Source organism: Cucumis sativus, chromosome 3 (assembly GCF_000004075.3).
Source record: "Cucumis sativus cultivar 9930 chromosome 3, Cucumber_9930_V3, whole genome shotgun sequence".
NCBI lineage: Eukaryota > Viridiplantae > Streptophyta > Magnoliopsida > Cucurbitales > Cucurbitaceae > Cucumis > Cucumis sativus.
The window spans coordinates 26,790,568-26,922,498 of record NC_026657.2 but is presented as its reverse complement, the minus strand read 5'-3'; the positions used below and the strand labels follow the sequence as shown (position 1 = coordinate 26,922,498).

General features: G+C 34.5%; 11 protein-coding genes and 1 long non-coding RNA gene across 17 annotated transcripts; 7 read left to right on the top strand and 5 right to left on the bottom strand.

The window, feature by feature from the left end:
- The first annotated feature begins 17,563 nt into the window (after nucleotides 1-17,563).
- On the top strand, nucleotides 17,564-23,108 carry LOC116402743. The gene is made up of 3 exons (XR_004215354.1): nucleotides 17,564-18,124; nucleotides 22,675-22,676; nucleotides 23,097-23,108. It is a non-coding gene; the product is annotated as an uncharacterized LOC116402743 (long non-coding RNA).
- Nucleotides 23,109-32,263: 9,155 nt separating this feature from the next.
- Nucleotides 32,264-39,894, top strand: LOC101208239 (protein STRUBBELIG-RECEPTOR FAMILY 7). Of its 4 annotated transcripts, none has more exons than XM_011661514.2 (17): nucleotides 32,264-32,608; nucleotides 32,677-32,811; nucleotides 33,744-33,876; nucleotides 33,958-34,029; nucleotides 34,126-34,191; nucleotides 34,267-34,338; nucleotides 34,462-34,533; nucleotides 34,931-35,002; nucleotides 35,083-35,148; nucleotides 35,240-35,302; nucleotides 35,394-35,710; nucleotides 37,498-37,793; nucleotides 38,010-38,281; nucleotides 38,569-38,701; nucleotides 38,886-39,022; nucleotides 39,103-39,259; nucleotides 39,378-39,894. In XM_011661514.2, exons 2-17 carry the CDS (start codon nucleotides 32,709-32,711, stop codon nucleotides 39,525-39,527), a joined length of 2,181 nt encoding a protein of 726 aa, XP_011659816.1. In that variant the 5' UTR covers nucleotides 32,264-32,608; nucleotides 32,677-32,708; the 3' UTR covers nucleotides 39,528-39,894. The 4 variants fall into 4 exon arrangements, with proteins under 4 accessions (XP_011659816.1, XP_031738634.1, XP_031738633.1 ...); XM_031882774.1 differs by adding an exon at nucleotides 33,064-33,178 and having other exon boundaries at nucleotides 32,606-32,811; XM_031882773.1 differs by adding an exon at nucleotides 32,932-33,178 and having other exon boundaries at nucleotides 32,607-32,811.
- A 326-nt stretch (nucleotides 39,895-40,220) lies between these two features.
- Nucleotides 40,221-43,069, bottom strand: LOC101208722 (O-fucosyltransferase 36). 2 transcript variants are annotated; one of them, XM_031882775.1, is made up of 4 exons: nucleotides 42,695-43,069; nucleotides 41,588-42,422; nucleotides 41,086-41,335; nucleotides 40,221-40,703 (listed from the first exon to the last, which is right to left on the bottom strand). In XM_031882775.1, exons 1-4 carry the CDS (start codon nucleotides 42,819-42,821, stop codon nucleotides 40,527-40,529), a joined length of 1,389 nt encoding a protein of 462 aa, XP_031738635.1. In that variant the 5' UTR covers nucleotides 42,822-43,069; the 3' UTR covers nucleotides 40,221-40,526. The 2 variants fall into 2 exon arrangements, with proteins under 2 accessions (XP_031738635.1, XP_004144450.1); XM_004144402.3 differs by having other exon boundaries at nucleotides 41,588-43,069.
- A 3,177-nt stretch (nucleotides 43,070-46,246) lies between these two features.
- On the bottom strand, nucleotides 46,247-50,311 carry LOC101208479. Its single transcript, XM_004144401.3, has 7 exons — nucleotides 50,080-50,311; nucleotides 49,559-49,978; nucleotides 49,308-49,360; nucleotides 48,777-48,814; nucleotides 48,336-48,654; nucleotides 47,621-47,934; nucleotides 46,247-47,189 (listed from the first exon to the last, which is right to left on the bottom strand). Exons 1-7 carry the CDS (start codon nucleotides 50,090-50,092, stop codon nucleotides 46,613-46,615), a joined length of 1,734 nt encoding a protein of 577 aa, XP_004144449.1. The 5' UTR covers nucleotides 50,093-50,311; the 3' UTR covers nucleotides 46,247-46,612.
- A 14,004-nt stretch (nucleotides 50,312-64,315) lies between these two features.
- LOC101209210 (RING-H2 finger protein ATL3) lies at nucleotides 64,316-65,649 on the top strand. Its single transcript, XM_004144404.3, has one exon. It carries the CDS (start codon nucleotides 64,638-64,640, stop codon nucleotides 65,484-65,486), a length of 849 nt encoding a protein of 282 aa, XP_004144452.1. The 5' UTR covers nucleotides 64,316-64,637; the 3' UTR covers nucleotides 65,487-65,649.
- A 70-nt stretch (nucleotides 65,650-65,719) lies between these two features.
- LOC101209455 lies at nucleotides 65,720-66,812 on the bottom strand. Its single transcript, XM_011653429.2, has 2 exons — nucleotides 66,304-66,812; nucleotides 65,720-66,231 (listed from the first exon to the last, which is right to left on the bottom strand). The coding sequence occupies exons 1-2, from the start codon at nucleotides 66,382-66,384 to the stop codon at nucleotides 65,827-65,829; spliced, it is 486 nt and encodes a 161-aa protein (XP_011651731.1). The 5' UTR covers nucleotides 66,385-66,812; the 3' UTR covers nucleotides 65,720-65,826.
- Nucleotides 66,813-67,859: 1,047 nt separating this feature from the next.
- Nucleotides 67,860-71,885, bottom strand: LOC101208967 (ubiquitin-conjugating enzyme E2 34). Of its 2 annotated transcripts, XM_004144403.3 has the most exons (11): nucleotides 71,631-71,885; nucleotides 71,054-71,104; nucleotides 70,579-70,708; nucleotides 70,290-70,344; nucleotides 69,707-69,745; nucleotides 69,566-69,629; nucleotides 69,253-69,314; nucleotides 69,134-69,173; nucleotides 68,947-68,974; nucleotides 68,731-68,822; nucleotides 67,860-68,412 (listed from the first exon to the last, which is right to left on the bottom strand). In XM_004144403.3, the coding sequence occupies exons 3-11, from the start codon at nucleotides 70,633-70,635 to the stop codon at nucleotides 68,136-68,138; spliced, it is 714 nt and encodes a 237-aa protein (XP_004144451.1). In that variant the 5' UTR covers nucleotides 70,636-70,708; nucleotides 71,054-71,104; nucleotides 71,631-71,885; the 3' UTR covers nucleotides 67,860-68,135. The 2 variants fall into 2 exon arrangements, with proteins under 2 accessions (XP_004144451.1, XP_011651729.1); XM_011653427.2 differs by lacking the exon at nucleotides 71,054-71,104 and having other exon boundaries at nucleotides 67,948-68,412; nucleotides 71,631-71,869.
- A 23,354-nt stretch (nucleotides 71,886-95,239) lies between these two features.
- On the top strand, nucleotides 95,240-98,904 carry LOC101207996 (pectinesterase). Its single transcript, XM_004144399.3, has 3 exons — nucleotides 95,240-95,806; nucleotides 96,331-96,859; nucleotides 98,059-98,904. Exons 1-3 carry the CDS (start codon nucleotides 95,342-95,344, stop codon nucleotides 98,748-98,750), a joined length of 1,686 nt encoding a protein of 561 aa, XP_004144447.2. The 5' UTR covers nucleotides 95,240-95,341; the 3' UTR covers nucleotides 98,751-98,904.
- Nucleotides 98,905-101,672: 2,768 nt separating this feature from the next.
- LOC101216248 lies at nucleotides 101,673-106,838 on the top strand. The gene is made up of 5 exons (XM_004144431.3): nucleotides 101,673-102,031; nucleotides 102,109-102,253; nucleotides 102,865-103,022; nucleotides 105,374-105,458; nucleotides 105,549-106,838. The coding sequence occupies exons 1-5, from the start codon at nucleotides 101,949-101,951 to the stop codon at nucleotides 106,668-106,670; spliced, it is 1,593 nt and encodes a 530-aa protein (XP_004144479.2). The 5' UTR covers nucleotides 101,673-101,948; the 3' UTR covers nucleotides 106,671-106,838.
- Nucleotides 106,839-109,951: 3,113 nt separating this feature from the next.
- On the top strand, nucleotides 109,952-112,588 carry LOC101207508 (pectinesterase 3). Its single transcript, XM_004144397.3, has 2 exons — nucleotides 109,952-111,185; nucleotides 111,701-112,588. The coding sequence occupies exons 1-2, from the start codon at nucleotides 110,138-110,140 to the stop codon at nucleotides 112,381-112,383; spliced, it is 1,731 nt and encodes a 576-aa protein (XP_004144445.1). The 5' UTR covers nucleotides 109,952-110,137; the 3' UTR covers nucleotides 112,384-112,588.
- Nucleotides 112,589-121,068: 8,480 nt separating this feature from the next.
- Nucleotides 121,069-126,884, top strand: LOC101207254 (alanine aminotransferase 2). The gene is made up of 15 exons (XM_004144396.3): nucleotides 121,069-121,535; nucleotides 122,089-122,139; nucleotides 122,331-122,381; nucleotides 122,696-122,761; nucleotides 122,839-122,900; nucleotides 123,346-123,424; nucleotides 123,520-123,624; nucleotides 123,711-123,821; nucleotides 124,040-124,177; nucleotides 124,266-124,340; nucleotides 124,454-124,574; nucleotides 124,691-124,845; nucleotides 125,078-125,152; nucleotides 126,217-126,420; nucleotides 126,558-126,884. The coding sequence occupies exons 1-15, from the start codon at nucleotides 121,338-121,340 to the stop codon at nucleotides 126,672-126,674; spliced, it is 1,608 nt and encodes a 535-aa protein (XP_004144444.2). The 5' UTR covers nucleotides 121,069-121,337; the 3' UTR covers nucleotides 126,675-126,884.
- On the bottom strand, nucleotides 126,855-129,891 carry LOC101207750. Its single transcript, XM_004144398.3, has 5 exons — nucleotides 129,462-129,891; nucleotides 128,818-129,367; nucleotides 128,173-128,656; nucleotides 127,993-128,074; nucleotides 126,855-127,200 (listed from the first exon to the last, which is right to left on the bottom strand). The coding sequence occupies exons 1-5, from the start codon at nucleotides 129,522-129,524 to the stop codon at nucleotides 126,970-126,972; spliced, it is 1,410 nt and encodes a 469-aa protein (XP_004144446.1). The 5' UTR covers nucleotides 129,525-129,891; the 3' UTR covers nucleotides 126,855-126,969.
- Between the last annotated feature and the right edge of the window lie 2,040 nt (nucleotides 129,892-131,931).

The following is a 131,931-nucleotide window of genomic DNA, read 5'->3' as shown; positions in this document are numbered from 1 at the left end:
CGAAATAATGTTGAACTATATTGCATGTTTTGCATCTAAACCTCAATTGAAAAGGTTTGTTATCTGTATCATTATAAGGTTTCCATCCATCTTTCTTAGGCCATCAATGAAGTTTTTGCTTAGATCTATCTTAGTTCGGCCTCTTTAAAATGTTACTCCATACAAGGAAGATCAAAAGTTGTGATTACAAAGTGTAGATTTGTATTGTATAGTTGCCTTAGTTATTTTTTTAATTATTCTTTTTAGACGTTATTTCCTTTTATAATTAGTTCTCTTTAGTTAGAATTTCTATTAAATTATACTTACCTATTATCAAGTCATTTTTCATTAATAAGAGAAAATGGAGTTTTTCTCAAATAACAAAAAGTGATTATTTAAGATACTATGCTAAAGGGAACACATCCAATTACCATGTTGAGAATATTATCTTTGCCTATTGAAGGTCTTGGATTCTTGGTCAACTTTGAATGCAAATTTTTCTTAGTTGATTATTAAATATCAGGGTAAAAAGATCTTATATTGTAATGTTGTTTTGCTTCACTTGCATCATACACTAAAACACAAGATTAAAAAAAAAGTTATATTTAGACTTTTGTATGGTAGATTAGGTGTTCTCTTTGAATTGGTGTTGGTATTGGCTTTCTAATTATGATATGATTTTGGGAGCCTTTGAATTATGTTCTTCAAACCTTCTCTCTTCGATTGAAGCTTATTATATTTTATCGTTGTTAGTATGTTCTTTTTTTCCATTTTTTCCCTTGTAATATTTTTATTTGATATATAATGTGCATAAAAGAGAAAGTAGTTAATGTGTTTTACATTGCTGTGTTGTGCAAAGTTGGTGCTGTTGGTTCAAATATTTAAGATTTGGTGAAGCACTTGGAATAGTCTAAGTTCAAACTTTTAATCTGTAGGATAATTTACTTTATAAGAATCACACATTTACCTTTTTTTTCTTTTTTGAAGTAGGAAAGGAGCCTCTTCGTTAAGCTGAAAATGAATAGACAAGACAAAAGGTAATACAAAGAAAGCCCTAGGATCAGTGAGTGCACTCGGGCATCTCATCTATGTTGACACCTACTTAGCATTCTCACCATATCGAGACTTAAACCAAAAGACTAAACCAACGACAAAGTTTAGAATAGATCATACAAACTGCCCAATAACTATACAACATAGATTTAAGACCACTAGAAATCCAAAAAGAAATAAAATAAGAGTACAGTAGTGGACTAAGAATTAAAAATGAAAGTCGGCCAATTATGACTTATATCTTGTATGGAGAAATCTTTGAAGTCTTTTGAAAGAGAGCATCAAGAAGAAGCATTGATTCTAGCCATTTCGACTCGAGTTGTCCAAGAGGAAGCTTTATTTTGAAATGTTAGTTGATTATGTTCAAACCAAATTTATGGTAAAATGGCCTTTACTGCATTTAACCAAATCAATCTTGGTTTCTTCTTGAGAATGGGACATGAAATAAGCTGGACCGCGTTCTCCTAAATCTATAGTCGAAAACCCAATTCAAATGAAGATAGCCAAGTAAGTCAAACCAACACTTCTTTTCATGTAAGCAGGAGAGAGAATATGATGTAAATCTTCTAAAGCATGCAAACACAAGGGACAAATATGAGGAGATAAACTGTGAGAGGAAGGTTTCATTTGCAAAACTTCTGCACAGTTCATAGTCCATTTCGCTTTCTCCAAAGCGCGATATTCACTCTTCTAGGGCTTTTTGTCTTCCAAATTGTCGAGTATAAATGTTTTTTCAATTGGGGAGGCAATGGAGAGATGGTTGACTAATGAATGAACCAAAAACTTCCCATTTGATTCTGATTTCTAGATTCTTTTATTTTGGGAGACTTGAAATTCATCTATTTCTTCAACTTTTAGAAGTCTCCTGAAATTTAGAGCCCATGAAGTAGTGGAAGAGTCCCAAAACTCCTTTACATCTCCATTATTAGAGTTCAAAGACAATCTAAACGATCTTGAAAAGAAACAACATCTGCCCAAAAATCATTCCAAAATGCTATTCTTCAACCATCACCGAACTTGAACAATGCCTAGGAATCCACTTGCGAAGCTAGCATCTCGAAATGCTAATCCAGGGACTATGGAGACTGCAAGTGACAATTCCTTTAGTATGCTGTCAGCATTCTAACACACTTTCTAATAAAACACCCAACAATGGCTAAACAGAGAGAGCACCCTGTGATTCTTTATTTATGTATATAGCCAAAAGATACAGCTACAATATGAAATGAAAGTAAGAACAGTAAATAACAAGAGCATACCAGCATCCTTTACAAGAAGGATACCCCTCCCCTTTACGGCTGCTGCCGCCTCTCTTTTCCCTAAGGATAACAAAAAAGATACCTATCCCTATTTCCCAATCATTCTATTTATACTCACCCTCAAATTCCTACCCAGTGGGACCCACCTGCACATTCTCTTACTTTCCACTCATTACTTGTTGGTGAATTTCCCTTCTTACCCTTCCTAACATACGTATGTATGAATGGGGGTCTCACATATGCCATCCAAATTAACTTTCTCCATGGATACTCTTCACCACTTTAGCCCAAAGGGAATTCTTTTCATTTATAAATCTCCATCCCCATTTAGCAAGAAGGTTGCATTTTTTTAACGTTGCACCATCGACGCCGAGTCCACCATCCTCTTGCGAACAAGACACCACCTTCCAATTAATCACTATATGAATCATCTTTTCTGGCATTAAGAATATAGACATATAGTGTGTAGGTATATGTGAAAAAACCAACTTACAAAGTGTGGCCCAACCTCCACTAAAGAGACAATATCTTTTCCACTTATCTAGTTTAACTTGGATTTTATCTATTTCTTGAAATTACATAAGGAGTAGAGAGAGGGCTCCAAGCCGAAGTAGTTATGGAAAACATCTCCAATTTACAGCAAGTTAAAGCAAAAAAAAAAAAAAAACAGCAGTTCAAAAAAACTGGGCATCTTGCTTCCTTCTAATTGAAAGTTCTGTTGTTTCTGTCAAGTCAAATTGACCACAAAATGCTCAAATGAGATTCTTCAATAGGAATATGTAAAAAAAAGAAATAATACGTAAAAGAATTTTCAATGTTTAATATAATATGTAAAATAATTTTCTTATATTGGAATTGGCAGATGGCTGAGGGCCTTCGTGAAACGTGGGAGAGAAGCGATAACATTATCGTTCAAAAAATTCAGGAGTAAGTATTTATGTGAAAGGCCATATTATTTGGCCATTTGACCTTATTTATGATTGAATTATTTGGTTGGAAATGATAAACTACAAATTATTGTCTACTTGAGTTGTGATCTTGATTAAGGGCTATTTGGTATTTTGCCTACAAACTGTATAGTTAGTTATCTGTTAGCTTTTGTTTTCCTGTAACAGCTTTATGTTTCTGTGGCTAATTGTAGCCAAAAGTTTTATTTATCGATCTTATTTTTCACACCATAAATGAAACCGTGTTTCAAGCATCAAATGCTGCTACATCATTCAAGGAAATTCGTCGTAGAGATCCGTAAGTTTTTTCCTTTGGAGCTGTGATACTAACCTGTTTGAATAAAGGAATCTGACTTGGTCTTTTCGTCTTTAAGCAAAGGGAGGTGGATCAAGTCTTTGCCAACAAGGAAACCTTCAAACTGGCTGTTAATATGAAGCTTGTTTATGATTTCTCCTAAAACCTCACTTACTAGGAGGAATAAAAAGGGGAGAGGGGTACCCTTGGCGGATACCTCAAGATGCTGTTGCCGGCCTCTAGGCTTACCATTGATGAAGACCGAATACTTTGGATTTTTTGGGCAGCTCATTATCCATGATATCCATTTGGAACTAAACTTTTTCAAAGATAAATTTTTTTCTAAAAAGTTCCAATTCACCCTATCAAAGGCTTTTTCCAAGTCAAGTTTTAAAATCCATCCTTTTTTCCGTTTTGCCCTATAATCTTCCACGGCCTCGTTAGCAATTAATATTGGGTCAAGAATTTTCCTACCTTCAATAAAGGCGCTTTGAGTGGGGCTTATAATTGCATCCATAACTTGTTTTAGACGTTCAGATAAAACCTTTGCAACGACCTTGTATGCTAACGTAGTAAGGCTGATTGGACGGAAATCCTTGACTAGAGTCACATTCTCTTTTTTCTGCACTAAACAAATGAAGTTTTCTTGGATGCAAGCATTTAATCTTCCATTTCTGTGGAAATCAGACATTAGTGATTTGAAGATATCCTTGAAAATAGACCATTGGGCGATTAGGAACTTCACTGTGAAGCCATCCGGGCCCGGAGCTTTGTTGTTGCCAAGTGCCTTTAATGCCTTAAAGATCTCCTCCACTGAAAATTGGGTAACAAGAGCCTCATTCTGAATTGAGGAAACACAAGACCAATTACTGTTAATAGGGATGAAGCTGTCCCCCGGAATTCTGGTATAAAGTGACTCAAAAAATTCCAGCACAATCCTTTCAATGTCGCCGAATGAAGTCGAGACAATCCCATCATCATCTTTTAATTCAGTTATGAGGTTCCTTCTTTTTTTCGCATTAGAAAGCGGTGGAAGAAGCCCGTATTCTCATCACCCAAAGAAAGCCAATTGAGTTTACTCTTCTGAATAAAATTACGCTCTTCATTTTGATAAATACTAAGTAATTCCGCTTGCAAAGCAGCTCTAGAATTCAACTCTTCTTGATTTAATCCAATCAACTCAGCCACAGAATCATATTTTTCTAATTTTGACATCAAGGATTTCTCTGTTTTTTTTTTTTACCTTAGCTTGCGCAGCAATATTCCAAGCTTTTACTGCCAATTTAACTGATCTCAACTGCTCATGAAGAATGAAACCAGCCCATCCCTGGAAGTTAGAGTTGCTCACTGTTTCAACAATAATCTGATTAGAATCACTGGACACCAACCAGCTGTTACAAAACCGAAAAGGAGAGGAACCCCAAAGAAAAGAACCAGCCTCCAAGAATAAAGGAAAGTGATCCGAGAAGATGCGTGCTTTTCGAGAAACCCGAGAATTTTCAAAACAAACATCCCACATCTGATTTATGAAGAATCTGTCTAATAATGATCTTCAAGGAGAATTACCGTCTCTAGACCAAGTGAACCTTCCGTTTTGCAATGGAATTTCCATGAGAGAAACCATGCAATAAACTTATTGAATAATGACATTCCTCTAGTACTTCTGCCAAAAGGAAATCTTTCCCGGGCCCAACGAGTGATATTAAAATCCCCACCTATGCACCAGGCCACGGACGAACAATCAGCCAAGGAAGACAATTCGGGCCAAACCAATTTCCTTTCTCTGCAACCACAATGGCCATAGACATTTGTGATCCAACAAACCTTTTTGCACAAAGTGAGGCATTTGATTGACAAAGAGAAGCGTCTTTTAATGACCTCTGTTACAGATATTTTACTGCTGTCCCACATGGAAAGAATTCCCCCAAAAGATCCAACAGAAGCCACATAATCCCAGCCAATATCCTTACAACTCCACAATGATTTTATAAAAGCCGAGTTCAAGGTGTCCTTCTTAGATTCTTGAATCATGACTACAATTGTTGATGACTTTTTTAAGTGCTGCACGTTTAGAGGAGTCGTTCAAACCCTTAGTGTTCCAGGAGACAACCTTAATAATGACTGGGAGGAGGAAAAGGCAGTTGCACATCTAATTTAAGCCAGAATGATTCCACAATCACCGACTATAGACACTAAATCTTTAGGCAAATCCAGGGGAATTTTAATAGGGAGAATATCTTCATCATTGAACAAGACATTCAGATCCATCCCATTAATTTCTGGGACTAATTTAGGGTCAACTTCAGTGTTGGGGACTGCCAATTTAACTGATCTCAACAGTAAGTTGATTAAGTTGGGCAGTAGGAGGGACACGAGACAAGGCATCTGCTGCTTTGTTTTCTAGTCCCGGTTTATACACGACATCAAAATTGTAGCCAAGAAGCTTAGCAATCCACCTCTGATGTTGAGGTTGGATAACCCTTTGTTCCAATAAAAGTTTCAATGATCGTTGATCAGTTTTCACTACAAACCTCTTGCCCAAAAGATAAGGTCTACAGCGTTGCACAGCCAAAACTACAGCCATTAATTCCCGTTCATAAACTGGTTTAGCACGATTCCTCATAGCTAATGTCTGGCTAAAATAAGCAATTGGCCGATGATTTTGAATTAAGACAGCACCTACCCCGTATCCAGAAGCATCGGTCTCTATTTCAAATGGTAAGAAAAAATCTGGCAGTGCTAAGATTGGGAGAGCCATCGTAGCCATCTTTAAATTCTCAAAAGCTTCAGCAGCTGCAACAGTCCATTCATATGCTCCTTTCTTCAATAATTGAGTCAAAGGAGCAGCCACACTTCCATAATTCATTTTTAACTCGGTTTAGGTTGGTTTGAAACTAAGTTTGTTGACCTTATCCAATTGGTTGCCATTTTCGGTCTTGAAGTGCCCTTTCCACACTTTTTGAACTTTTTGGTAGGCTATGGGTTACCAACTTACACTTAAACTTCGTTAGGTTGTTTTGAAAGTCCAAGTGATACTTAGACACGCCTTGACCACTTTTTAGGTTGGTTTGGAACTAAGTTTGTTGCACTTGCGCACTTGGTTGCCATTTTGGGTCCTGTAGTGTTTCCTTTTTTTCCATACTTCTTGAACTTTTTGGTAGGTTATGAGTGACGAACTTACAAATAAACATTCTTAGGTCGTTCTGAAAGTTCAAGTGATACTTAAACACGGTTTGAAATTTTTTTAGATTTGTTTAAGACTAAGTTTGTTTCACTTGCATACTTGGTTGCCATTTTAGGTCTCCAAGTGCATTTTTCAAGCATTTTGAACTTTTTGTTAGTTTGTGAGTTACGAACTTACACTTAATGATTGTTAGGTCGTTTTTAAACACATTTTGCGTTGGTTTGAAACTAAGTTTGTTGCACTTACACATTTGATTGAAATGTTGGGTCTTGAAGTACTTTTTTTCACACTTTTTGAAATTTTTTTAGGTTGTGAGTTACGAACTTACGCTTGAGTATTGTTTGGTCGGTTTGAAATCTTAGACACGTTTTGCACTCTTTTTAGGATGGCTTGAAACTAAGTCCGTTGCACTTACATACTTCGTTGCCGTTTTGGGTCTTGAAGTGCTTTTTTTACACTTTCTGAAATTTTGGTAGGTTGTGAGTTACAAACTTACACTTAAGCATTGTTTGGTCGTTTTGAAAGTTGAAGTGATACGTACACACGTTTGATTGAGTTTGTTGCACTTGGTTGTCATTTTTGGTCTTGAAATGCTTTTTTCAACCTTTTTGGTAGATTATGAGTTACAACCTACATTTAGGATTTGCTAGGTCGTTTTGAAAACTCAAGTAATACCTAGACACGTTTTGAGCACGTTTTAGGTTGGTTTGAACTAAGTTTGTTACACTTACACACTTGGTAGCCATTTTGGGTCTTGTAGTGCTTTTTTCACACTATTGGAACTTTTTTCGTAGGTTATGAGTTACGAACCTACACGTAAGCTGTTTTAGGTCGTTTTGAAAGTTCAAGTGATACTTAGACACATTTTGTTCAAGTGATACTGTTTTAGGTCGTTTTCAAGTGAACTTTTTTCTTCTTGTATTGACTGTTTTACTATTTCTTCATGGTATTTATTTTCGTAATGAATCTTTCATGTTCTGGTAAACATTGCAGAAACACATAATTTCAGCAATCTGTCAAAGAGTTGAAGGAGAAGACAGAAGTACTTAAAGGTCAATGAAGACCTAAAAGTTAGGTAATTTTTTGAAAACTTTTTTCTTCGTCTTGCTTAGTTTTAGTGGTATTTGTTAACAGGCTGAGACATACTCTTGTATGCCAAGGCTGGGTGGCCAATTCAATGGATGGCCTGAGACGGTGAAATGACGAGTGTAGAACAAAGTAGACAATCGAGCAGATTTACAAGTAGGAGGATGGTGTTTGGTCTTACTCTAAAGCTACTGCTAGAAAGGTGATTCTCCCTTTATTTACACATGTTATCTATATTTATTACTGTTTTTATGTGATGGTGAATAAATATTTAAGTCGTTTCAAGTTTTTACATCATGCTTGAGTTAATACATTTCCCAACTCGCACTAATTTTAAAGTTGAGACTAAGTTTGTTGCACTTACACACTTGGTTGCCATTTTGGATTTTGAGTGCTTTTTCTACATTTTTTGAACTTTTGGTAGGTTATGAGTTATGAAGTAACACTAAAGCATTATTAGGTCGTTTTTAAAGTTCGAGTGATACTTGAACATTTTTTGAACACCTTTTAGGTTGTTACAAACTAAGTTAGTTTTACATACAGCCATGGTTGCCATTTTGAGTCTTGAAAGATTTTTTTTCACACACTTTTTGAAATTTTTGGTAAGTTATGAGTTATAAACTTACACTTAAGCGTTGTTAGGGTGTTTGAAAACTTATACGTGTTTTCAATACTTGTTAGGTTTGTATAGAACTAAGTTCGTTGCACTTACACACTTGACACTTTGGGTTTTGGAGTGTCTTTTTCAAAAACTTTGAACTTTTTGCTAGGTTATGACTTATGAACTTGTATTGAATATTTGTTAGGTCGTTTTGAAAGTTCAAGTGAAACTTAGACACGTTTTGAACTCGTTTTATGTTGGTTTGAAACTAAGTTTTAAACACATTTGATTGACATGTTGGGTCTTGAGTACTTTTTTCACACTTTTTGAAATTTTGGTAGGTTGTGAGTTACAAACTTACACTTAAGCATTGCTTGGTCGTTTTGAAAATTCAAGTGATACTTACACACGTTTTGAATACATTTTAGGTTAGATTGAGTTTGTTGCACTTGGTTGTCATTTTTGGTCTTGAAATGCTTTTTTCGACCTTTTTGGTAGATTATGAGTTACGAACTTACACTTAGGATTTGCTAGGTCGTTTTGAAAACTCAAGTAATACCTAGACACGTTTTGAGCACGTTTTAGGTTGGTTTGAACTAAGTTTGTTGCACTTACACACTTGGTTGCCATTTGGGTCTTGTAGTGCTTTTTTCACAATATTTGAACTTTTTTCGTAGGTTATGAGTTACGAACCTACACGTAAGCTTTTTTAGGTCGTTTTGAAAGTTAAAGTGATACTTAGACACGTTTTGAACTCGTTTTAGGTTGGTTTGAAACTAAGTTTAAACACATTTGATTGACATGTTGGGTCTTGAAGTACTTTTTTCACACTTTTTGAAATTTTGGTAGGTTGTGAGTTACAAACTTACACTTAAGCATTGCTTGGTCGTTTTGAAAATTCAAGTGATACTTACACACGTTTTGAATTCATTTTAGGTTAGATTGAGTTTGTTGCACTTGGTTGTCATTTTTGGTCTTGAAATGCTTTTTTCAACCTTTTGGTAGATTATGAGTTACGAACTTACACTTAGGATTTGCTAGGTCGTTTTGAAAACTCAAGTAATACCTAGACACGTTTTGAGCACGTTTTAGGTTGGTTTGAACTAAGTTTGTTGCACTTACACACTTGGTTGCCATTTTGGGTCTTGTAGTGCTTTTTTCACAATATTTGAACTTTTTTCGTAGGTTATGAGTTACGAACCTACACGTAAGCTTTTTAGGTCGTTTTCAAAGTTCCAGTGAAACTTAGACACGTTTTGAGCATGTTTTAGGTCGTTTTGAGTAAATGGTATGTATGTTGTGATTGTTTGATTGCATGTATAATACCTTATTGAGATGTGAATGCTTGATTGAGAAGCTGATAGAACACCAAGTAATGGTTCTTATTTGTTCATCAAGCAACCAAACTATTACAGAATACAATACTCAAACCAGTCTTGAAAGCACAGAACAAATAAGTACTATTACAGACAATAACCAAGTACAAAATAAAACATTCAAACATCAAAAGTAGTTTACGATAATGGAAAACACTTTCTAAGATTAAAGTAACTGAACAACTTCTGTAATTCTGCTCTCCAGAAAATACAGCCCCTCCACTTCCAGAAACTGATTAACCAACCCCCATCTTTCCTTCCATCTCTCCCTTTTAACCTCCCCCTGTAACTAACTGTTGTCCCCACTAAGGTGGTTTCCACTTCCTCCAATTCCATCACCCGTGCACGTGCAATTCCACTTGTCTTTCTTCTGCTATATTGTATTGCAATTGGTGGTCTATCATTACTCTCCCTCTCCAAAGACACCTTGTTCTCAAGGTGGGAAATGAGGAAGCTTTTGTGTAAAATCATCACAATTCTCCCATGTAGCCTCATGAGGTGGTATTCCTTTCCAACTAACAAGCACTTCCCACTTCTTTGTTGCTGGATTTTTAGGATAGCCAAAATTGTCTGCTGGTAGTAACTCTTGAAATGTAGGAACATCATCAATTCCATATAGTTCGGTAAATGTCATTCCTCCCTCCATAGCTCGACATTTTGTCAAGAAACCTTAATCAGATGGTGTCCATGTCTCCATCATGTGTTACAGACTCACTCTAGTCTTTGTCAAACTCGGGTCACCCCTTATAACAACATTCTTTTCATTTTGTATGAAAGTTAAAGTGAGTTTCCGCCAATCCACTTCGGTTACCCCAACGTGTGCAGCCATTGCATTCCAAGGATGACATCCTGATAGAACACTGATGTAGTGTTTCTATTATATTGATAATTCAAACACAACTTACAACATAAGCAAACCGTGAACCTCAGAAAATGAGTCACGTTACATATAATTCACAAACATCAAACAAAGAAAACCTCCTAATCCAAAATTCCGAACAACAAAGTACTAATAAGCAAACCAGAATATAGAACACCAATCTTCTGCTTCCCCTGTCTTTCAAGGAGTATTGCAGACCTTTTCCTTCACTCAAAAAACTCACTTTAACAAAGAGGCAGCCACATTTTCAGGTATAGAAAATAAAGTAGGTAGTATGTAGGAGGGCTAACCAGAACTGAGTTGCATAAGGTTTGTCTTCCGCCTCTAGAGATGTTATATCTTTTCCACCTTTCAAGTTTCTTGTGAATTCGATCAATGACTGGTTGCCAAAAAGACTTTTGTCGAGGGTAGCCTCCCAAAGGGAGACCTAAATATATAATCAGAAGCTTTTCTACCTTGCACCCTATCAGATTTGCTGTTTGAAACAAATCTTCCTCTCCCACATTAACGCCGCTAAGGGCTGATTTTTCCCAGTTTACTTTCTGCCCCGAACACCATTCGAATAATCTAATGACGTTTTAAAGTTTAAGGACCATCTTCACATCATACTTACAAAAGAGAAGAGTATCATCGACAAATTGAAGCAAAGGGAGGTGGATCAAGTCTTTGCCAACAAGGAAACCTTCAAACTGGCTGTTAATATGAAGCTTGTTTATGATTTCTCCTAAAACCTCACTTACTAGGAGGAATAAAAAGGGGGAGAGGGGGTACCCTTGGCGGATACCTCAAGATGCTGTTGTCCGGCCTCTAGGCTTACCATTGATGAAGACCGAATACTTTGGATTTTTTGGGCAGCTCATTATCCATGATATCCATTTGGAACTAAACTTTTTCAAAGATAAATTTTTTTCTAAAAAGTTCCAATTCACCCTATCAAAGGCTTTTTCCAAGTCAAGTTTTAAAATCCATCCTTTTTTCCGTTTTGCCCTATAATCTTCCACGGCCTCGTTAGCAATTAATATTGGGTCAAGAATTTTCCTACCTTCAATAAAGGCGCTTTGAGTGGGGCTTATAATTGCATCCATAACTTGTTTTAGACGTTCAGATAAAACCTTTGCAACGACCTTGTATGCTAACGTAGTAAGGCTGATTGGACGGAAATCCTTGACTAGAGTCACATTCTCTTTTTTTGCACTAAACAAATGAAGTTTTCTTGGATGCAAGCATTTAATCTTCCATTTCTGTGGAAATCAGACATTAGTGATTTGAAGATATCCTTGAAAATAGACCATTGGGCGATTAGGAACTTCACTGTGAAGCCATCCGGGCCCGGAGCTTTGTTGTTGCCAAGTGCCTTTAATGCCTTAAAGATCTCCTCCACTGAAAATTGGGTAACAAGAGCCTCATTCTGAATTGAGGAAACACAAGACCAATTACTGTTAATAGGGATGAAGCTGTCCCCGGAATTCTGGTATAAAGTGACTCAAAAAATTCCAGCACAATCCTTTCAATGTCGCCGAATGAAGTCGAGACAATCCCATCATCATCTTTTAATTCAGTTATGAGGTTCCTTCTTTTTTTCGCATTTAGAAAGCGGTGGAAGAAGCCCGTATTCTCATCACCCAAAGAAAGCCAATTGAGTTTACTCTTCTGAATAAAATTACGCTCTTCATTTTGATAAATACTAAGTAATTCCGCTTGCAAAGCAGCTCTAGAATTCAACTCTTCTTGATTTAATCCAATCAACTCAGCCACAGAATCATATTTTTCTAATTTTGACATCAAGGATTTCTCTGTTTTTTTTTTTACCTTAGCTTGCGCAGCAATATTCCAAGCTTTTACTGCCAATTTAACTGATCTCAACTGCTCATGAAGAATGAAACCAGCCCATCCCTGGAAGTTAGAGTTGCTCACTGTTTCAACAATAATCTGATTGAATCACTGGACACCAACCAGCTGTTACAAAACCGAAAAGGAGAGGGACCCCAAAGAAAAGAACCAGCCTCCAAGAATAAAGGAAAGTGATCCGAGAAGATGCGTGCTTTTCGAGAAACCCGAGAATTTTCAAAACAAACATCCCACATCTGATTTATGAAGAATCTGTCTAATAATGATCTTCAAGGAGAATTACCGTCTCTAGACCAAGTGAACCTTCCGTTTTGCAATGGAATTTCCATGAGAGAAACCATGTCAATAAACTTATTGAATAATGACATTCCTCTAGTACTTCTGCCAAAAGGAAATCTTTCCCGGGCCCAACGAGTGATATTAAAATCCCCACCTATGCACCAGGCCACGGACGAACAATCAGCCAAGGAAGACAATTCGGGCCAAACCAATTTCCTTTCTCTGCAACCACAATGGCCATAGACATTTGTGATCCAACAAACCTTTTTGCACAAAGTGAGTGATGTAATTCAAAGTTGGATTGATTTTTCAAAAGAATTCTCTGCCATATTTCAGGCTAGGAGACTGTTATATATTGATATCTCAAGGTTAGTTACAAGTTAGTTACAAGGTTGTTTTATTTAGTTAGTTACAAGACTGTTTTAGGAAGTTAGTTACAGCTGTATTTCTAATTAGTTAGGGATTTTTACTAACTAACTAGCTATAGTTTACATCATTCCACCCCCTAAGGATGGACTCGTCTCAGGGTCCATCAGTCAGCAAGCCTGAAACGATCTGGTGCATGGTATGGCTTTAGGTCAGCAACATTGAAGACTGGGTGTATGTGTATGTCTTGTGGTAGATCGATCTTGAAGGCATTATCTCCGTATTTCTCTAATATAGGGAATGGCCCAATTTGTCTGTCTTTCAGCTTGTTGTAGGTGCCAGTAGGAAATCTGCTCTTTTTCAGGTGTACCATTACTAGGTCTCCTTTATTGAAGTGGGCTTGTCTTCTTTTTTATCTGCTGCCTTTTTGTAGGAGTCTGTTGTCTGTATAAGATGATCATGGACTTCCTTGTGTAGTTTTTTGATAATTTCTGCCATGCATTCTGCTTCGTTGTTGAGATCCACAGTTGTGGGGAGTGTAGTGAGATCAAAGGTTAATCGTGGTAGTTTGGTATAAACTACTTCGAAGGGGGACTTTCCTGTTGATCTGTTCTTCATATTATTGAAGGCGAATTCAGCTTGAGCCAATGCTAGATCCCATTGTTTTGGTTTTGACCCGCTAAGGCAGCGTAGCAGATTACCGAGGGTCCTGTTTGTTACTTCAGTTTGTCCATCTGTCTGTGGGTGGGCTGTGGTGCTGAATTTCAGTGTTGTGTCAAACTTCTTCCACAGTGTTCGCCAAAAGTGACTCAGGAACTTGACATCTCTGTCTGATACTATGCTTTTAGGTACTCCATGTAGTCGTACTACTTCTTTAAAGAAGAGGTTGGCTATGTAGATTGCATCATTTGTCTTTTTGCATGCTACGAAATGTGTCATTTTGCTGAATCTGTCCACTATAACCATTATTGAGTCAAATTGTCTTTGTGTTTTTGGTAATCCAATCACGAAGTCAATTGATAAATCTTCCCATATTGAGGTCGGGATGGGTAGCGGCGAGTATAATCCTGCATTCGTGCTGGAGCCTTTGGTTCTTTGGCAGATGGGGCATCTTTTTACGAAATTATTGGAGTCTTTTCTTATTTGCGGCCAGTAGTATCGTTTGGAAGTGATCTCCAATGTCTTATTCTGTCCGAAATGTCCAGCTAGCCCTCCAGAATGTGCTTCCTTTATTAAGGCTTCACGTAGTGAGGTGTGCGGGATGCATAATTGTTCTCCTTTAAATAGATATCCTTCAACAATGTGGTAGTCATCAGCGTCTAAGAAGTTGGAGCATTTGTACCAGATATCCTTGAAGTCAGTATCACCTTCGTATAAGTCGGGTAAATGTTTGAATGCTATGATTTCCGGGGACAGTATTGTGAGTAGGGAGCCTTTTCTGCTTAGAGCATCGGCCACCTTATTCTCTTTGCCTGATTGGTGTTTGATCACGAAGTCAAACCTTTGGAGGAAGGATATCCAGCGTGCGTGCATCCTACTGATATTCTTTTGAGCTTGAAGGTATTTTAGTGAGAAATGGTCAGTTAGGAGTACAAATTCTTTAGAGATCAGGTAGTGTTCCCATTGTTTTAGTGCTCGGACGAGGGCATACAGCTCTTGTTCGTATGTGCTCCAGGTCTGTCTTGAGGTGCTGAGTTTTTCACTGAAGTATTCGATAGGATGTCCTTGTTGTACTAGGACAGCTCCAATCCCTGTACAGCATGCATCAACTGCTACTTCAAAAGGTGAAGAGAAATCTGGTAATCTAAGGATAGGGCTGGATGTGAGCTTCTTTTTGATATCTTCAAAGCTTTCTTGTTGTAACGGGGTCCATTTGAAGTTTCCTTTCTTTAGACAGTCAGTTAGTGGTGCGGCTAAAGAGCTGAAATTTCTGATGAATTTCCTGTAAAACGAAGCCAGGCCGAGGAAGGCTTGTATTTCTTTAATGGAGGCAGGAGTCGGCCATGTATGGATGGCTTCGATTTTCTTTGGTTCCATGCTTATGCTTCCTTGTTTGATTATAAAGCCGAGGAATGCAATTTCTTTTTTCATAAACATGCTTTTCTTAGTATTTATGTAGAGTTCCGCTTCTGTTAAGACTTGGAACAGCTTCCTTAGGTGTAGTAAATGCTCATCATTGTTTGTGCTGTAAACAAGTATGTCATCGAAGTAAACTACTATGAATTTGTTGAGAAATGGGTGAAGTACCTGGTTCATCAATCTCATGAAGGTGCTGGGTGCGTTAGAAAGGCCGAATGGCATGACCATCCATTCAAATAATCCTTCGTTTGTCTTGAAGGCTGTCTTCCATTCGTCGCCAGGTCTTACCCGTATTTGATGATAGCCACTTTTCAAGTCAATTTTCGAAAAGATACTGGCTTTTCCGAGTTGATCTAGCAGGTCACTAATCCTTGGAATGGGAAATCTATACTTTACCGTGATGCGGTTGATGGCTCTGCTGTCAACGCACATTCTCCAGCTTCCATCTTTCTTTGGCGTGAGAAGTGCTGGTACTGCACACGGGCTGAGGCTAGGTTTGATGTGCCCTTTCTTTAGTAATTCCTCAATATGATCATGAAGTATTTTGTACTCCTGGGGGCTCATCCTATAGTGAGCCAAATTTGGTAGTGATGCTCCCGGAATCAAGTCTATGTGGTGCTGTATATCTCGAAGGGGTGGGAGTCCCTTCGGTTCTTCCTTTATATGAGGGAACTCATGAAGGAGCTGCTGTAATTTGGGTTCTATGTCTTCAACCTGTTTTTCTTTGGTTTTTTCAATAACAACCAGTCCTAGGATGTCTTGTTCCCTTTCTTTAAGCATGTTTTTCCCACTAACAGTGATGAATAACTGTTTCTCACCTCTTAACCCTTCGTTAATCTTTTTCGTTATAGGGAGTAAGACTACCTTTCTTCCCATCCATTGAAACTCATATGTATTTTCCCTCCCTTTGTGTAATGATTGAGTATCATACTGCCAAGGTCTTCCTAGTAGGAGATGGCATACATCCATCTCAATGACATCACAAACAATTTGGTCTTTGTAGGTGTTTCCAATGGAGAGAGGGACTGTACAGATTTCGCTGACCGTGGCTTCTCCTCCTTTTCTCACCCAACCTATCTTGTAAGGGTTTGGATGTGCTTCAGCCTTTAGATTCAAGACTGTTACTAATTTCTTTGCTACGAAGTTTTCACTGCTGCCGCTGTCTATGATTACATCACATACTCTTCCGTTTATGGTGCATCTTGTCTTGAAAAGACAGTGGCGTTGCAGGTTCTTTTCTTCCTTGGGCGTAATTAGTAACCGTTGGATAACACAAGAGACCCTTTCCCCATCATCTGCTTCAATCAGTTCAGTTTCTTCCTCTGCTTCTATACTGTCTTCACTTATCTGTCCTCCTTCTTCGGCTATTGCAATGGTTTTTCTTTGCGGACAGTTGTTGGACAGGTGGCCAGTTTGGCCACATCGGAAGCATTTTCCTAATGACGAGCGGAGTAGCTGTTCTGACCACTAGGCTTGAACGTCTGTTCTTTCTTTCTTTCAACGGCTACTTCTTGATTATCAATCTCTTTCCCTTTTGCTTTTGTTGAGGTTGAAGGTTGGTCGTTTGTTTTGCTTTTTGTCGAATTTGTTTCCCATGCTGATCTTCTATTTAGATTCTTGGATCGAATTGCAATCATCTCCTCTACCGTTTCTGCAAATGATATTGCTTCAGACAGGAAACGAAATGGTTGTAGTCTGACCTTTTCCTTGATGTCGAATCGAAGGCCTCCCACAAATCTTGCAACCTGGTGCTGTTCATTTTCGCTTAGGTTTGTTCTTGCACTCAGGCGGTGGAATTCTTCAATGTACTCAGCTACTGTCCGGACACCTTGGCGGCAGTTTTGGTACTGATTGTATAAAGTTTGTTCGTAGTTTGGTGGTAAGAATCTTGCCTTCAATAATTTTTTCATCTTTTCCCATGAGCGAACCGGTTGTTTCCCGCATCTTTGTCTATTGATTTCTAACTGATCCACCAAGCTGATGCACCAGCCCTTAATTTTAAGGCTACTAGGTGGACTTTCTTGCGTTCAGGCGTATCCATGTAGTTGAAGAAGTTTTCAGTACTCTTTATCCAGTCCAAGAATGCTTCTATGTTTCGTTTGCCATCATACATGGGAAGGTCAATCTTCATCTTATAATCGTGGTATTCTCCTCTTCTGGCCTCAATTCTTTGGTTATTTCTTCCTGCTCGTGCTTCATCATTGAAGTTCCACATGTTTCCTTGTTCATCCCGCTTGAAGAATCATCTTCTTGGGTTTCTTGCCAAGCTTCTTGATCTTCTTGAAAGTCTTCGTCAAGCTGTTGCTGTATAGCGTAACCGGGTTTCCTTCTTTGAAGTCCTCGTGGATTGTTCATGTTTCTAACGTATCCCCTTGCTCGCCGGCCTCTTGTTTCACCAAAACGTTGGTCGTTTTGGAAGTTAATTTCATTCCGTGGTGGTGGCTGTGGGAATTCTCCTCTTCGGTTTAACAGTTCGACACTTTCCATCAACCTATCAAATTTGTTGTGGAGATCTCCCAAAGATTCTTCAACAGCCAGCAAGCGAACTGTTGATGTCTTTGGAGAGAGGACGGTGATTTCCTCCGCCGCTTCTTGCACACGGTTTTCCCCGTGGCAGGGTTGTTAACTCTTCGGCCAGCCATTCCGTCCAAGAATCGGGGCTGCTCTGATACCAATTTGATGTAATTCAAAGTTGGATTGATTTTTCAAAAGAATTCTCTGCCATATTTCAGGCTAGGAGACTGTTATATATTGATATCTCAAGGTTAGTTACAAGTTAGTTACAAGGTTGTTTTAGGAAGTTAGTTACAAGACTGTTTTAGGAAGTTAGTTACAGCTGTATTTCTAATTAGTTAGGGATTTTTACTAACTAACTAGCTATAGTTTACATCAGTGAGGCATTTGATTGACAAAGAGAAGCGTCTTTTAATGACCTCTGTTACAGATATTTTACTGCTGTCCCACATGGTAAGAATTCCCCAGAAGATCCAACAGAAGCCACATAATCCCAGCCAATATCCTTAGAACTCCACAATGATTTTATAAAAGCCGAGTTCAAGGTGTCCTTCTTAGATTCTTGAATCATGACTACAATTGTTGATGACTTTTTTAAGTGCTGCACGTTTAGAGGAGTCGTTCAAACCCTTAGTTTCAGGAGACAACCTTAATAATGACTGGGAGGAGGAAAAGGCAGTTGCACATCTAATTTAAGCCAGAATGATTCCACAATCACCGACTATAGACACTAAATCTTTAGGCAAATCCAGGGGAATTTTAATAGGGAGAATATCTTCATCATTGAACAAGACATTCAGATCCATCCCATTAATTTCTGGGACTAATTTAGGGTCAACTTCAGTGTTGGGGACTGCCAATTTAACTGATCTCAACAGTAAGTTGATTAAGTTGGGCAGTAGGAGGGACACGAGACAAGGCATCTGCTGCTTTGTTTTCTAGTCCCGGTTTATACACGACATCAAAATTGTAGCCAAGAAGCTTAGCAATCCACCTCTGATGTTGAGGTTGGATAACCCTTTGTTCCAATAAAAGTTTCAATGATCGTTGATCAGTTTTCACTACAAACCTCTTGCCCAAAAGATAAGGTCTACAGCGTTGCACAGCCAAAACTACAGCCATTAATTCCCGTTCATAAACTGGTTTAGCACGATTCCTCATAGCTAATGTCTGGCTAAAATAAGCAATTGCCGATGATTTTGAATTAAGACAGCACCTACCCCGTATCCAGAAGCATCGGTCTCTATTTCAAATGGTAAGAAAAAATCTGGCAGTGCTAAGATTGGGAGAGCCATCGTAGCCATCTTTAAATTCTCAAAAGCTTCAGCAGCTGCAACAGTCCATTCATATGCTCCTTTCTTCAATAATTGAGTCAAAGGAGCAGCCACACTTCCATAATTCATTTTTAACTCGGTTTAGGTTGGTTTGAAACTAAGTTTGTTGACCTTATCCAATTGGTTGCCATTTTCGGTCTTGAAGTGCCCTTTCCACACTTTTTGAACTTTTTGGTAGGCTATGGGTTACCAACTTACACTTAAACTTCGTTAGGTTGTTTTGAAAGTCCAAGTGATACTTAGACACGCCTTGACCACTTTTTAGGTTGGTTTGGAACTAAGTTTGTTGCACTTGCGCACTTGGTTGCCATTTTGGGTCCTGTAGTGTTTCCTTTTTTTCCATACTTCTTGAACTTTTTGGTAGGTTATGAGTGACGAACTTACAAATAAACATTCTTAGGTCGTTCTGAAAGTTCAAGTGATACTTAAACACGGTTTGAAATTTTTTTAGATTTGTTTAAGACTAAGTTTGTTTCACTTGCATACTTGGTTGCCATTTTAGGTCTCCAAGTGCATTTTTCACGCATTTTGAACTTTTTGTTAGTTTGTGAGTTACGAACTTACACTTAATGATTGTTAGGTCGTTTTAAACACATTTTGCGTTGGTTTGAAACTAAGTTTGTTGCACTTACACATTTGATTGAAATGTTGGGTCTTGAAGTACTTTTTTTCACACTTTTTGAAATTTTTTTAGGTTGTGAGTTACGAACTTACGCTTGAGTATTGTTTGGTCGGTTTGAAATCTTAGACACGTTTTGCACTCTTTTTAGGATGGCTTGAAACTAAGTCCGTTGCACTTACATACTTCGTTGCCGTTTTGGGTCTTGAAGTGCTTTTTTTACACTTTTTGAAATTTTGGTAGGTTGTGAGTTACAAACTTACACTTAAGCATTGTTTGGTCGTTTTGAAAGTTGAAGTGATACGTACACACGTTTGATTGAGTTTGTTGCACTTGGTTGTCATTTTTGGTCTTGAAATGCTTTTTTCAACCTTTTTGGTAGATTATGAGTTACGAACCTACATTTAGGATTTGCTAGGTCGTTTTGAAAACTCAAGTAATACCTAGACACGTTTTGAGCACGTTTTAGGTTGGTTTGAACTAAGTTTGTTACACTTACACACTTGGTAGCCATTTTGGGTCTTGTAGTGCTTTTTTCACACTATTGGAACTTTTTTCGTAGGTTATGAGTTACGAACCTACACGTAAGCTTGTTTTAGGTCGTTTTGAAAGTTCAAGTGATACTTAGACACATTTTGTTCAAGTGATACTGTTTTAGGTCGTTTTCAAGTGAACTTTTTTCTTCTTGTATTGACTGTTTTACTATTTCTTCATGGTATTTATTTTCGTAATGAATCTTTCATGTTCTGGTAAACATTGCAGAAACACATAATTTCAGCAATCTGTCAAAGAGTTGAAGGAGAAGACAGAAGTACTTAAAGGTCAAATGAAGACCTAAAAGTTAGGTAATTTTTTGAAAACTTTTTTCTTCGTCTTGCTTAGTTTTAGTGGTATTTGTTAACAGGCTGAGACATACTCTTGTATGCCAAGGCTGGGTGGCCAATTCAATGGATGGCCTGAGACGGTGAAATGACGAGTGTAGAACAAAGTAGACAATCGAGCAGATTTACAAGTAGGAGGATGGTGTTTGGTCTTACTCTAAAGCTACTGCTAGAAAGGTGATTCTCCCTTTATTTACACATGTTATCTATATTTAGTTACTGTTTTTTATGTGATGGTGAATAAATATTTAAGTCGTTTCAAGTTTTTACATCATGCTTGAGTTAATACATTTCCCAACTCGCACTAATTTTAAAGTTGAGACTAAGTTTGTTGCACTTACACACTTGGTTGCCATTTTGGATTTTTGAGTGCTTTTTCTACATTTTTTGAACTGTTTGGTAGGTTATGAGTTATGAAGTAACACTAAAGCATTATTAGGTCGTTTTTAAAGTTCGAGTGATACTTGAACATTTTTTGAACACCTTTTAGGTTGTTACAAACTAAGTTAGTTTTACATACAGCCATGGTTGCCATTTTGAGTCTTGAAAGATTTTTTTTCACACTTTTTGAAATTTTTGGTAAGTTATGAGTTATAAACTTACACTTAAGCGTTGTTAGGGTGTTTGAAAACTTATACGTGTTTTCAATACTTGTTAGGTTTGTATAGAACTAAGTTCGTTGCACTTACACACTTGACACTTTGGGTTTTTGGAGTGTCTTTTTCAAAAACTTTGAACTTTTTGCTAGGTTATGACTTATGAACTTGTATTGAATATTTGTTAGGTCGTTTTGAAAGTTCAAGTGAAACTTAGACACGTTTTGAACTCGTTTTATGTTGGTTTGAAACTAAGTTTTAAACACATTTGATTGACATGTTGGGTCTTGATGTACTTTTTTCACACTTTTTGAAATTTTGGTAGGTTGTGAGTTACAAACTTACACTTAAGCATTGCTTGGTCGTTTTGAAAATTCAAGTGATACTTACACACGTTTTGAATACATTTTAGGTTAGATTGAGTTTGTTGCACTTGGTTGTCATTTTTGGTCTTGAAATGCTTTTTTCGACCTTTTTGGTAGATTATGAGTTACGAACTTACACTTAGGATTTGCTAGGTCGTTTTGAAAACTCAAGTAATACCTAGACACGTTTTGAGCACGTTTTAGGTTGGTTTGAACTAAGTTTGTTGCACTTACACACTTGGTTGCCATCTTGGGTCTTGTAGTGCTTTTTTCACAATATTTGAACTTTTTTCGTAGGTTATGAGTTACGAACCTACACGTAAGCTTTTTTAGGTCGTTTTGAAAGTTAAAGTGATACTTAGACACGTTTTGAACTCGTTTTAGGTTGGTTTGAAACTAAGTTTTAAACACATTTGATTGACATGTTGGGTCTTGAAGTACTTTTTTCACACTTTTTGAAATTTTGGTAGGTTGTGAGTTACAAACTTACACTTAAGCATTACTTGGTCGTTTTGAAAATTCAAGTGATACTTACACACGTTTTGAATTCATTTTAGGTTAGATTGAGTTTGTTGCACTTGGTTGTCATTTTTGGTCTTGAAATGCTTTTTTCAACCTTTTTGGTAGATTATGAGTTACGAACTTACACTTAGGATTTGCTAGGTCGTTTTGAAAACTCAAGTAATACCTAGACACGTTTTGAGCACGTTTTAGGTTGGTTTGAACTAAGTTTGTTGCACTTACACACTTGGTTGCCATTTTGGGTCTTGTAGTGCTTTTTTCACAATATTTGAACTTTTTTCGTAGGTTATGAGTTACGAACCTACACGTAAGCTGTTTTAGGTCGTTTTCAAAGTTCCAGTGAAACTTAGACACGTTTTGAGCATGTTTTAGGTCGTTTTGAGTAAATGGTATGTATGTTGTGATTGTTTGATTGCATGTATAATACCTTATTGAGATGTGAATGCTTGATTGAGAAGCTGATAGAACACCAAGTAATGGTTCTTATTTGTTCATTAAGCAACCAAACTATTACAGAATACAATACTCAAACCAGTCTTGAAAGCACAGAACAAATAAGTACTATTACAGACAATAACCAAGTACAAAATAAAACATTCAAACATCAAAAGTAGTTTACGATAATGGAAAACACTTTCTAAGATTAAAGTAACCGAACAACTTCTGTAATTCTGCTCTCCAGAAAATACAGCCCCTCCACTTCCAGAAACTGATTAACCAACCCCCGTCTTTCCTTCCATCTCTCCCTTTTAACCTCCCCCTGTAACTAACTGTTGTCCCCACTAAGGTGTGTTTCCACTTCCTCCAATTCCATCACCCGTGCACGTGCAATTCCACTTGTCTTTCTTCTGCTATATTGTATTGCAATTTGTGGTCTATCATTACTCTCTCTCTCCAAAGACACCTTGTTCTCAAGGTGGGAAATGAGGAAGCTTTTGTGTAAAATCATTACAATTCTCCCATGTAGCCTCATGAGGTGGTATTCCTTTCCAACTAACAAGCACTTCCCACTTCTTTGTTGCTGGATTTTTAGGATAGCCAAAATTGTCTGCTGGTAGTAACTCTTGAAATGTAGGAACATCATCAATTCCATATAGTTCGGTAAATGTCATTCCTCCCTCCATAGCTCGACATTTTGTCAAGAAACCTTAATCAGATGGTGTCCATGTCTCCATCATGTGTTACAGACTCACTCTAGTCTTTGTCAAACTCGGGTCACCCCTTATAACAACATTCTTTTCATTTTGTATGAAAGTTAAAGTGAGTTTCCGCCAATCCACTTCGGTTACCCCAACGTGTGCAGCCATTGCATTCCAAGGATGACATCCTGATAGAACACTGATGTAGTGTTTCTATTATATTGATAATTCAAACACAACTTACAACATAAGCAAACCGTGAACCTCAGAAAATGAGTCACGTTACATATAATTCACAAACATCAAACAAAGAAACCTCCTAATCCAAAATTCCGAACAACAAAGTACTAATAAGCAAACCAGAATATAGAACACCAATCTTCTGCTTCCCCTGTCTTTCAAGAGTATTGCAGACCTTTTCCTTCACTCAAAAACTCACTTTAACAAAGCGGCAGCCACATTTTCAGGTATAGAAAATAAAGTAGGTAGTATGTAGGAGGGCTAACCAGAACTGAGTTGCATAAGGTTTGTCTTCCGCCTCTAGAGATGTTATATCTTTTCCACCTTTCAAGTTTCTTGTGAATTCGATCAATGACTGGTTGCCAAAAAGACTTTTGTCGAGGGTAGCCTCCCAAAGGGAGACCTAAATATATAATCAGAAGCTTTTCTACCATGCACCCTATTAGATTTGCTGTTTGAAACAAATCTTCCTCTCCCACATTAACGCCGCTAAGGGCTGATTTTTCCCAGTTTACTTTCTGCCCGAACACCATTCGAATAATCTAATGACGTTTTAAAGTTTAAGGACCATCTTCACATCATACTTACAAAAGAGAAGAGTATCATCGACAAATTGAAGCAAAGGGAGGTGGATCAAGTCTTTGCCAACAAGGAAACCTTCAAACTGGCTGTTAATATGAAGCTTGTTTATGATTTCTCCTAAAACCTCACTTACTAGGAGGAATAAAAAGGGGGAGAGGGGGTCCCCTTGGCGGATACCTCTAGATGCTGTTATCCGGCCTCTAGGCTTACCATTGATGAAAGCGCCTTTAAAATCCATCCTTTTTTCCGTTTTGCCCTATAATCTTCCACGGCCTCGTTAGCAATTAATATTGGGTCAAGAATTTGCCTACCTTCAATAAAGGCGCTTTGAGTGGGGCTTATAATTGCATCCATAACTTGTTTTAGACGTTCAGATAAAACCTTTGCAACGACCTTGTATGCTAACGTAGTAAGGCTGATTGGACGGAAATCCTTGACTAGAGTCACATTCTCTTTTTGTGCACTAAACAAATGAAGTTTTCTTGGATGCAAGCATTTAATCTTCCATTTCTGTGGAAATCAGACATTAGTGATTTGAAGATATCCTTGAAAATAGACCATTGGGTGATTAGGAACTTCACTGTGAAGCCATCCGGGCCCGGAGCTTTGTTGTTGCCAAGTGCCTTTAATGCCTTAAAGATCTCCTCCACTGAAAATTGGGTAACAAGAGCCTCATTCTGAATTGAGGAAACACAAGACCAATTACTGTTAATAGGGATGAATCTGTCCCCGGAATTCTGGTATAAAGTGACTCAAAAAATTCCAGCACAATCCTTTCAATGTCCGAATGAAGTCGAGACAATCCCATCATCATCTTTTAATTCAGTTATGAGGTTCCTTCTTTTTTTCGCATTTAGAAAGCGGTGGAAGAAGCCCGTATTCTCATCACCCAAAGAAAGCCAATTGAGTTTACTCTTCTGAATAAAATTACGCTCTTCATTTTGATAAATACTAAGTAATTCCGCTTGCAAAGCAGCTCTAGAATTCAACTCTTCTTGATTTAATCCAATCAACTCAGCCACAGAATCATATTTTTCTAATTTTGACATCAAGGATTTCTCTTTTTTTTTTTTACCTTAGCTTGCGCAGCAATATTCCAAGCTTTTACTGCCAATTTAACTGATCTCAACTGCTCATGAAGAATGAAACCAGCCCATCCCTGGAAGTTAGAGTTGCTCACTGTTTCAACAATAATCTGATTAGAATCACTGGACACCAACCAGCTGTTACAAAACCGAAAAGGAGAGGGACCCCAAAGAAAAGAACCAGCCTCCAAGAATAAAGGAAAGTGATCCGAGAAGATGCGTGCTTTTCGAGAAACCCGAGAATTTTCAAAACAAACATCCCACATCTGATTTATGAAGAATCTGTCTAATAATGATCTTCAAGGAGAATTACCGTCTCTAGACCAAGTGAACCTTCCATTTTGCAATGGAATTTCCATGAGAGAAACCATGTCAATAAACTTATTGAATAATGACATTCCTCTAGTACTTCTGCCAAAAGGAAATCTTTCCCGGGCCCAACGAGTGATATTAAAATCCCCACCTATGCACCAGGCCACGGACGAACAATCAGCCAAGGAAGACAATTCGGGCCAAACCAATTTCCTTTCTCTGCAACCACAAGGGCCATAGACATTTGTGATCCAACAAACCTTTTTGCACAAAGTGAGGCATTTGATTGACAAAGAGAAGCGTCTTTTAATGACCTCTGTTACAGATATTTTACTGCTGTCCCACATGGTAAGAATTCCCCAGAAGATCCAACAGAAGCCACATAATCCCAGCCAATATCCTTAGAACTCCACAATGATTTTATAAAAGCCGAGTTCAAGGTGTCCTTCTTAGATTCTTGAATCATGACTACAATTGTTGATGAATTTTTTAAGTGCTGCACGTTTAGAGGAGTCGTTCAAACCCTTAGTGTTCCAGGAGACAACCTTAATAATGACTGGGAGGAGGAAAAGGCAGTTGCACATCTAATTTAAGCCAGAATGATTCCACAATCACCGACTATAGACACTAAATCTTTAGGCAAATCCAGGGGAATTTTAATAGGGAGAATATCTTCATCATTGAACAAGACATTCAGATCCATCCCATTAATTTCTGGGACTAATTTAGGGTCAACTTCAGTGTTGGGGACTGCCAATTTAACTGATCTCAACAGTAAGTTGATTAAGTTGGGCAGTAGGAGGGACACGAGACAAGGCATCTGCTGCTTTGTTTTCTAGTCCCGGTTTATACACGACATCAAAATTGTAGCCAAGAAGCTTAGCAATCCACCTCTGATGTTGAGGTTGGATAACCCTTTGTTCCAATAAAAGTTTCAATGATCGTTGATCAGTTTTCACTACAAACCTCTTGCCCAAAAGATAAGGTCTACAGCGTTGCACAGCCAAAACTACAGCCATTAATTCCCGTTCATAAACTGGTTTAGCACGATCCTCATAGCTAATGTCTGGCTAAAATAAGCAATTGGCCGATGATTTTGAATTAAGACAGCACCTACCCCGTATCCAGAAGCATCGGTCTCTATTTCAAATGGTAAGGAAAAATCTGGCAGTGCTAAGATTGGGAGAGTCATCGTAGCCATCTTTAAATTCTCAAAAGCTTCAGCAGCTGCAACAGTCCATTCATATGCTCCTTTCTTCAATAATTGAGTCAAAGGAGCAGCCACACTTCCATAATTCATTACAAATCTTCGATAATATCCTGTCAACCCAAGAAATCCACGAACTTCACGGACATTAGTGGGCACGGGCCATTCTTTGATAGATCTAATTTTCTCGGGATCAACCTCTACACCCTTGCCCGAAATTATATGGCCAAGATACTCCACTTTCATTTTGGCAAACCCACACTTGTGCATATTAGCATATAATTTATTCTCTCGCAGCACCTCTAACACCCATTCTAAATGTTGAAGATTTTCATCCAAACTTCTGCTGTAAATTAATATATCATCAAAAAAGACTAAGAAAACCTGTGTAGGTAAGGTTTAAAGATACTATTCATCAAAGCTTGAAACGTTGATGGTGCATTGGTGAGCCCAAAAGGCATGACAAGAAACTCATAATGCCCCTCGTGAGTTCTAAAAGCTGTTTTCTTCACATCCTTTTTACACATTCTAATTTGATGATATCCCGCCTTGAGATCAATCTTCGAAAATATATTAGCCCCATTAAGTTCATCAAACAATTCCTCTACTACTGGAATAGGAAACTTGTCTGGAACGGTCACACTATTCAACGCACGGTAATCTACACAAAACCGTCAACTACCATTTTTTTTCACCAACAAGACCGGGCTCGAATATGGACTAGTACTAGGTTTTTATGCCAAATGCCATCATTTCATCAACCAATCTTTCCATCTCCTCCTTTTGCTGGTATGCATATCTATAAGGCCGAACATTGACTGGATTAGTCCCCTTCTTAAGATGTATATGATGTTCAATGGTACATTGTGGTGGCAACTCTCCAGGCCAATCAAAAACATCTTCATTCTTAGCTAACACGGCTGGAATAGACTCATGAGTGGTAGGCACTTCATCAACCCCATACATCGCTGCAAATGCCATTCCACCTTCCAAAGATCTACACTCAATCAGAAATCCCTGATCAAGTTCTGTCCATGTCTTCATCATGTGCTTCAAACTCACCCTAGCCTTCGTATGACTCGGATCTCCCCTCAATACAACCTTCTTCCCATTTTGTATGAATGTCAAAGTAAGTTTTCACCAATCTACTTCGGTTACTCCTAATGTATGTAGCCATTGCATACCAAGAATGACATCCACTCCCCCCCAATTCCAATGGCAGAAAATTATCCACAACCTTCCATTCACCAATAGCAGTTCCACTTGTTTACAAATTCCCTTCCCTTTTACAGCAGATTCAGACCCCAAAATAACCCCATAATCAGAAGTTTCCTGCAACTGCAACAACAATTGAGTTACTAACTTTTCATATAAAATTATTGGTCGCGCCGCAATCTATCGATACTACTACTGACCTTTCTCTAATCATACCTTTAATTTTCATAGTTCCAGGGTTTGTTAATCCCACCACCGAATTTATTGACAATTCGATCACGGGTTCTTCTGGTTTAACAACTTCAGTCTCCTGTATTTCAGTTTCCACTTTTGAATCCTCTTCTTCAACTACTCTAGTTCTTCCCCATTTGCCCCAACAACTAAAACTCTAAGTTCCTTATGATCTTTCACTTTACACTTATGGCCCACAAAAAATCATTCCTCACACGAAAACAGAGACCTTTCTCACGTCTAGCCTGAAATTCAGCATCAGAAAGTCGTTTTAGTGGTCCTTCTCGTCGATTAGGTTCACCAGCCACTCCTCGAAGTGTAATCATCCGCATTCGAACAATCCCTCCTGACTTATTATCATTAGAAATCACAGGAATTTGAGGTTTAAAAGAAGCAGAAACCTGGAATTTTCCATCCGCTGCACGTTTGAAACTTGATTCTCCCATTATCACTTCTCGGTTCTCAATCTTTTGGGCCAACTTCATCATTTGAGCAAGCCCCATAGGTTCCCAACATTCCATGTCTGCCTTAATCCATGGTTTCAAACCATTCATAAATGTTTCTTCTAAGACAGCCTTTTGTAGAAAAGGCAATGGTGCTACTGATTTATCAAATAAATTCCAATATTCTTCCACTGTAATTCTTGCTTGATCTTTAAAAATCTTCCCAGAATTGATCCCTCACGACTCGATCGAAATCAAACAATAAGTCTCTTCTTTAAATCGTCCCAATTAACAAACGGTTCACGATCTTCATGAGATCTATACCAATTCAAAGCTGCTCCATCAAAACTAATAATGGACACAATCATTTTCTCTGACTCACTCAGTTTGTGTATCTGAAAGTATCTCTCAGCCCTAAACAACCAAGAATCGGATCATTTCCCACAAAAACTGGCATTTCAATTTTTTTAAATTTGCTTCGGTCGCCCGCAGAATCTTCACCTCCAACTTGGTATGTTTTTCCTCAGATTTTCCTCCCATCATCGTCCAATCACTGACATCAACCATGCTGTCAACTCACTTGATGATCCTTCTAGTACTTCTTCCATCGTTGTCTTCCCTTTGATCATTCCTTCAATATATTTCAACAGTGTTTCTGGTTGCTGTTGTTGCTTCTCAGCCTGTACTCCTAACCTCTCAATACTCTTCGCCAAAGATGACATGTTTTCCTTGATTGTTGGCAGATCATGTAATTCTGCTCGAATGCCGGATATTTCTTGATCTACCATTTCCAACTTTTCCTCAATTCGCTTTTGAGCCATGATATAGAACTTCACAAATTCGATTTCTCCGATACCAAAATGATAGAACACCAAATAGTGTGTTCTACTAATTTATTAATCAGCCAAACATTAACAGAAAACAGGTTCTAACACAATGATACATATTCTTACAAATCCAGATGTACGGGTGCTCGTGTGTGTTCAATAAAGTAAATAATAGAAAAATTTTCAAACAAAAACCAAGCATAATAAATTTCTATGACCATTAAGACATCCATATTCTTATCGCTTCTCTCCCACGTTTCACGAAGGCCCTCAGCCATCTGCCAGTTCCATTTGAATTATTTTTTATAAAGCCCATTAAAAATAAAAGTTCAAAATGCATGAAAAATGCACTTTAAGACCTAAAATGACAACCAAGTATGCAAGTGAAACAAACTTAGTCTTAAACAAGTCCCAAAATGGCAATCAAGTGGGTAAGGTCAACAAACTTAGTATCTCTTGATTTGAAATTTGAAAAATATTTGTAAGGTGTGATAAATTAAAAATCAAATCATTTTATGTTTATGTCGTTGAATTTAAAGAAATCAAATGATTATAAATCAACTTTTAAAAAATTAAAAATTTGTTTCTAGACATCCATATTCTTACCGATTAAAATTCAACTTACATATTTTCTTTTTTACTTGATATCTAAAATTTACATATACTTTAAAATTTATTTCTTCTCTTTTCATTTTTTTTCTCATATTTCATTTTTCAAGATTTAAATAGTTTTTTTTGTTTTATCTATACTTTTTTTGATAGGTTATGAGTTATGAGCTTATAGTTTAGCAGTGTTAGGTCGTTTTGAAAATTCAAGTGATACTCCAAGATTATTCTTGGAATATTCTTTTACATTATATTGTTGAATCACTATTTAGTTTATTAAGAGCTTGATAAATAACCACTAAACTAAAACCATAGAGGATAATTGATAGACCACTAGTACATGTTCTATCTACTAACCGACGGTAAAACTTTGTTATATTTGTGAATATCTTCAGCAATTTTATCATTTAAGACAATTTTTTGTATAATATCGACATGAACATCATAAGAAAACTCAAATTAAGTAAGTTAAATTAAAAAAAAAATTGTATGAATGTTTCGAGAACCATTAATTATAAATTCAACATTTTGAATGAAAAATTGGATTGGTTTGTGGTGACGGCTAACATGCATGTCTAACAATTATTTTCAATTTCTAATACTTTCATCCATTGCCAAAGTTGGAAACTAATGTTCACAATTTTTTTATCTTATTAAATGAAATTTCACATTTCTTGAAAATTTTGGATTATAATTATTTGAAAAACAAAATATATATCACATCCTATTCTCATTGTTTCCTGCGTTTTGGTTGTTTTGCGGATTGAGATGTGACAATAACAGTGGTTGGTAGAGGAGAAACACACTACAACTCTTCCTCAAGATTAAGGGGTTCAAGTTCGCCAACAACATCAGTTGGATTAGGTAAGGGCTCATTGAGGTCAGGTCGCGAGGTGGTTGCTGGTGGGATGGTCGATGTGGAAAGTGGCGAGATAATGATGGGTGACACAGGAGATCGTCGCCAGTAAAAAATATGCTACTTTTAAAAGTTCAAAAACTTAAAAAATATGTTTTCTAAAATTTGAGAATCAAATGTAAACAAATACAAAGTTTAGAAACTAAAATAAAATTTAAAGGATCATTTTTAGGTGGTATGATGCAGGAGAGAAATGATAGAAGTATTCACCCATGTTTTTAGTAGGCAATGATTAGACTTAACTTATTGTGCATATATTCCCACACAGCCCTAATCCTTCTTACCAAATAGAAAAATAATCGTTCATTTAAAAAAGAATTTGTTTTTTTTTTTTTTTTTTGAGATGTGAGAAACTTTGGTGGAGCTATCAATACACCTAAACAAATATATTTCTTATCGAATTTGTATAAAGAAAACAATTAAGAGCAGTCAGCCTCATCCAATAATTATCGATCATATTGGGAATGAATGTGATGGATTCATGGAGGGCATTCGACCACCGACGGGAAGAAGTAGGGGCCGCGAAATACGCAGGCGTGGGCTCCTTCCAATTTCCAAGCTTTGTGCTTTATGTACCAAAACTGTTTGTTAAAATGCCGCAGAGGCAGACCCCACTCTAAATTGTCGTGGAGCGCAGCTCTTGCGAGCTCGTGATCACCCACCACGCCATCTAGACTTAGCCCCATCAATGGTCCACCACTATTTGTCTTCTTTTTCTCTCTTATTACCCTTTTCTTTTTCCTAAGTTTCTTGGGTTTTGCTCACCATCACCGACACTAACATTTTTTTAGCGACCTGAGTTTAATTGTAAAGTTAAAAACTTTCATTGTTTGCAAAAGAATTTTTTTAAATGAGGTCTTCATTGCACACTCTTGTTTTTAAAGATATCATTCTGTTTGTTTTATTTGTGAAAAAAGGGTCTCATTATTATATCTTGTCACTTCCCATCCTCTAGATCCCGATATTTTGCTGTATTGATTCTAATTAGTAATTTTTTCCAAACCCAAAATGTCTCGTTGAAAGCAGCAGTGTAGTAAAATGATAGCAAGCACTAGTTCTGACACTGCTGTTCTACTGCCTCTTAAGAGTCCCACCATTCGTCCGGATTTCTTCCCTTTTGTTGGGCTTTGCCTTTGATTTCGATTTTGACTCATTCAGATATTCCCCACTCTGCTTTGTAGAGCTTGGTGAGCTGGCTGTATTTGGTTTATGTTTATGCGTCTCAAATGAGACTAGAGTTTAGAGATCAGTCGTTACCTGATATTTTATTTTTCATTCTGGTGATAGCTTAACTGTTGGAAAATAGAAGTTCTTCCTTTAAAGGTTTGGACCGTTTATGAAATGTGTTTGAAAGCTACTTAAAACTTGGCTGTTTATTATCTATACTTTAACTAATTGCATACATCTCTTGTTTATCTTTTAGTTGTAAACACTAGAGCTGGTAATCCTCCTCGAATGTCTGTTGTAGTTTATTATTTTCTATATCCAACCCCATCAGAATCGATGGTAGAATTAAAATATTCCACCAACCATGACTGTATTCGCTTTTTCTATTTACGAAAAAGTGGAACAACAGCAAATATCAAATTACCCCGAGAGAGGAAGAGAGAGAGAGAGAACAAGAGAGACAAAATAAGTGGCAACAGTGTCAAAAGAAAGAGCTTTCCAAGGCCTTGGATACTATCTGACAAGTCCTGTCTGCCAGAGCTATAAAGAAACATTTTTCCCATTCTTAAAAAAGGGTAAGGAGTAGAATTAAAAGAGAGAAGAAAAAAAAGGAGGAAGCTGATTTTTTTTTCTGCTTTTTCAGGCAGAGGAGGAGAGAGCAAGTGACTGAGAGAAATGGTGAAGAAGTGGAGTTGGGGAGAGCCGTTGCTGCTAGTCAGTATCTGCATTTTGGGATGGAGGATTAGTTTTATCAATGGAGCTACGGATCCAGGAGATGGTCAGCACCTGACTTTTTTTTTTTTTTTAATCTTTTTTATCTTGTTTGTCTGCTTAGTTTTCCTCCCATTTGAAGTTCCTTCTCTTACATTAGCTTTCATTCTTCTTCATCCATCCTCAGTTCCTCAACGTCCGACATTGTATACTGGAAAGCAACCTGGATGTTTCTTGCATACATTTTTTCATTCATACTTTAGTTTATTTATCAGAAGACCCCCTTAAGAGGAAAAATGACTCCTACAACTTCTCACAGATACAGGGTTCTAGTTCAAAGAATGTTGCTTCCGTTACTATTAGGGATCTCATCACATGAAGAACTTTCTTCCTTTGGAGCTATGAGATTCTTTAAGAACGGTGTTTTTTTTAGAGTAAGCAAAATGACTACTTGCCATGCCACAACTTGCAGCTTATAGAAATGTGATAGTACTTGGTGACGCCTTAGTTGGATTTTGATTAGAAAACTATCTCAATAAACCTTGTTATTGCAGAAAAACAATGAATATTGAGCAAGAACACCACCTTAAGTAATCGTATATGTACTTTATCCTGCTCTGGAGCTGCAGAAACTTTTGCTAAAATATATGGATGAATAAACCTGTACCATCTACCCTCTCTTTCTGAGAAGACTGACCTTGTATCTATTTCTTGGCTGTAAGGCTGTAACCTGAACAATGTTACTTTTCTATTCGATGTTAAAGAGATCATTTTGCATTGTTGCTTCAAAGGGATATTTTGACACATATATATGTTAGCAAGTGCGTTCAACCTAAAGCGGGGAATGTAAGATTTCATAGCATCTTAAATTATTGTATGAACTCAATTGCAACTTATCCTATAATCACGGGAGATATACCATTTGGAAAGTTATTATTATTTTGACGCACTTAGTTACTAATACACATGGATATCTTACTACTTATATTATTTATGCAGTATCGGCTCTAAATGCCATGTATACTAGTTTAAACTCTCCTCCAATTCTAACACAATGGAGTTCGAGTGGTGGAGATCCATGTGGACAAATTTGGAAAGGCATTACTTGCTTGGGCTTAAGGGTCACAGAAATGTATCTCTCTTGCCTTGTTATCTATCGTTTTATGCAATTTAATATCTCTGCGGTGTACGTATCTATATAATTTTTTTTTAGTTCATTGTCTGGTTTAGGACTTTCTGGAACACTGGGATACCAGCTCTCAAGTTTGACATCCCTAACTAATCTGTAAGATCTATGATTTTGTTTATCACATGGATATAAATTGTTTTTCTTAATTACTATTTGTTATATAAATAATATATCAATAAATGCAATTTGCAGAGATGTGAGTAACAACAATCTTGGACCTGACATACCTTATCAGCTCCCTCAAAACTTGCAAAAACTGTATGCTTCTATTGTTGTTTATTCTGACAAAGTTATACTTCCATTTCAATTTATAAAATTATTTTATTTCTGCAGAAACCTTGGATGGAATAACTTCAGTGGAAGCATCCCCTATTCTATTTCTCAAATGAGTTTGCTTATTTCCTTGTTAGAAACTTCCACAGTCCTCTTTTTATTTTTATTTTTTCGTCTATGCATTCTACCTGCATGGTGAAGCTAACCCATGATCTTTTGTTTTCTTCCCCCTCGCCTCGTCACCTTGAATTATAGGAACATGAGCCACAATCAGCTTCAGAATCAAGTGAATGATATGTTCTGGAAGCTTTCTTCCCTGGCCATGTTGTGAGTTCTCAATTTATCCTCAATTCAGATGAATTTAACTAACTATTTGATTGTTTTCTTTCTTTTTGTGCCTTTCTGTTTGTCCTTTTGGTAATAGCATTACTGGATTCTTCTAAAGCCTTTTATAGTAACAAATAACTATAAAGGATTAAAGTATATTTCATAGTTCTTTTTAACCACACTGTTAAATTGATCACTTCCTTCTATTTCATTTTCAGGCATGGATGATATTTTCTCATTGTTCACCATAGTTTTCTTTACTAAAGTTCTCACAGAAATCTTTTCCAACTGTAATTAGCTTCAGTTAAACAAATGAAATAACAATCATCTAGTAATTGAAAAGATATTGTAGATGGTTCTCTTTGAATTCAAAGTGTCAATAACTTTTCTTCTTCAGGGACGTCTCTTTCAATTTTCTGTCAGGTGCCCTCCCCCAGAGTTTTAGCAACCTTACCAGTCTTAACGCTATGTGAGTATTACATAATTACTAGTGGAAGACAAATGTAGTTAATGCTGATTCACCATGTTTTGCCATCTAAATTTCTTTAGGTTTCTGCAAAACAACCAATTCAGTGGCACTATTGATGTTCTTGCAAATCTTCCGCTACAAAATTTGTATGTATTCTTATATGACTACTTTTTATGTTTGACTACCTTTGTTAAGGAACTTAGCATGTACAAACTGCTTATATTACCTTCTCATCAGGAATGTCGAGAACAACCATTTTACTGGTTGGGTTCCTGAACGATTGAAGAATATAAATATTCAGTGAGTACCTGACCAGTATTGTTATCATCTCTAAGGTATTTTATTTAACTGAATGTTCAAGTCTAATTGAGCTTGAGCAACTTTATGACAGGGAGGGAGGAAATTCTTGGAGCTTTGGGCTTGCGCCCCCACCTCCGCCTGGGACTCCTCCAGCCAACCAAAATTACAGATATCACAAGGCAGGGAACAGTTACAGCCCACTGAGTAGTGATGCTGCTGGTGGGGGTAGCAATAGATCAGGAATCGGTGGTGGTGCCATTGCTGGAATTCTTATATCTGTGCTAGTGGTAGGAGCAATACTAGCATATCTTCTAGCAAAGAGGAGATCCAAGAGGCCATCCACAGACATAGAAAAGCAAAAGCATGGGAACTTGCCTATTGTATCTCCTGCTTCAAATGAAGTGCAAGGTAACCATGTTCAACTGATTGCTTATTAACTGGGAAGCATGCGTTTTATAATTATTTGATCAATTATTATCTTTTCTGGTTCAATATATTTTGTTTTCTAGTTTTTCCAAAGTTTTTGAGTACTTTTCCTCTGTACATGTTTAGTTTCTGTAAATTGGAACTGAATGGACACTCCCTCCATGAAAGGGCTTGTGCTCTTTCCCACTTTGCTGCTGTTAAGAATTTGTTCCCTATTTTCTTAAATAATTCTCTTTTGCACATGACCTTTTTACATCCCACATTTCTTAAGCCATGCCCAATGTATCCGCCCTCATTCTACCCATGAATTTTCTTTAATAATATGGTTAACTTTTTCCTTCTTTATGGGAGGGGGGAATGGTAGATAACTAATTTTATTGGTGATGCGCATGAGTGAGGGAGGTAAATGAAATACCATGCACCGTAGAAAACCAAATAGCTGGTAGTGCCTACAAGAGAATCTTGGCAAGAACAAAGAACCTGGTTCTTGTGATTGCCCTTCTGAATTTGATATCAACTTCACAGTACATCCATGGAGAGCTAACATTATGTTAGGTACTCAATTACCTTGGAGAACCACACTCCAAAAGCCAGTTGTTGGGGTGGGGGAATCAAGCCACTAAAGTACCACATTGGTCATCCCAATCTAACTAATCTGGGACAAAAGCATCCCATACTACCTTGGTTTCTAATACATCAACTCCCCCGTTTCTCCATTTTTCCACACTTTTATGCTCTTTCTTCTGATGCCTACAAACCCAGACCTCAACTATGAATGAAAGAGCTCTCAACTTGGAACCTCAACTTTAAGGGAACGTCAAGAAAGATGAACAATTGGCACTCTCTCATGGGTCATGTTGAAGCACGTTTCCCTACTAACCTGTTTTCTTGGGCGTGTCCTATGAACCCTTGGGGCTCTTTCACTTGATCAGTGCTCTTTCAAGACAAAATTTAGAATCACAAGGCCACAGCTTATGTCCACGGTCAATTTACAACTGTAGATGGGCCAAGCCACTTGATAGCATAATTAACTTCAACCTTTTCTTCCTTTCTCTTAACCACTTTTTCAAGACAAAATTAAAATTCTATGGCTAAACATTATCAGAAGCTTCTTATGGACTACTTGGTGGGAACCTCAAAATCTTGGTGAATTTGAAAGAAGCTATCAACCATTACCTAATTGATCATATCCGTCTTATTGCTGTCTTTAGTGGGAGCTTAGCAATATATACTTTATGACTACTTAACTGGTATATGAGCTAATTTGATGAGCCAAACCACTTGCTAGCATAAAATTTACATCTATAGATGGGCCAATTCACTTGATAGCATATATAAGTTGTAAATGGACCGTGGACAAAAACTATGGCTTTTGCTATCAAGTGGCTTGGCCCATCAAATGAAATTCTCTTTCATATGACGCAAAATAAAACTGTTGGCAATGCCTATGAGAGGGAGGGAAAAAACCACAAACACACTCTAGATCAAACTTGTTTGTAATGCTTAGTTTCCAATTAATTGCATTTTGAGTTCATTGTTAATTCCCCCATACTGATGTTGTATCCTTTCTCTCTCTTCTTTTCAATTTCAATGAATGATAAAGTGGAACTGATTGAACTGAAGTTCTGTTACTCTATGAGAAGTTCTAAACTTTTGACTCAAATGTAATTCAACATCTTCAATTTTGGGATTATGAACTTTTAAATAGTCGATATTATTGGCCTGCCTCTCAACTTTTTGTATTCTGACGAAATAAATTATTTTGAAAGACGCGTTGGCAGAGATGAAGCTTGTTCATACTTCATCCTCATTTGATGCAAAAGAATTGGACTCTCCTGCTTCAATCAATCTTAAACCCCCACCTATTGATCGTCATAAATCATTTGATGACAATGATACATCAAAGGTACCTGTGGTGAAGAAGACCAATGTCACTGCTCCCATAAGTGTGAAATCATATTCAATAGCAGATCTGCAAATGGCTACAGGTAGTTTCAATGTAGAAAACCTTCTTGGTGAGGGACCACTTGGACGTGTTTATCGGGCTCAGTTCAACGATGGGAAGGTATCTTTAACCTATGCTTTTGCATCTAAGTTTGGATTGAATAATGAGTTCGTTTAGTGTCCATCTGTGATCTATCTGATGTGAATTTAGATCAATTTGATATGCAAATTCAATCTCACTTTAAGCATTCTTGAATTAATAGGTTTATATTGAACTATTTGGAAGCAAGAACAAAACCCAACTTGATTAATTGTTCATCTCTTGAAAATGATGCAGGTTCTTGCAGTGAAGAAAATAGATTCAGCTGCCTTCCATAGAGAATTGTTGGAAGATTTCACAGAGATCGTTGCTAATATATCTCAGCTGCATCATCCTAATGTAACCGAGCTAACAGGCTATTGCTCAGAGCATGGCCTGCATTTGCTAATATATGAGTTCCATAAGAATGGCTCACTACATGACTTCTTGCACATATCAGATGAATATAGCAAGCCACTGACTTGGAACTCACGTGTCAAGATTGCTTTAGGGACGGCCCGTGCTTTAGAGTAAGTTCATTTTCTGGGAAGGTTATTTGTCTCTCTATGATAAAGTTATGAGATGATTTCTATCAATTAGTTAATTGATGCTTATTCAAATTTTAGTACTATCAATACGTTTTGACATGCTTTCAACTGCCAAGATGCTTATGTATACTTTTAAAAGTAAAACTGGAAGCATAAATATGCAAAGCTTTAAGGTCAGCTGTAGGTTCTGAAATGATTACAGCTTTGTTAGACATAAATTTTTTTATGTTTGTTATTCAAACACCTGAAGTTTCAGAGAACTTTTGTAGGTACCTACATGAAGTTTGTGCCCCCTCAGTTGTTCACAGAAATATCAAGTCAGCCAATATCTTACTAGATGCTGAAATGAATCCTCATCTCTCCGATTGTGGTCTGGCTAGCTTTATAACCAATCTAGATCACGTGAACTTCTCAAAACTTTCCCACAAGTTATTTACTTTGTATTTTTCATGATTATTAGTTCAATCAACTCTGCATGTGCATACAACTAAAGTTGATTCACCGAGTTGCATAATGTGTAATGAATTTATTAGAAAAGGCATTGAATAGGTCCTGATTTATAATTTTCTTTTTGTCAAACATTCAGGCATTGGATCAACAGGCAGGATCTGGGTACAGTGCTCCTGAGGTTACCATGTCTGGTCAATATACATTAAAAAGCGACGTATATAGTTTTGGAGTGGTGATGTTAGAACTTCTAAGCGGACGTAAGCCATTTGATAGGTAAAATAGGCACACTCAAATCCTGAAATGAAAGAGTAATTGGTTTGTTTTTCAATTTTCTTTATCACATTTCACTGCAGTTCAAGGCCAAGGGCTGAGCAATCCTTGGTTCGATGGGCTACGCCTCAGCTCCATGATATCGATGCCTTGACGAAAATGGTTGATCCTGCACTTAAAGGGCTCTACCCAGTTAAGTCTCTCTCGAGATTTGCAGACGTTGTAGCTCTTTGCGTCCAGGTACTGAGCCATTGTTCCTTCAAACAGCTACTAGTTAAGAAGCGCAAAACTTCCAAAATACTGCACATTCAACCATACCAATCTGCTAATTGAAAGTTATTTTGTTCTTCTATGGCAGCCTGAGCCTGAATTCAGACCACCCATGTCAGAGGTGGTGGAAGCGTTGGTTCGGCTTGTGCAGAGATCCAACATGAGCAGAAGAACGTTTGGAAGTGATCATGGATCATCTTTTAGAACTGATGATCTTGAAGCACGTGAAACATCTTAACCGGCTTCATCTCACTGAAAATAAAACTCTCTTCTTTGAGGAATTTACGACATTGTTATTAGAACTTCACCTTCGTAGACAGAAGTATAACAATGTTTTGTGTTTTACGTTCACATTGCTTTTCGAGCCTCATGCTGTATAGTTAACTCATAGTATGTGAACCTGGTGGTGCAATCAATGAAAACTGAGCAGTTATTTTAGGACCCACATCGCTTAATAGAAGCATTTGGTTCAATGATTTGATTTACTCTACCAAAGGCAGAAAGTATTGTGTTATGTATTTCCATGTAAAGCTAGGGAGCAGTTGGACACTCATAACGTAATGGATTATGTTGGCTTGATTCATAATACCAAACCCATTCAACTCCTCTCGATTCTTCATGCATTACAACTCTCCGTAATCCTCGTAATCCTAATTATTTGAGCTATTTATTTGAGCTCTCTAAATAGCTCTAGTGTGTTTAGATAAAAAGAACAAGAATGGATTATTCAAATCTAAATGGCCATTCAATTATACACAATACATTTTCTTTTTCAGGAAAGAACATTTCATAAAACTAACAAGCTAGTCACACAGAAAATCTTCATAAAAGGTCGCACAAAGAACAGATGACACCCAATTAAGAATAGATCTCTCAGTAGACCTCAACGTACTTAAAATCTCACACAATTACACTCAACAAAAGAAAAGACTTGATATTAATGGAACTCGACTTTGATTAGCCAAATTGATTGCACTCCCTGTTTTATGAAAAGGGAAAGATAAGTGAACAAAATCCCACCCGCCAATTTACCGCAAAACAATTGCTGCAAATGGAATTCTCTATATACACTGATTACAGCCGCGAACATCTTATTAAAAGAGAGGTCTTGATACATGGAAAAGAATTCGTGTAAACTTCGCCAAGTGCCATATCATACAGTAGACTAAATTCCAGATCAAGCCTAAAAAAGGATAATAAGAGTGACAGTTTCTATACATCATCGAACCTCTACATATCATTCATTTTCTGAAATGAAATTTGGTTCCTCGCCCTGACAAAGGTACTCATCACACATAGATGCAGTGCCCCAATCCTTCCGTAGCCGCAAAATGTCCTCGGTGAATGTTGACCCAGGTGCACCGATAAACGTGCTAGACATAGCACAGATTGTCTTGTCAAGCATTGCTTCCACCTACACAATGAAAATTTGCTCATTGGGGCTGAGTTCAGGATGCTAAACGAAATCAAGAATCAGATAGATAAACCAACATCTAAACTGGATCATGAATAGCTTAACTATAAATTAGAAAGATATCATGCCAATTATATGGGAAATACTACTCCACACGACACAACTTGACCTGGATTATTCAATTTTCATATGGACGACTTAGGACACAATCACAAAGTGCATGCTGAAAGTACTGGAGCATCGTTAACACACTAACTCTAAACTCTAATAGTTATTGCACAAAAACTATCGCTAATAGTAAAAAGGTTGAGTATTAAATCAACTTGTCATCCCATAAAACCAAGATGTTTGTACAAGAAAAAGTAGAGACTTTTTGGCTAACCTGAGAGTCTTCCTCAAGCCCATGCCTGTATAACAAGGCATCCCATTTTTCAGCTGAATTACGAGGAGGCCTCTTAACAAGTGGTATTGGCTTCCCATTCAACACAAGAAGTGACTGCAGCAACCCATGTTCACTCTCTGCTGCATCTGTGGAAAGATAAATTACTGGCACGTTTGCCCTCTCAACCATTCGAATTATGCAGTCTGCTGCTTGAGGAATGGGGTAAAAGCAGCTTGGTTGCTTTGCATTGCTGGAAGACAGAAAATTTAATTACCAACTTTGACATGAAATCTCCCTAAGAAAAAAACTAACTACCAAAGTAATTCAAATAGCAAGAAAGGTTGATACCGTTTGTTAACATTGTACGCCAAAAGACTTTCCAGAAAATAAAACAAAATCTTAACCATCCCTCTCTAAAGAAACTAGTAATGCAGTCATCATCTAGAAAACACAGATTCGAACAATACACTTTGTATTAACTTATTGATTGTAAATGTATTACCAGAACTTCAAAAATCCATGTCGCCGAAAATGGAGTGCAATATAATTCTTTCCTAAGAATGTTTGAATAAATCGCTGGGCTGTCAGCTTGATAAGATGACTTGGTTCTATCAAAGTCTGGCATTTGTGAGCAATGGGACCTCCTGGTTGATTCACCCACTCTTGCTCTACATTAGCAAAGAAAATATCTCCAACGGCTATAACATCGTCATTGTTGGAAGAGAACTTGGATTCAACATCTGAAACTGTTTTTCTATTGGGATGCTTAGTATCTTCATTCCAAGCAGATTCAAGCTTGCCCATAGAGATCCCCAAGTTCTTCAACTTACTAATATGCTCATCATCCACATAACAAGGATTTGGTTTTGAAAAGTAACAAATGAACCGATCAATGTGCAAGTGGTGCTTCTTAATCTCAGAGAACTCTTCAAAAGAGATGACAACCTTTCTACCCAAGCACATATTCATACGATCAATGTCAATCACCCTACTGAACTGATAATCAACTTTATGACTAGGAATGACCAAAACTCTGTTAAGTATAGCAGCGAAGAACATATGCTTCTCCAAACAGATCAAATGGTTAGACATTTGCCCCGAGGTGCAAATAGCGAACAAAAACTTGTTTGATTTGGGCTTCCACTCAATCGTTCGTCTATCAGACAATTTCTGGTCCATCTTTCTACATCTATCAAGGGCGAAGGTGTCCATGGGGAGAGCATCACCAACTTCCTCCGATAAGTTGCCAGACCGATGGGGGGACAGAAGAACGTTTTGGATCTCTTTGTTCAGAGTAATTTGCTTCAATAGAGCAGATTTGATATATTCTGTAAGAGCTGAATTTGAACTCAAATTATTAGAAGGGGTGGAATTGAAAGACGAGTTAGATTGAAGAAACAAGGAGTGATTCCAAAGATGGAAAAAACCCAGTTGTTGTTGCCTCAACAAATACAAAGCTGTCAACTCTGATTCCCTCATTCGATCAGTGAGGGAATCGGAGGTTTTGAGTGTGGAAGAGAGAGTAGTAGAGAAGAGACTTGTAATATCGACAGAGAAAAATAGAACGAGAATGCATAGAGGGAGGGCGGCGGCTAAAAGATAGTAGTACCTCTTGTCAAATGCAAATTTGGGAATGGAGAAAGGAAACCTGGGGATGGGAGGGCGGAAATGGGGATCGTCGTCAATGTCGAAGGTGGTGGAGTGAGTAGGAGGAGAAGGGTGAGGCTTGATGTCATTGTGTTCGACAAGGCTTTGGCGATCGTCTTCTTCGTCGGAAGAGGAATCCGATCTATCCATTACCTTCTCCAGTTCTTCCAAATTGGTTGGACAAAAGTTTCACTGAAAATCGACACAGTCTTGTGTTGGACTGTGTGGAGGAAGAAGATGACTTAGGGAGAAAAATGGAAAGAAATACAAAGGCCAACGATGATGGAATATCATCAAATCCGTCGGTGAATGACAATGACACGCCATCCTCCTCACCAACAACAAACTCTTTTAACCCTCTCCCCTTATGCTTAATATATACGTTTTTTCTTTAAAATTTTACACATTTTTAATCCTAATAATAATTAGACAAAATATTTACTCCCAAATAAAATTCTACCATAAACAATTTTATAAATTGAAAGTTTCGAGGATGGAGTAGGCCAAGGTTGACATAAATCTATATACGTTTCTTTTGGTAGTTTTCTTCTAAATGTTTTACTTGGATGAACTCAACGTCGTTGTGAATAGTTATATACCTCTCCATATCTGTGCCGATATTATGATTTGGGAAATATATATGTATATGAAATATTATGATATTTGGTGTCCTTCGATTGCTTCCTCCTCATTTCTAGTCTCACCATTGCCCCCAACCACCATGCCCTTTGTCACTCCAACTAATAGATTGATTTTGTTTTGTAAAAAGTGATTTTTTATAATTCAATTTCCAAAAATAGCAGATTCAAGAGTTGCAAACGCATGTAAGTGAAAATTTAAGTTCTTTTAGTTTGGCCCAAAGTTTATGACTATGCACTTCAGTTACGGTAACTCAACTCTATAATTACCTTTCCTCCTTCTCTTCATTCTCAATCCCACTCCAACTCCTCAAAACCCCATCTCTTCAACTTTTCCTTTCTAAAAATTTACTCTTTTATTTATAAAATGTCATTTACTTTTAATTTATTTAAAATTTATTTTATTTACGATATTAATTGTGAGTAATTTACCCATTTAGTCGTATTTAATTTCTTCACTTTTTTATTTTATTCTTTCATGTCTTTTATTTATTTTTCTTCTTTATTTGTTTTTCACCTTTTCAAATATTTTATTTTAAAACTAATTTTTTTTATCTCTAAACTATTTATAATAAATTTAAGTTAAATGAATTTATAAAAAAATAAATTTTATTAAATTTATAAAAAAATCAAAACAAAATTAAATTAGATTATTTAATATTAAATTAAATAACTTTCAAATCTTTAAATAACCTAAAAAAAACTGTATAAAAATATTTTAAATAGTTTTAAACTTTCAATGTATAAGAATTTTCTTTAAAAAAATTCAATTTGATAGATAGATTTGATTTAAGATTTATTTAAATTAAATTTTGAATCTAAAACTTTTACTAAATTGCTCATACTTCTCCAAAATCTACTTTTTTTTTTCTCTTTATTCCTCCTTATTTTATATCTTTAATTAATTATAAGTTTTTATCATTTTTATTGATCCATCGAACAACAATCTTCTAATTTAAAAGGAGAGAAAAAAAAAAAACAGAAGGTTGTGTAAGAAAAATAGTGTGAATGTTTTATCTTTAAAAGAAAAATTTGTAATTTATTCAACTGTAACGATTACTTGAAAAAAAATTGAAAATTTTATGAAATAAAAAAATTAAAGCAAATTTTTTTACAAAAAATAAAACGATTTGGTAAATTAAATATACAAAATTTGTGTATTGGAGTTAAAATATGAATTTGAAAATAAATTAGTAATTTATTTGTACATAACCATTACGTAAAAAATGTTGAAAATGGAGAAATTAGTAAAAGTTATTTTACGAAAATAGGACATTTCGAAAAATTAAATATACTAAATTTGTGCATTGGATTTAGAATACAAATTTTTTAAAAAATCAATAAATTATTCGCACATAACGATTAGTTAAAAAAGTAAGAAATAAACGCTCCATTAAAGAAATTACTTAAAATTATTTTATAAAGATAGGACAATTTGTTAAATTAAATATACAAGAGATTGTGTACTGGATTTATAATACAAATTTTATAAAAATGTATAATAAAAAATAAATTTTATAACACTACCTATGTAACCTTTCTTCAAACAATCTTAATAACACTATCTACATAATCATTTTTCAAACATATTATCACATCACTATTCCTCAATAACTCAACTCTGGAGCTCCTTAGTGTTTTTATCTTACTTGTAAGTTGTACCTAAGTACATTGTAGGACTATTAAACTCTTGGTTTGTTAAGTGATCAAATGGAGATTTGAACTTTTCGTCACTCAAATTTGAAAATTTCATGCCCTGATTTTCCGTTGTCATCCTTGTATGGATTGTGACCATCCATTTTGTTGGAATCGTCATCGTTTCATGGTTGTCCACCGTTGTCAACGATCGGATGGTGGCTGCGGTGATCCCTCTAATTTTTATAAAACAAAAGTCGATCTAGCAATATCAATCCAACCTCCAAACGACGATATCTGCTAGCAATGGTAAAATGATAAAAGAGTAGCATCCAAAAATCTCATACGAAACTTACCAAATTGAACCCATTCGCCACGTTGTAGTAGTGAAGTAGCAATAACTAAGTCATAGACATGAACACGTGCCATGTCATCAAGGAAATGATTGATTCAAAAATTGCACATATTTCTGAGCAAGAGTCTCTTAATTGTTGTCTTTAAATCACAACCATTGATTTCCAAATCGAAGTGGGGGAGAGGGAGTGGAGGGTGGTCCTTCATGATTCCCGAGTCTAAAGGGTTATGGACATGTCTCGGGGTTTAGGGTGTAGGTGCATCAACAAGATTAGGTGGCTTGACCGGATTTACTGGAAGGCTGACTTCACTGGGTGTGATTTGTAGTGCAGCCTTGTAGGAGTGTAATTTGGTGGTGGGAGGAGGAGGTGCCTTCATATAGTTTGAGATAAGAGAGTAAAAAGAGAACCAAAACCTTGCTTCTTATCTTCTGATGGGATAAAGATCTTTGTCCGGGGACCGTGTGGAATAGGTAATTCAAAGTAGTACCCATTCTTGTTGTGTAATTTCTCTAACCAGAGGGTGGCTCCATTGTTAGTGAATTTCTTGGAGAACTTGTGATTAGCTGGGTCATATACGAATGAATGAAAAGAAGAGGGCAGACAGACAGGTGAGAGCTTTCCAAGATAGGGAAAGGAATTATGATGAATATTTTTCATTCTCAGTATTCAAGTTGCAAGGTAAAGAGTTTCCAATCTATGTGAATAGATCGAACAGGGTAGGAAGATGGGGGGTGGATGTCCGGTCGTGGACATGGCAGAGGAGCGTATGGAAATTTTAATGCGGAGGGGGAGGGGGAGGGGGAGGAGAGAGGATAGAGCATTTTGACAGTACGACTCCTATAGTACCAAACATTCATTAGTAACACTTTTATTTTAAAATATTCATTAAAAAGTATGAAACTAATTATTGCAATTGAAATCCTAATATCCTCTTTTCAAAGCTAAATCAAATAAGGTTCCAAATTAATTGTTGTAATAATATAAACCTTATCCACAAAACTGACTCCCCTCAATTGCACCATTTTGCACTTCTGTAGATGGGGCAATAGAGGTTGAGATGTGAACGGGAGCAAATGAATTATCATAGCCAACACTGTGGAGATTGTTTAAATAAAGAAATCGAACCAGACAGAGGATGCTGCTCTAATGTCAATACTACTATCATGACTATGATGAATCAGCTAGTTTGCATTACACAGATGTGGCAATCAAATGCTAATTGCTGGGTGTTGCTTCATTGAACATCGAGGCCTAACGTTCTTCGGCTACTTCAACAAGCCTCCCGCGAACCCATTTCTTTGTGACAGTAATCACTTGGGAATCCGCTCTATCTTCCAAGTGATGAAGTCTGGTCCCGTTCAAGGAAGGTTTATGGTCAGATGGCTTATTCCCATTAGCCTGGTTTGCCAGACTTGAAAAACTTGAATGAGATAAGCCATATCCATTGGTGCTTACTGGAACTTCCTTCTCTCGACCAAGTAGATCCTGCAGACTGAACTTACTACAATCAAAATCCTCATCTATGTTTGATGGAAACCACTGAGTCCCGTTTGCTATTATTTGAACTGCTCTGTTTTGGTCTTCTTTTCTGCCGAGTGACTCTTCCTTATTGTTTGGGGTGACCACTTCGTAGCAGGAATAGGAGGCTGCTGCATTTGGTTCTTCGGTCTGTGGGGATGCTGTTTGTTCGATATTTACGGATTCAATTGATTGTATTGCTTCAGCTATAAGCTTCCTTGTTTCTAACAGAGAAGCTCGAGCAATGGGGCTTCTAGTAGCAGCAACCTCAAGGGCCTCAGCAGCCTTCTCAGCTTCAGCAATCAGGAGTCTGCAAAGACAAATTGGAATCATGTTAACCGTTCAATGTAAATCAATCTGTTTTGCATTCTCAATTAAAAGGAATAGAAAACGTTATACCAGTGAGTACTGAATATTGTTTAATATAAGTCAGTCACAAAAAAGGGAACCCAAGTTCCCTTAAAATTACTATGTTGTCAAAGGCTACAGATGCAGTCAGTGGTTCATTTCCCTCAAGGCATTGTTCTAGAATAAAGGTCCTAACAAGTTTACAACTTCAAACAATGTAGTAGAGCTTTCATGAACGAGGTTCTCTCTCAGAAGCAGAGCTGTCATGAAACCTTAAAATGCAATAAATTATTTCTTTATAGATACTAAAGATACGTCTATGAGATAGACAAGCCATCCACTAATGTATTTAAGAAACAGCAAGTAAAAAAGAAAAGAAAAGAAAGAACAGACCTAGCTCGCTCAATAGCTTCCATTTTTTGAGTTTCTGCCATTGCTCTCTGTGCCCTGATACTCTTTATCATTTCCAGCTTCGAGCTGGCTAGAGGGTCTTTAAATCGCGGTGCTTTGCTTTTCTTGAGTTTCAAACGTTGATTTTCAATTCTAAACCCACCTGCTAAAGAAGAGTTAACATCACTTTTTTCTTTCTTCGAGCTGGTTGTTATGGTAGCTGTGCTTTCACTGCGCTTTCTCCTAGGCCGTCTGATGACTCCAGTAGGCGTACCATGATATTTAGCCAGGGCAGAGCAAACTCGATCACGATAGTCCTGATATATAATAAAAATGAAGAATGCCAAAGAGGTAGCAGCTGGTAAGAATGTATGATAGGATCACGTTAAGCTGCATAAAACCAAAGCTAACAGCAAAAAGATACGATTATGCTTAGGTCATTGTTGGGGTCACGCCCCATTTCGATAAATAAATTGTTGTGATGGCCAAGGGATACAAATACACAATGGTAAAAAATGAATCTTCTATGGTAGTCTGAAGATTAGTTATAGGCATTGCTTTGTAAGTACTAAGTAGCATATTGGCAAATGATGATCCAGCCTATGATTAAATTTAAATATTTTCTTGACAACTGAAAACCATATAGAGAGCATTTAAATGAGAGAAAAAAAAAGGTTTGATTTAATGCAACAAATGGAAGATGTAAAACAAAACGTACAGGATCAGCCCATTTTGCAGAGATGGACTCCGATATCTTCTTCCTCTGCTCGGCTGACTTTGGTGCTCTCCTGCTTCCGACCACCCTTGGCGTTTTTTTTCGTTGCTCAACACTCTCCAGCCATTCCTTTTTAAGTTCTTCATTAAGAATTTGGTAGGAGTCCCACTGCAGTTCTTCCTCACCCTTATAACCTTGTCTTGAAGCTTCAGCAATTAAATTTTGCCACTCGAAATGGCAAGTTTCCTGTAATACCTGCTTCTCACGACGTCTTTGCCAGCCCATTCGCACACCAACCCCAATTTTCAGCCTTGTCTCTTCACTGAGGCATCACAAAGGAAAGGCAATTGAAAATCAATGGCTCAGAGATCACCCATTTAGGTAGAGTTACAGCACAATCACAGATATAAACCATTCAAACAAACAGAATGCGATGACATCTACCTCTGAGCATGGCCAAGCTTAATCAACTTCATTTTTACCTGCACAGAGAATAGTATAAATTACGACAGGAAAATGGCAATTACAACAAGTGGTGAGAAATTAAATATTCCGAGATAAATTGTAAATGTTCAGTTCACAACCGTGTAAACTGTTCATGGTTCAGAGTCGTGGCCACCATAAAAGTAGAGGGCAATATTATACAAGATAGATTAATCACACAAACTCTAAATACAGTAAAAATAGATGGTATTTTTTACTATACAGAAACGAGGCATCAACTGTCATACTTGAGATTTAACGGGATAGTGGAGATTATCTGCTAATCTGTGATATGATTGTTACCAAAAACGGAAAAAGAATTAAATACTGTAAGTAGCACAGCCAGCCCAGCTCAATGTCTAATTCCCCTTTCAAGTAAAGGAATAAGGCCGCACAAATTATCCTACAAGACATCATGGTCATTCAACAAGAATATGTATAACCGTTCTTATATCCACAAGAATACATAAAACCATTCTTACATGACTTCACCTTAGGATCCTGCATTGCAAGCCTTGTTCGCTCCTTGATTCGTCTAAGGGTTTCTGCAAATGACTTACTCATTAAAAGTAAACCATAAATTCTCGAAGTGCATAGACGGTGGGTAAAATAGTCAGTGTTTGCCAGCCTGAGCTTAGTTTGACGGGTATCTATATTCACAAGCATAAGAGGTCCCGGTTCCCACCCCAAGTTGTACATAAAAATAACTTTTCAAAAAAAAAAAAAGGTAGCCAGTGTTTTACCAGCAGTATGTTTTCTCCCTTTGTTCCAGGGCGTGTTTCCTTTATTTGCTTTGGAAATCCTCTCTCGCCTCAACCGTTCTTTCTCATCCAATTCTTTCGAATCTCCACTGGAAGACGCAAGCTGAAGTTCTGAAGTACTCGGGTTATGGGGAGCAACACCCAGCTGAGAATTCTTAAATTCCACCGGTTCCCCCATAGAAACGTCCCTGTTCCCATCATGAAGCAGGGGCTTGGATTCAAGAGTAGCAACTGCTCTAATCAAGAACCCACGCCTGGAAATCTCAGGCTGGACACTCAAGTTCACCCGTTTTGGAATAATGAGGGACTTCCAAGAAGAAGATAATTCCTTATCATTCCCAAAAGTAAGCGAACCCAATGACTTATTAACATGAAACCATGAATGGGTAGTAGAAATCTCAGCTACAAATGCGAGGAAAAGGAATATATGAATTGTCTGTCAGTACGAAATGAAGGCCTCAATGTGTAAAGAAGTAATAAAGAAAGGAAGAAGAGAAGCATACCTAACAAAGGCATGGGAGCTCATTCAGGCGAAATCAACCACCGGAATTCAGGAAACCAGGTAAGGAAGTAGCATTAGAGTGGAGTGGGGAAGGTTAGTGTGAGTTTGTTGGAAGATGGGGAACGTCGTTGAAAGGAAAGGGATTAGAGGAGCAGAGACGAAGGCAGAGTGAGACCGATAGCCTGAGCCACACAAGGAAGGAACCACCCGGCTTTGTCGGATTTGATGGGGGCGTTGGATAACAGCACCACCAGCCCATTAGTATCGTTCTAAAGCCCACACAGCTTTCCAATTGCCCATTATCTCAACTGAAGCCCATCCACTGGAAACCAATCTCAGGCCTACTAAAGCAATAGAAATATTTTGAAAAATAACTTCTTTCTACGTGATTTTACACAAATGTCTTCATTAACATTTCGTAACTTTTAACTATCATTTTATCATTCTAATATTTATTTTTAAAAATATATAATAATATAATATCATAATTATATGATATCACATCTATTCTCTATTTTATAACTTATCTAATTAATATAATAAATAATTAGATTTTTATTTTTATTTAATAATAGGATATACATTCAATTTTAATATGGTAAAAAATTGAGTTAAATACGGTAATAATATATTAAATAATTTCTACAAAATGAATAACTTTATCTTTAATAAACTTCATACGACGTCATAATTTCACATTCTTCTTTCACCTTTTTAGTGTCTTCCATCGATCAATTTAGTTGTCCTACCTTTCTGATCTATCTTTATGTCCTATTTTTCTTGTTCAACACTTCTTATTCGACTCACCTCCTTCAAGTATGTCTGGTGAGTCCATATTTCTTTCTCTTTTATGTTTATGTAAATTTTGTCATATGTAATTTCAGTTTGATTTTCTATTGAAATTTTTTGTAAATAAAAAGCACAGGGAATGCATACTTTGGTTATCTCCTTAACTAATTTTTTTATGTTATTAATTATTTTGTTTCATAAATTGTGAAGTATAGTATATAGTTATAACCAATGTATTTTCTCTTTATTATTTAAATAGTATCGTGCAATTATTATTATACACTATTTCATATCTAATATAATTTTGGATCAATATATACTCTTTCATGTATAGAATATTACATTAGAACTGACACATATACTTATACTATTTATATCATGTATGGACAAAATTGCAATATATTTTGGTTGTATCTTCAATGACTTTTTGGAATGCATATTTAAAACAATTCTTTGTTGTGACCTATATATACACTTGTATATTTAAAATAATATGTAAGCAGTAACACATATAGTTCTATTATTTCTTGTCAGGAATGGTCGAAATTGTTGTATATTACGATGATCATCTCCTTCAACTAATTGTTTCATGTTATTAATTTTCTTCCATAAATTATGTAATATAGTATACAATATGTAATAATTTTTTTCCCTTCATATTTAATACTACTGTATGGTTAATGAACTTCTTCTTTAAGTTTATGAACTTTGAACCATTTATTTATTTTTAAGATCAATGGTACACCCTGCAAACATACAACATAAAAAATATTATATAGTTTCACTATAGATCATACATTATTAAACATTAAACATCGCACACATAATATATATTTAAGTAACATACACATAATGTTTCATATAAGTTATAGTATATATTAAATACCATTAAGCATTAAGTATTAAACACCGCACAAATAATATATTATTAAGCAGCAGACACATTATATATTATATATTATACAGTAGTATATATAAAATATCATTAGCAATACATTTTCCTAATTGTATTGATATAAATTTGTACTTTCATAGAACGTAAAGTTTGTTTCAAAATTAAAGTACAATGTAAAATATGCACGTATACATTGTTATTTAATATTATGTTAAATATACATGAGTATATAATGTTCTATTTAAATCGAAAACAGTTTAAGTCACACTAAGATTTTATCAATTAACTTTCAATATATGAAATTCAATGCAAATTTGATGGAAATATAAAAAGTATATATAAGAAATTATTAAATTACATGGAATATATGAAAAATAATGTAAAACAAAAGAAAATGATGTGGTATATATATTTGCCTGCCTGTAAATATGAGTATATACTGTAAGTTACGTAACTTATATGCTCGTTTCATTGAAATTTTGCTTTATGGGAAAAAATTACAGAAATTTTTTACAATTTCATACACATAATTAATTAATATGAAACAAATATGCACTCATTGAAAAAAATTGAAGGAAAGGAACATAACGAAGAAGAATGAATTGGGAGAGAGATTGGACGAAAGAATTTTTTTTAACAAAATCACCGAAACAAAAATAATTAAGTGGTAATTTTGATTATAATATTATCATAATAGAATTAATCACGTAACATATTTACATATGATATTTAATAAATGCAAATCTTAATCACATTGAATGATCTAATTAAGAGGTGGAATAGAATAACCGGGTTAGTAGTTTGGTGTTTTGTATGGAGGAGTGATTCAAAGTGAGATGACGATAACGTTTAAGTATTTTATTTTATTATGGTCTTAGTTTAGATCCTAAATTATTGGGACTTTGATGATTTAGCTTTTACTATTTGTGTTAGTGGGTTGTTGATTGAGCCAAGTGAATGGGTAAGTTAGTAGAGTATGTAACCTGAGTTTATTATTTTTAGCAATAGTCTCTTGTTGTAAGTCTATAATAAGGCACATAAATTGTTTGTTTATTTATGCAAAAAAGAAGAAGAAAGAAGCAAACATTCTTGGTCCAAACACATTGAGAGAAAAGATAGGCAGCAATGACAATGCTATGAGTACAGCACAACCACTCATTCTGATCTTCAAACGAGAAAGCTACGAATTTTGGAGTTTTCGTATGAAGACTCTTCTCAAATTTCAAGACTTATGGAAGGAACAAGGGTATGTGGATCCTGACGACGAAGGCAAGTTGCGGGAGAAGATGAAGAAGGACTCAAAGGTGTTGGTGATCATTCAACAAGCAATCCATGACATCGTTTTTTTGTGAATTGCTGTAGCAACAACGTCAAAGTAGGCGTGGCTGATTTTGCAAAAGGCGTTTCAAGGAGATTCAAGAGTACTTACGGTGAAATTGCAATCACTTAGGCGAGACTTTGAGACCTTGTTGATGAAGAATGGAGAATCAATTGCTGATTTTTTGTCACGGGCAACAACAATTATTAGTCAAATGTGAACCTACGACGAGACGATTACGAATCAGGCCATAGTTGAGAAGGTATTGAGAAGCTTGACTCCAAAGTTTGATCATGTAGTGGCTGCAATAGAAGAATCAAAGGATGTGTCCACTTTTTCATTTAATGAATTGATGGGATCTCTTCAAGCACATGAGTCGAGAATTAACAGTTCGACGAAAAGGAACGAAGAAAAAGCGTTTCAAGTAAAGGATTTAGCCCCGAGGTATGGCGACGGTGATTGATCCACAAATTGAGGCCGAGGAAGAGGAGGATATCGCAAGCGAGGTCGTGGTTTCAAAAAAGGAAGCAACCGAAATGAAGAACAAAGGCAGTTAGGAGAGCAATCAAGCAGCAAAGCTAGTATTCAGTGTTACCATTGCAAGAAGTTTGGTCACGTAAAGGCGGATTGTTGGTACAAAAATTAGTGAGCCAATTTCGCAGCAGAGTATGAAGCATCGAAGAATGCTGAAGGGGCGAAAGTAAGCTTTTCATGGCAAATGTACCTAGCTATCAAAAGACAGCGGAGGTGTGGTTCATTGATAATGGTTGTTCAAATCACATGACGTGTTTGAAGCCTATATTCAAGGAGCTTAACCAAGGAGAAAAGTTGAAGGTGGAACTTGGAAACGACAATGAGCTACAAGTGAAAGGCAAAGGTACGGTGGAAATTGAAACTCGCCATGGAAAAAGAATTCTCACAAATGTTAAATATGTGCCCGATATTGGATGTAACTTGTTGGGTGTTGGACAACTAATGGATAGTGGCATTCTATCTTGTTCAATGATGGTGCATGTTTGATCAAAGATAAGCAAACGGGATGAGTTATGGCAAAATTCAAGATGACCCAAAGCAAAATGTTTCCGCTAGAAGTCTCAAATGTAGATAATTTTGTCCTCGCTACTACATTACAACAATTTGTACAGCAAAGAATGAACTCGGTGCTATGACATTTACGGTATAGACATCTCAACATCAAAGGGCTAACATTGCTAAATCAACGAGGCATGTTTACTGCGCTAACAAAAATTTGTCATTGACATATATGGAAAACAAACTCGAAAGTCTTTTCCTGTCGAGAAAGCTTGGAGAGTCTCGAAGTGTCTCTAGTTAATTCATGTTGATTTGTGTCGGCCAATGCAAATGAAGTCTCTTGGTGGAAGCTTTTATTTCTTGCTTTTCCCGAACGATTATAGCCATATGAGTTGGGTGTATTTTCTAGAAAGCAAATCGAAGACATTTGAGAAGTTCAAGCACTCTAAGGCGAAGGTGGGAAAGCAAAGTGGCATGTTCATCAAATCTCTTCGCAACGATAGAGGTGGAGAATTCTTGTTCAATTACTTCAACCATTTTTACAAAGAACGTGGCATCCATAGGGAGTTGATAACGCCTTACACTCTAGAGCAAAACGAGGTCGCTAAGAGGAAGAATCGAACTGTGGTGGGGATGACGAGAAGCATGTTGCAAGTAAAAGACCTTTCAGATGTTTTTTGGGTTGAAGCGGTCTCAACTTCTGTCTACTTATTAAACATCTCACCAACGAAGGCTATAATGAATAAGACTCCATTTGAAGCTTGGTGCAGCAAAAACCCGAATGTAAGTCATTTAAGAGTTTTTGGTTGTATTTCTTATGCTTTGGTACCTTCTCAAGTTCGTCAAAAACTTGATGGAAAATTCGAAAAATGCATTTTTGTTGGTTATTGTACTCAATCCAAAGCATATAGATTGTATAACCCTCTTAATGGCAAGATTCTCACAATAAGAGATGTAGTGTTTGATGAGAATGTTAGTTGGGTTTGACAAAATAATGAAGAAAATGTTTCCTTGGTGGGTGGTGAATCGGCAAATGATGGAGCACAAACGGTGGTCAAAAACTCGAATGGATCCTCAATGGAGACGCCTACCTCAACACCTCCATTAAGTGCTCCATCAACACCACAAAGCTACCACTCTTCGTCAAGCCATGACGAAACATTGGATGAGTTGCCACCTTGGAGGTTCTGATCCATGGAGGACATTTATAATTCTTCTCAATTTGCCCTTATGGTTTCTGACCCGGTGTGTTATGATGAGGCAGCAACCAATGAAGGAAGAAATAACAACGATTGAGAAGAATGGGACGTGGAAAATGGTAGAATCGGAGGGAAAAAGTGCAATCGACTTGAAGTGGGTCTTTAAGACGAAATTTGTTGCGGATGGAATTTTAGAGAAGTACAAAGCTCGACTCGTGGCGAAAGGATACGTGCAGCAACACGGTAGTGATTTTGAGAAAACTTTCTCTTCAATAGCTCATTTTGAAAACGTGAAGATTGTTCTAGCATTGGCAGCACAACGACAATGGTCGGTTTATCAATTTGATGTCAAGTTAGCCTTTCTCCATGGAGAATTGCAAGAAGAAGTCTATGTTGGACAACCAGAAGGTTTTGTCATAGAAGGCAGCAAAGAAAAGGTGTATAAGTTGACAAAGGCTTTGTACGGGTTTGAAACTTATGAGAAGGTTTTAAATATTTTATGCGTTACACTGTTGGAGCAATGTAGTATGGCATTTTGTACTCTAAATTTTCCAATTTCAAGCTATGCGGGTTCACGGACAGCGATTGGGCGAGCTCATTGGATGATAGGCAGAGTGTTTCAGCAAATGTATTCACACTCGAGTTAGGAGTTGTCACTTGGAGCTCGAAGAAACAAGTAAGAGTTGCTTTGTCGTCTTCTGAAGTGGAATATGCTGCAGCAACTTCAGCAGCATGAAGAATGCTAACAGGACTCCAACATGAACAAGAGGGAGCAATGGTGATATTTTGCGACAACAAAGCAACGATCTCAATGACAAAAAATATGACGTATCATAGCCAGACAAAGCACATTGATATTCGCTTCCATTTTATTTGTGATTTGGTTGCGAAAGAGTAGGTTTCTCTGTCATATTGTAGCACACATGAGCAGCGGACTGATATTCGCTTCCATTTTATTCCTCTATTTCAATTTTTTGGTTTGGACAGCGGCATTTGAAAGATTTATTTATTTATTCTCATATTTTATGTCTTTTGCTATTATAACAATTTAAAATTATTTTTGATATTTTTCCAGAATGAAACATATAATTTATCATTCTTCTTGATACCCTATCAACAACTCCAGAGATAGATTGTGGCTTTGAAGAGGGCTTTAAATGTCTTCAAAGAAATTAATTGAAGTAAAACATATCTTATGATTAAAATTAGTTAAATGCAACTAAAATATAAAAGATAAATCGTTACATTTAAAATTGATCAAATATATTATTTTTATAGTCAAACTGTTATGAATAGAAACAAAAAAATGAAACTATATCTAAAATATAGCCAAAAAAAATAAACTTAAACATTATCGAGACAATTTTATGAAATTTGTTATATTTTATAAATAGTTTGTATATTTTGATATTTTTTAAAATGCTCTTAATTCATACGTAAACTTAAGTGATATTTAAATAAAAATAGAATAGAAAATTATTGTAAAGGACGCAACTAATGAAAATTTCTAAAAATTTCAGATTTTATAAACGATATATATATAATTAGACTTCTATAATTATTTATAGAGTCTATTAATTCCTATCAATAATAAAATCCAAATTTTACTATGCTTTGTAAATATTTTGGTTCATTTGCTACATTTAAAAATAAGCCTATATTATAATGTGATTAAAAATTATTAAATGTAACTAAATTAAAATACAGTAAATCAATGAAGTGTGAGAGACTCATATTAGAGGATACAAAGAAGAAGAAAACTAAACTCGAAACAAAATCTAAGAAGTGAAAATGTATCATTTGGTAACTATTTCTTTTCTTGTTTTTTGTTTTTCTTTAAAAGAAAATCAAGTCTATGTAGTGTCATGTCTTACAATGATATGCATTTTTTGAAGTACAACGACTGAATTCTTAGCCAAATTTTAGAAATCAAAGAACCTTTTTTAAAGCAAAATTCTTTTAGATTTTAAAATTGTGCTTCATGAAACAACAAAGGAAGAAAAAAAAGTTGAAGGTAGAAATAATATCTATAAATCTAATTTTAAAAAACAAAACAGAAAGGTCATCAAACTAATTGTTTTTAGCTTTCAAGTTTTAGTTTTAAAAAACAAATTAGTTGTATAAAATTTGAATTTAAAGAGTGTTTTAGATATATTTATGTGATAAAAAAAAAAGAGGAGATTGATCAAATACATAAATGTTGGATTCGAGAAAGATAGTGGTGAATATCAAAACTTGTAGAGAATCCAAGTTAACAATATAAAACTTGTTCATCAACCACGTACTTGTGAATTACACGTTGGAATTTGTACTTTATACATACCTTTTTGTGCATTTTATGAGTGAGTTTGATGAATCAAAATCTAAAATTAATTATTATCACTTTTTTTACCATTTCAATTTCAAACTGCTGGATACATCAACATTAATCCTAATATATCCCTAACATTAATCCACATCTATTATATTATAAAACATAACAATTATTATTATTAAATTTATGCAATAATAACGAGATCAAAGTAAATATAACTTAATTAACTATTGAATTTAATTCATTTTTATAAATTTTATTGGGGCTTTTCAAAAAGTAATAAAAAGAACCAATTATTTAACAGTTTTTACATTGCACATGGTTATTTAAAAGAGAGTTTTTGTAATAATTAAACAAAGGTAAAATGATGAATTATTACAACTAAGATTTTCTATTATTAATTATGATGAAAGAATAAAGTTTAATCTAAAAGATGGAAAGAGTTGTGTGGTAGAATTGGAATTTACAAAGTAAAAAAGGGATATTTGTGTCAAAGTACATTGAAATATAGAGACAAAATTAGTTGGTGATCCGCAACTTTCTCCTAAATCGAACTTTGTTGGATGACACAATTATCTTTCTAACATTTTCAAATTATTAACCCAAGATTAATATAATTAATTTATTCAAGCTGTAACTTTAAACCTTCCTACTCAATTTTTACTTATGGTCCATACTTTTATTTTTTAATTCCTTTTAGAAAAAAAAGAAAAACTATAAATCTCAATAACCATACGAACATATCACAAGACATGTATAGTTGTGATGAACTACTCACAGTAGAAGACACTCGATCCTCCAAAGCTTTTTGCTCAATAACGTTCTAACACATTTTGACCACAACAAATATAAGGAAGGGAGTATTTGGAGGGCTTAGTTAAGATAGGATGAATGTCTAGAGTTCATATGTACGTTTGTGTTAGGGATACAAAATTATTTTATCTAAGTTATATGCTTTGTCTTATGCAATTTTTTGAATTTTAAATAATATATATATATATTATCTATTTTCCTATTAAAAATATTTATTCAATAACTTTACGTATAATAAAATATGGGTTGCATTTTTCTAAAAAGTTCTTTTTTTGCTTTTTGGTTGATGAACAACAATTAATCTACTATATTTATATTTATGACACTAACATAAATAAATAAAATGTAAAACAAAAGAATATTTAAAAAATTTTATTCTTAATTTTTTTTCATAAATTTCATCATTTTTTCCTTTTTCTTTACATGGTTGCTTTGTATTTTCTCTCTCTCGTGATTTATTTTAAATGAATCTACCCTATTATCTTAGCAATCAATGAAATGCATCCACATGGTTTCACATTCAATTAATCTTCCAAAGAACATATATCTTCATTTTCATTATTTATTGCTAGAAAATGTTTTTAAAAAAACAATCTCCATTTTATGGATTTTTTTTTGTTTTGTTTTTTATTCAGCCATTCATTACATATATATTTTTCAAAATCCTTAACACCCATGTGATACATGAATGCAATTAAATAAAAATATAATAATATATATATGTGGTCAACAAAAAACCAATTTCATGCCTGCAAAATGATATTGTTCTTTAAAATTGTTAAGTTGGTTAGTGTCACGTCCCGCGAAACGACCTCACTTTTTGCACCAAAACGTACTATGAGACTCCTAAACGAATGTCAAAGAGGAGCTAAGCATGCCCGAACAACAACCCAACCCGGCCATGTGACAGCCCACATGTGCCCACGACACATGCCATGACATTGGCATGTGCCCACGGAAGGCAGACCACGAGCCCCGCATGCATGTCGCGACACGTGCCCACGACAGCCCCATGTGCGTGTACGGACGCACACCCCATGGACACAGACACCAGACTAGGCGTCAGGCACCAACGCCACCCAAACGACCCATGTGCACCGGCAGCTGCACATGGCACGCCGGCCAGCCCACCAGGCCCGCACACAGTCGCCCACGCCCACCAGACGGCCGCCCATGCCAGACACGGCATGGCACGCGTGCCCCCGCATACGCGCGCCCACGCCCTAAAGCACCGAGAAGCTTCCAGAAGAATCGGGAAGGTGCGCGCCTAGCGCCCGCGAAGACGGACACCCGCGCGCACGCGCAGAAGGCTTTGGAAGGCCCGCGCGCGCCAGACGCCCCCAAATGTTTCCAGAAGGCCCCAGACACGCCTATGCGCGTGCTGCTCCGCCCGTGCTCGGCCTAGATAGTCCCAGAAGCTCCTAAAACGTCCGAGACAGTGCCATAATGTGCCAGAATGGTCTGGACACACCCGAGAAGGCCCTGGAACATGCTGAAACGTGCTGGACAAGGCTAGAACGTGCTAGAAGGCTACAATGACGGTTGGGAAGTGTCATGAAAGGTCTAGTCCTCTCTAGAATGTTCTAGGCTTCCTTGTAATGTACCAAATAATCTTGTATCATCTAGAATGTCCCTTGGCCGACCTTATGAGGCCCTAGGTTGGTTTGGAAAGGCTATAAATACTTGTAAGGGTCCTAATTTGTAACCAGGAAGCAAACCAATAAGAGAAAGTGTTCTCTTAAGCTCTCTCAACTTCTCACTCACTCTCTTGCCAACCCATCGTAAATTCTAAGTGCCTTAGGTGCACTAATCATCTTCTGCTGCATATTGTTGAGGTTATTCATAGTGTTTGGCGCACTAACCTCTTGTTAAGGCTTACTTGGCTAACGGGGACGACATAGTCAAGTCAAGTGTCGCACGGTTGGTTAGCTTCAGTTTCTAACCACGTGACATTAGTCCTACTTAGTAAGCACAAACAATACATATTTATTGATTGTGGTGATGTTGTTAAGAAGTATTCGATCTTCTGAATGCCTGGGACAAATAAGTCTATAAGGATGACGTGACCCTCCTTAGACAACTTCTCAATATCAAATTACTATAAAAGATGACTATTAAATATTATAAATTAATCATTTCAATTTTGTATTTAAATGCATTTTTGTCCGTCAAGTTTTTTAAAATTTGTTTTTATAGTTTATTATTGGTCAAGTTAGTCGTAGGAAATGAACAACAAAGTTGGTGGTTGGAGTTAGTTGTTCAAGACGACTGTCGAAGTTGGCCGCAAATGTGACTGTTGTTGAAGTTGATCGATAGAGAGTGGTCTTTACCGTTCTTGGTTGTCCAAGATAAATGTTGGTATTGATTGTTAGAGATAATTTTCACTTGTCAATGAAGTAGGTTATAAAAAGGTAATTTTCATTGGAAGTTTATCGTAGAGGTGTTGGAGCCCAAAGTTGAAGGTGATTTAATTTTCACCAAAGTTTGTAGTTGTAGGTGGCTGTCAGAGGCAGAAGTTGGTTGGACGAAGGTGTTCTTGGAGTTGGTAGCAAAAGTTTGTTGGCATAGCCTAAAATTTGTATTGCGAAGTTGGTCATCGAAGTTGATTTTTGTCAGTAGTGTTTGTTATTGGAAACAGATATTGGAGCCCAAAATTGGTCATCGGAGTTGATCATGTAAAGGTAACTTTTGAATCTTGAAATAGATCATCGAAGTTGGATGTGTGAAAGTGGTTGTCAAAGTTGGTTCTCGAAGTGTAACAATGGTAATCGTCAATGGTGGCTGATGGGTAAACCCATTGAAAACATTGGAAAGAAGAGATAGTTGGAGTGATCAATTGGTATAATAATATTCCAACTCAACTCTACCAACATGTAAAGTAGGTGAGCCAAACAATGAATTTGTATCTTATACAAACCCAACTCATCTCATGTTGGTGTGCCAAATGTCACGAGCATACTTGTCCAGGGCATTGTTTGCCTATGGTTGTATGCCCAAATACCTAAAATTCATCTTATCTTTATGTTTTGTATTTAGTTTAGCTTGTTGCTTTTCATTTTAGGTCATAAAGCTTGGGTGTGACATTTCGAAAATTTCATATGCAAGCCTACCAAAGCTGAAAATGTTCAAAATTTACTATAGGAGAGGCATAGTAGTTGAATCCCCGCAACTGAAGGAAGGCCTCGCTCGAGATGAAACAACGTTCAAGGCCATCCCGCTTTAGCCATTAGATAGCCTAGGGGAGATAGTTCGTAAAGGCACAAGGTGTGTAGTAGAGAAGTATTGTGATGAGATGTTTGATAGTTTGCCCAAGTCAAAATCGCCTACGAAGAATGCTTATCGTATGGTGCCACTGGAGTTAGCTAAACTTCAGGAACATACGAATGAATTGTTGAGTGCAGGATTCATTAAACCTGTAAAAGCTTTGTACAAGGCCCAAGTTCTTTTACGGGAAGAGGAAAATGGAAAGTTACGATTGTCCGTCGAAAGTCGTGTCTTGAAGCAAGCCTTGATGAAAGGGCCAACTCTCAGGTTCACAGATGTGACTCAACCTATTGAAGTTCAAACTGATGCGTCTGATTATGCGTTCGACGATGTTCTTGTGCAGAATGGACACCCCATCGCAGAAAAGAGTTATACGGTGTTTGAAAAAGAAACACTTGTCATGGTACACTACCTGAGGGCTTGGAGACTGTATTCACAAGGATCTACTTATGCCGGAAAGACAAACAATAGTGTTATCGGTCACTTCAGTACTCAGCCAAAACTGGCTTCAAATCAAGTAAGGTGGCATAAAGTCCTACTTGAGCTTGATTTTCAGTTTGAACATAAGAAAAGAGCGAGCAACTGGGTAGCTAATGCCCTTAGTAAGAAAAATGATCATGTGATTCTGTGCATGTTAGCTCGTATACAGACAGGTCAAATTGGTGGCCCAATGCGGAACGTGTTGAGAGAATCCTTGCAGAAAGACTTTGCTGCTCAAAATGGTGTAACAGCTAAGGTCGGTAAGACAGAACAAGAGAATTGGGTTCAATTGTGGAATCTAGCCTGATTTTATTTTAATGCTCAGATGAGTTCGTCGATTAGGAGAAGCTCGTTCGAGGTTATTTGTGGCGGGCAACCTGTACTGCGACACCTTGTTGATCCTCCCTATGTAGAAAAGAGTCCTTAGGCTCACAACTTTACCAAGAAATGGAAGCGAAAATCAGACATCGCTTGGCCCTGTCTAGAGAAAGCCTTGAAGCGACTGATAAAGTAGGTAGATAAGAAGCATCACCCCCTTGACTTTCGTGCAAGAGATTAGGTCCTCGTCAAACTGCGATCTGAATAGATTCGGTTCTGAAGATACAAAGACCACAACCTCGTGAGAAGATACAAGGGACTAGCAGAAGTGGAAGAAGTCCTTGTTGAGAGAGTGAAGAAAGGTATAAGACCCACGAGGATTCCTAGCGAGGTGGAAGAACCTCCCCATGGAAGGAACAAGTTGGGGATGTGTCGAAGACCTTGAAGCGTGAAAGCAAAGACGTAAACTATTTAAGTGGGGGAGAATGTCACACGCATACTTGTCCAGGGCGTTGTTTGCTTATGGTCGTATGCCCAAATACCCCCAATAAATCTTATCTTTATGTTTTGTGTTTATTTTAGCTTGTTGCTTTTCATTTTAGGTCATAAAGTTTGGGTGTGACGTTTCAGAATTTTTATATGCAAGCCTGCAAGAGTTGAAAATGTTCAACATGTACTATAGGGGAGACATAGTAAGTAAACATTTTTTCTTACAATTGACAGTCTTCATTGCATATTGTAACGATGATCTCAATGAATTTCTTTCTCTCGTGTTTTATAGAACACATTTTTTAAGAGCGTGAAGGAAGGCTTCATCGTACGGTGAGTTTGTCCGCGACTTTCGAATTTCGATTGACTGAGTTGTTCCTCGAGTTTGAACAAATTCTGCATAGTATCCATCCTGAGTTTGAAAGGTTACGATTGTGACACTAAACACCCCCTAAAATAGACATCACGTTCATATTGTTTCTATCTCAATAAGGGAAAATGAAACTTCACCTAATTTTTCAAAACCACTGTAATGGTTATTTTTAAATGAGTAGTTAGGTTTTCTTTATTGATTTAAAAGTATTTGAAAAATTAAATTTCTAATATTTTGAGGATGTGTGAGGGTAGTTGTACTTAATTTAATAATTATTTTACTCTTGAATTCAAGAAATAAGAGGGTGGAGAATTCAAACCGCTAGCGGTTAAGAGCACACAGTGTATGCTTTTGTGTGTTATGCTAATATTTAACAATCTTCATTTGAGTTTTTAACATTATATTTGTTTTTCTTCCACTTCTTTACCATGATTTTTATTCTTTTGAATTAAACACGTACGTGCATACTTAAATCAAATTTCAAACAAATTATAAGTTTTTAGGACATACTTTTTTAAAAACATTTCTAAAAGTGTATAAATACCATTACAAGAGAATTCATGGAATGGAAATATTGTTAATAAAAAAACCAAATAATTGGACATGTTTAATTATTTGTTGAAAATTAATTGAGTTTGTGAGTTTATTGAAATTAGTCTTTGTATTTTCCGGAGTTTATGGAGTAATTTTTTTTGTTTTTGCCGAAAGTTGATAGCAATTCTATTAATGATTCTCTTCTCTCATGGTCATGGCCCCTCCTCTCCACCCACTCCCTCCACTTATGCTTTAATACAATTCTCTATTCTTTTTTTTTCTTTTTCTTTTTTATAATACACCCTCTACCCTCTAAACTTACTCTAACACTTTCCTATTAACATATTTTATCTTTTTTAATTCTCTTGTATTGGTGTTTAATAAATCTTATATAATTATAGAAATGATTTATGTGTAAGTAATTTTGAAAGGAAAGGTGTAAATGAATGGATGAATATAATTGATAAAAGAAATTAGGTACATTTTAAAATGGCCACCTTTTACGTGTGAAAAAACCCGGCATGATTGCTGCGGCACAAACTTTAGGCCTCACAAGTCATGAGTAGGACTTACCAAAAACAAAAAAAGTTCGTTTTGATTTTGAAGCTGTTGTTTTGTAACTCATGAATCCGCTATGTAATAATCAATTTCAACCCTTTTTTGCATTCTTCTTCTTCTTCTTCTTCTTCTTCCACTTCCCTCAATTTCAAGTCTCTCTACTCACATATCTCGTCCCCACTCATGGAAGACGAGTACAAGCTGAGTCAACACTCCTCCGACTCCGTCTCCATCGAGCTACCTGGAATGGTCATTATCACAGCCATTTTAGTCTTCTTCTTAATCCTTGTTTTTGTTCTTCTTCTCCAACTCTACGCCAAATGGTTATGGTCTCGCATTGAAGATCCCACCCCTCTTCCACTTGAAACTCGCCGCCGTCGCCGCCGCCGATTTGAGTTCTCCGCCGTACATGACCCCAATTCCGCAAGAGGGTTAGACCCCACTGTCCTCCGCTCACTCCCTGTTATCATATTTCACCCAGATGACTTCAAAGATGGGCTCGAATGTGCTGTTTGTCTCTCCGATCTTGTTGAAGGTGAAAAGGCAAAGCTACTTCATGATTGCTTCCATGGCTTCCATAGCGATTGTATCGATATGTGGTTTCAGTCTCATTCCACTTGCCCTCTCTGTCGGAACCCCGTCACCACCGCCGCCGCAGACACCACCGAGTTGCACGATGAAGATTCAACTTCTGGGTTGTCCTCAGAATCTCCAACTTTCCCAACTAATGTATTGATTTGGGGAAATCAAGGGCAGGTCACCTCTGCCGGAGCTCTTCTTGAAGTGGAAGAGAGTTCTCCTCAAAACCATTTTCCGGCCGCTTCTTCATCGGCATCAACCGCTTACCCAGATGCAGAATTGGTGATTGATGTACAGAATGATGTTCAATTTTCGCCATTAACAACTAACGAAGATGGAAAGTTACCTGTCGTCACTAGATTGAGGTCTTTGAAAAGACTTTTGAGTAGGCAAAGAAGAGTGAATCCTTGTAATTCAAATTCAGCTAATGCTGAATCAGAACAACTGCCATGAGAGGCTGAGAATAATGTTAAGTTTATACAAAACTTGTATAAATTTGTTTGTTTTTCAGTAACGAGAGGGATAGTGTTGTTGAGATCATCTCCGAAATCAATGTTTCTCCAACCAACTCTTCCATTTTGTTAGAAATATGATTATTTTTCAGAAGCTTTATGTATCCTTTAAATCCATTTTGATCTGTTTTAGTATATGATGGAATGAACTTGATTTGTGAAAAGAGGCAAATATGACAACATAATAACCATAACATTTAATAAGCTTTCAAAACCTTCAGACACACAAAACAAACCAACATAGAAATATAAGACAAAGATGAAATGAGAACAATGTAGGCCTATGTAACAAGATAAATTGGACCATAATTTTGATTGGTATTAGGGGCACTAAGCTGGTGAAGACACATATATGGGATCTCCGTCTCTGTTCTCATAGTAGGATTGAAGAGACTAGCAATCGGTCCAGACATCGGACGACGTCGAGGTCTGCCATCGATGGTCATAGCTTCGCTGTAAATTGGACCAGAAACATAAACACGTCTTTTATTAGGTGTGTGAGGATTTTTCTCTGGTTTAGGCAGAGATTTGCTCTTTTTGTCACTTTTCAACCATGAGAAGAGTGTATTTTTCCATGATTTCTTGTTCTTTTTCTCTTGTGCCAACCATTTCCTTTCTGTTTCTTCTTCTATGGAGGCTGCCTTGAAATGTTGTTGTGTTGCATGATGTTTTGCTTCTTCCAAGAACTGGTGAATTCACAAACAAATTTCATTAATACATGAAGAAGAATATCAGATGAAACTACATTAACGACTCACCTTGGAAAAGTTGAGGCCAATATCAAAATCATCAAAACCAGGATTCTCCATCTCATAATCAAGTGAGATAGATTTCTTCATTGAACAAAACACAGCCAACCAAACTACTAAATAAGTCCAGAAAGAAATATCAGACAGAAGAGATAGGAGACAAGAAACAACAGAGAAATAGACACATGAAATTTGGGAATCAACTTTTGTCAGCTTTCAGGATGTTTTGTATTCCTTGTGGTTCATGTTTTTCAGCTAATGCTCCCCAAGTAAAAAGAAAGAAAAACAAAATAAGGAAGCTTGGTTCAGAAGAAATGGCAGGTAGAGTTCTGGAATGAAGCCAAAAAAGCTTAAAAAGAAAAAAGGAAATTGTAGCTTCAAATAAGGCAAATAGAAGAAGAAGAAGAAGAAGAACCTCTAAACTTATGAATCTAAATCAAAAGGAGCAAAGTTCAACCACCACCAATTGAAGAACTCCATTTGGGATTCAATTACAAATTGTTATATTTCCAAAAGTGGCAGACAGTAGAAAGCTACTAAGAAATTAAGGAATAAAGTTTCAGGGAAATGGGAAAGCAATAAATTTGATAGCACCCAATTCTACCTAACATAATCATCATCAAAGCAAAAAAGTAAAATATTTGATCGCAGTACACATGACCATTGCAATATGATTATTTATCTTATCAACTTAATGTTTATGTTGTGTTTTCATTACAGTCAAGAGAGGTTGTCACTTCTTTGGGTATTAAAACACATAATCTAAATCCATCTACTAAATGGGTACCCTTTTTATATTCTGCTCTTAATTATTGCATTTTCGTTACTTGCTAATGAATTATTTACTATTTTAAGACGAAATCCATCCTTTAAATCATTACTTCATTTATAATTCCAAGATAGGTTTACGAAGTAAAATGATTCAACACAAACTCTGCTTTTCTTTATCTTCAGTGTTATAATTGCGAGATGGAGCGTTGTTAATGCCTTAACTTGTAAGCTATGATTAAATTAGCCACATTAATGTACTCTCTTATTATTTTCTCAAAAATTATTTTGTAACTTGTATCCGGAAGTGTCAGTGAAAAAAAAAAACCCCAAATAATCATCATACCCACGAACCTCATTCATCAATCAATTTTATTTTGTCATGCTCAAAACCACTTTAAAAAACCAATTTTAATAATTCAAAACAAAATTTAAATGTGAAAATTAGGATTAAATAGTTAAAATCTTTTAGCATTGAGTAACATTGTGGAAAGTGATTTTTAACCATTTCAAATCGCTTCCAAACATATCAGCTGAATTTGTAAAAGAGAGAATTTCTGAAATTGCCTCAACAAGCAAGGTTCCTCAGCATAGTGAAAGGATGAAATACCAAAGTTTTGTAATTATTGTAAGCTTCATGAAATATATTTGCTCGCAATGAAAAATATGCCCATTGTATAGAGAAAGTAATATAGAAAAATGGATTATGGCCCCATGAGGTTTGGAAAAGGCAGAGGAGCGTGAAACACGGCTAAACTTTGGGATGGCTCCGAGGAGTTCTCTCCAATCTAAAAAAGTGAAAAAAGAAACATCTTGCAGTCTCTTGCCTCAACTAATAATACTTAATAGTAATTGAAACCATATATAGACAGACAAACAAAGGGGTTGTTTAGTTTTCAAGCAACTATTTCAAACATAACAGACTCTCAGCAACACGAAAGCCACATCATTAAACACCAGACCATCTATACAGACACACTATGTTAAGTACAATGCAAAAATATGGGCATCCTTGATTTGGCATTAAACTAGTCTGTCTACCATTACCTATCCAACCGTCCCATTTTGCGGTTTCATGGTTGAAGGAGAGGCAATGCCATTAAGACTCCGAAAATTGAGAAGAGTAGCAACATCAACCATGTAGGGAACGATTGCTTTCGATTTCTTTTCATGTCTTCTCCATCTGCTTTGTTACTGTTCTCTTCCATGGACCTGACCCTTTTCATTATGTGCTTGCCTTCACCTTCCTCTGATGACTTTGATGAAGCCTGTTCTGCAACAAGCTGCTCTGATTGCTGCTGCTGATTGTATTTCTCCACGTACTCGGGAAACAGTTTTCTAAAGGTTGGGCTGTTATACAAAAGTATATTTATTTGCAATAGAGTAGATGTTAGAAAGCTGATAATTTGATGCTAGAAAAAGAATAAAAAGAATACGCAAAGGACATGACATTATAGTAAGTGTGAAAAATTCAAGAAAGATAACTTGCAATGTACACATTCAAGGACGCAAGTTTTATGGCCTAAAGTAGAGTAATCATTGTTGCATGTCTCTAAAATCGATGTTTCCATGAAAAACAGTAAAAAATAAGGGAATGTAGATGGCAGTTGGAACCTCAGCAGAAGAAGAATGACGTTCAAGTGAACGAAATCCTGTACTTGAACTTACTTTTTACAATTGAATGCGAGAGAAGCCTTTGCCAAGCGTTCCTTCTCAGCAGCAGTAGTATTCACGCTGCCAGTAGTGGGACTATTGTCCATCTACGGAAGGAAGTGGATCATCTCTCATTATTAACACATAATAAGAACAGATAAAGAAACAAAAGCAGCCATCTTCAATTAGACAACCATAAGCAAAATGAGCCGAGTGCTCAAATGTACTCACCATGAATGAAAGAAGCCCCGTTAGTATGCTGCAATTGTTAGAAAGCAAAGGATGAAAAGATCCAATGAGAAAAGTTAGTCACACACCAAGCAACTATTTATTAACCTAAAGAAAAATATAGTAGAAGAAGAAAACACGGGCACTACAAAATAATTGTAACATATCAGGGAGAAAAGGATTGTCTCACCTGGACACAGACCACATAGGATTCCAACTTTCTGGGTGAACTGCAGACAGATCAAGTCAATTTTAGAATCGTTTCCATAAACAAACATCCATGATCACCTTTAAAATCCAAAAACTTACAGTCACTCATAGATAAGCAAATTTTCTTCTGTGTCATGAACCGGCCATTTGGGGTAATCATGCTACAATGTACAAAGAATCAAAAAAGTAACAGAAATCATATTAAAAATGCAATAAGAAAGCTTGGTCTATGTTTTAATAAAAATCTCTTCTCAAATAAAAATCACTACACATTGCCAACAAGAGCTTAGCTCAACTGGCACATGTATGTACCGGTGGACAAGAGGTCCCAAGTTCAAATCCCCACCCTTGCATTTATTACAATACCTTTTCAAAAAAAAAAAATCATTACACATATTGAAGGTGCTTATACCTGATTCCCGGAGGTTTGAATGGGTACTCTGGAGGAAATTTAATTTTTCCGTGGTAGAACCCTCCTAACAAAGATTTTCAATGATTTTCATTAAAAAAATAATAATAACAAAAAAGAAGTGATTAAAGTAAACAAACTCACCGGCAAAAGGAGTTCCCTCACTTCCCTCCAGAACATAATCTGAAATGGAACAACGTTTAATATGCAAACTATAATGTCAATATGATAAGCAAAAAAACACATATTTCATGCAGAGAGAGAGAGAGAGAGAATCAAATCATAAGTTGGAATTTGAGAGAAAAAAAAATGCTGAAAATAAGAATTTAATTATGCCGTAGATCAGGAAAGCAATGCTTCAAAAACTCTCAGCGCCAACATATTACTAAAACCGCATGCAATGCTCAATGACAAATAGATTGTAGACCTCAAGTTTTCCAGTCAGCCAAGAATTATCACAATCTAACCAGTATTCAACGTCACAACAATCTAGTAGTTCTCTTTCAATCTTTCCACACATCATAATAATAATACGTCATTTTACAGTCTGGATCAATTAAAAGCTAAACTGAAGTCTCCTATAATCAACAAATAAAATAAAATAATAACATAGGACTGACGTCAACTTCAAAAAACCATTGTGAGTTCTCCTATATACAAAATTACACGCAGAAAATGAGAAGCTCCATCACTAACACCAAAACAATATCAATAGGAACAAACTTACGCCACTCAAGAATGTCGCTGGGAGCAGGACGAGCAACAATGTGAGAAACAGGCTCCTAAAAATTTTAAAATAGCAAAGTCAGCACCATTTGTGGGACAAGTACAAAAATGTGCCAGAATTTCAGCAAGAAAAATGCAAAGGAAGAGTTGGAATATTCAGTTTCAGTTTCTCAATCTAATATTACTTCGCCAAAATTAACCAATAAATTACTTATCCCACAAATCCATGCATTGTATTGTAACCCTATCATTTCAAAAAGAAGAAAGAAAATAAAATCAGATACACATACTTTACAAAGAGCTCTATATTCCTTTTGAAGCCTCTTGATACATGCTTTATCTGCCATTCCACAAAGCTATCGACAAAGAAAATCAGCTGCTATTGTTCTTTCAATCTTTCGTCAACCTCAAAAACAATGCCTGGTAAGGTGACATAAACAGAGGAAAAAGATAATAATTATGGTAAAGAACTGATGAGAAACGGAAATGATTGTTTTCCCAAGTACAGAAGCAGTCATAGTCTTAAAAACTCTAAAGAGAAAATATCTATTTCTTAAATAGAAAGCAACGTGAAAGGTTTTTAATTCAAGAAAATTTTAAATGCAGCAACTTTCTGTAGCAGAAAACATACAGACAAGATATATATTAAGTACATATAGATGAGAACATAGCAACAATGAGGTAAACAAAGAGAAATGTAAGAACAAGCATTGCAATAGTCAGCACTAAATTCAATTGCTTGTAAGTCTTTGTTATTCAAGTCACCTTTCACTGTGGCAGTTGGCAATGGCAAGGCTCTCTGTTGTTAATCAATACCTGATTGAATTTACGATTAGCTGACTGTGTACATTTAAGAAAAAAAAACAAATAATAAACGAATCCAAGATAGTCTAAAGGCTGCTAAAAATTCAAATAGAACAAGCGCAGCAAAATTCCCGTTAACTGCTTAAAAAATATAACAAGAAATCATCGGAATAGAGTAAAATAGCGTCATACAATCATTCATTCCCAAAAATAATCACAACAACAATAAAAAGAATAATGCAATTGAAATCAAGTACGAAAATTTTGTCGTAATTGAGAAACTGCAAACCCTCCGAGAAGACAAACATCTATGGGTCATTCTTTCGAATTGAATCCGTGATGAATCTGTGATCGAGGCCGTTAAACCACAACCCCAACAACCGGAGGTTGAGATCAGGATCACCCAGAAACAAAAAAAAAAAAAAAAAAAAAAAAGGCCGGGGAGAAGGAAAAGGAAGACAAGAGAGAAACTTGGGGAGAGCATCGAAATTGAAAAGTGTCGACGTAGAGAAAAGTGGGAATGAAGTGAGAAGAATACCTGAAATGAAAAGATGAAAGATAAGGAAATTGACTAGGGTTTTCGTCGGATTGAGATGGGTTAATCGGTCCGGTGGGAGTGATAAATTGAGAAATGAGAATTGGAAAGAAGGAAGAGGGGGTGGGGTGGGGGTGGTGAAAGAAGCGAGTCGGAGAATGGAAAGGATTCAATTATAAGAGAAAGAGAGAATTGGGAGGAAACACAGCCGCACCCCGGAGAGTTTGTTGACTCCTTCGGCAACCCACATCCGCCCCCTCTCAAATTCGTTATCCTCCTGGGCATTTTCGTAAAATCACCCTCACTTTTCTCTCTAATAATTCTTTATTAAATTCTTTATCTAAAATTATAGACTATATATATATTATATATATCTAAAAACCTCGTTATTTGTCATTTTCAATTCATTTTTACCCCACCAATATATAAATTAAGAAAAATGTTACAATTATATAAATTAAAAGAAATAAACGTTACAATATTCCAATTGTGAATATTTTTTCTTTTACATTTTAAAAATTAATTAAGAATTAAAGATCTTACATTAACTCTAATTAACAATACAACTTAAAACATGTTTAAAAGTTTTGTAACATTTCTTAACTTTCACTATTTTTCAAAATTTTCTCCAAAACTTCAATATTTAGTTAGTAAACATGGAATCTTGTTTAAAGAAAATCTAGTGCACGTAAAGAGAGCGTAAAGATGTAGTTCATTTCTTAATACCCCTAACTAAACTAGCTATGCATCTAAGAAGACAATCTTATTTATTATTTTTTTCTTATTTCTTTAAGTAACATAGGAAATAGGAGAGGATGAAGTGTGTTAGTTCACGTGGAGCTAACATTTTTAATTTTTATGAATATATACTTATTTTTTAATAGTGTATAGAAAAGCATAGTTGATGAGAAATTTTTTGTTCTTACATTAAAAGGTTTTTCACAACTATTTTGGTAGCATTTTTGTCATTTAAATACGAAAATTAACGTAGTTAATTATTAAATTAAATTAATTCTTTTTTATTTGTTTTATTAATAAAATGGTTGCATGATATGATCGTCTATATTTTACTTTTAGGTTGTTAATTAATTTATTTATTATTCTCTCATTCCACTACTCTCTCGAGGTAAGAAAATAACTCTCTCCCACATCTAAAAAACTCATTTTTTTTCTCTCTAGTTGATAATTCTCTTATTAAAACTTCCTTTAGCCTCATTCATTATTTTCCTTTCTCTTTGTATTTTATCTCCCAACTATTCACATTTCATTCTCTCTTAGTAACTCTTCTCTATCTCTCAACCTTTCAATTTCCTCCCCTTTAAACTTTTTGAGTATACTAGTTTTTCAACACGTGCAATGCACGTGACTCTTTTAACTTGTTAAATGAATGCAAAAAATATAAAGTCAATAAAAAAAAATCACATATAACAAAATTCAACAAGTACAAAAGATACATCATTTAAAAAAAAGTATAAAAGATATACATTACTATTGTTATTATTATAATGAGTTTATTGAAGAAAAAATATTTGAAAACTTTGTTTTTTTATGTAAAACAAAAAAATATATATAATTTTTTTTCAAAGTTTATATTATTTCTTATTAAGAAAAAGATTGTATTCATTAGAGAAAACATGAAAACATTTATTGGGGGACAAAAATGTGATGTTTATTTAATTTTAAGAGTTGAGTAGACTTGTTAAATTATTAAAAATTTTAAACTTTTTAAATTCTAAAATTTATTGTAAAATCATAAATTTTTTATGTCTTTTTATTAAATACTTAATAAAACTATTCAACTTTTAAAACTCTAAAATAAATTGAATTTAAAGTTTTTATTGTTTGTAATGAGTTTCTTAGGACAAGAACGAAAAAACTACTTTCATATTTCTACCTTTACAAATTTAACTATAATTAATAATTAAATTCCAATAAAAGTTACACAATAAAAATTTATTAACCACACTTCACCATTTTATCAATAAAACAACTCTAATAGAAAACAAAAATTAATTAAATGTAAAAAAAAATGAGGCAAATAATGTATTCTTTTAAAATGTTCAAGATTCCCTATTGTTACATTCTAAAAAAAATCTCCATGGTTACATGACTCAAACATATCTCATGAAAAAATACACACACATATATTTAGATCACATGTTTACATTCCAACAAAAAAAAAATTAAGATTACATGATTTAAACATCCATGAAGGAATACAGACATATTTATATATACAGAAGTAAATAAATACAACAAAAATGAAAAGAAAATAAAAGAGAACATGAGAATGATAATTTGATTTATTCTTTACATCTTAGTTTTTTGTTGTGACTTACGGTCAGTTTGAATGGAAGAAAAGAATAAAATATTTATACTAAAAAAAAATCAAAGTGGAGGGAATTGAAAGGTTGGGAGACCATATAGAAGAGTTAATAAGAGAGAAGAGAATGTGAATAATTGGAAGATAAAAGGTTAAGAGAAAGATGAAAACAATTGATTTGGAAAAGAGAAGTTTTAATAAGAGAAGTAATTAATTAGAGAGAAAAGTTAGTTTTTTAAATGTGAGGTGAGTAATTTTCTTACCATTAGAAAGAAACATTGGTATGAGAAAATAAATAAATAATTAATTAAATAATATAAAAGTAAAACACATACCATTGTAAGATTCAACAATCATATTAATAAAACAACTTTGAAAAATTAATTTAATTTATCAATTAACTACATTGATTTTTGTATTTAAGCGACAAAATTGCCTTATAACAATTGGACAAAGTTGGAACAAAAAAAGTTTCATCATCCATGCTTTTAAATATACTATAGAAAAATAAATATATAATCATAAAAATTAAAGAGGTTAGCTTTCACGTGAGTAATTTCTATTTTTATTAATTAGTAAAATGGTGAATTGTGGTTAATACCTTTACTATGTTTGGGTAATAGGATATGTAAAGGTAGAAATATGACATCTTTTTGTTTCTCCATTTCTGTTCTAAGAAATTCATTAAAAAAATAACAAAAACTTTCAAGTTAAGGAAATTTGTAAAAAATAAAACATTTGACAAAATATTTACACTTCATAGAAAAATCAAGTGTAATAAATTTTGCTTTCAGTGGTTTTGTTGAAGTGTAAATAGTTTGTCAATTTTGTTTGTTTTTTAAAAGCCTCCTAAATTTAATTTATTTTAGAATTTGAATAGATTTATCCAATAATTATTAAAAATATTGTACATGTATTTGTTTTTTTTCTACATTTTTTCTAAAATTAGTTGTTTGATGTATAGTGTGCTAGAGCATAAACGATAATCACATTTTTCTATAAAAAAGTTATTCATTTCGTATGATGTGAGATATTAGATAAGTCCATCAAGTTTTTCTTTTTCTTTTTTCTTTTCTAGAATAAATTATAATGTAACTGCTTTAATAAATATATGTATTGTTATATTTGAAAAAATAATTTTTAATTTGATTTTAAACAATAATAGATTAAAAAAAATATATAAAGTGTATATACTAATATTTCATCGAATAGATGTTTTCACGTCTTCTTTAATGAATACATTCTTCTTCATGACAAGAAATTATATAAATTTTGAAAAAAATGTATTTTTTTATATTTTTTAAAAAATGAAAGTAGTATGTTTAGTTAAAAATCAAAGTTTTGTTATAATTCAAGATTTTAACGTTGATTGTAAGATTAGTTTTTAATGCATTATATCTTATAGAATACATTAAAACATTAACATAAAATGACTTTTAATTAATCCTCTCCATTTTTCACTTTCATTTTGGAATACTTTTTGATGCAAACATTTTTTCTTCAATAAACTCATTATCAAATAATTTTAATGATAACAATAATAATGTATATTTTATACATTTTTTAAATGATCTATGTTTTGTACGTTTTTAAATTAAATTTGTTGAATTTTATTATCATGTGATTTTTTTTATTGACTTCAAATTCTCTAAATTCATTTAACAAGTAATTAAAAGAGTCACGTGCTCTGCACTGAGACTAGCACTAAGAAAATAGATGTTTGAAATATGGCTTAAGTATATTGTTAAGCACCCTAAGAAAATCAATACAAGGAAGCTGACTTTGTCTCTGTTAACGAATAAGTTAAATCATTCAAAGAAATGTAATTAATATATAATAGAAATGTAACCGTGAGAAATTAGTTTATAAAAAAAGATTTCTATTATTTCTTTGATATAAAACAAAAGAAATTGGTTTATAACCATATTTCTATTGACAAAATGACAAAAAAAAAAAATAGTTTTAGAATTTTGCACTATGATATCCCAAGAAATTTACAGTTAACGTAACAACAACACTTCAAAGGCAAAAATATAAATTTAGTTTTCACTCTTCATCTTTGGATACAAAATCCTAGACAACAAGTGTGTAGGAAAATGAACAAAAATGGGCCTATTTTGGAGGGATATATGATTTTTAGGATTGAATTTGAAAAGATCGAGTTTTAGGACAAAATGAGTTTTACCCTCAATGAAATTTCACTTCCCTTCCCTTCCCTTTAACCTAATACAAAAGATAAAGAAAAAAATCGTTCAAACCAAACCTCTCAATCGCTCTAACCTCTTTCAAAGTCCCTTTCTCTTAATCTCTTTTGTCATTCCATAGAATATTTGGCTAATTTTGATCAAGTTCTCGTGTTGTTTTGTAAGTTATTAGGTTTTTTTGTTTTTTTTTTCTCTGAACTATGTTATATATAGGTTTTTTTTATGTCATCTTCTTTTGGTGGAACATTTGAATCTTAAATGTATAAACCTAATCTAATTTTTAATTGTTTCAAGTTGATCTAGAGTTGTTTCAAACATATTAACAGGTTATTTGTTTTTTTTTTTCATCTCTCAAACATCTAGCTTCTTAAGTTCAAATACTTAATCTCAAATGAATTATACACTTGTGCTTATGTGTTTAAGGGTGCTTTTAGCTACTATTTTTTTACATCTTGCAATCTCGTAAACATATCACATGCAACTTCCAAACTTTAAATGCTCAAAGGCGAATTAGTCATATACTTATGTAGGGTGCGACTATGCATGTTTTATTTAGTTTTTAGCTATTGTTTTTTAATCTTCTAAATAAGTCACACTGTTTTTATGTGATATGTCAACTTTTAACTTCAAATCAATTTCTGCAGGAACTAAAAAGTTTAAGGTGGTTTAAGGATATTATGTGTTCGAATTTTAGTGCATTACGATGGTGTATAGGATGAGAGACGAAGAAAATATGGAGGAGGCATGTTAAAAGACATTGTTATTAGTAAAAAAAATAACACAAAAAATTACGAGGTGAATTATATGATTTTGCAGAAGTTGACCCCACAAAATTCGACATAAAGAAAAGATTCATATATGAGATAAAAGTGGAAAATGAAGCTCCTCCATGTGAGTTAAGCAATGACCATGGTTTGAGATTTTATATTCTTAGTGAAAATTCATTGGAGCTCCCTCTAAACGTCTCATTTGAACCTTACTCTACCATGCATGGGGAAAGCTCTTCCTTCACTTTTGGAAGCTAGGAGTTTTATCTTCTATTCTTCTTCCCTTGTATATTGTCATAACATTATTAAAAAGTTCTTTTTTTAGGTAATATAGGATCGTGAAAGTTACTAGAAGATGATAAACAAGTATATTGGTTCAAACGTCACATCAATGGTCACCCTTCATGTAATTATTTTTTAACGAATGAAAATGATTTAGAAAATGGTCGAGGTTTGTTTTTTTTGGTATTATTTTGATGTTCTTGTTCAAACATTTTCATTTCTATTGTGGTATTAATATTACAATATTTATTACACTTAATAGAATACTTTCACTTGTTGACAAGTCGCAAAATCTCTTGTTTATGATTTTATTTAAGTAACCTTTTTTGTTTTGATTTTATAGGTATAACAAATTGTTTGTGCACATCTTTCATACTTATAACAATATTTATATGGCAAAGTTTACGAAGAATCTCCAACTTCAATGTTTGTGTTCGTAATGAGGCCAATAAATTCATTGAACCAACCATTTGCACACAAGGTTATTAAAAATATCATCTACAACTATAGCCCAATTTTTGGTGTGGCAAGGTTGGGTAACTCCAAATTCTTCATTAGATCCATCCTCAATATTATTATTTCACTAACTTTCCCTTCTTTTCAATTTTTTCTCCAAAATATATGAAGGGATTTGATGAACTTTACATATTCACATAGAAAATCTCCAACTACATGGTCTAATGTCCAACTCCTATCTATCTTGTGGAATTGAATTACTGTACTATTACATTGAGAAGTAATTATTTTCCATTAAGAAACAAAAATAGAAAATTAGCTAATACTTAGTTGTGCAACTTCTATCATGTATCCCGTCATCTTAGTTTCCAATATTTGAATAATTGTTGAGACTGCTCAAATGACATTACTAACACAAATGTGCTAGTCTTCTTTTGTTTAGGCTTCTTCTTTGTCAATTTGATAATAGTTCAACAGTTTAGCCTATTTTCTAAAATTAAAAGAAAAATTAAGGCAATTAATAAAAAAAAGTTAATTGTGTTGGTTTTTTAGTTTTATTGCTCTCTAGGTACTCTAATTTATGAAATTGATTTTTATTTGGTATTCTTGTTTCAAAGGTTACATTTTTGTCCATTTGGTTCATAATTGGAACGCCGATTGTTTTCTAAAGTATAACATGTTTTCTTGATATAATAAAACTAAATCAAAACCAGAAGCTACGAATTCAAAATACTTAATGGTGAACATGCCGCAATCACTGTTGTTTCGTTGTAGTGGAATGAAGTTGACAATGACAGGTGGCCAACTCTTAAATCGACAATAATATGCTTCTCATCTCTTTGACATTTGTAATTGACGGAAGTGAATCTCATACCTTGACTTGACAACTTACTAAATCTTAGTATAATAGAACCCAATAATTGTCATGGACATTTAATGGAGAGTAAGCGTAATCAACACTTGTCCAAGGATTTTGAAAGTCCTCTTTCGACTCGTATATATAATCAACCAACTGATACTCTTCCCTTCAGCCAAACATGCGATTATTTTTAATACATGTTTTGTATCCAACCACTTTGCTACTAAAAGTTGTTGCAAAGAAAAATACATATGTATATGTATTTGTGTTAGACCAAATTAAAGACAAGAAGACAACCTTCAAATGCAAGAACATCATAAAGTAGCGTTACAAAAGAAAATCATGAAGATTGTGTCTACAGTTGTTAAGTTTTGTGCCAAACTTATCCCAACTACCTTAATCTTCAAACGAATGAAAAGAAAAAGTTCAACCAAATGCTAATAGAAACAAAAGTAAGCACTAAACGTATGAGGTATTTTTGAATATAGATTAACCATAACAATAAAAAATAATCATAATAACTGAAATAATATGAAAAACCCTTACCTCATCCAGCAACCATTGGCGACACATAAACAAGTCTTTGAAAAATATATTTGATTTTCCCCATGAAATGTGTCACGCACCTCATTGTTTGTATGCTTGCATATAATCCAAGCTCTAAGTCTATCTAAATTGGTGTCAAGTATTTTTTGCATTGGATCATAAATGAACGGTTGAGATTAAGAGGTAGTGGTGGTTGATGTTGTAGACCATTTAGTTAGAGTTATGAATGAGGTATGTAAAGAGGTAAACACTTTCACGCTTCCAACATGCGAGTTGAATGTGTGGTTGTTGAGTAGAAAATGGTTCAATCTTTGTGACATCTGAATCCAAATGAGTAAGAATTTTTTTTCCAGATTCCTCAATTTGAACCTCATTGTCAACGCGTTTATTGGCTCCTCTAAACCAATTTAAACATTCTTCTTCGACACGTCGATTGACTTCTCTAACTCCATATTCACCTCACCATCCAATGCATTCATTTACTACTCGTCATCCATCTTTACCTTATTATTTGAGTCATCCTTTTTCGCATCCTCAACCAAGGGGGTACCGACTGTGTTAACCTCTTGGTTTTGGGCATCCAATTATTTATTTTATATTATATGATCTATCAAGTCTTTAAACCCCATGTGGTCTCCTTTCGTTATCCCGTGAAATCTGTAAATGCATTAGTAAGGATAATGATAAAAACTAAACATCAAGATTAGTGAGAACATGGAACTAAACATATAAGTAATTACTAAGTATCAGATAACTAAACTTGATACAAAGATCAAAAGAGCATTAATAGTTTTTAAAAGCAAGACTTCAATTCCTAACATTTTTTTTAAGTTCAATGTGTTTCAATATGGTGGACATCATGCCCTTCAATTCTACAATATTTGATTTTCGATTTGTAAGCTGATTTTCAACAACCACTACTCGATCCTCAAAATTTCGAATAACCTCTTCCATCTTAAACTTTGACTATTGTTTCTTACTCTTTTTCAAGTCATCTTTCTTGTCATTACCAACTTCTCCTATTCTTTTTAAACCACCATTGTATTCTTCGTATGGATAATGTTAGAAGGGTGGGTTTCATCAAAAAGTTCGTTTGAGCTAATTCTCAATTGCTCCTCTTCAGGTGTTATCTTATTGACTACCTTAATTATCAACTAAAAAGTGAAAAATCCAATGTGTTTAGAGCAGAATGTGTGCGAGCGTGTGTGCATGTGTCTGTGCATGTGAATGTGTGAGTGCGTGTGAGTCCTCTTTGTGCGCGTACATACTTGTTGGTTGGAGATTCGTCAGAGACTATGATGGTTGCTTGTCGCGCATAATTCGAGGATAGGCTTTTCTTTTTATATATGTGTTGTTCGTCGTCAGATGTAGGTTGCCACCGTGCACGAGTTCAAACAATTCACGTTATTGAGTCATCACTAGTCAAAATTTGTTGCTAGTCTTGCTCTCTTCCAGCCAAATCTCGTGAAATTGATTTTTGTGGGGGTAAGATATTATTGATAGTTGATTTTCCATGAAATTTTTAAGCACTCGTTGATTTTTGGCTTCAAATTGGGGATACCCATTAAGTTTTGGTGCAAAATCAACTTGTTCATGATTTTGGAAGCTAGGGTGCAAATTTAGAAGAACGCTGAGTGTTGTTCATCGAGGTTAAGACTATTTCAACAAGCCTTTGGTAAGATGTTGGATATCTATAATGAGTTTTCTTGAAATTTTGAATATCCATTAAGTTAGACTTGAGTTTAACAACATTACCCATTACATTTTGATACTAGATTTGAATTTTGGAAGAGTTTGAGCCACTGTCCAGCCAGCTGGAAGCTCAAAATTGGGCGTTTTGGCACGAATGAGGTAAGTTAGTAAGCATCTTTAAGTGAGTCTTGAATACCCTTTTAATTCTAGTGTTAATATTGAATAGTCGTTGATGTTGAAAGCTAGATTTCAAACTTAGAAGGTGTTTAGGGTGCTGTCCATTAGAATTTTTGCTACTTTGACAAGTGTTCGGTAAATATTTTGGGTAATTCTAGAAAGTTCATGATTACACATTTAGTTTTCAACATGAGATTTTCATTACTATGTTGTTCATTGGAAGATTTGAGACTTTAGAGAACTACCAAGTATTGTTCCCCACACTCAAGATCGTTTAGAACAAGTGTGGATAAGTTTTAACTTGTTGACTTGTTAGTTTGATGATGAGTTGGTTAAATGAACTAGATCTCTCAAATTATTGATATTGTGAATAAAAACATGTTAATATAAAATACGCATTGAAGTTGCACTAAGTTTGGATGCCCATTTTGTTAAAGAGTTTAATGTGAAGTTTAAGGGTCCAAATGTGACACTTTTAGCATAGACTAAGGCATGTAGGAAAGATTTTATTCAAAGAGAGAGATTGGAGTTGTTGGAACATAAAATGGTTTGAGTTAACCTTATAACTTATTTTGGAAATAATTGTAATATCTTGACATGAGAAGATAACTAAGGGACCTTAATCGTTGTTTTAGGCCACATTGAAGTGAGAAAAGCGTATAATCTCGGGGAATCGAGTTATTAACAGTGAATAGCCTATTTTCAAGTTCTCTTTGTATTTATACATGCTATTTTATGATATTACTTGGAAAGCTAACATGACCTAACATTTTTATGATAACGTTCATTTATGTTTAAAAAATGTGTTTACTTATCGTGATTTTTAAAATATGATGGCTTGGATTTCGTAAAAATACGTTTCAAGTTTCTAATTGTACTTGGTTTTAAAATATGAATAATCGATGGTTATGATGAATGAGAAGGTGATTTCTCTAAGGCTACGTGAATGTGTTTCCGTAGCGCCACCTATGGTTGTTAGGGAATTATGGGGCTAAAAGAGGCGACGATTGGAGATCTAGGAATGTGAGCCTATATGAGAACATATGGAGGTTGTTACTGTGGTAGGTGCTAAGTACACATGAGCTTCATTTGGCCACGTGTTTTCTTGTGGATACGGATCACATCTGAGCTATTTCAGGTTGTGTATTTAGTATGATATCATGGTTGGATTGGATGGAGGTTGTTACTGTGGTAGGTGCTAAGTATGCATGAACTCCGTTTAGCCGCGTGTTTTCGGATCGCGTATTTAGTATGCTATCATGGTTGGATTGGATGGATGTTGCTGTCGTGGCATAAACCTCTTTTACCAAATAAATTATTGTATTGTTTCATTCGTACATACTTATGAGAAAGAGATTTAACTAAAAATAACACAACCAAGTAGTTTAAGTTAAGAGAAATATTAGCCAGAAGAAGTTGAACACCTCCCTTCATAATTAGCTAATCTATATATGCATGCTCAGTTAAGTAACACAAAACATTATTCATCACATATTGAAAGCAATTAGACATAAGTTGTGAATATCACCGTACCTTAGCAAACATCTATTTGTTGTTGAAACTTTCTAACATTAACTTTTCTAGTTGCTTTCAATACTAAAAATAAATGTATTAAAGACTGCATTAATGTGTAAACATAAGCATCTTTGTTAGTCAATAGTTTGAAAGATATAAATATTAGGTCTTTCTTAGATGTCTAAAACTAAAAGTATTTCAATTGATTCTTGAAGTTAAAAGAAGAAAAGAACATTAACATTATAATACTTATTTTCCATTTAAGATTTAATACCTTCCCCTCATCTTTACCGCATCAAAATCGGAAAAAAAAATCTCATTTTTATCTAATTTCTATCAAAATCAAAAGAAAACTAATGTAATGGAAGAATATAATTGAAAGCAGAAACTACCACAAAAAGATGCAATGTGATAAATCATGCTACTAACTCATACGAAACATTAACACGCATCAGCATCCACATATACCATAAATCCACATACATACATATGTATATATGTATACATATACATATGTATATATGGTAGATCTGACGCGCTTGAAGGTTCATTGCAACGGGTTGGCAGGGCACGTTTCGATTTCAGATCTGACATGCTTTATGAGTTAAGCGGCGCATTTGACTTTGATGGTGTTTGTGGCGTGTCAACGATTGAGAGTCTTTGTCAGGTACGGTTGCACAACTCGCCGACAGTGATTGAGTGTGAAAGAAAGAGTGTGACATAGATGAAAAACGTAGAGAGAGATTTGGGCAGCCGACTTTCACGAAGAAGGAAGAAAACTCTTGAATTCCTCCTTCCCACTTTTCTTTCTTTTTTCTTTTTTGTTTTTTAAAAAAACAAGGAAATACGAAATGTCCATTTTGCACTTAACTTAAAATCAAACTTTAACTTGGCCATTTTCTTTGTTTTTCCATCATTTATTAAATTTTCAATTCTATATCAAAATAAAATTATTTCTAAAATTTTCTAATAAAAAGATTCAACCCATCAAAAAAATTTGGACTTGGATTTTAAACTTTTTTTCACAACTTAGAGAATATTAATATACATAAAATGAGAACGAAATGAGGGCTTACAGAAAATCTAGAAGAAGAAAGGAGGAAAGAGGAAGGTTCATGTTGTTGTTGCTGTTAAGGGCAAAGGGAAAGCTAAAGTAGCCGACAAGGGAAGTGCTTCCACTGCAATGTTGATGGACACTGGAAGAGGAACTGCCCCAAGTACCTTGCTGGGAAAAAGAAGGAAAATGAAAGTAAATAGGATTTACTTGTCTTAGAAACTTGTTTAGTGAAAAATGACTTGTACCTAAAATGTAAGTTGAAGAAGTAAAATTTGCTGAAGTGTTCAATTTTGATGAATATGATATTGATTAAGAAATGGTGTTCAAACCATTAGTTGTTTCCTTTGAATGAGCTAACTGTTATGTGCACATAAGGTTAAAGGCAGCCATGTAGAAAAGACATGTATGGTGGAGTGAAGTTGACCAATGTAGAAAAGGACTGCATTATGTTAGCGGTCTAAGCCACAAAGACGAATTTGTATATCATCAACTGCTGCAGTTTCAGTAGTATAAATGCGAAGTTACATGACCTAGCATAGAGTATGATTTGGGATCTTTGACGAAATGAATGATTATTGACTAATGTGTGTTTATGCGAGATGATGCTTTATGCAAAATGTTATGTTTACAAGATCTGATATGATTTTGTTTAAAATGAATGTTATGGTTTTGCAAAATGATTTATGGAAAGGTATTGTGAAAATGATTTCACAAAACCTTACTAAGTCTTTTAGGCGAGAACCTGCCAGACGTTTTAAGTTTAAGTTTAAGTTTAAGTTGTATTGTATACTATGTATGAAACGCCTGTTATTAATAAAGTTTATATATGTTTTGGTTATGTTGATTGCGTTAATCTTTATCGCCTAAAGCATGTTATTTAAAGTATTTAGCGTTTAAACAAGGTAAATGATTTAAGATGAGTGTCTTTAGTGTTTAATCGTGTCAGAGATGCTCAAGTCGCATTGTATCTCGCGAAAAAAGAAAGAAGGTTTGCGGGGCGGGGTGTGACATGACCAAAATGCCTGGATACTTGATTCAGGAGCCTCTAACTATATTTGTTCTTCTTTATATAAAACTAGTTCCTTCCACCAGCTCGAAGAGAGTGAGATGACGCTCAAGGTTGAAACGAGATGCGTCATTTCAGCTCATGTAGTGGGAGATGTCAAGTTGTTTTTTAGAAATAGATTCCTCTTTTTAGAAAACTTGTACATAGTTCCTAAGATTAAGATGAACTTTATTTATGTTTCTTTAATTGTTGAACAATTGTATTCGATTACTTTTCCTTTAAATGAAGCATTCATTTCTAAGAATGGTGTACATATTTGTTCGGCTAAGCTTGAAGACAACTTGTATGTATTGAGGTCTAAGGAAGCGAAAGAAATTTTAAATCATAAGATGTTTAAAACTACTAACACTCAAAATAAAAGGCAAAGAATTTCTTCAAATAATAATACCTATCTTTGGCATTTAAGATTAGATCACACTAATCTCGATAGTATCAGAAGATTGATAAAGAATGAACTTCTAAATGAGTTAGAAGATGATTCCTTACCTCCATGTTAATCTTATCTTGAAAAAAAAATGACTAAAAGACCTTTTACTAGAAAATGTTATAGAACCAAAGAGCCCCTAGAACTTATACATGCAGAGAATAACATACATTAAGCTGTCCACAATTGAGAGGTATAGGGAATACATCTCATATCCCCAACTTCTTGAGGTGCCTTAGGACATTGTTCCTTAGACAAGTGTCACTCACATGATCGTGTTGGATCATTGCGATTGTATCAAATATAAAGTGAGTCGTATCCATAGTGTTATCATGATGAGGTACCTAGCCTTATCCCTATACTATTAACTCTTTAAGTTGTATCTTGAACATTAATTCATGTATGTCTCTACATACTATTCAAGACTCATCAAACAACTTAGTATGTTAGTTTATTAAGACAAAACTAATAATATAATCAATAACACTTATTGAAATTAGAATAATAACATTTTATTAATAACGGTCAACGAATTATATTTAGATTAATTTTCATAAATATAACAAAATATTTACGGCTCGTGTAATAAAATGAAAAAGTCAATGAAACTGACCATTTTTTTTTTAAATATTTCAGTTTTGCCCTTATTTTCATCATCTTTCTTCTCTTTCTCTTTTGTGATCTTTTTTTCTTTCCATCATCTTTTTTCCTTCTTCTTCTCAAGTTTTTCTTTTATTTTTTAAAAACTGTTATTTGGTACATGGTTTGGTTCTATTATTAATAACGATCAACATACTATATCTAGGTTAATTTTCATAAATATAACAAAATAATTATAGCACGTGTAAGAAAATGAAAAAGCTCATGAAACTGGCCATTTTTCTAAAATATTCCAGGTTTTTCCTTCCTTTTCATCGTTTTTCTTTTCTCCCTCTTCTGCAATTTTTTTCTTTTCATCGTCTTTTTCTCTTCTTCTTCAGTTTTTCTTTTATTTTTTTAAAAACTATTATTTGGTAAACGATTTGGTTCAAGATCGTGTACAAAATATAAAAGATCTATTTTTTTTCATACTGTTATTTGGTTGTTCCAAATATAAAAGATTGTAAAAAATTTGTTGGGATATTGGATAACCAAATCTAAATAATTTGTACAAGGAATCTAAAAAAATCGTTTAAATTTGAAACGATCATGTTTCAAGTATAAACTATCGTATACCAAATCTAAATGATCATTTTCCAAATATAAACAATCGTGTACCAAAAAAATCTTGAAAAAAATAATTGGGTTACGCAAATTGAAACGATCAAATCTAAATGATCACACTTCAAATATAAATGTTCGTGTACCAAATTTAAATGATCATTTTCCAAATATAAGCGATCGTTTTTCAAATATAAACTATCATGTTCCAAATATAAATGATTCTGTACCAAAAAATCTTGAAAAAAATCATTAAGATTTTGTTACTCAAATTTAAATGATCAAATTTAAATGATCAAATCTAAACGATCGTGTACCAAAACATTATGAAAAAGATCATTTGGATTTGGCTACCCAAATTTAAATGATCAAATCTAAACGATCGTGTACCAAAAGATCTTGAAAAAAAATTATCTAGATTTGGAGCAAAATTTAAACGATCATATCTAAACGATCGTGTGTAGAAAGAATAGTCAAATCTAAATGATCGTTTCCCAAATATATTACGCACACTAGATGCCAATTAACCATGGGGCATTTTTCGTATTTCACATGTGGGCTTGTGGGCTTTTTCATTTTTTAAATTGTTTTATACAGTGTAAATATTTTGTTGTTTTGTTATATTTTAAAAAAGACTCCTTATATTTACTATCTACGAGTTGTAAGACATAAAACCCAACAAGTTGTATACATATATTCTTGTTTATTTTTAGGGCTAGCCTCCTTATTGGAATATGGTGCATGTTGAGAGTTTTGAGCTTAAGGTGTGTCTAAGCTCATGTATTATGTTATTAAAACTCCTTTTGAATTTCTCACGTGAGGTTTGATTTTCCATAGCTATTGTACATAGAACTCGGGATGAGTTTTCTTTTTATATTATATTTAACAGAAATCTAAGTATTCTGTAGTAAGAGAATTTCATACAAAGATTGGAGTTCAAATATCACACTAAGTTTGAACTCCTATCTCTTTATAAAGACATAAGAAATGATAACACACTTCAATGAAAAATCACCTATGCCTGTAAAATATGTACATAGAGGAAAGAAACTTTACGATATAAAGATTTTAACAATTACACCAAAAAGTACTTATTTGATAAACTTTTTTTTCCAATCTCTTTAGTTTCAACTTAGACACCCACTAAGTTTGAACTCCAATCTCTTTATAGTTTTGTTTGTTTCTATTTGCGCACTTGTAATATTGCTTTTGTAAAATCATGCATGATATCTGTATTATGTGTTAAATCTATTTAACTTTTTTAATAAAGAAATCCTTTGTAATAAAATCAAATCAATTTAAGAAAAGTAGTTTTTGTAAATTAGTTGAATAGATTTTAATGAGTTTATATCAACACGAGTCTTAAATTAAAAATAGTCGTGGTTTCTTTAAACAACAGCGGAGAAAATTATATGATAACTCAAAATAAATGTTTGACGTATATGCATTGATACATTATTTCATCTTACCTTGCAAATCATTCCTAAACACTACTGTTTTGATGATGTTGAAAATTTTTCATACTATCCTGCAATAATAAAACATTCTTGTTACCGTAGTATAGATTTAAGATTCTATCACCCCTTTATATCATAAAATTATAAGACCGTTTTAGCATTAGCATACACAATAATATTTTTAGAAAAGTTACAAATATAGTAAAATGCGTTAGAAGTTTATCATTAATAAATTTTATTGTAAGTATGGATATATTGCTACTAGATCATACTTTTATCGCTCACAAATTTTACTATATTTATAATATTTTAAAAATATTATTACACTATATAATAATTAGTCTAAAAATAAATAAATAAAATATGATTTAATTAAAAGAATTTGAGATGTGAGGTCAGAAGGAATAAATGTGTTAAAGGCTGAGGCCCATAGGCGTGGAGAATGGGCTGTGGTGTTGCTCAGTCTCATAATGTCACTAGCCGTTGCCGCCCATTTATTCAATTTAATTGTAAGGATGAGCTGACAAAGCCACCCAACCTTTCTGCATCTACAACCACCCTTTCTTCTTCCAAATTTATTTCCATCTTTCTAACTTTTATGCACTTTAAACAAAACATATCTAACTTCCCTCGTGCATATTATATTTATTTGAACCTTTAGAATACTTTTTATAAAAGAAAAGTTGTTAAAAATATTCACAAAATAGAACAAAATATGAATGTCAATAAAATATAAAAATTTACTATATTTTATAAATATTTCGATTCATTATACTATATTTGACAATTTGACAATTTTCATACACTAATAATTTAGTTTCTATACCCTTAAATATATCTCATTCATGAAAAAAAAAAAAGTCTCATCCAAATTCAATTCTCAATATTTTAATCAAATAACAACTTAATCTTTATAATTTATAAATAAACTTTAACCCTAATTCATTTATTTATTTATTAAATATTAAATCTTAATAATAGCTTTTAGAATGATTAATAAATATTAAATCTTAATAATAGTTTTTACAATGATTAAGTAACTTAAAATGTAGAGAAAAAATTGATATAAATTTAGAAGGTTAGACATTAAATTGTTAGAAACTAAAACTAAAGTTTAAGAAGTGAAATTAGTATAAGTATTGGAGGTTGGGGATTAAACCTTTTATCTTTAGAATAGAAAATGCTGTTATTTAACTATCAAAACCAATTACTTAAGTTGAATTTGGTCTAGCTAACATTGGAGGGGGTAAGTTGGGAAGTATGGGGAGCCTTTGTTTAGTTTTACCATTGAATGAATTATTAGGTCAAATAATTATTGTGGCTTCTTTTGTAAACATGATGCCGTGGTTTTTGGGTTATAAAGAAAGCTCAATAAGCCTTCTCCCCTTCCAAAGTTTTCCACGCTCAACATCATTTTCCCCATCCTTATAATAACTTACTACAAACAAAATGGAAACATACATAAATCACTCAATCAAATTGTATTTTAGATCTTGGAAATATTTTCAACTTTTCAATTTATTTCAACAACATATCTTTACCTTTCGTTTTAAATAGAGGTGTTCAAATTACATGACAATATGAATAACTCATACTAGATCAATTTACCATTTTACCTTGATATTACATCTTATTCCTTAAGCTTGAATTCAATACTTCCTATCACTATTTTACCTTTGTTTAGGTTTCATCACACACCCCACCTTAATTACCCTTATTCAACTACAAAAACAAAATTTTATCTAGTTATAACTTTTTTTAACATATATTTTAATTCACTGACTTATAAAATACAATAATACCAGTCCTCACACTTTTGAAAAATAGTTGGTAAAGAGATAGTAGGTTTGTGGAGATAGTTCGGATATTCATGAGGCTTTGTAGGGAGAACGAAGAGTTTAGGATATAAGGGAGTTTCCTTGATCCTATGTGAGGCATAAATGTTATCTTTCATCACTGTATTCATTTGATATAGAGAAATTTTTGAAATCTGAGGTAACGTGAGCATTGCACCTTGACTTTGAAAGCCAAGCATTTGAGGGATATATTTGAATCACTCCAAGAAAATAGACTTATCTTGACGTCGTAACGGACGTCGAGACAAACAACATTGATGAAGAGAGAAAAAGTCAACGTTGTGAAAGACACGTCGGGATAAGGAGGTAAGGGTGACGTGGATAAAGGTGACGTCGGGGAAAAGCAAAAATTAAATAATATGGTAATTAAATCTTTGCCGACGTTTTTACCCATGGCGTTAGTACAAGTTTAAATGATATTATTAAATTCAAACCTTTGTTGACGTCATGTGTAAGAACATTGACAAAAGTTTTAAATGAATATTAATGTTAAAGCTTTTGTTGACGTCCTTACCCTCCACGTCGGCAAATGTTTGAATTTAATAAAAGATGAGGAGCAAGCCCGAATAGTGACAAACCTTGATCAACAACTAGCAGACCGTGATAGACAAATGAACAAGACAGTTCGTAGAATCAAAGAAAACTATGCATAACAAATAGAACAGAGGAGGAAGATGTTCGAGGATATGAGTTGGCAACATAGAGGCTCGTGAACACTTAGGGTACGTACTTTTCAACATTTAAATTTGTTTGATTATGCATCTGTGATATTCTAACTATATTTTTATTTCATTTGTAGGTTTTGCATTATTTATGTATCATTCGCGACTACTGAGTATCTACTAGGTGTAGGTTTTTTCTACTTTAATGTAATTGTTCGCAAACATTTTGAACATTTATACATTGTATTTGATTTTTCATAATTAATTCAATTTCTTAAATTTTAGAAATTATTGCACATTACGTTTCGAGTCAAACTGGAAATTGAGAACAATATTCAACATTAATAACAAAAATAAAATAAATAAAATAAATAGTTTTTTAATTAAAAAATTCAAACTAAGGTTTTGTCGACGTAGCGTCTCCGTCAGCATAGGTTACCTTCCCCGACGCATGGCCAAAACGTCGGAGAAGGTCTTTCGTGCTTCAATTGCATCAGCGTTACCTTTTTAGCGATGTCTGTCTCGCATCGGTACGTTGCACGTCAGCGTTTATCGTTCACCGACGTGGCCCTTTCTTAACGTGGAGAAATTTTTTTCCAACGTTGTTTTCTCGATGTTCATACCGACATCTCAAAGTACGTCGGTAATGCCTTTGTCAACGTTTTATATGCCCTTTGTTGATGCCTTTGTGCATCCGTGAAGGCCTTCTTTCTTGTAATGAATACTAAGACATTGTGAGTTTTGTTGAGCAATCATGGAAGCAAGGTGTTGTGGAGGATGCTTTCCCTCATAATTATAGTTCATACGAATGTAGCAGTTACGTGCAGAGTGGTCAGGGCGACTGCACACTTGGCATTGGATGAAGTTGTTGAACGGTTTCCAAAATCAGGTTGTCCATGGCCTCTTCCTTAGTTAAAGTTGGATCGACCTATTTCATTGTTGTGGCCTCTTCCTCTTCCCCTGAAGTTATTTTGTTGATGGTTTTGTTTAGGCATATTTCTTGGTGTTCGAGAGTTGGTGTTTTGATTTGCCAACATCACAGTTAGTTGAACAAAGAGATTTCTTCAATTTGACTTGTTTTTCTATTGCAGATTCTTTGGATTTCTAAAGAATGTGAAGTTTGGAGAAGCTTATCAGTTAAGAGCTTGTTCACATCGAAGTGCAAAAGGCACTATATTCACTTGGAAGATCGTTTAGGGCATAAATCGTGAGATCTTCTTCTTCGACTATGTGTAAGACCCATGTTCTGAATAGAAGGAATTTTTAAGAAAGCGTATTGAAGTAATAGGCGTTTTGAAGGATACAACACGTTGAAGCTGGTCGAAACAAGAGGGGTTTGCATTAAAAGCTCAATAACATGAAGAGAATTAGGCGTTTTTGTGTAGCACAAGGAAAGCTAGTGAGGAGAGTTAGGAAAAATCAAGGAAATTTTCTAATCGTGATTAATAAATGGACTACGTGTTGAGTTTAAGTTAAACATGGTTTGAAAAGATATTAAGCCTACTCGTGTAAAGTATTAAGTAAAAGCTGGCAAGCTAAGAGGCATTTAAGAGTGACTAATTCAACTTAAGAATAAGTATAAATAGGAAAATAGGGTAGAAGAAAAGATTATTACGCAAAAATTTCTTAGAGTTTTTCTACTGAAAGAGGTCATTAGGCGATAAGAGAAGAAGAATTAAAGTTAAGCGTTCAGAGAAAGGAAGAAAACCTAGAATTTTTTTGGGTGATTTTCTAAAGATTAATAGAGTTTCAAAGCATTATTTATAAGTATTGTTTTGTTATACAACGTAGAATGCATGTAACTTTGTTAACATTTATAAGAAAGCATGAATGTTTTTTATGTTAAATTTGTATGAAATTCATATATGAGAGTAAACCATTAGCTTTATTCCTATCAAAAGCTAGCTATTATGTGCATATAATTAGTCAAGGCAACCATGGGGTGAAAGGACCGCATGACGGTAAGAAGTCGGTCAATGCGTTAAAAAGAGTGTATTGATTTAACATCTTGAGTAATGGAAAATGAATCAGAAAATTCTCCAAGGAATGTTGATGATGATACGGTCATTATGGTAGTCTGTGAGTGGGAATGGTTTATGTTATTGACAAAAGGAATAAAAAGGCTAATATGTGTTTATGTTTTGAATAAGGAGTTGTGAGCCTATTTATGAAAAATGCATCTACTTGATTGAATTATATGCCCCAAAGGATTTCTAAAACTTCACTCACTGAATATTTGACTTATGGTTTAAGTTTTCCTTTCCCATGTAACAAGTGTTGATGCTGAGTTGAGAAAGTATAAGGCAAACAATCAGGAGTTTTGGATTCGAAGAAGGCAGTAGTAGGCCTTGGAGGCTCGGAGTTTTTGTTTTAGATATTGTTTGTAAAGAAAGTTTATAGTTTGTACTAATCACATGTTAAACTTAATAAAAGAAGTTTGTGTTAATATCTTGCGTTGTGGAAGTATTTAGTCTAGTAGTTTTAAGGTTTAAAGTTAAGGTTGAGCATTATGGCATTTCACTTAGGGGTGTTAGAGCTACTCAAGTCGCGTTCGCATCTTGCTACCCATGTGTCAGGACACATTAAGGGGCGGGGAGTGACACTATGGTTGCAACATTTGCTAATTTATCTTTTAGTTCTTTGATTCTCTTGATGTAAAGACCAATGGATTCATCAATTTTCTTAGACATGAGCTACAAATCTGATTTTAGGTTGACTATATTTATTCTCATGTTCGAGGAATAATGCTTCTCCAGTGTTTTCCGAACTTGTCTCGAAGATTTGCATCCAACTACATAAACCAATGCTTTGCAAGATATAGTAGCGTTAATGAGAGATATTAATGCTTCTTCTTTCACTTGACAATCTTCGAATTGAGGGTTTGTGATTACCATTGTTGAAGACAAAGGAGTCTAAGTAGTATTCAAAGGGCTTAAGATCCAGATCGTCTTCAAAGGAGTAGGGTTTGATTCGTTAACGAAATCATACAATTCGTGTGCTCTTAGCATAGGTTCAAATTTAAACTTTTATAGCTTGTAGTTGGTTGAATCGAGATGAATGGATATCAAATTGCATATATTGGTAAAGAGGAAGAGGGGTGATGATAGTTCCTTGGAGGTTGAAGAAGAAGAATTCGCCATGGAGGAGGAAGGGGGATGGAAGAAGGAGAGGTGAGTCAACTAAGCTTTGATACCAATGTAAACTAATGCATAATGATTCTTTTCCCATCAGTTAAGAGAAACTGAATAACTAAACTATAATAAGAACGATAACAATATTATAATCGGTCGTGAGGGTTGGAGGGTTGACATAGTATAGATAATAATACTTTAAAATTATTTATCCATATGAAATCGTTCTTAAATATTTCTCTAATTTGAAGCAAAAGACTAACTTATAATTTTTTTCTACACTAAAAACAAAAACATTTTAAGAAATAATGTAACAATAATAATGAAGAAGAATTTAAAATCATATTTGAATTTCCAATTATTTTGAAATTTGTATCCATGTGTTGAGCTGTCAGAAGACGGGGAGAAATAGCATTGAGTGAGACAGGGAGCGTCATGAAATTAATTCCTTTTATTCTATTATTATTCCGTAGTCCTTTCCTTTAATCTTTTTTTTCTTTTGTTTCTAAAATTCAATCCTTCCTACCTATTCTATATTTTTTAAATATTTTTCTTTTAATTTTTTTAAATTTTTGATTGTTCCCTTTTATAATATTGGTATAAAAATCAAATCATTTAATTTAGACATTAATAAAATATTTATAAACTTAATTCTTCAACATTAAATACTTTATCCAATGATTACTTTGATTTTGTAATACTTTACTAGTTATACTTAATTCTTTAACATTAAATACTTATCCAATCATGTAATATTTGGTGGCTATACTCTCAAATTTATAACATCTTGCAACCTACTTTGCTAACCATTTTTTTTATTGTTATTATGGATAAAATAAATTAAAAACTATTGAAATTTGATGAATTTCTTTATATTTTATAAATTATTTCAATATTTTGCAATTTAATTTTTTTTACTTTTTTATCGTTAAAAATTAACCTTATTTTCTCTCACATCCTTGCAATGATGATGCAAATTTTAACAAAATTCTAAAAATGAAAAGGAAGTTTGAATATTACTTATTCTTATTTTTCAAAAACTTAACTAAATATCTATAAACATCAGTAACTAAAAAGTAGACTACGAAATAATAAATGTAAAAGTGAAAATAGTATTTAAATACTTAACTTTTAAAAATTAAAAACAAAATAGTTGTTAAAGAATCTACCTTATCAAAATTGTTAATTAATTTACATGATATTGTTGATAAACACTTTCATTGTTACAAATTTAAAAATAAACGAACCAAATTATTAGATGCTAAAATTTTAAAATTAAGATCTCATATCGTAACAATTTTGTTTTTTGTTTTTAAAAACTAAATCTCTTTTCTCTCCATCTCTCAGGATAATTTGAATATTTATTCAATTTTTTTAATTCCAAAATGAACTTCTTGAAAGTTTTTTTTTTCTTTCTTGTATTCAAATTTTGGATTGATATTTTAAACCATTTGAATATAGATAATAAATGAAAAAAAAAAGATACAAGTGGTACCTATAAAAACATAATAGTAATCAGACTAGACCTAAATTATTACATATTAAAAAATTTACAAAACAAAATACAAAGACGGACTTGTAACATCTTAATATATTGAAATATTTACAAATATAACGATTAAATTCAAAATAGATATTTTTTTTTTTTAAATAGAAAAAAAATTGAAAAACTATGTATACTCCATAAAACAAAACCTCATCAAACAAAACTACTCAAACATAAAATTTATTACACTTCATTTTCTATGAAATATAAATAATTTAACAAATGTTTTATGTAGCAATAAGTTTATTATTAATATCGAACAAAAAAGTTTATTAGTAAATAGTGTTGGTTATATTTTCAATTTTTTAAAAAAATGGTACCATCAACTTGGTAGTTATTATATTTAGCAAAAATATTTTAAATATTTTGAAATGTACTCTACATAAACCCGACCTCAAATGCCTTGTTGACACCGTTACAAACCCAACCCACAAATACTCACGCTAAAATCCCTCCACCACCACACATCTTCAATCATCCCACCGCCACCACCAATGTCAAAACCCGACGACACCCCCGCCGCCGGAGTTCCATTCTCCGGCTACTCAAAAACCAACCTCTTGGTCTTCGCCCTCTCAACAACGCTTCTCCTCGCAGTCGTCTCCTCCGACGACCACGTGGGAAGCAAGTGCGCCATGACACTATACCCCGAGCTTTGCGAGACGACGATATCCACCGCCGTGGGAAGTAGTTCAAAAGAGGCAATCGAAGCGTCGGTGAACATTACGATTAGTGCAGTGAAGGATAATTATAAAAGGGTGCAGAAATTGCTTAAGACAGTGAAGAATCTGACGAAACGACAGAAGATTGCATTTCATGACTGTTTGGAAACGGGGGAAGAGACGCTGAGAGAGCTTTATGAAGTTGTTGAAGATGTTAATGAGTATCCTAAGAAAAAATCTCTCTCACGCTACGCTGATGACCTCAAAACTTTACTCAGTTCCACCATTACTAATCAGGTACGACTCTTCCATTAATTACACCATTGCGAATAAATTATCTCAGAAGATTCACATTTTGAAGTTTTCTGATCTTTCATTTTATGAGCCCAAGACCAAGACATTTATAAACGCATAGAGAAAAAAAACAACTTTTTTTTCCCTTGAGTAACAACAATGTAGAGTTCGTAGATTTGAGTTTTGAAACTCAATTGATTTATTGCTTGCCATATTTGTTAGAAATTCAAAGGTTTCATTTAATATTATCCCTATTTACTTTAATTTCTTACCATCGTTCAAGTACCAGGCCGGTTGATTCTTTGACAAATTCCAAGAAGAAAATAACCTTTTTTTTTCAACCATTTGCTTAGTTTTTCAAAGTATTGGTTGAAAGGAGATATCAAAACAAACATTTTAGATTGGAAAATGAGGGGGTAGGCTTAACTTTTCTAAAATTTAGATAAATAGGATATGGAGTAGAGAGCAGCTGAAAAGAAAAAAAAAAAAAGGCTGGAATGAGAACGATGTTTCATTGAATAATTCAGGAGACATGCGTGGACGGATTCTCACACGACAAAGGCGATAAAAAAGTACGAGAGTCATTAAAAGAAGGCCTTATTCACATTGAAAAGCTTTGCAGCATTGCTTTAGCCTTGATTAAGAACCTTACCGACACGGACATTGCCAATCTCAACAACAACAATAATAATAACCACCTCAACCGAAAGCAACTGGAGGAAAAGAAGATGGAGGATGGAATTAAGTGGCCAGATTGGATGTCACCCAAGGATCGAAGGCTTTTGCAAGCCTCGTCTACAGCCACTCCCGACGTGGTAGTAGCAGCCGACGGGAGCGGAGATTTTCGGACAATTTCTGAGGCAGTTGCGGCTGCGCCTAGTAGAAGTAGCCGGAGGTATATAATAAGAATAAAGGCAGGTGTTTATAGAGAAAATGTGAATGTGGCAAGTAGTAAGAGGAATATAATGTTTTGGGGAGATGGAAGGGTTAACACTATAATCACCGGGAATAGAAATGTGGTCGATGGCAGCACTACCTTCAACTCCGCCACCGTTGGTATGTTGTCTTAATACCTTTTTTTTTTTTTCACTCTAAATATTAACATATACATTTTACTAAAAGATTACAAACATAACAAATTCTCTCCAAATATTAGTGACTAAGTTTCTTTTTCTAAAACAAAAGTAATTTACGTCTCAAATACATCTTATATTATATAATCCAAATTAAAATAATTTACATTTTAAACACAAACTATTATAACAAAACTATAATAATTTAGGATTATAATAACTCACTCATTAATTCAAACATATTAAATTTTATCTTAAATATAAAATAATATTAAGTAATAGAAGATAAATATTGATACTATTTACGAAATGATGAAAGAAAATTTAATACTATAAAGAGAGTTTGAGAAGTTTTATTATATTTTGTAAATATGTTTCATTCCTTTTACTCCATTTAAAAGTGAGAATGGTACGAATTGTTAAGTAATTTTGCTAAATTTAACAATTTTAAAAAAAATTCAACTCCAACCTTACATTATATATAATTTTTTGAGAATTTTGTTTTTGACAAATTATAAAACAAAAAATTATGTTGATTGTTTTTTCTTTACAATTTCTTATATTTTTAAATATATACATATATTATCAATTTGTATCACTCAAAAGTATTTGAAAGATACATTTTTAAAAGATTAAAAAATTGTCATAAGGTAAATATTATGAACATTTTTTTTTTATAGTTTAAGGTGAATACTACAAGACGGGTTAAATTAAAAGTTTTGAACAAAAATTGTAAGCATTTTATTTTTGTTTGACGAAATCTTTAAAGAAAAACGAGAAATTAATTCATAATTAGATATTAATGAGTTTGAATATTATTTCTGTAAATATGTCATATGTAGACATAAATGTATAGCATTAATTTCTTTAAAAAGAAAATTGTTTTTGTGTTTCTAAAATTAGCATTTGAGATTTTGGGAAATGAAAGAAATAATTAAATAAAAATAGAAAATATATTTGAAAGTGAAATAAAGGTGGAATGGATCCGGCAAGTCTTGCACTCTCATTTTCATTACCACCCGTATCTGCCTGCACTATTAAATTCCCCCCGTAGCAAATAATGTTGTGATTTTATTAGGGTAAATAGATATGCTTTTCTCTATTTTTCAAAAAACAATTTACGAAAGTTTAATTAGAGTCAGCTTAGTTGTTTAATGTTTAATGTGGGATTTGAAATTGCAGCGGCGGTAGGAGAAAGGTTCTTGGCGAGAGACGTTACATTTCAGAACACCGCCGGTCCATCAAAGCACCAAGCCGTGGCTCTCCGAGTTGGCTCCGACCTCTCTGCTTTTTACCGCTGCGACATGCTCGCCTATCAAGACACACTCTACGTCCATTCCAACCGTCAATTCTACGTCCAGTGCATCATCGTCGGCACCATCGACTTCATCTTCGGCAATGCCGCCGCCGTCATCCAAGACTGTGACATCCACGCCCGCCGCCCCAATCCCGGCCAGAGGAACATGGTCACTGCACAAGGAAGAACAGACCCAAATCAAAACACTGGGATTGTCATCCAGAAATGCCGAATCGGAACCACCTCCGATTTGCGGCCAGTGATCAGCAATTTCCCGACGTTTCTGGGGCGGCCGTGGCAGAGATACTCGAGAACGGTGGTTATGCAGACGAGTATTAGCAATGTGATTGATCCAGCGGGGTGGCATGTTTGGGATGGGAATTTTGCGCTTGATACTCTGTTTTATGCAGAGTATCAGAATAGTGGTGCGGGTGCCGATACGTCGAGGAGAGTGAAGTGGAAGGGGTTTAGGGTTCTTACCAGGGCGGCGGAAGCGGAGGCCTTCACGGCGGGGAATTTCATCGGCGGCGGGACCTGGCTGAGCTCTACAGGATTCCCATTTTCACTTGGGTTGTAAAATATATATGAGGTACCGACTTGGCGGTGGAATGAGTAATTGTTGTTTTGTTGTGTATTTATTTATGACATTAATCGTTTCTAGTTTTCAAAATATTTGATTGTTTCTTCTTAAAAGTTAGTTTGAGTTAATTGCAAAACCTAAATTTTATTTATTTTTTCTTACACTAATACACAATTACACATTCAAATTAGCAATATTTAATTTTCATAAATATAACAAAAACAACTAAAATTTGTATGGACGTCTAATAAATGGAAAGAATTGAAAGAGATAGTTGCAAATTCAGCAATTAAATTCAAAATAATTAAATATATAGCAATATTTTAAAAAAATTACAAATATAACATAATTTGTCAAATTATATAATGATACAAGTCTATCAACAATAGACTATGTTGTAAATATTGGTCTATCACTAATACATCATACAAGTCTATCAGTGATAATTTTGCTATATATATATGTAATTTTTTTAAAATATTGTTATATCCTTAATTATTATTTCTCACATAGCCATCAATTATAATTACTCAAAATGAAAGCGTCCATTAAGTTGGCTATTTTTTAAAAATATTACACATTTGCCTTTTCTTTTCATTGTCTTTTTTCTCGCAGTTTTTGTTTCCCTCCGTCGTCTTTCTTCTCTTCTTTTACCATTTTTCTTTTATTCTTTCTCAAGATTGTGTTGTTCTCGCGATTGTGTTGTTCACACAAGATTTATGAAGAAATGTAATTCGTGGAATTGAACTTTGTATATTGATTTAGAGTAGATATTGTATAATATTTTCTCATTTGATGTTTTCTCTCAATACAAATTAAAATAAAGAACTTATATTTCGATCTTTAAGAAGTTGTAGTTGTAAGTCTATTTGAGCTTCAATCTTCTGAAATTCAAAATAAATTTGATCTTTCAGGTATTCAATACTTTAAAAGTTGATGATCTTGAGGATAATAAGAACTTGCACGTTTTCGAAGTTTTTTAGAAGTTTGAAACTTCAATTATTTAGAGTTTCAATTCTTTAGAGCTTAAATTCTTACCTAAACCAAAGATCTCTAAAATGAATTTATAGAGATTTTCTTTGGATTTGGGCTTGGGTCCATTTGCTTGCTAGACTTGGACTTGAGTCCATTATTCGTTTGATCCAATTTTTATATTTAGGGACTAAATTGGGTTGAGTATGAGAACTCAATTATCCAAGTTCAATCAAATTATAGTTATCACAATGTTGACGTGACATAATTTAATTAGCCAAAGTTTCTTGTTCAACAAATGCCAATTTTCGAGATTCGTGTCCGTGTAAAGGTGCGTGAATCTAAAAAATGATAAGCTGAAAAAAGAAAATACAAGTGGTTTTGTTCTTTGTTTTGACTTTAGTTAATATGTCAAATTAATCACACTATGCATTTGGACATAAGTTTGATTAAAATGAAGTTAGTAATACAACCCAACGTCAATTTTGTAGTGAATTTTGATTTTAATTCACTTTTTTTTTTATAAAAATCATTTGGAATATGAGCGAGATTTTTTTGGAATGAAATTGAGTTTTTTTTACCTATGAATTTAATGGATGAATTGAGACTTAAAATTGATAAAATTGGAATATTACAAACTTATCAAAATATGAATTTAAGCCAAAACTTTATTTATTTGTTCTTATGAATAATCTCCTAATTTGAATTTTTAGCAAAAGTTGTGCTACTTAAGGATGAATTTCCTCCAAACTTAAAATGTGAAAAGTTTGTGTTTTTTTTTCTTCTTCACTCACATTCCTCTTAATACAAAACACCAATTTGTTTCCTACAATATCGTAGGAAGGATCCAGAGGCAAAAGACATCAGGTTTGATTCTTGAGAAAAGCCTCATACTTAATATTCATAGTTTGACGTCACTAGGATGTACCAAGAGCATCGACAACATGAGTCAGTTTAGTTTGTGACCATTGGTCTTTCATGAGGCAATCTACACTTTGGGCTTAAAAGTTCCTGCCTTCGCTTGTAATTATAGGAGGATGGGTAGGTGAAAGTTGAGAAACAAGATCAGAGAAGTTTGGAGTCAAAAGAGTAAGGCAAGGGAGGGGATACAACCATTGGAGAAGGATTGAACATAAGGTTTGAGTAGGCAAGTTTTGGGTGGTACGGGTAAATATTGGAAAATTGACAAAAGTAGAACAATTTTGGTTTACGTTTCAAAAGTACCACATTTTTAGAAAACTAGTAATTTTGTTTTTTTTTTTATAAATCTCGGCTGACCTTGACACTGAGATTCTTCACAAACCACGAAACCCTAAAAAGTGTGCTCATTTCGGCCAAGACTGGTCCAAGTTTTTAGTTTCTTTTCCTTTGGATCTCCAATTTTGATATTGCTCCCTAAAATGTTGTATTAGTTAACTAATTGATTACCATTATGTTTAATTATTAACCAATTATCATGCTACAAAAAAATATGAAATTGTGAGTATAAGACCTTATTAATTAGTATCATTTGCAACAATTTTGGGGTGTGTTTTAGTAGAGTTTGATTTGACTCATTTCAATTCTTTTTGCTATCATTGAAGTAGAGATACTTAACTTGATTTATCTCACTTCATCAGCTAGCTTTCAACACTAAACTCTAATTCAACTACTTAAGCGATAAGTACAACTAAAAATGGAGCAAAGTAAACATAACTTCTCTTTAATTATTAACTTGAGACTTTTGAGAGTGTTCACACTTAACCATAACATTCATTTCCTACATAATACATATGTGTTACTCATTAGGTTTATTTTAACAATAGGTTTGGATGATTCAAGAGATGTTATAATCATTACTTCATGCACTATTAAAATTTTATAAAAAAATGCCAATAAAAACTCAAGTTAATGTGAGATTAAGGAGAAGATAGGACACATAAGAACATCAATAAGACTTGCTTGTAGTCATAAAGAATGGAAAATATACATTGAGATACAAAATCGTCTTCAAGACCTTAAAAATTTCTGTTTGTGTTATTGATCTGATCTATCGACTTTGCGCTGTTGAATGTTTGGGTGATTTCATTTTCAGTATTGGTATTGAGTTTTTTTTAGTTGATCTTTTGTATTTTAGTTAGGGCTTTTGCTGATATTGTGTAAATTTTAAATCACACTATGGGGTAAAGCTTCGCTCACTGCTCACTGCTCACTGCTCTGCTTCACTGTATACTCTTAACGGCCATGGCCAGCAACGACCTCTTTTCTTCTTTGATTTCAGACATTAAGTCATACTCTGGCAAAGACCCTCTACTTCCATGGCTCCGGTATGCCCCTCAACAAATGTAACACCCATCTCTCCCTTTCTTTCTCTAACACCTTAACCCTTGCCATTTCCTTGCAGAGGGATTCGAAAAATGAAAGAGTCCTTGCCTTCACACGTTTTGAACGACAAGCTTCCTCGATTCTTGCAGAAATGCACCGTGAAATTCGAGTCCGATCGCCGTTATAGGGACGATTTGCGGTATCTTCGCGTTTGGTTGCAGTTGGTAACTTGTTTATCCATCTCGCTTTTTTCCATTTCTAATAATTTCTCTAGGGTATTGCTTCGATTCTGTTAAATTTTCAGCTTGAAGTAATAGAAGGGGGACTTTAGTCTGATTTTGGGGGGGAGTCATCTGCTTAAATTTCTTAGAGATTGAGCGTTTGATGGAATCTATCTATCTGGTCTTTAGAAGGTTTCTGGCAATGTTGCATCAGGCTGCTTTGTAGACTATAGTTGTTTTGAAGGCTATATTGGTTGGTGCTTCATGATTTTCTTTGGAAGTTTTAAGTAGCTGTCGGTTATCAGTGTTTAGTGGCGGCCTTATTCATAGATTCATCATTCGTTTGCTAGCTTTCTAAGTCTTTCAAACAAATAATACATTAGAAAGTTATTAGTTCTTTTACTGTTCATTTATTTTCGTGGCTAATCTTTATATGGTTGTATTTTTAATTGTTTATTTTTCCTCGCTCCCATTGGGGTTTATAGCCTCAGCCTTTCATTCCTTTTCATTTTTATCAATGAGAAGTTGTTTCTTGTTCAAGAAAAAATTAGTGTAGTTAGTGTTTGATGTTTATAGCTTATAATGGTTGATTGGAATTTGAATCTGCTGACAAGATGGATTATGTGGATGATCCAAGAGCGTTGCTGAAAACCATGGAAGAAAAACAGATTGGGACGAGATCTTCTTTGTTCTACCAAGCATACGCCTTGTATTACGAAAAACTTAAGAAGTTTGAGGATGCTGATAAAATGTATCACTTAGGAGTGCAGAAGTAAGTTTTTTATATGGAAGTTTAGATTCATTTTTAAACTTATATACGATCTTTTTGAAAAAGTTAAAAATATTATTTCTCTACACTTGGCCACCCCCCCCAAAACATTCCCCCACAAGCGCTGGACTGCTTTTTATGCAATGAGCATTGAGAATCCTAGTTTGTTTAACCTAAAATGCTGGTTATTTTGCTTATTGGTACCGTTTTTTTTATCTTGTCCCTCTTTATGTTTGTGTGTGGCTTTATATTATGATTAATATGTTTAGTTTTGTAATATTGGCTCCTGTTTAGCTGAGTCATTTAAATATATTTCAGTCTATGGAGAATTGATGATTTGGATTTGCGTGTTTCTGAATAGTAAATGACTTATATTTGGTTTTGCCAGAAGTGGAGGCATTTGAGAATACCATCCGATCATTTTTTCCCATAAAATCAGTCGATGAGATGACTAGATATTTTTGTGCTTAATCTTTTTCACAACATTGAGATAACACTGTATAATCAATAACCATGGATAGCCTTGGCTTAGGGTAATACTAATTGATAATGTCGAGTGTAAATCCTCTGTAACAAACAAGAGATTGGCTTGGCTAAATGTGGTTTAACTGAGACAGAAGAATTCATTTGGGTATAGCAGTTCTCTTTGTGATACCCGAACCTAAGAAGGCTAAAATTTGACAAATATTTGAAAGAAGGCGTTTTGACTTAAGCAAGGCGATAAGAACCAGGTGTTTGGAGTTCAATGCAAGATAAAGAGAAGGCAAGGAAACCTTAGAACGCTGGCTGAGTTTTCTCACAAAATAAAGACTAGGTGATGAAGAGTAAGGAAATTCCTCCTAAGCATATTTAATGGGCCATGTGCAGAAGTATAAGCTAAATATGGTTAAGTTAAACATCAAGCTTCCACATGCACCACTAAGAGCAAGAGCTGACAAGTTATTAAGAGGTAAAGGATGACTAATCCAATTTAGGATTAATTAAATAGAGGGTGAGGTCAATTTTATAAGAAGTTTTTGCTGCTGAAAATCAGAAAGGAAGTTAAGTGTTGAATTGATCCTAGGTGTTAAGAGGAAAAACTAAATTAGGCATTCCGCAAGAAGGAAAACTGAGCTTTTAAAGTATGCTTCATATGTTCAAATGAATATGAAATTATGTTAAACCATTTGTCTTCTTTCTATCAATGGGCTAACTGTTATGTGCACATAACGAGTAAAGACAACCTGTAGTAAGGACTGCATGGTGGATTGAAGCAAGTCAATGCATAAAAGAAGTGTATTGATATAGGTGGCCTGAGCAACAAGAAGTGAATCAGGATATTCTCGGATGCTGTTGATGAGAAGGACATCACAGTGGTACGCGAGATGATGAGTCCGCGTAGAGAATGATTCAGGTCATTGGGGAAAGGAATGTTTAATAACTAATGTGTATTTATGGGATTTAATGAATTGAGGTGATGTATTATTAAATGTGTTCCAAAAAGTTTTTTCTTAAAGCTTTCTCACCAAGTCTAGTGACTTACGTTTTAAGTTTTCACTCATCAGGTATTTAGTTCAGGCGTTAAGGCCAAAGTAAGGAAAGGGTGAGGAGTTGTTAGGCAAGAAGAGCATGCCAGGCATTTAGTTTAAGTTTTAGTGTTATTTTCTTTGTATCTTGTAAAAAGGGGTTGTAGAGAACATGGTTAACGATTAATAAAGAAATGTTTATTTTACTCTTTGGTGTTAAGTTGCTTGTTATCGCCTAAAGTTTAAACTTCAGGTTAAGTAATAAGTTTTTAGGTGATTAAGCCAATCTTAAGGACCTAAAGCTGAGCTTTCGGCGTTTAACGCATCAGAAATGCTCAAAGTCATACCTCGTCTCCCGTTGCTTGTAGGATGGGGTGTAACACTCTTTGTTTTTATGCAGTGACGGATGTTAAATTTGGACCACAAATTTTCTATTGATGGAATAAAACACGATTGTTTAAATCAGTTTTTATGGTTTGTGGAATGCATATTTCAAGAGCATATATGATATTTCTCATGTTTCAATGGTCTATCTTTGGGCATGACTCTTAGAATCACTAACGAGATGCCTGCAGTGTTTTTCAATGTAAATGCTATCATGATTTGCTTGTCAAACTTTTCTTAGTTCTCAACTTTTTTTCTTTGGGGGGTGAGATTATTCTATTTTGTGAGTTCAAGCCACATTACATTTTTTCATTATCATGGCCGAGGTGTGAATAGCACGACTGTCTTCTACAGTTGTTGTAATTAACTTTCATATATGCATGTATATCATTAAATCTTCTATAGAAGTAGCTGCTATTAGTGTTAAGAAGTTAAGATGGAATAACATGTTTTGATTGTTTACAGGCTTGCTCAACCTATTGATGAATTACAAAGGTCGTATGAGCAGTTTCTTCATCGTATGAAAAGACACAATTACAAGAAAGTCCAGGTGAACCTTCTTTTATATATGTATTTCATATGCCGTCTCTTTTTATTAGGGAAAATGTAGTTAGCTTTCTAACGAACAGATATCCTGCAGCATCAGCATGGAAGAACTTCTAGGAGGCATCTGTCTGACAAAAGCATTTCTAATCAAGATGATGCTGAGAAGAGCAATATTAAGGTTCAAAAGGAAGGAATTTTTGAAAATGGACCTATAGCTGCAACATTAAGTGATACAAGAAGTGAGACTGAGAAGTATCCTCAAGATTCAGGAGGGAGGGAAACAGATGAATCCAGGATGGTTAAGAGCGATGATACGATTGTTGTGAAATTTGTAGATAGGGCTATTTATGGAAAATCTGTTGCAGAAGATGCTTGTCACCATGGTTTGGTGGAACCAACCGTCAATATGAAAGAGGCAATGAATGCAATAAACAGTATGTTTTCTGAACCAATAGAGATGCCTCTTATTGGTAGGAGATCACGTGGAAGCCATTCCAGAAAAGATTGCAACTTAAATGGTGGGTTTGAGGTGTTTGTTGATGATAAACTTGATAAGGAAATTGAATTAGAAAAGCAGAAGGGATGCACAATGGCGCGGCATGGTAGCGTAAGCGAACCTTGCCAGCTAGAACAGCCGCATTTGACGATTTTTGTGGATGATGAAGCAGATGGTGAAATTGGCAACAGAAGTATTGAAAAGGTTGGATTGAAATTGAGCAAATCACGAGATGTCGTAGGAGGTTCTACGACATCTACTTCACATTCAAAAGCATTTGTGTTTCCTTGTGTGGACAATCTTGAAAATATGGATGACGATTCTGATGCACAAGATCCTATGCGAGCAAAGTTTAGAGAAGATACAATTGTGTGTAGGTTTGTTGGTACTGCAATTTCAAATGAGCCAGAGGTGGAAAACATTTGCCACCATGGTTTGGTAGAACCAACAGTTAACCTGAAGGAAGCGATGGATGATATCAACAACATGTTTGGAAAGCCCATTGAATTTGTTAGAACTAGGAGGAGATCCAAAAAGCATGAAAAGCCACCAGAGGTGCAAAATGATTTTGGTGGGTTCTCAATACTTCCTGATGAGGAATTATTCGAGCCTGCACAGGCTCAGAAATCAAGAGACTCTGATTTGTTTGAGCCAACAGTATTTACTAAAGCGGCCATGGATGATATTAACAAAATGTTTGGAATGCCTCTTGATTTTTAGTTACCATGGCTTTTGTTTCTGCTTGGAATGTCAGTTTTCGACAGTTGTGATTCTGATGTGTACTGTTTTTTTTATATGTAGATTTTGATTTGGTGGACATAACTTGTGTATTATAAAATCTTCAAGTTTGGTGTTGAAATTTATCTTGATGGGAGCTTTACATAAGAAGGTTTAGGGGGCAAGGACTTCTTCAAGAAATCTGTAAGGGCCTGTGTTTGCGCCCACAGATCACCCCACAGATCAAGTGGAAGTTGATGTTTGGCCCATAGGTTTTAATAACCCAAGGATTAGGGTTGTTTTAACCCCTCCCTTCTTCGCTGCAGACTTCTGTAGTCCTTCCCCCTTGTCAATTGATTAAGAACCCTTCTCCATAACGAACTTGTCTCCGCCTCCCTTCGTCTTCTTTGAAACCCTCATTCATGTCGTTGCATGTTCCATTCAGTTGGGTTGAACATGCAATTTTCGCTCTTTGATATGTGATTGTTAAACTCCCTTTGATAAGTGATTGTTATTAACAACATTAAGCATGAACAATTCAATTCAATTGGATTGCTCCTTGATTTATGATAGAAAAATGTGTTAAACTTGTTTTGTGATCTCTCTGTTATGTGGTCACATAATTCTATCCTTTGTTTTTCTCACCATCTGTCCTATGTCAATACTACCATGGTGTAGGGATTGACCTTTTCCTTTACAATATAATATCCCATTTCCTGTGTAGATGCTGCCACACTCCATCTTTGACGATCATATCTCTCTTTCTTGGGATTTTCTTATCGGCTACTTTGTACTTGCTTTAGGCAAATGTTTAGGGTTATTCTTTGGTAGTTTGTTGTCAATATCATACATTAATTTGACCCATCTATTATATATACTTCCATTTGTAGTAATATCCATTCATGCTCATCCCACCTTGCAACATACATCATTCCTTGGTATGTTTTGTTTAATTGACTGTTTATATTGTTCATTCACATATATGTTTTTTTTTTAAATTCATTTTCTAATTGATTTTCATATCATCTTTCCATTTTTTTCTTTTTGTCCCGGTTTATATCTTTCCATGAATTTTCTATTTAATATTTGGGCAAAATTAGTTTGATAGATTAAGCCCATAGCACACCACTTTATTTGTAAAAATGACAAAATTCAAGTGCAGTCTATATTTGAAAAATGAAAAATTACAAACCTACTATCTAAAGTTTTATAAACATTTTTATGCGTTGCTTAATATGTTGTAGATACACTTGATGTGTTTTTGCCACACTTGTTATGCTCCATTGATACACTCGATAGATTAAATAACACTTGTTAAATTTTGCACGTACACTCAATCATTTAAATACACTTGATGCACTAAGCATAATACTTTTATTGTATTGTCGACACACTTATTTAATTGAACTTTTTGTTTTTTAAAAATAGAACAAAATGAATATTTTGTTGAATGAGTGCAAGAATGATAGGATGCAAATTGGAAGGAGATATCAAGTTGTAGTGCATTTGAAGATGTAAAATAGTGTAAAATAGTTTAGATATGAGAATATTTTGAAGTATGAATTAGAAGGGAATCGAAAAGGGAAGCTTCCATGTGCGAGAAATATGAAAGAAGTTGTGGATGGCATCTGTAGGCACCGCATTCGGCGCCTCAAATTGGCATCTGCCCCGATCTATACACATCCACATCCCCATTAATTACATCCTTTCATTTCATCTTATTTTATTTCTTTAAAATATACAAACACGTACCTAATCAAATTGGTCAATGAAAACCCCTAATTTAAATTAGGAATTTGAAAGAGATAGTAGAGAGAAGCAACCAATTGTGAGGAAGTAATCACCTTCGTCCATCAGGAAAGAAACATGCACATGTCCTCCAACTCCAAAACAATTTTTAAACTCAATTTTCAAAACCAAATATTCAATTTTTACTTCTATTTTGGACTTTTCTCTATCAACCAATTTCAAAACTCACCCCTCCACGATAAAAAAATATCATCAATCTTTCAATCAACACGCCATTAATTAACCACACGTGCACGAGTAATTCTTCTTCTAAACGATCAAGGTACGTGATCGTGTAGGTAGTATCAACATTGGCCACACCCGCACATGTAATTCTTCTTCTAAACGATCTTGATACACGATTGCGTACTAAGAGCTAAACGATCGTGTACAAAATTTAAACTATCTTGATTCAAGATTGTGTACCATGATAATTTATATTTAAACTATCTTGATGCCATCGTAAGAAGAATCTTGTTGCTTGTTGGGAGCCTTATTGCCGTAATCGATCATCCTTTAATCCCAACGAAACCCCAACGAAAAACTTAACTATCGCAATTTAAGTTTTTTTTTTTTGTCAAAAAAGAAAATGAAAGGAAACTATTGAATAGTTGTTTATACAAGAAGAATGGGGTGGCAAAACATCACCATATGCAATAACATTAGTAATTAGTAATGAGGTATTAGAAACAAATTGTGTTTAGGTAAAAAGAAAGGTTGAAAGATGATAAAGGAAATTCATGGGGCCACCGATATGAATCCGACCTTATGAATACATCATTATGTAAGATTTATTCTTAAAATAAGAAAGAAATTCGTAGGATGGACTACAACTAAACTAAATAATATATAATACATACATGTATACCATTTGCTTCTCTCACACTAAACACCCCATCTAATCTAATACTAATACGCCTAACCTTTTTACCAATTTCATACAAACCACATTATTTTAATTATTCAATCCTCTCTTTTTCCCACTTCTTTTCGCCTATGAAACCCACCCAAAATTTTTCATATATTTCAACTTTCACTACCTTACAAAAACACACACGTTTCTTTTATCTTTCAATACATAATTTTGCTTTTAAATTGCGGTGAGACTCCGTCAATTCTATAGATATTAGTTGGACTGTAGTATTCTATTTTATTTGGATCGAGTTTAAACTATTTTTAGTTTAATTAATAAGAGTTTTCACTATGTATGGTGACATTAACTATATTTGAAAGAATAGTTTGGTGTCCATTAATATTAATAAAAGTGAAATTTTAATAGGAATAAAGGGAATAGGATGGGTAATTTAAGAAAATTTCCTATCTTATCTTATTAACATGAATTGAGACAATTACTTATTAATTTTGAGATCGTGGCCCTACACCACAATTAAACAATCCTATTGCTCCAAAACTGCTAATAAAAAGTACAAAAACAATTTATAAATAAAGAAAGAAAGAAAAGTTAAAAAAGATAATTTTAGTGATTTAGAGAAAGAAAAGATGCATTCATGAAAGAGGAAGTTCACATCTCTTCTGTTCTTTGCCACTCTCTATTCTCTTCCTTTTTATAAAGGCAATTCCAATTCCCTTAGCAACCTCCATTTCTCGATCGCCACGCATTTCCTCTTCTATCTTCACAAACCCTAATCTCCCTCTCTTTTTTCCTCATTCCTCTCAAATCCATGGATACTGTCAAGTCCTTCAAGGGCTACGGCAAGGTCGACGAACTCGAGCAACAAGCTTTCCGGCAAAAGACTCGCCGCCGCCTTATTATTATCTTTATTTCCCTTCTTCTTCTAATTGCCCTCCTTGTCGGTGCCGTCGTTGGAATCGTCGTTCATAAACGCAACTCTTCTTCTTCATCCACCACCACCTCACCTCCTCCCACTGAGCTCACTCCCCCTGCCTCACTCAAAACTCTCTGTAGTGTCACTCAGTATCCCAGTTCCTGTCAATCCTCTCTCCAAAACTCCAATACCACCGATCCGGTATTTCTCTTTAAGCTTTCTCTCCGAGTCGCCACTGATTCACTCTCGAAGCTCTCTGATTATACGTCTAATTTCAATTCCACTACTGGAGATCCTAAGGTTGAAGCTGCAATTAAAATTTGCCGGAGTGTTTTTGAAGATGCCATTGATACGTTAAACGATACCGTTTCGTCTATGGAAGTGGATCGTCATAGTGAGAAGTTCTTGTCGCCTTCTAGGATTGAAGATCTGAAAACCTGGCTGAGTACTACAATCACAGATCAAGAAACCTGCCTTGACGCTCTTCGAGATCTAAACCAGACCACGGTTCTTCAGGACTTGCAAACTGCAATGGCGAACTCTACCGAGTTTACTAGCAATAGTTTAGCGATTGTAACGAAAATACTTGGGTTGTTGGCCGATTTCAACATTCCTATCCACCGGAAATTGATGGGATTACCGGAGTGGGTAAGCTCTGGCGACCGAAGGCTTCTGCAGGAGAACAATGTGACGGCGCATGTGACGGTATCGAAGGATGGGAAAGGGCAATACACGACAATCCAAGATGCCGTAGCGGCGGTGCCAAAGAAGAGCAAAGAAAGATTCATCATACATGTAAAAGAAGGAATATACGAAGAGAATGTGATTCTGGACAAGAGCAAGTGGAATGTTATGATGTATGGAGATGGCAGAACAAAAACCATTGTTTCCGGCCACCTGAACTTCATCGACGGCACTCCCACCTTCTCCACCGCCACTTTTGGTAACCCCTTTAATGATTTTCTTTTTCTCAATTGCTTCATTTAATTTAAGTTAAATTATACTGAATACTATTTTTAATTATGACCGTAGACTTGCCAGTTCAATTTTAACCACTCCGAAATTGTTCCGAGAAAAGTATTTTTAGAAGAAATTTTCGAAGGAATATGAGATAGATACAAATTGGACCGGTCTATTTTCTACAGTTGAAACTTTAATTTACTTTTGAACAATGCATCCATGGCTGCCATGTTCTTATTCCTGTTCGTACCTTTTCTGTTTGCCTTTTTTTTTGTGGGTCGAAGCTAAAACCCCTCAAAATCCAAGGGCAATCGGTGTAATGTATTGAGTGGATAATGGGCCATTGCCCTTGTCGTCAGAAAACCACATGGTGGACGTGTCAGCCATGTGAAGGCAACTTTTTCCCCACTTACCCTTTTGACAATTTGACCTGCCATTTCTTCTTCTCTGTTCATATGAATTGGCTATTGTGTTGATTAATTTTGTTTGGTTTTGCAGCTGTTGCTGGCAAAGGGTTCATTGGGAAGGACATGGGGTTCATCAACACGGCGGGTCCAGCCAAGCACCAGGCCGTTGCCTTCCGGTCGGGCTCTGACCTCTCTGTGATGTCTGGATGTTCATTTGATGGCTATCAAGACACTCTCTACGCCCACTCAAACCGTCAGTTCTACCGAGACTGCGATATCACCGGCACCATCGACTTCATCTTCGGCAACGCCGCGGTGGTATTCCAGAACTGCAACATCCGGCCGAGGCAGCCACTTCCCAACCAATTTAACACCATCACAGCCCAAGGTAAGAAGGACATCAATCAAAATTCCGGCATTTCGATTCAGAAATGCACCTTTTCAGCCTACAATGACAGTCTCAACGCCCCCACTTATTTGGGGCGGCCATGGAAGGAGTTTTCTACAACGGTGATTATGCGGTCGGAAATCGGAGGATTCCTGAATCCGGTTGGGTGGAAGGAATGGGTGAGCGGGCAGGACCCACCCAGCAGCATATTTTATGGGGAGTATCAGAATAGTGGGCCAGGATCAAACGTGGACAAGAGGGTTAGATGGGCCGGTTACAAGCCCAGTCTTACGGATTCCGAGGCCGGAAGGTTCACCGTTGGGACTTTCCTGAACGGCGAGGATTGGTTGCCGGCTACCAATGTAAACTTTGATACATCTCTGTAATAAATAAACACACAAAAGAAGAAAACCCACAAGGATTTAATTTTTTTTTTAAAATTTTTTTTTTTGTTCTTTTTTGGTTTGCTACTATCTTCTTTTGTTAAAGCCAAATGTGAAAGGAAGATCAGATTATTTTTTCTATTCTTAGAGTTCAATAGTTGTGAAGTATATTATTAAATTTCAACTTAGATCATTTGCATATTTGGTACATTGCTTTTAGTTGTACTTTGTAGTTCTTTTTTTTTTTTCTTTTCTTTTTCAGTTTTATTTGTTTTTGAAAAATACTTAGTTGCACTTATCTATGGGCATACCAATTGAAATTTGACGAATGACGGAATACTTTTATTTTTGTTTGCACGTATAGGAGAAGGGAATAATATGAAGGCTTGGTGCATTTACGTATTGCTCTTTATTTGATTCTCTGATATTGAGGTCAATTAAGAAAAAGAAAAGATACGGTGAGCATTTTTTATGCTGATATTGAGTTCAAGATGCTCATGAAAAGATAACAATGGATAAATTTACCTTTACCTTTTCTTTTTAGATTAAGATGTGATTTTTTTTTTCTGATTTGCAAAGAGAATAATATTATTTTCCCTTTAAAAAAAATGTGATAAAATTTTCTGATTTCTTAAATGATTAATTAGTTTGAGGTTACACCCTACACCTCAAACTTCTTTTTCCTAATTTTTATTTTTACCTTCAACTTCTCTTTTCTAATTTTTTTCTCAACTTTTCTTTTCCATTTTTTTGTCTACTTCTTCCCTACTAATTTCAATTGCACCATACATAAATAAATAAGATCCAATAAGAAGATAAAAGAGTTCTTTTTTTTTCTCAATTTGAAATAACAAAATTGAAAAAACTATTTATAAATATTAATATAATAATATAGATATCCATTATGGTGGTTAGTGGCCATATACCCACATGTCTTCCCTTCAATAATCCAACCCTCATTATCATGTGTCTATAAGAGATTAACTCACCTCATGCTTACCAAATTACTTATAAATAGTGGAATTTTATGGATTTGTAAGTATGAATTTCATGAAAGAGAGAGGAAGTGGAGAAATTTTATGAGATTTTCTAACTTTTTTATTTCTTGATTTCTTTTATTTATTTATTTATTATTTTAATTTTATATTTTCTCAGTTTTCGTATTTTGGTTTGTCCCGTTTTCACAAAACGTTATAAGCACAAGCTCCGGTCATCTCTCTTAGTCGTCCTAATGGTGTGTCGATTTCTCCTACTCTTTATAATTAATAAAATAAATATTATTTTGTGTGTTTGATATATATTAAATTTCTATTATTTGATTCTAATAGTAATAATTATTTATCATGAAAGTTTAATACAATGAAATGTGATTAAGAATATGATCATTAGAAAGCAATTATCTTATATTTTGGATATGTTCCTATAGTACCAATATCGAGAGAAATATTTTGAAGAATATTATGTACTTATCTTAATTTGTTCTCGTGGTTGAATGAGATAACGAGTTATTGGTTAAAAAATAATAAACATCGGTACACTAAAGAAAATTTTCAGAAATGAATGTTGTAAATTTAATAGCAATGGATGAAAATAATCAATCTTGACCAATTGGAACAATCATATTCTCTGAGGTGAACGTTGTGAATTTGACGATTGTTATAAGTCATTATTTTTTGTGGTTGGTTGTTATAATCATTCAAATCTCAAAAGAACCACATGAAACAATGATCATAAAAAGAAAAGGTCCACAAGAAAAAGAGAAAAATGTGGAAGCAAATTTTGCATATCAAACTGATAATATATTTGGCTCATCCGGTATGACAAATTTAGATGCGCTAAGATTTTGAATCTCTTGAAGAGATTGACATATTTGATAAAAACTGCTTTATTTATGAATTAATAATTAATGCTTTTCTTATCTCTAATTTTATATATATATATATATATATATATATATATATTCTAATTGTAATTATTTTGTTTAATGAAGAAGCATGAATAATTTTCTTACGTTGAATGACTTAAAAATGAGTAATGAAGTTATATGTCTAGCAGACAATGCAACTACGCACATAATACTGACAAAGTAAAAAATATTTTTCCAAACTGACAATGCTGGAAGCAAAAGTCAATACCATATCAAGTTATGCAAACCTAATTAAAGGTTTTGGAAAATCAAATTTTATTTTGCCTAGAGGAACAAAATTCACAATTGATAGTATATTGTTCTCTAGTCAAAGAGAAATTTATTGAGTTTTAAAGATATACGTTGCAATGGTTATCATATTGAGACTAATAGAAAAAATGGGATAGAATATCTGTATATTTATCTACTGTTTCAAATGAAAAACGCATATTAGAAAAGTTGTCTGCTTTATCTTCTGGATTATATTATACTCATATAAGAGTAATTGAAACATATGCAACAATGAACCTAAAGTTCATGAATCCAAACATATTTGCAATTTAGCATAATCGATCGGTCATCCAGGATCCATAGTGATGAGAAGAATTATTGAAAATTCACATAGACATCTATTGAAGAACCAAAAGATTCTTCAATCTAATGAATTATCATGTGATGCTTGCTCTCAAGAAAAATTAATAATTAGACCATCACCCGATAATGTGGGAATTGAATCACCTACATTTATGGAACAAATTTATGGTGATATTTGTGGACCGATTAACCCACAAAGTTGACCATTTTAAGTATTTTATGGTCTTAATAGACGCATCTAACAGATGGTCGCATGTGTGCTTATTATCAAGTCGAAATTTTGCATTTGCAAAATTACTTGCTCAAATAATTAAGTTAAGAGCATTGTTTTCTTATTAAACAACTAAGAAAATTTGACTTGATAATGCTGGTGAATTTGCATCACAAACATTTGATAATTATTATATGTCTATTGGGATAAGTGTTGAACATCTTGTAGCTCATGTTCATACACAAAAGGGTTTAGCAAAATCATTTACCAAACGTTTGCAATTAATTGCTAGACCCTTGCTTATAAGGTAAACTCCTTACATCTGTATGGGAACATGTTATTTTGCATGTTGCGTCACTTGTGCGTATTATTAGACTAGCAGCTTATCACAACACTATAATAAATTTTGTTTTTAGTGACGCACAAAAAACATCACTAAAACGCAAAAACACGTCGCTAAAAGTATTAGCGACGTAGTAGCGACCCAACATTACGTGCCATAAAAGATATACTTTTAGTGACGTTTCTGCGTTACTAAAAGCTAACATATATTATGTCACTATTTATTTTTTATAGTGACATATTGCACTCGCCACTAAAGGTGATGTTTTAGTAACAAATAATGTTGTTGCTAAAGGTTAATTTGAGACCGTTACAAACATCTTTAGCGACATATTGAAGTGCGCCACTAAAAGTTCCAACAATTCTTTTTAAAACACCAATGCTTTTAAAATTATTTTATTATATAAAAAATAATATCCAATTTATGATATAAACATGTTATAAAATATCAAATATAATTATATTGCATCTGTTTCGCAGTCCAACAATGATATACAACATGATCAACTCAAACAAAACATAAGCAAGAATTTAAGCTTTCCGTCAATTAAACTATTTAAGTTTCTTGAATCAACTCAAACTTTCAATCAAATAACTAACAAATTGCATATATATCCTTGAACATACATATAGTTGGTCATTACAATTCTAGTTCAAGAAACCCAAACTTAACTAAAGAAGCTTGAAACTCAATGACCTTGTATGAACTTGGCTTCAAATACAAACTTGAATTCCACGACCAAAACCAAATACAACAATGTCAAGTTAAAAATAAGCAATCAATTGCATTATCAATGATAAAAAAGACATAGTATAGCATCTAGTATTACACGTATAAATGGAAAATTTCTGACAATTGCATTTCCAATGCTCAATTTACTTCATCTACTAGTTTTGTTGATATGTAACTCTTGCTAATGTACTTAATTTAAACAAAATAATCTTCAATTAGTTAAACAGAATAAGATTTACAAACCAATTATTCGAACACAATACCTTTTTCCTCTGTCTTTCAAACTTTTTTTTCTTTTTTTTCCTTCTCTTTTTCCTACCTTATCCCTAATCATAGGAAAAAATCAACAGAAAATTGATATGAAGACACGTTTGGACTAAACAACTCCAAGTTTTAGATGGCTCGAGTTAAATAAAATAACATAGTGAATAACTTTGTATTTTTATTGCGAAGAAAAAGGTGGAAAGTATTCAAGTCTTTCGTAATAAACAAAATCTGATACCATACCTTAGTTTCTTAGCTTTTCTTGTCATTTTCTCTATGGTATGAAATGGTCAAGGAGATTCAATATCAATGTTAACTGCTACCTGCATGGAATTTCTTAGTTATACTTATCAGTGTGAAACTCAAATTGAATGCGGAAAATAACATAGATTTTTACCATTTATAAAACTTCATAAAACATATATCTTTAACAATAGATATACATATTTATATACCTATATCAAAATCAATATTGACCAAAATATATCAAGTTCAAATTACATGTAAGTTCATTCTTTATAAGATTGTACTTGAAAATCTCATCTACAATCAACATCAGTAAAATCTCCCTAGCCAATTTCTTTTAATACATATATAAAAGATTAAGAAACGAAAGTGTAGTCTATGCATAGCAATCTAAACCTTCTTACAAGTTTCGAGATATCAAGATTTTTGGTTTTCTAGCAAAATTAACTAAAGAATACGATAACATCAATAAAGAAACAGTAGGAAGTAGAAAGATCATCATAAAAAAGAATATGAAATATATGTTATAGGTTGAGAAATGTATTATGTTGCCTTTTTACTATATTGTTAACCGTGGAGAAGAAAAAAACATTACGGTTTTGTAGTTCTGAAGATTCTCATCATTCTTTCTCCTTTTATGAAGTCACGAACATAAATTTGAACCCTTATAAAACACATTTGAGAAAAGCAATATCTGCAATTTAACAGAGAATGAAGTTGTGAGCATAAAGTTGAATCAGAACACTTATCTTTGCAAAGCTGAAAAGAGAAATCACCACTCAACTCAATTTTGAGTTAAGTGAATAATTTATATTTTATACAGAATTCAAACCATGGAGAAGATTCACTTAAACTCAAATATAGGCGAGAACATTTCTCTTAGCCACATTGCCATGAAACAGGTTAGTGTCACTTCTTTTATAAGCAACAGTTCTTTAATGTCACTCTCTTAATGGGTCAATTCTTGTGCCATATAATTATTACAATGTTTGATGTGATGATGTGATGAAATTTAATTGGTTGAAATTTCTTGCTCAACGTTTATAACTATTATAACTTCGTAAATATTGATAAGGTAAAAAAAAAATAACTAAGTTAATTAATTATAATTATGTATCTAATAAATTTCTTTATTTTTTTATTATTTATTATTTGTGACACTTTTCAAATTTCACACTCCTTTATTTTATTTTTATAGGTTATGGACGAATTTTTGTTTCTTTTCAATTTTCACTGTTGGCTGAGTTATTTATTTTTTTCTTTGAAAAGAATAATTAAGGGATATATTGAAATCTTTTTTTGCAAAATTATCATTATAGTTGGAACTAATTAGTAGCTAAAGCATTTTAAGTTGGTAAGAAAGTTAAGTATGATCCTGACTTTGTGGGGAAATCAAGAATATAAAGCAAGTAGAGTTGATAATAATCTGTACTATAAGTTGAATTTTTAAAGAATTCACACAACTTAGAAAATTTCATTATTTTTGTCACGCTCCACTCCAATACACAATGCAATGGAGTGGAGATGCAACCGCCTAAACATTCTACACGAGGTTCTTCAGGAACAACTCGTTGAATGCCTAGTGAGAAAAATTAAAGACAACATAATGAAATTCAACGGGGAACGTGGACAAGTGGAAAAAAAAAACAGAAACTTGATCGATAATTCGATGCCATGGTACATTAGTACATAATACACTATTCATTACAAAACCATTCAACACAACTTAACACAATACTTAAACTTTCCTCGCTTAGCTACTATATGTTATGCGAGTTAATAGTGGTCACTATATGCGTTCTTAAAAGGGGTACAATAGGAGATTAAGGCTGCAAGTTCAACTTTGGATGTCCTTCGCTACATGAAAATAAAACAAAACATTTGAAATGTTAGACAAAAATGTCTAGTGCGTGAGATTTTTTAACACAACACCATTAGTAAATCAAGTTGCCTTAACACAATATAGACAATTTGTCAAATAAGGCAATATAAATAATATGTGAGTCAATCATCATATCTTGAAGTTTAAAAACACTTATTCCAAATGTCAAGCATTTTTCATCGTTTCGATTTTATCATCAATTCATAAATCTCAATGAGAAATAACTCCTTTTATCTTACGTAATAAATTCTTATGGAAATCATTACTTTTCAATTCTATCACCGCAATTCATCTTGCATACCACATCGTCATCTCGCAAAATCGTTGTGCGTGTTCAATTAGGTCTCTGTACCATTTTCTTGGCTCAAACGTTTACTACATTCTTTTGCCAAGTTGCAGTTATGCGAAGTAGAGTCAATGTATTTAGCAACTTTCATCAATTCCACTACGCATAACACTTCTTTCAATGCCAGATCATACAACAAGCAAAGAGTATCCAATATCATATCATACAACAACTATAAGATATCCTATCAAAGATCAATATGAATAAGACATTCTATTCCAAACCACACAACAAGATTAAAACATCTTGCTTCAGCTCATACAACAAGAATAGATCCTAAATAGGGCATTATATAGTTCGTTACGTGCCATCTTCTATTCAATTGGCTGACTGTCTCACCAACCCACTCACTCATTCTCCATTCCAATACCTCTTCTCCAAACTCGGAGTAATTTTCGTGTTAAATGGGATTTAGCATGTATAAATAGGCACATTTTCTTTGATTCAAATATAGAGAAATTGAGAAGATTCCTCCCAAAACTTCATGGAAATATTCAAGTTATTAACTAAATTTACTCATACATGGGTAGTCGAGTCTCGTGAGAGCACAATTTGGTGAACCCATAGGAACATGATCCAACACTGTACATATGTAGCTACTAGTATGAGGGTCAATTGCTACCCTACTAAGTTAGCATGCAACATGGAATAAGAATCTGCACATCATAAGAATATAACATAATAGCTTAGCTTGTAATATTTATATCATACCATGCTCATAAAATTGTTTATATCATGTAAAACATAAATATACAAGTGCTATATACTACAATTGCTTTCGCAAAAGAGAAACAAATGGATAGTATTTTATGAAAGCTTAAAAGATATGATTTGTTTTCTCGAAGAAGGCATTATCGGCTAACCTCAAAACAGTTATTTTGGTCATAATTTACATACATAAATATTCAATAATTTGGACATTTATGGAAGTAAGATGTATATAAGATATGAATCTCTACATATTCCATACTGTTGAATAGTAAAAAAGGAAAGGATAAAATGTAATTTAGGAAAAATTTAAAAGTCCTAAACTCCACATATGATAAAATCCAAGGTATTTATTATGGAGAGGAAAAAAAAATATAATTATTAGATAGACCATAAAAATTGTATCCATTTATAGCGTGAATTAATGATTATATCAATTTAAAACTTTAACTTTGGAAGTTGTATCAATTTAAATCTCAAACGGCTAATTATATCAATTTAAACTATGAAATTACATGATTGTATCAATTTTAAAAAATATACAAACTAAAGTTGAGGGTTTAAATTGATACAACTATTAGTTTGGAATTTAAATTGAATCAACCTCAAAGTTGAAGGATATAATAATTAGTCTAAATCAATACAATCTCTATAGATTTAGAGTAAATTGATATCAACGGGAGATGGAGATAAAATCGTGAAATTGAGTTAATAACATTAAAAATATTTGGATCAAATGTTTTTGTGCAGCGTAAGAGTAAGACATTGGTTCATAATTCATAAACTTGACTATCAACCATAAATTAGCCTAAAATAACAACATCAATAAAGGAAAAGAATAATTAAAAAAATTCAAAGAGAAATTAATTTTGAATAATTATAGAGAAACAATATTATGGGCATAAATCAATAAATCTATATATACTACAATTTATAAAAATGGTATGCGACAGTACTTTTACCTATCCATTTGGATTTACATTTTCAATAAAGTTTTATATTGATCTTTGGTGGATGGATCCAACTTTTGGATGGTCGCTGTCCATTTTTTTTTTCTTTTTTTTCAGTTTATAAAATAAAATTGAATATTATAGTTTAATTTTTAAAGGCAAATATGAACTGAGGTTGGTGGACCATCATTCCTTGAGATTGGATGTGAACTCTTCTACGTTATTTTTCTGTTGAATTCAATACGTTCAATTAATGAGATTGGATGTATGTGTTTTATTGGAGTTGATTATTAGGGATCCAACTAATTCATCCACTATTCTATTGTATGTGCAACAATGATAGAATATACTTGTATTTGCTTTTTAGAAAAAAGGATTATTTGATTCAAAAGTTAAAATAAAGATCAGAGTAATCCAATGAAAGTAAAGTGGTTATACAATTAATTTGCCAATTAGAAGGAAACAAGAAAAAAGAAAAAGTGAAAGGATTTAAGATAAGGAAAGTAGGAAATTATTAGTCCATTGGTGGGAGAGGATTTGGAAAGTTGAGGGGGACATTGTGTTAACGTAGAAAAGGAAAATTGTTAATACTCATTTTTCACAAATTTCGAGTCATCACAGGTCGCTCAAAATCAAATTGTGTTCTACTTTTACACACAGATTCAATCCCAGTCCAATTCTGTGTGCGCCAAATCCATCTGGCCATCCACTTCTCCTACAAATCGGCCTTTCCCTTTTCAATCTTCAAGATTTTTCTTTGCTTTTATTTATTCCGATGCGGAAATACGCTCCTGTTACCGCTTCACTGATCACTGATCTTCTTCGCCACCGCTCCCGTCAATCCTCTCGCCTTTTGTCCTCAACCCATATTCTCGATCACCCCTCTTCTTCTTCTCCTTCTCCTTCTCCTTCTTCCTCACTCATGTCTTCTTCTTCCAATCACCCGCTTTCTATCGCCACCATTAACGATAAGGTATTCTTTCCGATTGGGGTTTCCGTTTCCCTTTTTTTTTTTTTGTTTCGCTGATTGATGCTTTAAAGGGTTATTTCTATTTGGGGTTTGGATTTTATATCATATTTTGTATCCTTTTTTCATTTTGTCGTGCTTGCAGAACAAAACTTCTTTCTTTTTTAATCTCCCTTCCCGGGATCCCATTAATATATCATTGGCCATCTCTTCCCTGTTTTATTTTTCTTTTATGTCATTGTCACTGTAGGTTTTCTACTTGGTTTTTTGCGTGTTGGTCTGTTTGATTGGGTTAGTTAAATTAGTTGATGTTGGGAGTTTGTGGATGTATTGTTGCTATCACATGATACAACTCGGATCGTACCTGGAACAGTTGCTTTGCTTTTATTTACTATTACTAGTCGGATTTGAAAGTCCCTTTTTGTCTTGATGGATTTTTATTGGTGTTATACCAAAGCCCTTTCAGATTCAGACCCTCAATTCAATTGATGATTCATTTAATTTGTTCTAAGCTTCTGTGCTAAAGCTTGGCTATATTTACTCTGATGTTCTTTTCCAGGTGCTTAAATGTGAGTATGCTGTCAGAGGTGAAATCGTCACTCTCGCACAGGTAATTTAGACTTTCTTTCTATGTGTAAGAATGCAAAGGTTAAGATGATGGAAAACTATTAGGAGCTTGAAAATCTTAAAAGTTAATTTTATCTTTTGTTTCAAAGTAGTAATAATCAATCTCCCTTGCTGATTAGTAAGCATCTTCATTTTCTTCATCTTATTCTATCTTTTCTTGCAATTCTTCTATAGAAATTACAAGAAGAGTTATCGGTGAAGCCCGGTTCACATCCTTTTGATGAGGTATGGCAACTTCTTGGTAGTCCACTAGTTTATCTTTTGAGTTGAATGTTCATTTAATTGATGAAGAAAGTGAAAATATCTCCTTATATGTGTCCACCTACAAATCAAATGTTATCTTAATACAAAGCAGTGAACTGCTAGTTTTCTTTATAATGCACATAACCTCTAATTAGTGAGATTTTAGGTTCTTTGACTTTTTAGCCTAGGTTTTTTCGGCTGGGGGCACCTTATGGTACTGAAATATATGCTTATAACAGCATTGGGTTAACGTTGTACATTGATTTGTTTTTTTTTATTATTATTATTTTGTATAGATACTCTACTGCAACATTGGAAACCCTCAGTCCCTTGGTCAGCAGCCAATAACTTTCTTCCGTGAGGTTTGTTTGCTCTTTTTCACTGTAAAAGTTGGTGTTTTTATTATGGATGGAAAAATTAATATGTTCCCGATTCTCAGGTTCTTGCATTGTGCGATCATCCTGCTATTTTGGACAAAAGTGAAACACAGGGTTTGTTCAGGTATTGGAGAATGTATCACCTTTTTACAACTATAAGAACTGTTCAGTGGGTTTTAGAATGCTGCTAGATTTTATTATTATCCTTTTTTCCCCCAAAAGTAAACTGTAATGTGATTTTGTACCCAGTATTGGAAATAAGGTTGTGCCAGTTTAGAGGCTAATCAATAGTTTTAAAATACTGAGAATGTTACTCGCTCTTCAACAATGTGCAAGTAATAATTGGAGTTTCATGCATAGTGAATATATACTAAGCCCCCTGTCCGAATTAAATCCATGAAAAATAGCTAATAATTTTGAATGATTTTACTTTATCTCTTTCTTTTTCTTTTTCTTCTCCCTTTCCTTCATGTAAAGAACTATGCATTTGTATGATTAGTAGCCTTGAACAAAGCTTGATGCTGAGTTTTCTTCTCCATACTCAACTGAGTTTTCCTAACTTATTGCAGTACTGATGCCATCGCGAGAGCCTGGCAAATTCTAGACCAAATACCTGGAAGAGCAACTGGTGCATATAGTCACAGCCAGGTCATTAAGAATGGCCATATGAGAAGATGGAAAAGTTTAAGTTATAATATTGTAATGCTGATGAATTTATTTGTTTGCTTCGCTTTTGACCACAGGGTATCAAGGGTTTGCGTGATACAATTGCTGCTGGAATTGAAGCTCGTGATGGATATCCTGCCGATCCCAATGATTTTTTCCTAACAGATGGTGCAAGCCCAGCAGTAAGCTCCAATCTTTGTCTAGTACAAAGGCAATATTTTTTCACAAATAAGTTTAACAATGATCCCTATTTTCTCTATCTGGTCAGGTCCACATGATGATGCAATTGCTTATAAGATCAGAAGGGGATGGAATTCTTTGTCCAATTCCTCAGTACCCTTTGTACTCTGCTTCAATAGCTCTCCATGGTGGCACCCTGGTATTTGCAATCTTTTGTATAGTATTTCAAACTAATAAAAAGGTGGTTGTGTTAATGTGTTATCTTTTAGCTGACCTAAAAAACTATGTTTTAACCTCTAGAGCAATTGGCTGGTCGCCTACAACTTCTTTAGCATACATGTTTGTTGTCTTGGGCACTGTATTACATAGAGTTTTTATTTGTTTCATTTTAATGTGACGATCATCCTGTGGATGCAGGTCCCATACTATCTTGATGAAGCCACAGGGTGGGGACTGGAAACTTCTGAGCTTAAGAAGCAACTGGAGGCTGCCAAGTCCAAGGGTATAAATGTTAGGGCACTGGTGGTAATAAATCCTGGGAATCCCACAGGACAGGTACATGTCATGTTGCCACTCCGTGTCTTCAGGAAAAGAAACATGTGTCCCTTGTTAGAAATTTAAAATGTTCAGAAAATTCCTGCAGGTTCTTGCTGAGGATAATCAGCGGCAGATTGTGGAATTCTGCAAACAAGAGGGACTTGTTCTTCTTGCGGATGAGGTTGGTAAAGATGGATATTAGTGATGTGATGTAATGATACATTTTGGATCAGAGGATGAGATAATTGATTTTCAACCTGTACAGAATTAATGTATCTTTGCTACTTTCTACAGGTATATCAGGAAAACATTTACGCTCCCGATAAAAAGTTCCACTCTTTTAAGAAGATTTCCCGGTCTATGGGTTATGGCAATGAGGATATCGCATTGGTGTCGTTTCAGTCAGTCTCTAAAGGTATTATTGTGTTTCTTTTTTATCTGATTTACGGATGAAACATGGTTTTGGAGTAATCTGATAGAAATAATCAATTTCAAATGTAAGGAGCACTTATATATTTATGCATAATGTAGGTTACTATGGTGAGTGTGGAAAGAGAGGTGGATACATGGAGGTTACTGGTTTCAGTCCTGAGATAAGGGAACAAATATATAAAGTGGCATCAGTGAATCTGTGTTCTAACATTTCTGGCCAGATTCTAGCCAGCCTTGTAATGAATCCCCCAAAGGTTAATTTCGTCTCTTTCTATGATTCTATCTGGCACGTTTTGTATCTCTTCCCTTCTCTTCCATGGGGAAGGACATAATGGGAATATGGGACAATGGAATAAGGTTCATTTATTTCTCCCCTTTCAGACATATTTAAATGTCCCGGAATTTGGATAGGCATGTGGGTTAATTTCTTTTGGCTTCTTTGGAATGCTCTTGCTATTTCATGTTAAGCAAATTCTATATATGCAGGTTGGAGATGAATCTTTTGAATCATATAGTGCAGAGAAGGATGGAATACTATCTTCGCTGGAAAGACGTGCAAAGGTTAGTAAATTAACGCGTACAATCAATTTTTGGGTTGGTGATGAATATATATATATATATATTTATTTATTTATTTATATAAAATAAAGCATCCTAAACACAGTTTGGGAGCATTAATTCAGGTAAATCATGGGATGCTTTGGTATAGCCTAGAACTGCGAGGAGTCCATGCTACTTAATTCATGAGTTAACTTTAAGCAAAATAACTCAATTCAATCTGCTATCTAAATGAGAAACCAGTGCCTATGTGAGCAAAACACAAGGCCCGATCAAAGGAGAGTGTAAAACTCAATAAACGAAAATCTATACGTCCATCCTTCTATGATTTCTGTACTAAACAGAGTTGGAATTCTGTACTAAAAACAGTGTTTTTGTTCCAACTGGGACGAAGTCAATCCTGAAGTCTCCATTTGGAACAATTTGATCTTTTGTTTTCAAAGTTTTTTACAATTGCATCATTCTCAAGTAAAAAGGTTGGATTCTTAAATTTCAAAAACATGTTTTTAAAAATTTATTTTGTTTAGTTTTTAAAGATCACAAATTGTTACTAAACAGGACAAAAAAAAAAAAAAAACTAGCTTGGCAAAGAACATCCTTAACTAACCAAGAGGTTATGGATTCAATCCATGGTGGCTATTTACCTAAGAATTAATTTTCAACAAGATTTTTTATACTTAAATGTTGTAGGGGTTAGTTGGGTTATTTTGTGAGATTAGTCGAAGTGTGCGTAAGCTAGCTCAAACACTCATATATAAAAAAAGAAAAATATATGACCCCTCTTGAAGAGAACGGCAATTGTTCAATCTCTGCACTCGCCAAATTGAAACTATACCAACAGTACCTCCACACTTTGGGGTCAACAAAGGCAACCAAGGCAAATCATTCAGGTCCTCAGTGTTCTTAGGTTCCTGTTTGGGTTTACTGACATTTCTGTTCTTTTGTTATTTGAGTTTCCGATCCGCACTTGACATTGTAGTTAATGAGCTTATTGCAGAAAATGTTACAACTGATATGCTTCCTCACCTGCTGCTTGCACTTAATTTTACGTTTACTTCCTACTGTAGGCACTGGAAGATGCTCTAAACAGTCTAGAAGGTGTGGAGTGCAACAAAGCTGAAGGGGCCATGTATCTCTTTCCTCGTATTTACCTGCCCGCGAAGGCAATCAAAGCAGCTGAAGCTGTCAATACATCTCCTGATACTTTCTATTGTCGTCGCCTCCTTAATGCTACTGGAATTGTTGTTGTGCCAGGTTCTGGTTTTGGTCAGGTTAGTGTTTTGGTTTTTCATATACTTGGCCACGTGACTGTAAAGGGTAAACTACATTGCATTCTACCACGAAACATAGTAGAGACCTTTGATTCATATCAAATAATTAAGACTATCTTTTGTCTGTTTTCTTGTAGGTTCCGGGTACATGGCATTTTAGATGCACCATACTACCTCAAGAGGACAAGATTCCAGCCATTGTTTCACGTTTGACAGAGTTCCACAAACAATTCATGGAAGAATTCCGCGATTGAGTACCTGCTGCAGGACCCATTTTTTAAATTATGAGCTCTATTTTTTGGATGATCATGATTTTCCATTATGAACTTCACTTCCGAATTTCTCTAAATTAAATAATAGTGTTAGACTGGTAATTATTTTGTTTGCTACCTCAAAAGTTGAAATATAGGTAATGAAGGCCAATCGAATATTGCTAAGAACTCAAAGAAAGTGACTTCCTATTCCTTCTGCTCTTGTTCTTTCAAGAAACAACAATAATAAAAATGGAAAAAAAAGATGTTACAAGTATTTGTTTTTTATTATTCTATTTTAGTGAGTGTTATTATGGGTAGGGAAACAACCACAAGAAGTGGTGCTGCTGTGGCCTAAAGAATAAGAGTGTCTCCAATTTAACTTCTTGACTTGTTCTGTGGTTTTCTGAATCTGCTGAGAGTGTTGTTGTCTGGCTGTTTCTCTCCATTCCTCAGCTTTTCTGTGGACTACTGCCATTTTCTTCATTAGCTTCTCCTCTAGATTTGATCTCATCCTTTCTATTTTCACCTGCATTTTACCATTTCATATCTTTCTTTCACTAACCATTCAAAGGGGGTGGGGAGAGCTGTAATTCATTTAAAACATGGAGACTTAAAAAGTTTTGGTCAAAATCATTCTAGACTAACATTAGAAGCTATAACAGAATCAATGAAACTGAACTGACAGACTGAAGCAAGCATTTAAATATACCCCACAGCCATAGTGTCTGGTATCAATTTTACTCCAAAGCTGATTACCAACTCTTGAAATTTGGTTTTTTCTTTTCAAAACAATTATTGGATACCTTTTTCATAACATTTATGAGTATCGCTAAAGTGAACAAATCTGAATAATGGAACTTTTAAAAATTTAAAATAACTAACCTAAAAGTATTTAAAAGAAACAACAATTTAGTAAGACAGGTATAAATGAACAAAAAAGAAAAAGTAAAATATTAATATTGTCAGATGAGACACTAAAAACCAAAGCCTGTGTTTGGGCATTAAAGAGCTCAATTAAAATAAACAAATACCCTCCTTTCTGTTCTTGCTTTTTCAAAATGGGGATTGATGTTATAAAATTATTTAGAATAGAAGATGACTGGTTGCAATCAGATTGTTATTTTAATGGAAAGCATATGCAGATATGAGGGGTTACTGAAATCAGGTGAGCACAGAAACAGAGGTGGACCAGTCAAGAAGGTGACTCTGTCTCCTCAACCATGGCGGATGGCTCGAGGAAGAAAAACGACGAAATCCACAACCATGAAAAATCAAACATCTTGGTTTTAAAAAACAGAACTTTTCGATAATGGGTCACCTCAAGTTTCTTCGACTGAGCTTCTGCTTTTGCATTTTGAAGGTTCACCCAAGCCTGTATCTTGGATTCTTCTCTCTGATATCTGCCAAAAAATAAACAATAAAATAAAATTATAGGAATTACAGATTCAGTTTTTTTTTAATCAAATGGTGAAATGTAAAAAAAAGTCAATGTTATTACCTATTACAGCATTTAGTCTTCTCCTCTTCTTCCCAAGCTGCAGCTCTCGAATCCGATATACTTTTCCGGCATTCGTTTCCAGTTTCGAAGTGTCTCAAGCTTTTAGAAATTTCTTCTTCCTCCTCTTCCCTCGAGCTCCAATTTGATGTAACAGAATCGTATTGAGATGGAAGCTGTAGCTTTGCCAAATGACATTCCTGCAACTGAGAAATGTCGACGGTGGCACTGTCGCCACCCTCGCCGGCGAGACCGAGTGGGCCGGATCTGCTAGCTGGTGTGTTGTAACGAACAGGAGAAGTGCTTTTGAACGGCGTTGGACATCTTGAGGTGGTGGAACTTCCAAGAGGGGTCATCTCTGTTCCAATGTCTCTATGTTGAACCTCAACAATGGCGTCTGCAACTTTCATCTTGTTGATGGGAGAATTGTTAAACAGAAAGCCTTCTTTTGTTGGCAAAATTGGCTCTACATTGTCCATGAACTTATCTGCATGAATCGAATTTGAAGTTAGAAAACGAAAAACTCATCAGATTCACATGCAGTTCCAAACACCAAAGGACAAGCTTTTTTAAACAATCTACAGCAAAAGCGTTGAAAAAGTACAACAATAATTTAGAAAGAAAAAGGGTTTCTCAGAAAGTTAGTACCTTTTAGGTGTAAATCAGAAACTCCATTGAAATCTCTCAATGGGTTACTGCTATTTTGAACTAAAGTTGGAGATTCAAGAAAGCTAGGGATTGGCTTAGAAACTTTTTCCTCTATAACTCGAGATTTCTCAGCAAAGACTTCTGTTTGAGCCTTAAAATTATCACATTGCTTTAATATCTTCGAGGGTTCTGATGGCTTCAATGTGTGGGCAGGTGAGTCATTGCAAGGGCTACAAACGAGCCATTTCTCAGCTTCATCCCATTTTGAAGGGACATTCTTCCTTGAAAGATTTCTAACACTGAACCCAAAAACAGGTCTTCCAGGAGTTGAAGGAGACTCAATAACTCGACGTTGAGTCACTGAGTTAACTCCATCTCTCCTCCTCTGAGTCGAAACAGAGCAAGTGACATTGTTTGCCATTGGTAATGACTTGACGAACTCAGAAGTTTCTTTGAGGTTAAGCTTGCAAAGTGGGTCATGGAAGGTGTCTGAAAAAGGGTCATCTTTGGTTTTACCATAGAAGCTTCTCCTTCCCTCCAATGGCGGTTCCTGAATCAGAAACAAACAAAAAAGTTATCATGAGGAAGATACAGAAGAAAAAAGAAAACAAAAGGGCTAAAAAGATAGAGAGGACATAATTTACCCCATTTGATTGAAATAAGGGAGGAGGAGGAGAGTGAAAGTATTTGGGAGAGGTAAGATCCATTGCTTTCAAGTAAAGAACAGAAACAGAAAGCAATGAAGATGGATGATGAAGAAGAAGTCTTTTTCTAGTTGTTAAAGAAAAGGTGAACTCCTTTATTCTTCATCCTAAATCTCCATGTTGATGATCATAGAGATATAAAAGCACTTGTGGGTTAAGAAAGTGACTGTATTTGCAGTCAAACAGAGTCCTCACTGTCCCAACCCAAAAGCATTGACTACTTAGAATAATGGGTAAAATAAAATGCAGCTACTCACATGGGGTAGCCTGCAAAACCCAAAGCTTAGCCAACCCAGAGCCATGCTACTCTCTACATATCTATTATCTATCTATCTATATATATATATATATATATATTCAAAATTTGAATTTAGGCTGAAAATAAAAGCAGCATGAGATGAAGAAGGAGACGAAACAGTACTTCCTCAAAAGGAGAGTGAGGGTGGTCTCGTGAATTATAAAATATGAAACTTGAAGAAAAGGTAAAATAATAAATCAATGGCTTTTTTGCCTTTTTGTATTCTTTTTAGGAAGGTTCTTATGAGTTATAGATGGGATTTGTTTAAAGTTTTAAGGGTGTGTTGGTTTGATTTTTGCAGGGAAAAGATGGTTTTGTCTTGTTTTTGTTTACATAAAAAAGTGTATTAAGCAAAAGAAAAACAGATAGATTTCTTTATTGTTTTGTAATTTGGCTCTGTTCCCAAAGATACTCAGCTTCACCCGACAAGTTTTGTGGTCACAAAAATTATTCTGACATTTGTAATTTAACACTAATAAAAGTTGTTTTATATTTCTTTTCTATCTTTCAAAATCTTTAGACCATCATTCTTTCTCTTAACTCTTAATTCTTAACTCATTCATTTCCTAACAAAATAATACTCTACACTCTACTCTACACTCCCTACTCCTTCTCCTTCTCCTTCACATTTCCTCAACTTTCAACCCCACTTCAATATTAGTATATGTTAATATCTATTTAAAGATGTACACTAACAACAAACATAATTTAGTTGGAAACTAAAACAACTTAATTTAAATGATTTGTACGTAAACTTTTTTTTTTTTTTTTTTATCTAAAAAGTATACATCCAAGTTCATTCTTAAATTACTTATACAGCAAATGCATTACTGATGTATTACTGTTAAGAATCAACTCAAAATACATGAGTTAAAAGGCTAGTAAATTACTAAGAACCACCCACTAGCTTTAGCTATGGAATGCTAATTTACGTATAACTGATATCTTAACTCTCATCTATTAAGATAACACTTGAGTTTCTTCAACAAAATTCAATGGTAAATAGTCCACATAAATTCAAAACTGGCCACTGTATATACAGGAGTTTTCCAAACATAAACACTCATTAATGATCTATAACTTAGATTAGCTGCTTTCCCATTCCCATAAAATTGTTGGGTAATTACTTTTATTGATGTATTCTAACTTTATATGCTACTTCTTAAAAAGGAACACTGACAGTGCATTATCACATATATAGGGGTCAATGGATGAATAATTGGAATGAAGAAGATTAATGCAATGCTCTAATGTTGTTAATAATAATATTAATAATATTAATAAAGCTTCCATTACTTAAATATGCAGCTCAATTAATGGCCTCAACCAATTAAGACTAGGTAACTCCAAAACATGTGTGCATGATTAGATGCCATTTGAAAAATAAAATGCCTTCAGTGAAATTTCCTTTTTAATAAACACTCCCGAGATGCTTCCTTGAAACCACTTTAATGCCTTTTTTTTCATCTTTAGAAACGTTCTAACCATTGTTTTTATTATCAATAATTTTTTGAACTTAACTATTAAAAAAAAACTTTCAATTTTTAACCAACTACAACAAAAAATAAAAATAAATACATTTATTCCATCATATTTTGTGAACTCCGTTGTATTGTTAACTTAAAAAAGTACTTCTTAGAGTTAGGTGGTCTTTAAACCTTGAAAAATGATGGGTCAGAAATGAACAAACAATCTAAGCTAATTAGAGTGAATGACAATGAAAATGATCAAATTTATATTTTTGAACTTTTATACTATATTTTAAGCATGTGACCAACTTTTAAAGAGATGTTTGGCATATATATTAGGTGTAGTGATTCATTATTAGTTTTAATAAATAAATAAACGACACACAAACATATATGTATATCTATTCATTTATTTATATGAACTAATAATGAATAACAGTAAGACCTAATAAGGATTTTGCAGTGGAGATGCTGACAAAGATGGAAATGAAAATGAGTTGGTTGCTGCGTAAGAAGAAAAAAACAAAAAGACCTGAGCTTGTTTCAATCATTTGTAATAAGTTGGGGAGGAATCATTGTATTTTAAATGAAAATTTCAAGCAACTAAATTTAATTGGCTAAATGGGTTACCTTCATTAGAAAA

Bases quoted from the DNA above. Each gene is read 5' to 3' on its own strand.
- LOC101208479 (XM_004144401.3), bottom strand. The intron at 47,935-48,335 runs GTACGTTTTGTT...ATTATATATCAG, and splicing joins CTGCAAAATGGGCTGATCCT to GACTATCGTGATCGAGTTTG. The intron at 47,190-47,620 runs GTCTGTTCTTTC...TTGTCTTTGCAG, and splicing joins GAAGCTATTGAGCGAGCTAG to ACTCCTGATTGCTGAAGCTG.
- LOC101209455 (XM_011653429.2), bottom strand. From the start codon at position 66,384: ATGAAGAAATCTATCTCACTTGATTATGAGATGGAGAATCCTGGTTTT. The intron at 66,232-66,303 runs GTGAGTCGTTAA...TGAATTCACCAG, and splicing joins TTGGCCTCAACTTTTCCAAG to TTCTTGGAAGAAGCAAAACA.
- LOC101207508 (XM_004144397.3), top strand. From the start codon at position 110,138: ATGGATACTGTCAAGTCCTTCAAGGGCTACGGCAAGGTCGACGAACTC. The intron at 111,186-111,700 runs GTAACCCCTTTA...TTGGTTTTGCAG, and splicing joins CTTCTCCACCGCCACTTTTG to CTGTTGCTGGCAAAGGGTTC.
- LOC101207750 (XM_004144398.3), bottom strand. From the start codon at position 129,524: ATGGATCTTACCTCTCCCAAATACTTTCACTCTCCTCCTCCTCCCTTA. The intron at 129,368-129,461 runs GTAAATTATGTC...TTTCTGATTCAG, and splicing joins CCTTATTTCAATCAAATGGG to GAACCGCCATTGGAGGGAAG. The intron at 128,657-128,817 runs GTACTAACTTTC...CGATTCATGCAG, and splicing joins TTCTGATTTACACCTAAAAG to ATAAGTTCATGGACAATGTA.
- LOC101208239 (XM_011661514.2), top strand. From the start codon at position 32,709: ATGGTGAAGAAGTGGAGTTGGGGAGAGCCGTTGCTGCTAGTCAGTATC. The intron at 34,192-34,266 runs GTATGCTTCTAT...TTATTTCTGCAG, and splicing joins CCTCAAAACTTGCAAAAACT to AAACCTTGGATGGAATAACT. The intron at 39,023-39,102 runs GTAAAATAGGCA...ATTTCACTGCAG, and splicing joins GGACGTAAGCCATTTGATAG to TTCAAGGCCAAGGGCTGAGC.
- LOC101207254 (XM_004144396.3), top strand. From the start codon at position 121,338: ATGCGGAAATACGCTCCTGTTACCGCTTCACTGATCACTGATCTTCTT. The intron at 123,625-123,710 runs GTAAGCTCCAAT...CTATCTGGTCAG, and splicing joins CAGATGGTGCAAGCCCAGCA to GTCCACATGATGATGCAATT. The intron at 124,846-125,077 runs GTTAATTTCGTC...CTATATATGCAG, and splicing joins TTGTAATGAATCCCCCAAAG to GTTGGAGATGAATCTTTTGA.
- LOC101208722 (XM_004144402.3), bottom strand. From the start codon at position 42,882: ATGGATAGATCGGATTCCTCTTCCGACGAAGAAGACGATCGCCAAAGC. The intron at 41,336-41,587 runs GTAATACATTTA...TCTGTCTTCCAG, and splicing joins CATGGATTTTTGAAGTTCTG to CAATGCAAAGCAACCAAGCT. The intron at 40,704-41,085 runs GTTAGCCAAAAA...TTCATTGTGTAG, and splicing joins GGCTTGAGGAAGACTCTCAG to GTGGAAGCAATGCTTGACAA.
- LOC101209210 (XM_004144404.3), top strand. From the start codon at position 64,638: ATGGAAGACGAGTACAAGCTGAGTCAACACTCCTCCGACTCCGTCTCC.
- LOC101216248 (XM_004144431.3), top strand. From the start codon at position 101,949: ATGGCCAGCAACGACCTCTTTTCTTCTTTGATTTCAGACATTAAGTCA. The intron at 102,254-102,864 runs GTAACTTGTTTA...TCTGCTGACAAG, and splicing joins TTCGCGTTTGGTTGCAGTTG to ATGGATTATGTGGATGATCC. The intron at 105,459-105,548 runs GTGAACCTTCTT...GATATCCTGCAG, and splicing joins ACAATTACAAGAAAGTCCAG to CATCAGCATGGAAGAACTTC.
- LOC101207996 (XM_004144399.3), top strand. From the start codon at position 95,342: ATGTCAAAACCCGACGACACCCCCGCCGCCGGAGTTCCATTCTCCGGC. The intron at 95,807-96,330 runs GTACGACTCTTC...TGAATAATTCAG, and splicing joins GTTCCACCATTACTAATCAG to GAGACATGCGTGGACGGATT. The intron at 96,860-98,058 runs GTATGTTGTCTT...TTGAAATTGCAG, and splicing joins CTTCAACTCCGCCACCGTTG to CGGCGGTAGGAGAAAGGTTC.
- LOC101208967 (XM_004144403.3), bottom strand. From the start codon at position 70,635: ATGGCAGATAAAGCATGTATCAAGAGGCTTCAAAAGGAATATAGAGCT. The intron at 69,174-69,252 runs GTAAGTTTTTGG...ATCTGTCTGCAG, and splicing joins TTGCTTATCTATGAGTGACT to TTCACCCAGAAAGTTGGAAT. The intron at 68,975-69,133 runs GTGAGACAATCC...TAACAATTGCAG, and splicing joins CCTATGTGGTCTGTGTCCAG to CATACTAACGGGGCTTCTTT.